General features: G+C 34.9%; 6 protein-coding genes across 8 annotated transcripts; 1 reads left to right on the top strand and 5 right to left on the bottom strand.

Moving 5' to 3' along the window:
• Nucleotides 1–18,105: 18,105 nt before the first annotated feature.
• atp1a1b (ATPase Na+/K+ transporting subunit alpha 1b) lies at nucleotides 18,106–37,957 on the bottom strand. The gene is made up of 22 exons (XM_056465637.1): nucleotides 37,831–37,957; nucleotides 34,317–34,430; nucleotides 34,179–34,238; nucleotides 33,887–34,090; nucleotides 33,683–33,796; nucleotides 32,908–33,042; nucleotides 32,673–32,790; nucleotides 30,943–31,211; nucleotides 30,244–30,552; nucleotides 28,286–28,420; nucleotides 27,440–27,635; nucleotides 27,185–27,360; nucleotides 25,444–25,580; nucleotides 25,207–25,357; nucleotides 23,552–23,720; nucleotides 23,323–23,477; nucleotides 23,104–23,227; nucleotides 20,988–21,133; nucleotides 20,347–20,477; nucleotides 20,137–20,238; nucleotides 19,959–20,050; nucleotides 18,106–18,339 (listed from the first exon to the last, which is right to left on the bottom strand). The coding sequence occupies exons 1-22, from the start codon at nucleotides 37,840–37,842 to the stop codon at nucleotides 18,311–18,313; spliced, it is 3,078 nt and encodes a 1,025-aa protein (XP_056321612.1). The 5' UTR covers nucleotides 37,843–37,957; the 3' UTR covers nucleotides 18,106–18,310.
• Nucleotides 37,958–53,955: 15,998 nt separating this feature from the next.
• On the bottom strand, nucleotides 53,956–62,330 carry mab21l3 (mab-21-like 3). Its single transcript, XM_056466069.1, is given in 8 exon segments — nucleotides 53,956–54,356; nucleotides 57,139–57,333; nucleotides 58,596–58,777; nucleotides 60,076–60,325; nucleotides 60,327–60,368; nucleotides 61,178–61,249; nucleotides 61,352–61,492; nucleotides 62,283–62,330. Coding segments are annotated over 8 exon segments (1,164 nt in total). The 3' UTR covers nucleotides 53,956–54,122.
• A 1,967-nt stretch (nucleotides 62,331–64,297) lies between these two features.
• dnajc28 (DnaJ (Hsp40) homolog, subfamily C, member 28) lies at nucleotides 64,298–66,374 on the top strand. Its single transcript, XM_056464909.1, has 2 exons — nucleotides 64,298–64,418; nucleotides 65,116–66,374. The coding sequence occupies exon 2, from the start codon at nucleotides 65,137–65,139 to the stop codon at nucleotides 66,265–66,267; it is 1,131 nt and encodes a 376-aa protein (XP_056320884.1). The 5' UTR covers nucleotides 64,298–64,418; nucleotides 65,116–65,136; the 3' UTR covers nucleotides 66,268–66,374.
• A 4,046-nt stretch (nucleotides 66,375–70,420) lies between these two features.
• LOC130235177 (potassium voltage-gated channel subfamily E member 1) lies at nucleotides 70,421–74,473 on the bottom strand. The gene is made up of 2 exons (XM_056465636.1): nucleotides 73,808–74,473; nucleotides 70,421–70,900 (listed from the first exon to the last, which is right to left on the bottom strand). The coding sequence occupies exon 2, from the start codon at nucleotides 70,890–70,892 to the stop codon at nucleotides 70,527–70,529; it is 366 nt and encodes a 121-aa protein (XP_056321611.1). The 5' UTR covers nucleotides 70,893–70,900; nucleotides 73,808–74,473; the 3' UTR covers nucleotides 70,421–70,526.
• Nucleotides 74,474–74,554: 81 nt separating this feature from the next.
• Nucleotides 74,555–94,241, bottom strand: rcan1a (regulator of calcineurin 1a). Of its 2 annotated transcripts, none has more exons than XM_056465634.1 (4): nucleotides 93,814–94,241; nucleotides 77,691–77,864; nucleotides 76,920–77,079; nucleotides 74,555–76,584 (listed from the first exon to the last, which is right to left on the bottom strand). In XM_056465634.1, the coding sequence occupies exons 1-4, from the start codon at nucleotides 93,934–93,936 to the stop codon at nucleotides 76,409–76,411; spliced, it is 633 nt and encodes a 210-aa protein (XP_056321609.1). In that variant the 5' UTR covers nucleotides 93,937–94,241; the 3' UTR covers nucleotides 74,555–76,408. The 2 variants fall into 2 exon arrangements, with proteins under 2 accessions (XP_056321609.1, XP_056321610.1); XM_056465635.1 differs by lacking the exon at nucleotides 93,814–94,241 and adding an exon at nucleotides 78,674–79,111.
• A 1,311-nt stretch (nucleotides 94,242–95,552) lies between these two features.
• Nucleotides 95,553–105,821, bottom strand: sona (SON DNA and RNA binding protein a). Of its 2 annotated transcripts, none has more exons than XM_056465632.1 (8): nucleotides 105,707–105,821; nucleotides 103,304–103,437; nucleotides 102,780–102,972; nucleotides 102,627–102,697; nucleotides 100,095–102,497; nucleotides 99,584–100,020; nucleotides 98,866–98,946; nucleotides 95,553–97,393 (listed from the first exon to the last, which is right to left on the bottom strand). In XM_056465632.1, exons 2-8 carry the CDS (start codon nucleotides 103,329–103,331, stop codon nucleotides 97,391–97,393), a joined length of 3,216 nt encoding a protein of 1,071 aa, XP_056321607.1. In that variant the 5' UTR covers nucleotides 103,332–103,437; nucleotides 105,707–105,821; the 3' UTR covers nucleotides 95,553–97,390. The 2 variants fall into 2 exon arrangements, with proteins under 2 accessions (XP_056321607.1, XP_056321608.1); XM_056465633.1 differs by having other exon boundaries at nucleotides 103,304–103,394.
• Between the last annotated feature and the right edge of the window lie 38,358 nt (nucleotides 105,822–144,179).

The following is a 144,179-nucleotide window of genomic DNA, read 5'->3' as shown; positions in this document are numbered from 1 at the left end:
CCTGTTGTGTTTCTTTGTTCTCCAGAGCACTATGCTCACTCTTTCACGCTTGAGTTCAGGAAAATCCTACAGATTCACAGAAAGTGCGCTCAATTCACACACCTGGCATTCAATTCAAAAGGTTTTCTCCTGTGCTCAAAGGAACAAGAAAATGAAAGCAGCCCAGCTTCCAACATAAACGTCCTCTATAAAATTATGCCACTTCTTAGCAGCCTAAATATAAACACATGTAAATATCAGACATGTTTCCACTGCAGCACCACATGACATACACACTTGTACATATTTCATTACTATTTAATTTGTGCGGCTATACTTACAATGTTCTTAATGGAACCAGAAGATGGAGTGCAGAAATGTAGGACAACATGAGCATGACACAAAAATCATTTCTCTTTGAAAAACAGGAACATAAAATCTGCATGAAAAGTACCACAACATATTCCAATTACCGCCAGTTTGAGCAGAATGGGGGTTTGTAGTGCTTTTGACACATGAATTCTTGTCAGTCTTTTAAAAAAAAAAAGCAAAAAGCACCTGTAATGAGAGCAGATGCTGATTTGAGAATGCCGAGTCTGCCACCAGGTGGCCAAACTGCACTCTGCATATGACACCTTCTCAAGCCATTTACTATTCAACCTGCCTCTGAATGCAGTTGTGCTCTTCCATTAACTTACAGCCTCAAGCAATGCAGGGGGAAAAAACAAATGATGAGATCCGAGTAGGAACATGGTTCAAAGCAGAGCAAGACACAATGTGGAAAAGTAACTGTTGCTTGTTACAGTATACCTTATAAGATGCTTTACAGTACTGAAAAATGTTTAAATAAAAATATAATAAGACCATGTGCAAGTTTAGGATCAGTAAGATTTGCATCTTATAAGAAATTTATAATTTACTTTGACACACTAAGTTGTTAAATAGGTCAATTCAATTCAATAAACAGGTCTAAAAAAAGTTTCAACAACAGCTCAATTGTTTTGACTATTATATGGAAAATTAGTTTTTCTTTGTGCATGAGGTACTGAAGACTGGATACTTGCAATAAATGATACGTGCAAAATAAACAATTTATAAAGAATATATAAGTATTTTGTTCTTAAAAAATGATAAATAAATAAAAATCGGTTTATTTAAAAACAGATTAAAATATATATATATATATATATATATATATATATATATATATATATATATATATATATATATATATATATATATATATATATATATATATATATATATATATATATATATATATATATATATATATATATATATATATTTTATTATTTTTTTTTTAATCTGTTTTTAAATAAACCGATTTTTATTTATATATCGTTTTTAAATATTTATATTATATTATTATAGATATATACACAGCTGAAGTCAGAATTATTAGCCTCCCTGAATTATTAGCCCCCCTGTTTATTTTTATCCCCAATTTCTGTTTATCGGAGAGATTTTTTTTATAACACATTTCTAAACAATAGTTTTTATAACTCATTTCTAATAACCGATTTATTTTATATTTGCCATGATGACGGAAAAATATCTAGTAAAATATTATTTACTAAGATACTTTTATACAGCTTAAAGTGACATTTAAAGGCTTAACTAGGTTAATTAGGTTTACTAGGCAGGTTAGGGTAATTAGGCAAGTTATTGTATAATGATGGTTTCTGTAGACTATCGGAAAAAAATATAGCTTAAAGAGGCTAATAATTTTTACCCTAAAATGTTTTTTTTTTTTTTTTTTTTTATTAAACTGCTTTTATTCTACTATAGATGCATTACCATTACTCATTCATTATATATATGCCAACCGAACCACCGACCTTCTTGTTGTGAGGTGATCGTGCTACCCACTGCGCCACTGTGAATATTTCTTATTTATTTTTTCACTATAGATGTATTACCATTACTCATTCATTAATTTTCCTTTGGCTCCATTTCAGAGGTCGCCACAGCGGAATGAACTGCTAACTATTCCAGCAGTGGATGCCCTTCCAGCTGCAATCCAGTATTGGGAAATACCCATACACACACACACACACACACACATCTATACACTACAACCAGTTTAGTATATTCTATTCACCTTTACCACATGTCTTTAAATTGTGAGGGAAAACAGAGCACTCAGAGGAAACTCACATGAACACAGGTAGAACATACAAACTCAGAAATGCTATCTGGTCCAGCTGGCACTCGAACCAGAAACCTTCTTGCTGTGAGGTGACCGTGCTAACCACTGAGCCACTGTGCTGCCATTTAGCATCACTTATATTTATATAATTTATATACTATATTTTTTTGATTAAGTACATCCAGCTTGGTGAAATGTAAAGATGTCAACTTAAAAAGGTATCAAAAAGCTTATTGGGCAAATATAGAATAATGATTTAAATACATTTTAATAGACTCAATTTAAAGACCAAAGTCCAGCCCTAAAATACTAATTAATTTTAAATCTTACTACTTAAAACTATTAGCTGACATTTTTTAGTTTTTAATCATTCATTCATTCATTCATTCATTTCCTTTTTGCCCTAGTCCTTTTATTAATTAGGGGTCGCCACAGTGAAATGAACTGACAACTTATCCAGCATATGTTTTACGCAGCGGATGCCTTTTCAGCCACAACCAATAACTGGGAAACACCCATACACTCTTGCATTCACACACATACACTATGGCCAATTTACCTTATTCAATTTACCTATAGCGCATGTCTTTGGACTGTAGGGGAAAGTGGAGCACCCTGAGGAAACCCATGCGAACAAAGGGGGAACATGCAAACCACCCACAGAAATGTCAACTGACCCAGCCGGGGCTCAAACCAGTGACCTTGCTGTGAGGCCACTGTGACACCAGTTTTTAATCATTCAAAAGTAAAAAGTTAAATTTAGTAAGTGCACATATCCTTTCGTAGATTTCAGTAAGCATTCAGAATATAAGTCTGTAAGTCCAGAATATAACACTGTATAATAAATTTATTTTACTAAAAAAAAAACAAAAAAAACAAACAAGGATATTGGCATTGCAATATTTTTTTAGCACATAAAATGTGCACCCTAACTAAAAAAAGTACCACTTTGAAATACTTTTATGGCCCTTGCTTATCGAGATTCATTTATTTAAAAGTCGGAACGTTTCATATGGATGAACCTCCCACTGAAAAGTGTTCAGGGCTTTGCTAATGTCTTAAGGGAGGCTAAAATGTCTATTTTCTACACATTAAAGCCCTTTTGCATTTTTGTCCTTTGCTGGCAGGGGAAATGCTGACCCAGCACTTCTCCAGCAGAAGCAGATGTCAACGCTCACTCCTCTCGCCATTGGTCCCTTTCTAATTAAGCTGTGCCCATTTAAGCATCCTTGTCATAAAGAAACGCTTGCATGAGCAAAGCACACAAGTCTCGTCACTCCAGGAAAGGGTCTGTAAAGTGCTTTGATTAGTCATTTAAAGTGCCTGTAGTTTAATTAAAATCACCTAGCAATTAGCAGCAGCAGCATCACTTTTAAGTGTATCTCTGTCATCTTCAATTCATTAACCAGTCTCATAATTGTGTCAGTAACGCTGCAGTCCATGTAAACTTATGGCATTGATCAGGACATCCAGAATCCACCTCATTCAAGCGAACGCAACAAAACAAGACAACAAAAGAGTGATGGATATTGTGCAATTAATAGGGAGTGCCCAATTAAACGCGCCACTCATTAAATTGACAGATAACACGCTGATATGTACAAGCATGGTCCACAAATTATGCTTGAATGCTGATGAGATGGCGTCCCGAAAGGGTTTCATCTGTCATAAAAGCATGAATTATTAGATTCAGTGATGAGTTATTACAGGGCATGATGTGTCAGAGCGGAGAAAAAGAACAGACATGATACACAGAGGGAACAAAAACTTCTTGAAGTGTTATGACTCAGTGGAGTTTTAAAGAGGAACATATTCAGGCATACGCACTAATCCCTCAGCCTTGGCAGATGAACAATGAAGCTTGTAATACTTGGTATTTACCTGACTGGAGAGATAATGCAAACTCATCTATGTGGTGGCATATTGAAATGCCATTGCGTGACACAGTGTGTACTGTAAAGACACGTTCATAACACAGACGATAACTTTAATGATAAAAAGAAGTTCTAAGCATTGTTCTTAATATAAAAGCAAAGCATAGTTCACACCATAACTCTAGCTGTGACAGTACAGGAAAAATGAGAAAATATCTTTATAATCAGTTTAGGAACTTTTTCTTTTTAACTGAAAAACAAAAACAGAGACCTTTTGCCTTTTTAAAGCCTGAGCATTTAAAGCTACAGACATGCTAAAATAAACAGAAAAATATTGTGCATTTGTATTTATCTTAATAGTTTTTCTTGGTGAATAGGTTTAAAAAGTACAGCTTATTTCCAGTGGTGAATTAGAAATGGTTTACAATATTTCTACAGTCAAATTTTCATTTATTAATTCCTTTGCAAAGTTTATAATATCCGTTTTCATCCAATGTTGAAAATCTAAGATAAAATCTAATGTGCAAAATTACATAAATGAAAAAAAAAAAAAAGTTTCCTTCATCCTTAAGACAACACAACGGTCACATTAGTATTTAGTTTTATAGAAAGTATTAGAAAGTCTTAGAATACTTAGTATAAGTATTAGAACAAAGTACTTTTAACAAAGCCAGTTTATTCTATTTAGTTTTTTTTATTATTGTATATTGGAGGAATTTATACTGTAAAGGTGTTTACGCTGTCATTTAAACATTTTCATATTGGATAAATATATATATAACTGCATTAATCTTTCTAGTTCCATTGTATGCAGTGTCATTGTGCAACATGCATACATCGGTCACTTTATTAGTTACATCTTACTTGTACAGGGTTTGTAGTACCCTATTGCCTTCAGAACTGCCTTAATCCTTTGTGGCATAGATTCAACAAGGTACTGGAAATATTCATTAGAGATTTTGGTCCATATTGATATGAACGAATCACGCAGTTGCTGCAGATTTGTTGGCTGAACATCTATAACGCGAAGCTCTTGTTCCACCACATCCCAAAGGTGCTCTATTGGATTCAGAACTGGTGTCTGTGGAGGACATTTGAGTGCAGTGCACTTATTGTCAAACTAGTTTGAGATGATTTGTGCTTTATGACATGGCACGTTATCCTGCTGGAAGTAGCCATCAGAAGATGGGATGAACATGATCAGCAACAATACTCAGGTAGGCTGTGACGTTGACACAATGCTCAATTGGTAATAATGGGCCCAAAGTGTGCCAAGAAAACATCCCCCACACCATTAACACCTGCCTAAACCGTTAATACAAAGCAGAATGGATCCATGCTTTCATGTTGTTGATGCCAAATTCTGACCCTACCACCCGAATGTCGCAGCAGAAATTGAGACTCATCAGACCAGGCAACATTTTTCCAGTCTACTTTTGTCCAATTTAGGATGAGCCTGTGTGAATTGTAGCCTCAGTTTACTGTTCTTAGCTGACAGGAGTAGCACCCAGTGTGGTCTCTTGCTGATGTAGCCCATCCACCTCAAGGTTTGACAAGTTGTGCGTTCAGAGATGCTCTTCTGCATACCTCAGTTGTAACAAGTGGTTATTTGAGTTACTGTTGCCTTTCTATCAGCTCGAACCAGTCTGGTCATTCTCCTTTGACCTCTGGCATCAACAAGGCAGTTGCGCCCACAGATCTGACACTGTATTGTATTTTGGATAAGTAATTTTAGTTTTATATATATATATATATATATATATATATATATATATATATATCTTAAATATATTATTAATATTATTATTATTAGAATTGATGGTTTTATGAAGCTTGTAAACTTCTTATTACACAAAAAGCAATAAACAATGTTCTGTAGGTCATTAAAATGTTCACAATTTAAAGACAATGGCTTTTTGAGAACGACTTTATACTTCCCAAGAACCAAGAATAGCTTCGCTTGAAATACTACCTCTTTGGAGCCTTAATTTTTAGGAGTCTAGTTTCAGTTATAGTTAACTATAATAACCCCAGTACATATGTGCTGAAACGTAGAACCAGAATCAAGCACGCATTACAATGTCTTGAAATAAATCTCACAGAATAATTGGCCAGCCATCAGAGCTCTGACCACCCCGTTCAAACGATCAGTGTCAGAATATTAAAGTCACTTGCGGGTCTCGCTAATCACCAATACATGTCATGCATTTCCCAGATTTCATGCTTTGAAAAGCAGCGTGTTTCAAAAAGAATAGGCCACCTCATTGTCTCACAGCAATTACCGAAATCCACAATGGCACATGTTCTTCTGCTTTTATGTGTGCTTTTCCTGACGTGCTGCTCGGTTCTCCCTTTCAATCACATTCATCCCACACGGCCTCCAGCTTTCCAGATGAGCCCTATTCCCATTCCACCACTTAAACATAATCAAAGGCATTACGCAAATCCATGAAAGACCTCTAATTCACAGCAAGGCCATAATCATGGTCTACACTCGTTATTTTGCGCATGACACTTTTTTTTCCCCCTAAAAGCCTGCTCCATGTAATCAAAGGGGGCTCTGAATTTGACACAATTCTTTTCTCTGTCCCCATTGAAAGAGTCAGAGCTAAAGAGAATATTCTTGTTCACCTGACAGCTTTCTTTTTTGTGTTCTTCCAGATCTCTGATACAGCTTTGTGCTTTCTGAATATGTGCTAATGGATTAGACGTTAAATGCTGAAGTACATTTCTGAGATTCAGGCTCTCTGGTGGAAAGGAGATTCTGGTGGGTTCACAGTTGCTACAGTATGTTTTATTGCATGCATTCTCTCTGGTTCAGTCACTCTGTCTCCTGGCAGCGTAAAGAAGATCAATCAAAGCTTGTTGGGAGGCTACCGAACTGCCTTTGGCTCATTTTGCTCATCCAAATGCATCCTATTACACATAATGTGTCTTCTACGTTTTACTGCCTCTCCTCTCATTACACTCAAACCTAACAAACTATAGCTATCCTTCTCTGAAATAATTTCATTTACTAACTAATGTCTGATATTGATGGATTGGAGCAAATATTAGTAGTGGTATCTCTCCTTTGTATTTCCATATCCCTCGTTCTTGAATAAGTTTGGTGTGAACTTATCAATTCTTTTGAATTATCCATGAAAAAGAACATGAGAAACGTAGCCTACACAGCCATTTGTACGCATGAAAAATGGCGTTGATAAAGAGATCAAATGATTAGGAAATTTGACCAGCAGAGGGTGCAATAAATTAGCTGCAACAATAGGGATGTATACATGTTATTTCATTGAATTTCTGTCTCATTTTTTAATGTTCGGAAAGCCATGGCAATATCATCAAACGTAAATTACATTACAGTAATGATTAGCAGCCTCGGGTGGTCTAATAACCTTCTCCATGTCTGTTGAGTTTTCCATATGCATAATGGACACTATATGAACAACGAGACATAACATGATTAAGATTTGGATAAATTTATCTTGCTCCCGGAAGGCAAAAATTAGAAATGGTTTCACAATGCATTGGTCCACTAATATGGATGGAATCTGGAGTAGTTAAAGGGCACCTACGGTGAAAAATCTACTTTTCAAGCTGTTTGGACAGACATGCATGTAGGTATAGTGTATAGGCTGTCATATTGGGGTGATATAAACACACCCAGTCCTTTTTTTTTCAATTTAACAACATAAAAACGGTGGAGCAATTGGAGCGGTTTTCAGACCGACCGCAACTTGATGTAGGAGTGCGGTCCCCCCGCCCACCGAATTGATTGACAGCTGCATATTAACATGTCCCGGTAGTCACGCGTGTATAATCAAATCAACAAGACAGGACATGCACAAAGCAACCGGAATAAAAGATCTGTTCAGTTTGCTAGGATCATCAATCATCATCAAATGTGATCAAGAGTGAGTTTTACAAGTTTAAAATGTTTTAAAACAGTGCATGTGTGTAATCAATTACAGCGATTTACTTCAGCTTTACTTTATCACCACAGCCACGTGTCAGTACAATTATAAAAGAAGACACTACAATCCTGCTTTGTGGACGTTAAATCAGGTTTATTTTTGTACATTAACATAACAGATATTCATTACGTAGTGGATATTAACCTGTATCCTGTCACATTTACGTGCAAAAAGAGTGCAAAGCTAAACGCTCGCGCTGTCTGTATGTGTGTCCGTGTCCGTGCTGTGTGTTTGTGTATCTGTGTGTGAACTTTGTAATGATATTGTGTGTGACTTATCGTTGCAACTCCACAACAAATGCTAATTGGTAAAGTTATTACTGTAGTATTTCTTACAAACGCTTTGTGAGAACTTCTTCCATTATGTCTGTCTGTTGTCTGAGGCGGTTGACGGAGGAGATTAAGGCATGCTGAAAGGCACGTAGAAACGATGGGCGGAGAGGACTAGCCTTAATGGCGCAGTACAACAAAAAAAACACTACCGGATGCTAAAAGATACAAAATTGAAACTTATAAAAAGGTATAATAAAAATCTGATGGGTGTTTTGAGCTGAAACTTTACAGACACATTCTGAAGACACAAAAGACTTATCTTAAATCTGAAAAAAGGGGTAACCTATGCCCTTTAAAATGTATTTAAAAAAGGTACTTTTATGGATAACGCAAAATAAAATAAGAACTTTCTTCTATGGAATATGGAGCATTTAAATGTACTCATATGAAGACTGTATCATGAAATTAAATATATTCTAAGGAATCTGGAGTACTTAAATGTATTTGAATGATAACACACAATTAAATAAATATTTTCTTCTATTGAATCTAGAGTATTTAAATGTATCAGAAAGGTACTCGTATAGATAAATATATTTATCATCATGTGTGTTATCTTTTGAATCTGGAGTATTTAGATGTATTTATAATGTACTCATATGAAAAACACACAATTAAATAAATATATTCTTCTAAGCATCTGGACTATTTAAACACATTTATTTTTAAATGCTTTTATCCAACTAATACATTGACAAGTTCAATATTATCCAACATTTCTTGAGCATTCTTTCTGCTGAACTGCATAATTTTAATGACTTTTTTCACTGCTAATGAGTCTGAAATTAAAAGAATTGAGCTGGCAATTGTAAGTATATTCAGATCGTAGGAACTGTATCGAAACTGTGCATCAATACTCTACTGCAAAGATCTCAAACTCAATTCCTGGAGGGCCACAGCTCTGCACAGTTTTGCTTCAACCCTAATCAAACACATCTGATCCAACTAATCAAGGTGTTCAAGAACACTAGACACTACAAGATCAGCTGTGTTTGATAGGGTTGGAGTAAAACTGTGCAGAGCTGCGGTCGAATTGAGTTTGAGACCTATGCTCTACTGTATATAATAAATTACATATGGGTTGTTAGAAAAAAAATGAAAAAATTGTAAAATCACGTAAATGTTTTTCTTTAATTCAAAGCGATTGGTTATTCTTTTAGAGCCAAAAAAATAAATAATTTCATAAATTTTTGCCATGATTCAGAAGAAATCCACCCAAATGTGATTTACTAAGCAACTCTCAATTATACAGTACCACTCTGTTTTGCAGATTTGCAGTTTTTACATTTAACATGAAGTAAAAGTGACAAAGTCATGGCAACATTTTTATTTGTTACTTAAACTTATTTTTAATCAGGTTTCATTCCGTTTGACTGATGTGAGATGACTAAAAACGTTATGATTCAATAAAATAAGAAAAAAGGCAGCAATATACACAGTTAAAGTCAAAATTATTTTATTTATTTTCCAACTATTTCCCAAATTATGTTTGACAGAGCAAGGATTTTTTCACAGTATTTCCTATATTTTTTCTTCTAGAGAAAGTCTTTTGTTTTATTTCGGCTTGAAATTTTTTTATTTAAATTTAAAATTTTTAATTAAAAAAATAAAATGTCAATATTATTAAATGTATTTTAATGTCAATATTATTAGCCCCTTTAAAGCTATACTTTTTTCGATTGTTTGAACCAACCATCCTTATACTAGGATTTGCCTAATTACCCTAACTTGCCTAATTAACCCAATTAGTAAAGCCTTTAAATTGCACTTTAAGCTGAATACTAGTATCTTGAAAAATATCTAGTAAATTATTATGTACTGTCATCATGGCAAAGAAAAACAGAAGTTATTAAAACTATTCTGCTTAGAAATGTGTTAACAACATCTCTCCGTTAAACAGAAATGGGGTGGAGGGTTGGGTTGAATCCACGGGGGCTAATAATTTGGTTTAAAAAAAAAAAAAAAGGATGGAAAACTATATTTGCAACTGACAGTTCTTAGTTTTTTTTTAATCCATGTGAAATCTCTTTGTAAACTTACTGCAAACATCAAGATATCTTTGACACATTTACTAAATTCAAGTTTGATTTAAAATGTCACATTTGCATTCTCTGCAAGTATAGCTTCATTTACAGATCATACATTATGGAGACTGCAGCTGAAAAGTCATTATATAGTCAAGACTGCAAAGCTGGAAAGTCATTATAAACTGTAGTCTTTACTGTAAAGCTTGTCACTTCTTTAAAAAAACACACCATTATTGAAATAAAGCACTACACTCTGTGAAGTCACCATTCAGTGTTTAAATTAAGCACTACGGTTGCTTCTACTACGAGCAGCTCTATTAGTGAGGATTTTTAGCAGTAACATATACTGTAATATCGCTGAGCCTCAGCTGTTCTCCTGGTTTATGATAATTCGCTCCGCTAACAAGCACACGTTATTGCCTGACAGGTTAATGACTGTGTGTTTAGGTGATAAGTGTTTGTTTACAGTGTGACATCCACCAGCAATTCCTTAGCGTCTGTTCTCTAACAAATAGGAAATGACTTTTCTGGAAGTATCATTTCAGCAGATAACGGCGTCGGCATTGCAGATGTGTCAGGCTCTCCAGCTCAGCCGGGGGTGTGAAATTCAAAGTAATTGGGATCTGAAGGATTCTGAAACATCCTTCTGTCCCTGGCAGTTTATTCAAGAAGGGTGTCAGTGATTTATACTAGTATCTGAAGACACAAAATGTCTGTCTGCAAATCATTGAAATATCTGTGAAACTGAAGGCTAAGAAAAAAAAAAAAAGTGTACGTGAGACTGGATGTTGCTGAATGTATGAATGAAAACAGAGGGTCTGTATTAGATTTTTTGTTTTATAGACAGATAATAAAACGCTATAGCCAGCAGAGGGCAATAGAGATTAAAAAACTGAACAGGGCAAGGGAATGAAAAAGTCTTGGTACAAATTAAACATAAAATGTAAAAAAAACAAAAGCAAAAAAAAAAAAACAAAGGGGGCAGATTTTGTAAGATCTAATGTAGGTTAAAGTGGTTGTTTTTTCTCCCTTCTTCCAATCTTCCTAAACAACTGAAAAGATGCGACTGGAAAATTACATACAGTCAGTTTGATTAGACCCAAAAGAACAATTGGAGAGGACAAAAAAATAATTAAATCTCTTTATATAGCGTCAGTTGCAGAAGATTGTTCAGTTTGTTAAATGTAAGACCCCTTTAAAGCACTCACATACATTAATGGGCACCTATGATGAAAATCATCTTTTGTGAGCTGTTTGGACAAAACTGTGTGTTTGTGTAGTGTGTCCACAGTCATATTGGAGTGATATAAATCCTACAAGTGTGTTTTTTCTTTCTTTTTTTCACCCTGACATAAAAATAGGACCCAAATCCCAGTGATTTTGAGGCCCACTGCAACGTGACGTAGGATTGTTTTTTTTCCCCACCCACCGAATTGACTGGCAGACACCATGATTGATTGGCAGACACAACAAACAACAACAACATCATCATGTATACACATGTCCACAGAACTTTGTTTTGCAAATAAACTGGAATTAAAATATTTGTCCCAACTCTGCGATTTTCATAGGTTTTTAAAGTTTAAAACATTTTTAAAACGGACCATATTTGTATAGGGTTTCTGCAGGTTTCAGAAAGTTAAACTTAAGACTTTAAGACATTTTTAATACCATTATGAATAAAATTCTAGACTCATACAGGGCTAAACGCTAAGGAGTTTTTTCGAATGGCCCAGTTGGAAAAGTTTTTTTTATTTGTCCTATCAAACTTTTTACAATTTAATAAAATTTAATAATACGATAATGATAATAATAATAAAAATAAATGTAATATTTTACTTAATTCTAAGCTAAATGTTTTAAATATTGTCAAAACAATCAAGCGCTAGTTATATACATACACTTTAACAAAAAATTTCTTTTAAAAAAATAATAATAAATTTTTTTAAAAAAAGTTTGAAAAGGTTTTAAAAACTAAATGTATGCTCCTTTATTTCCTCAGCAGTAAATACATAGAAAACGTTTAAACAAATGTTATTGCAAGAAAAATTAAACCATTGTGGTAAATAGTTAAAAATTACATTCTTAAATTAAAAAAAGTTAAGTTTATTATTTATTTATTAGATGAGTGTTGGCCAGATTGAGTAGCTATACGCAAATCAAAATTAAAACCAGTTTTAAAAGACCTCTCAGATGCCCTGTTGCAGGGGCGCCGCTGGCCGCCACAGGCCCTCTGACAAGTGATCGCAGATGAAAGTGAAGAGCGGGGGTGGTGGCCTTGATAATGTCTCTGGGGCCCCCTAAATGTATGGGCCCTTAAAATCGAAACAACATTTGTGCGTGACTCATTTCAGAAAGACTTGAATAAACTTCACCATCAATACATGAACTTACTTGGTATTTTTGACTAATGAGCTGTATTTCAGCTTCATCCGAGTCTGTCCTGTCACTGTGCTGTTTATCTGATGTAACGCATGATGTGGAAACGGTGGGCGGGAAGAAGCAGCTCATTTGCATTTAAAGCCACAGCCTACAAAAACAGCTACAGTATAATTCTGGAGGCTATTATATATAATCTGATGGGTGTTTTGAGCTGAAACTTTACAGACACATTCTGGAGACACCAAAGGCTTATTTTACATCTTGTAAAAGGGGTCAAATAGGTGCCCTTTAAAACTAAAGACAAGCAATGACTGAACATGGAGGATCTCTGAGTGGCTTCAAAATTAAACCTAGAATATACTTGTGCTATAAACATTGTGCTCAAACTCAGATGAGGTTAATACTAAATTAAACAGATGAATAACTGACTATAATAAAAATTATATGGTTATTAGACTGTTGCATTTTTGTGTTTTCAACATGTTTGTGTTTATACGAGCAATTTCATGCAAAATGTCAACCATGCCATGAAAAGAAATTAAGTTCACCAAAATAGCGAAACCCTTTCTAGGTTTTTGTGTAGGCTTGTTTTTTACAGTACTGTAAAAGACTCAAATAAAATTGTTTAAAAGCATTGACAGAAACATTTTTAATTTACCAAAGTCACAAAAGTTGCAATTTCACATCTGTCACATCCGTTTTTTCCAAATAAATGCAAAAAATGTCAAATAAAATAGTCAATCATGTTTGTTCTGACCACTCTTATCTTTTTGGTTAGCATTATTTCTTTTGAATTGTGCAGTTTAAATCTACAAAAAAAGAATAATAATATAATATAATATAATATAATATAATATAATATAATATATAACTTCTACAAAGTATGTTGCCACAGCGGAATGAACCGCCTACTTATCCAGCATGTTTTATGCAGCAGATACCCTTCCAGCTGCAATCCATCACTGGGAAACATCCATACACTGTAATTCACACACATACACTACGGACAATTTAGCTCACTCAATTGACCTATAGCACTTGACTTTGGACTGTGTGGGAAACCAGAACACCCGGAGGACACCCACGCAAACACAAGGAGAACATGCAAACTCCACACAGAAATGCCAACTGAGCCAGCCGTGGTTTGAACCAGTGAACTTCTTGCTGTGAGGTGACATCACTACCCACTGCACCACCGTGGCACCCCACTTTTCTCATTTAAAATATAAAAAATGTTTACAGACTGATATTTTTCTGATCCCATAATTTTGGTTAGTTGTTTTGAAAAATATAAACAGATGTTTCAATATATTGTTAACATATACTTTGTGTATTTATATTTTAGGTTTAAACTGAAAATGTCACATCCATAATGCTGGAATTGCTCATATAGGCCTATGTAAGGCTTGTATAAGTATTGATAACCACCTCTGAGGAATGGGGGCGCGTCAGTTGAGGGTCACTGGCATTGTTATTTTGGGGTTTGCCAGCTAAAAGTTTTGGGAACCCCTGATTTAAGGGACACTGAACTACACACTACTGTTTCTTGTCAAATACACAGTCACTATATGGAACAGCTGAAAATGCCCAGGTACAAGCTTATACCACGTAAAGTGTCAGTCAGTCAGCAATGTAGTTGTCAGACAAAATTCAGGTGAACACGACAAAAAAAGTATGTATGAATTCAGAAAATTACCATAGTATACTGGTGGAATCTTGCAATGGCAGGACAGGGTCAGAGCTTTTCAATTCCCTGTCAGATTACCATTTCCCCCCAGGATTTACTGTAAATTCTTATCCAGTACAGCTGTAGCCTTTTTACAAGGAGACATAAAAAAAATACCCGAATCGCTCAATTCCTAAAAATATCTTGACTTGAATCCCCTGACCACAAAACAGTTTCCATTGCCTCATCCAACAAAAACATTCAACAATCCCTATTTTCACATTTATATCTCAAAAATGTCATATGCTTGGAATATATAATGCTCAGATTATTGATAAAAGCTAAAAAACATTTGAATTTGCAGTTCTTCAAAGCATAAACAGCATGAACTATACATTTTTTATATTGTATATATTATGATAGCATAATCAGTATGTCAACAATTGATTGCATGTGCTTCGTGAGAAAACTGTGCTTTTCTTCTTCATGATTATGTGGTTGTCTCTGAGCTGAGAAAATAAATTACAATTTCACCACTAAGCTTTTTTTGTGTTCAGAGCTGCACTTCATTCCTGTCACGGAGCGACGGGGCCCTGAATCAAGTCCCATTTTCAGACCAACAAAAGCTCTATTCTCTCTAGGCTAGCGGAGTGATGCTGTTACCGCCAAGTCACATTTAGTGGAAAACAATGTACGACGTTCTGATTAAGACAAAAGCCTGGGCCTAGACTCAGTGCATTGGGTTAATAAAGGTATTGACCCACACAATAGAAAAATAGCTCTTGAGGCCTTTTAACCACACTGACCTTCTCAATTTTAAGAAACACAAAAAGACAATTTTTATAGAAGTTTAATGCACCTCTTTTCCATTCAATGACAGTTCGAAGTGAGCACACAGCTGTCAAGCTCAAAAAGCCAACATATTAGTAGGATATAGTAGGCTAAGATATGAAGCATGTGAGGGAATAACAATGTCCCACACTGCACTGTTTGATGATAAATTATAAATTGAGACAATAATATAAATCTGGCTATGGTAGATCACAGTTTGTAGCCTAATCTCCTCTGCATGATGACACACTGTAAAAAAACTTTCTGGAGCCCATGTAAACGTCACATCCTTGTCAAATTGTTAGGCTTCTAATCTAGAACTATTAAATCATATGAATCGGCCACTTTTTTGCCAATATGTAAAATAGTTAACCATTTCAACACCTAGCAGCAGTTTCACTGTCGTTAGACTTTGGCATATAATAAAATAAAAACTTGACCTATAATGTTCAAAGAATAGTTGTACTCACCCTTTATGCTGCTCATGTCATGTCCATCCATGAAACTAAAAGAAAAGGAATGGGAGAATGTCTCTTGGAGGTGTACAACCGCTTTGTAACTAAAAAAGACAAATATTTAACTATAAATGATATTAAGTAAATAATGTCATTCTTTTTGATATTCTTTGAATATGGTAAGATAGTTTGTGTCGTAAGGGCCTTATGAACATGCTCGTTGTTATATTGTGTCAGATATTTTTAAAATTGGTTGATTCGGCTCACAAAACCAGACCAAATTAGTCGAACTGAATCAGCCGGTGAGTAATTTAGCACATTTACCTTTATCAACACATATAAAAAAAGAATTCAAATTAGGCTTCAACTTTATTTCCATTGATAAGGTATGAGCAAGCATTTTTATATTTAAAAGATGTCTAATAGACATCTAAACATGGTCGTCTTGGCTTAAACAAGGTTAAATTTGGTCTGTCAGTGAAAATCTGATAGACGTCTACATAAGTCATCAAATAAAAAGAAATAAATGACATAAGTCTGTCTAATATGTCTATTTGACGACTAGTTTTTGGCTATTCTAAGATGTCTATTAGATCTTTACTGACGGCACGTTTAGCCAAGCTGTTTAGATGTCTGTCTATTAAACACAAAATAGTTTGCTGGGGTTGGTTTTATATTCCCAGCTTCTGACTTTCTCTATAATAATATAATTTCAGAAAGTATTATTTGCAAATTCTAAATCATATTTGAAATCATATTAGCAGCCAATGACCATCAAAGTAGCTGCAACATTCAGTCAATTAAATAGTGCTAATACTGTTTTGAAGTAAGTCAAACTTGCATGTGATTTCAGATCGAATATTCAAAGTACCATGGTAAACTGTATAGGGAGCATGTCATAAGTTGTCACTGAACGAATGTAAAACCAACTTTACCTCAATTTTATTTCCAAACAACCGACGTAAACACTGCGTGACTGACTGTAGCCTACAGAATAGCGCCATGATCTATTTGAACCAGTTTAAAACGTAGGCTAGGACGTTAGGTTATCACGGAGTTCGAATAAAAAAAGCTCGTTCATCAACGAGCCCCCCACCCCCCATTTTTTTTTCTCCATGATCACATACTCACATATGTTTTGGTTTATCTGCAGGCCACTGCCCCCGAGTTGTAGTCGACCACTTTCCATCTCAAGGAGTCAACTTCCTTCAGACCACTCATGCGACGTTGCATATACAACTTAGGACAGGTAATGCTATATTTTCAACTTAGATGCAACAGATAATGCAAGGTGTTTCCATTAATACCAGGAAATTGACTCTTCACTGTAGTTTCCAGCTCACATCGATTAGAAAGGATTCAGGCAAACCGAAGTTGTATTTATGCACTCAATAGGTTAACAAGCCACAGGTGTGGAACTAGAAGGTTGACAAGGGGATAAATGCAAGTAAAGAACGACAATTACACAAGACAGAATTCTCATGAATGAGAATATGGACCCATCTGGCTCTGTCTGGATCTGGATCAGCAGGCTGTCAGAAAGATCATGTATTGTGTTTGGCATAAAAGCAGAAAGCTTTTTAATTTAATAAAGAACAAACTGTGACATGCAGTCACAATTATATAATTACTGTATCAAACAAGTATGGGCGGAAGTAGCGCAAAACAAAGACCCTTTATGAGTCATAAAGAGCATTTTTATTTTTAATCTATTTCTAAAATCTAGTGATTTTTGACTGACATGTTTTCAATTGACATGACTTTGACTGCCAAAATATTCCTGAAAATCTGTCAGCTATATAAGTTAATCTAAGGATTTGCAGGAGGTTTTGAGTATGACTTAATATGCCATAATGAGTACATGTGTATGTGTTAAATCACAAAAAATAACAATAAACCATGGAGTTACCGTTTATGAAGTAATCAGATAAGTATTTGGAAAGATCAAATGAAGAATTTTTGTGCTTATGTGGGAAAATGCCAAATAAACCCAGTATCCGCATTGTAGAAGTTAACAAAAAGCAGTTAGTGGCTTAACATTCCAGTGGACTTGAAATGAATGAGAAACAGAGAGAAACTACAGGCACATTCTGTTCCTTAAATTCTGAATGAAGTAGTTTTGGGACGACTGCTGTGTATCCATGCCAACATGATTCTTTTCTTCAGGGTTACTAGGCACTTTGCCATCCTGAAACACCCATTCAGTGAGAAACACACACACACAAATAAAAAAAAAACATGCTCTAGTACAAACTATATAACAAGCACTGATAACTAAAACTAGGACATGTGTTATTTAAACTGTATAGTCAGAAAGTATACAGTTTCATACAGTATTTCATATACAATCTCACACTACAAAAACCCCAAATCTGTGACCTACAAGGTAGTAACATAGAAGCTAATGAACAATGCAACTTTTTTGTGAAGTCGAACACAGTTTATTCAAATTACACACTTATAAAACACTTACGCTTTTCAAGTCTATCTTTATCAGTGTCTGCAGGACCTCAGAACTACAATTGTTCTATATAAAAATATTTTAAAATGTACATGTTAAATTCAAAACAGCAAAACTACTGGAACTCCACAAAGATAAGACAAAGAAGTGCGGACATCATGACTAGTAGTATGTCTCTCTTTCCACCCAACCTGCAATAAAAGAATTGTTTTAGTGGATTTAAAAAAAAATGATGCATTCATAGAGTAACTCAATATACTTTGTAAAGTGATGTTTTAAAGTGCCTCTATTATGCTATCCACTTGTTAAGTGTGACGTCATGCCAAGCGGCTTCCGGGTTTAAGCGTTCTATCAAACTGTATGGGAAGACTCGACAAATGGTAATAATAATCGTTTACAAAGTGATGTAATACTTTCGAAAATTACAATGGTTATATATATATATATATATATATATATATATATATATATATATATATATATGTATATGTATATGTATATATATATATATATATATATATATATATATATATATATATATATATATATATATATATATATATATATATATAATAGATTCATTTAGATTTCTCTTAACCAACTCTCTAAACCTTCTGTGATTGATAAGATGGCCCAGCTTCTGATTGGTCAATTGCTTAAAGTGTGTGTCAGAAATAGGCTGCATTCCACTCCACTTTTAAAAAGGAACTCGCAAACTTCCCTTCCCTTGGGGGTATCCTCACCGCAATTTTAAAGTGCATCCCACTTCATCAAGTGAATGAGGAAAGCTTACATGGACATACCCTCGATCCTTCGATTTTGATCGAGTTAGCGAGTTGGCTCCATTCTAGCACCTATATGTCCCAAGATGCAATGCCATTGTGATGTAATAACAGTGAAGTGCTTAAGGGTTCAGGGCATATCCTGTATTTCAGACCCATCTCCTTCCACCCTCCCGTTTTGTTATTTCTTTTGGAAAACTCCTTTAATTTCACACATCACATGAATCGCGGATTTAAAACCATCCAGTGTCCCTGTATATGTGGTTACACTCAGTAATCAGAGGTGAGTTCCGTGAACTGATGACCTTCACGGCCAATCAGTCATTTCTGTTGAGCTCGTGAACATAATGGCAAATCAGCACTGTTTAAGAATGTACTCCACAGCGCTCAAATGTTCACGGGTAATGGATTTTTTTTAAACTTCATTATATTGATTATATCGAATTCCAGTATCGTGACAACCCTACAATGATGTAAATTTGAGTGAATAAGATGGAGAGAAGGTGGCGAGTGAAAAGCATAAATAATAGAACTGGAATACAGCCATAGTGAAATCCAAAGTGGATTTGTTCTCACAATATAGTACAGTGCATCTTCACGACATGTCAACAACCAAAATCTTCCCGGCCATTTCTCTGACAAGATATTTCTTACTTATTTCATTTCGAATCTAGAACGATAACAGAACATTGTTACGAGTTTAATGGACAATTGAATCAAGTTCAGGAAGTTGCTGGCTGCAGTTCACTTAACAGCCACTGGTGTCACTAATAACTAAGGTGACAATTTTAACATTCACATTTAAGCATTTTGCAGATGCTTCTATCCAAAGTGACTTACGTTTCATTAAAGGTGCACATTTTATCAGTGATTACTTTCCTTTGGAATATTCTACAATATGAGCAACAGGAAAGCTTAACATTCACATACATTCGTAACAAACTACATACATTAAAGCATAATAGAGACACTCTAAACCCTTAAATGCAGTGCAACTAGGTAAAACAAGTATATGTTTTGCTGATTACCTCCTGGGTTTCGTCTAAGGATGAGCTTTCTGATTTCATCATAAATAAAGATGAGAAGAGAGTACGGGAAGGCACAGAACCACCAGTTGGGCCTGTAGATAAAGTGCAGAATGTAAACCAAAGCAGAAGACAAGAAATAACTGAATATTTTGTTTCACAAATAAAATGTTTAGCCTACTTGAGAGGGTACATTCTGAGAGCCACATCCATGCCAGGGCAGTAAGACAAGAAAGCCGCCAACGCTGTTTCCTCAAACAATCCAAAGATCAGGATTTTGTTCCTGTAGTTGTAAGCCAACAAATGTGGTGAATAGACGATACATAAAAGAAAATCTTCTGAAGAACATGGCTTAGGCTCATTCAGTGCTCATTTGTTCTGCTAGACTCACTTCATTCCCTGCTGGAAGACAGAATTGCGCCTGGTCTTGCAGATAATCAGATCGGCCCACTGCACGACCACAATGCTGGTGAAGAACGCTGTGTGGCAAGTGAATTCCACTATCTTCCTCTGTTCATATGTCTGAGAAAGAATCACACTTTTTTATACAGCTATATATAAAGTTAAAGAGATGGTTTACCCCAAAAAAAGTTAATTATGTCATCATTCACCCATGCTAAGATCTGTTTGAGTTTCTTTCTGTTGAACTCAAAAGAAGATATACTGAACAATGTTGGAAAAAATAGTATTTTAGGTTCCTACTAGGGATGTCAATCTCATAAGAGTGTAGAACCAATTGAGTGTGAGTAAATGGTGAGAAAATGTTCATTTTTGGATGAACTGCCCCTTTAGGCTTTGGGGTTTTATATAATTATCTTTTAATGTCATCTTTCAAAAGTCAATATCATGATAATACTGTATATTAAATTTTCTGAACAAGAAAGTTTGATACGAGAAGAAGGCTATTTCAGTTACACAAGCCTATTATTAATTATATATGTGTATATATGTGTATAATATATATATTGCCAACACTAGTTTTATGTTTTTCTTCAAAGTTTTTTTTATATATATGTAATTCGTAAAACTTACCCACTGTTGCCCATAACTGTCCTCCAGGTCATTAATATGCTTGTCATCCCAATATACACGTATTCCTAGTAGTCTTGATGGTAAAAAGCCATTTTCAGAAAGAATGACAAAGTAGGTGAAAAATCCAGCCAGAGCCTGAATCATACCTGCAGAACGAGACTTTATATTATCATTACATCCTGACAGTAGTTTTCAAATTATTTTGACCAGCAACATTTCTTCTTATTCTATTTTTTATTCATGAAGAATGCATTACATTAACATTAAATGCATTTATAATATTTTATTTTAAAACTGCTTTGGCAGTTTTAAAATACACTTACACTTTATATTCTATTTTATATTTCCTTATAAATAAATAAATGCACTGGACCACCTGGGACTTGTCACAATACTTACAAGATATTGTTACTTTGTTCATTTTTGACTGCATCTTGCTTTTATTTAAAAAAAACTGTTAAAGCAGTGGTCTCAAACTCAATTCATGGAGGGTCACTGCATATGCTCTGCATAGTTTAGCTCCAACTACCTCCAACTCACATCTGCTTAATAGTCTATAGTAGTCTTGAGCACCTTGATTATTTGGATCAGCTGTGTTTGATTAGGGTTGGAGCAAAACTGCAGAGCTGCGGCCCTCCAGGTATCCAGTATGAGACCTATGAGTACATCACTTCCATCACTTTAATTTTATTATCTTGCTCTTACTTTCTAATACTAACACTTATATACATTTGAAGGCAAAATTAATTTCCCTCCTGTGAAATTTTATTATTTTTCACATTTTTCCCAGGTGATGTTTTACAGGCAGAAGATTTTTAATAAAGAGTTTTACTAACTAATTTAAAAATTTTTTTTTAGTATTCAGCTTAAAGTGTGATTTAAATACTTAACTAGGTTAACTATGGAAGTTAGGTCATTTGACATCAGTTGTTTGTTCGACACGGTGGCTCAGTGGTTAGCACTGTCGCCTCACAGCAAGAAGGTCGCTGATTCGAGTACTGGCTGGGTCAGTTGACATTTCTGTATAGAGTTTGCGTGTCTTCCCCGTGTTCATGTGGGTTTCCTCTGGGTGCTCCAGTTTCCCCCACAAGTCCAAAGACATGCGGTAAAGGTGAATTGATTAAACTAAATTGGCCATAGTGTATGTGTGTGAATGAGTGCGTATGTTGGTGGTTCATTTGGCTGTGGTGACCCCTGATAAATAAAGGGACTAAGCCGAATGAATAAATATATCTTATGGGGGATAATAATCCTGACCCACCCAAAAAAATTTATATTTATTATTATCCTCCTTAAGATATATTCATTCATTTTAACTGCTTTTATTTTATCAAAACTAAAGGAATAATACTTTATCCAGAATAAAAAATAAAATAGGAAATAAAAACTGTAAAAATGTTAACAGCACATATTTGAAAAAAAAATTTTTACAAGATGGTTGATAATTTTCAACTGCATTTATATATTTTTGTCAATTAAAATGCTTTAATATTCTTTCTTTTCTTTTCTTTGTTATCTCAAAAACACACACCATCACTCTCTATTCTATATTCTCTCCCTTTCATATACAACCATCCATAAAAAACAACTTAAATCAACTTAAATGCTTAGTGCAGCATTCTAGAAGATGTTCATTCATTCTTTCATTTTCTTTACAGCTTAGTCCCTTTATTAATCTGGGATTGCCACAGTGGAGCATACCGCCAACTAATCCAGCATACGTTTTACGCAGCGGATGCTCTTCCAGCAACAACCCATCACTGGGAAATATCCACACACACACTCATTCACACACTTACACTATGGCCAATTTAGTTTACCCAATTTACCTATACCACATGTCTTTGGACTTGTGGGGGAAACCGGAGCACCCGTAGGGAACCAACACGAACACGGGAAGAACATGCAAACTCCACACAGAAATGCCAACTGACTGGCTCGAACCAGCGACCTTCTTGCTGTGAGGTGAACAGGCTACCCACTGCGCCACCGCGTCACTCTAGAAGATGTTTTTACATTTAAAATATAAATTAATCACAAATAAAACCTCATAATCTAAGCATTTTACAGCAGCACCATTTAAGCTACCGCAACAAGCCACAAAATCACCACCTACCTATCTGTCCATATGCAATGCTAATAAGTCTTTCATTCACCAACTTGTCCGTTTTAGGGTTTCTAGGCTGCCTCTTCATGATATCGCTCTCAGCAGCCTCATACGCCAGTGAAATAGCAGGCAGCTACAAAACAAATGATTAACTGTCATCTCCTATGAAGCTACAAAGACCCAACTGGAGTGTAAAAAAGGAAATAACCCAGTGTTTTTGCCACTGACCATGTCTGTTCCCAGATCAATACACAGAATGGTCACAGTTCCAAGAGGCAAAGGGATGTTGGCGATAATGAAGAGCAGGAACGGTGTGATTTCAGGGATGTTGCTGGTCAGAGTGTAAGCAATGGACTTCTTCAGGTTGTCAAAGATCAGACGGCCTGAAGTGGAAAGGGAAGAGTAAGAAAGTATCAAAGCGCATTGAGGAGATGAGGGGAAAATGGGTCTCCTGTACCTTCCTCTACACCTGTGACGATTGAGGCAAAGTTGTCATCCAGAAGGATCATGTCCGCAGCCTGTTTGGACACGTCTGAGCCAGCAATGCCCATAGCGACACCGATATCAGCCTTCTTCAGGGCTGGAGAGTCATTTACACCGTCCCCTGTCACAGCAACTATGGCTCCCTTTGGAACAGAAATCATTGTTATTTTTAACATTAAAAACATTATGTAAAGAGAATTCAGAGGAAGACTTGTGCTTGTGTATTAGGATAAATGAGAGCCACTTATTTTGTATTTAATTTAATCAAAATTATCTCAAATCACATGTAACAGTGGGTTAAAAATCTAATAAAATGTATAAAATACTATTAAAAATAAACAATAAATGTATGTTAATTAAATTATGTCTATTTATTGAGGTTAATAAAGTATTTGTATTAAGTAAAATATTTTATTATATATTGTATTATATAAATAAATACAATTTTTTTACTTTTTATTTAATTACTTGTTTAATTATTAACATTTTGATTTACTAATTTAGAAAAACCGTTTCAATTCAAGTTTATTTATATAGAGCTTTTCACAATAATTATTATTCCAAAGCAGCCTCACAAATGGTGCGCATCATTACATTACAGTCAAAATTAAAAGGTTAAGGAGTTGTGTAAAGGGTTGGCAGTATATAAACATAATTAACCTGCTTTTATCCAAAGCGACTTACAAACAAAGAGAAAAGAAGCACTTTAGATCATTAAATAAATGCTAGTCATTTCAGTAAAAAAATTTTCAGTTTGTTTTTCAGAAATATGGAGTGTTCATAAGAAAGAGTCTGGTGCATATGGAGAGGAGAGTGTCTTCTACAGATGGTTTGTCCAGCTCATTCACCTGTGAGAACCACATTAAGAATTACACAATGTTTTTTTATATTATTATTAAATTGTTTGCTTTGGGATTTTTAATTACAATAACAATATCCCACCCAATTGTTCGTATCTGGCTCTAACGAATCCTCAGAATCAAAACTAAGGTTCTGGAAAGAAGATAGGGATGATGAAATATCTCTAGAGCATAGATCGCAAACTCAATTCCTGGAGGGTCTCAGCTTTGGACAGTTTTGCTCCAAACCTGATCAAAGACAGCTAATCCAACTAATGAAGGTGTTCATCACTCTTTTGAACACCTTGATTATTTAGATCCGCTATGTTGGAGCAAAATTGTGCAGAGCTGCGGCCCTCCAGGAACTAAGTTTGAGACCTAGGAGTCATGTAAAAAAGCTCAGATGCAAACAGTCAAAAGTAGCCAGTACAAATGGCTAATGCGAACATACATAACTCCTGCTACTGTATATTACACAAGTTTAACGGTAATATTCCAGATACCTGTATAAAGTGTAATGAAGTAACAGGTACACTGTACCACTGTATGTGGGAATGTGTAAAAAGTGAAACATTTTTGGCAAGGTATTATTGAAACGATTGGCCAAATTTTATCAAAGAAATTACTACGGGATCCTAAGATTTTTATCCTGGATGTTTATCCTGTTCTTCACTCACACCACATAAAAACTGGTCTCTATTCACTACTATTCAAAAGTCTGCAAGATTTATAGGCTATATTGAAGGCTAAATATATATCCACTGAAAACCCTCACCCCTCCAGTCATTACCTGTCGCTGACACCCTTCAACAATAATCAGTTTCTGCTGTGGTGATGTTCTGGCGAACACTATTTCAGTGTGGTATTTCAGAATATCATCCAGCTGTTCACACGAGAGGTCCTTCAGATCTCCACCGTGAACCACGCAGGCCTTTGCATCTCTAAAAACAGACATTTATTGATTTATTCGATTCACGTCAAGGCAGATTACAGTGGCTTCTTGAGTAAATGTAACATGCTGTGATACCTGGGGTTCACCTCATTGACAGGAATGTTCAAGCGAGCCGCGATGTCTTCCACAGTCTCATTACCTTCAGAAATAATCCCAACACCCTTTGCTATGGCTTTAGCAGTGATGGGATGGTCACCGGTTACCATGATAACCTAATGGTTCAGAAATAAATTATTATTTTAAAAGGTTACACATTTTTATTTAATTATGGCGATGCATAAGTATGGAAATTTTGATAACCATTGATTCTACATACAGTATTTAGAAGCCGTTAACAAATACTATAAATAAACAGATAAATACAAATTGTGATGAAAGTAAATTAATAGTGGAAAACAATTTATTTTTTAAATGAAACTACAGAAAAGGTCTTGGTTATGTACTGTATGTAACTCTCATTCCCTGAAGGAGGGAAAAGAGACATAATTTTGGGACTGATGAGTGTAAAAATTTGTTATCCCCTTTCGTCAGTTTCTGACATAACTCGTAGTGACCGACCTAAACGGAACAAGTAAATTACAAGAAAAGATTTAAATATTTCTTTTTTCCAAAAATGATTTACAAATTGGAATCCTGAAGTCCTCTTTTTATTCTGATGAAAACACCAGACCAGTAAAAACAATCAACCAGTCGATAACAATATGGCAGTCACTTTATTGTAATACTCACTTTTAAACATTCTGTTGATCATAAGTAACCTTGTAACATCCTGTCAATAACTCTCACTTACATTAATATTTAGCAGTTGCTTCTATCCCAAGTGACGCTTAAAAAGCTTAAAGGATGTGATGGTTTGAGCAGTCTGAACTGGCAGAAATGTTTTTTGCCTCATTATGAAGAAATAATACTCATAGCCTGGCTAGAGAAACTGAGACTGTTAGGTAAACATTAGGATTAGTACACTGTAAAATTAGCCCATTGTCCTAACTCATACATTTTCAAGAGTTCACACTTAGCTGATGATTGATAATAATTTGGCATGCTGTCTCGGGAAAGAGCCCTGAGCTTATAAGATCCTCGAGCCCTGGGCTCCCTCCCTTTAGCAGGGCGAGAGGGGAGTCTGAGCTCAGGTAGATCTCGATGAACTCCCCCGACTTATTTCTGGCTAATGACAGATATGGGATGGCTAAGGAGAGATGCACACTTGCTAAGAGCTTGGCTATGGCTGCGTGATTTTGGACTGTGAGAAGAAAACAGAGAACCTGGGGAAAACCCACACGAGCACAGGGAGAATGTGCAAACTCTGCACAGGAATGTCAACTGGTTAAGTAGGGACTTTAACCAGTGATATTTAATGTAATACTTGATTGATTGGTCTCACGCAATCACGTGATGTGATTTCACTAGTTCACCAAGCTTGAACTTTGCAATGCAGCAAACTGCGAAACTTGTCACACAAGCTTGTGTTTCCAGTCTGATACATTGACGTGCGTATGAATGGAAGTCTATGGGGAGAAAAGTCCAGTGTGACCACAGCTTAATACTGTTTTTAAAGAACTGTTCAGGTAAATATAACTAGAAATTATGAGCTGCATTAAATTTTACATTAGTTAGCCCAACTAAACTAAGAATAAATGACTAGTGTGTTAAAGTTAAATAGAAATAGTTAAAAAAACTAAAAAAGGTGTTTTTTTACTTAGGGTCTTTGAGATATTCAACAGACACTACGTTTAGTCTACAGAATGTCTAAAGAGGGCCATTAAAATAGTTACCTTACATAATAATTTCAGCACATTGATTTTCATCAGTGCTTTACCTTGATTCCAGCACTTCTGCATTTGCCTACAGCATCAGGAACAGCAGCACGCGGAGGATCAATCATTGACATGAGACCCACAAAGCACAGATTCTCAGTAGGGAAATTCACATCCTCAGTGTCAAACTGAAAACCTTCTGGAAACTCTTCATCCGGGAGGCAGAAATGACAGAATCCTGTGAGAGAAGAGAATGTGAATGATCAGTACACCATGTGCTTAGATGATCTCCACCGATGCAAAATCCTTTTTTTTACCCAAAACTCTTTCTCCAAGTCCTCCAAGCTCCAGGTAAGCATTCTGAAAGGCTTCTTTCATTTCATCATCCAAAGGTTGCACCTTCCCTTGGAACAATATAGTAGAGCAGCGGTCCAGGATTCTTTCCGGGGCTCCTTTCATCACCAGCAGATGCTTAGACTCTGTGCCACCATTTGGGTTCTTGTGCACTGATAGCTATCAATATGAGCATCAAAAATATTCAGATAATGATTATATGTATTAGTAGAATATGAAAAGTCATGCTGTCAATTTAAAATATTTATTTTATGTGATTAAAGTGTGTTTGACTCAATCTGAAATTACTGTTATCATTTACTCGCTCTCATGTCATGTCAAACTTCTAAGAAATTTGTTCACCTTTGGAACAAAATGATGATGTTTTTAATTAAATAATAAGATGGACTTTTTTTTCCTCCATCAATAGTCTGTTCTAAGACTCAGATGCTTCAAATAATTAAAAAATGTAAAAAGTTAAAGTAAAAAATATGATCCATATGAGGTGAGTGTTCTAGTCCATGTATTCTGAAGACATGTGATTGTTTTATTAGACTGAAACATTAAAAAACATTGATGCGTAAACAATGTTTATAGCATTACAGCATGTTGGTCATGGAAGCTCAAGAATTTTGATGGAACTAACCCATTAAGCAGAAAAAACAAAGGTTACAATGAAGCTTGATGCAGCTTCATGATTGTGAATGTACAAACATCAACACACGCACAATATTTTAAAGAAATTGCATATTTTAAATTCCAAAATTCTTCATTGTTGTTTAAAACAATAATTTATATGGTTTTATGCAATTTGTATGTAAGATCAGTACCTGATATTTGTTTGTGGAGTTAAAAGGGATTTCCGCCACTTTGGTGTACTTTTCTCTCATATCTTTCACTGATCCACAGCAAAGCTCAATGCATTTCAGAAGAGCAGATTCAGACGCATCTCCAGCAACATCTCTCTAAACATTGAAACATTACAAAAACATTACTTTTTATCTTATATTTAAAAATATAATAATCATCAATATCTTTTTCTGTTGTTATTGTTATAGTTTTGGTTCTAAAATGTAATTTATTCTTGCGATGGCCATCTCACAAGAAATCATAAACAGAAACTGTTTGATGGAAGTGATTTAATGTAGATTTGTGTGAAAACACAACTTTGACAGAAAAGTAGACATGTTAGAAACAATATTAGAAATATGCTAGCAACATTCTAATACGTACTAGCAACTTCACGCTAGAAACCTGACAATTCAAGGTAGAAATATGCTAGCAACATGCTAATTTATGCTACACTGCAAAAATGATTTTCTTACTTAGAATTGTACTTGGTCTAATCCAAATATGTAAAGCAAAAACACTGTCTTGTTTTATTAAATAATATTAATTTTTATTTACAAAAATTAAGGGAGTTTTTCATTAAAGCAAATTAATCTGCAAATGGAGCAAGCAAAATAATCTTGTATTTCCTTTTGATGTAAGATTATTTTGCTTACCACATTCACTGATTATTTTGCTTGTTTTAAGGAAAAACTAACTTAATTTTGAAATAGTATTTCTTAAAACAAGGAAATGGGACAATAGTCTAAAGCGAACGGTGCAAAAGCATTAAGGGCATGTCCGAATCCACTTTTGCTATTTTAAGAATGGAAAAATATGTTCTGCGCCCTGGCGAATGGTCTAGCAGGGTTGTGCTTATTCTCTTAATGAGTTATGGGTGTGTTTTCAGCATAACATGCATTAAACCAATCAGTTTGTTTCTAAATTCAGTTGTAATTTAAAGCAAATGAATAAATGAACAATAATAACGAAGTGTGGTCCAACAACTGAGTTATATTCAAACACATGTCCTATTCTTATGCCCCATTTGGTCACATACGTGGACAAATCTAAACTTGTTTTTATTAAAACAAATATAAATATGCATATAATAAATAATACTGTTAATAATAATAACATTATACAATTGCAAATTGACATGAATAGACTGAAAAAGCCCCCCAAGATGGTGCATGGAGGCAGTGGTTTTTATATTTATGTAGAAAATAATAATTATTGTAACATTTTAATCCTTTAATATATAGATATTTGTCTATTTCTGTAAGTCCTGTATATATTAAGCAATGTGTAAGTGTTTAAACCCACATAGGCACGTAACTAACGCGCTCTACACTAAACTTTAGACCTGCTTTAAAATGGTGCGGATTATTTCAGTTCTTCAAAATAGCAACACGCCAACGATGTGCCTTAACACACCTGTATTTAGACCAGCAGGCCTATGAGTCCACAAAGTGGCGCAAATGGATTTGCTATTTAAACAACGTGGTGCAATACCTGAAGATGAGGGTTGCGCTGGTCTGTAAAAAGCAACAAATCACTCCAAACACGTCTTGCGCCTTATTGCGCCGTGTATGATAGAGCCCAATATGTTTGGCTGGTCTAGACTAGACTTTGGCTGCTTCTTGATTTAAGATTTTATATATTTATTTGGATTAGACAAAAAATATAAGACATATATAAGACAAAAAAATCTAAAGTAAGAAAGCATTTTTTTCAGTGTACCAATATGTTAGAAACATGCTAAGTAATGTTGGCAAACTACTGACTTTCTGTTATTTACATATCAGAAATATACCACACACAGTGCATTGTTTTAATTAATAAATTAATTCCCATCAAAAGTAAATGTATAACTTGTGCACTGACCTACTGTAAACACCATGTAAAATAGGCTAATCAGTTTAATAATCACTGCCGTGGATTACATTTAAAAACAAACCTTCAGAATTGGCACATCGGTCTGTTCTGCTAGGAATACAGCCCTGTTGCAGAGCCCAGCAACACGGGCCAGTGAGGCCCAGGTGGCTGAGCTACGGTCAAAGCTGGTGCCGCTCTGATTCTCTGTGGTGTCAGCCTCGTGGATCTGGTTATCAAACCACATGTGAGCTACGGTCATGCGATTCTGCGTTAATGTGCCAGTTTTATCAGAACAGATGGTTGAGGTTGAGCCCAGGGTTTCAACAGCCTCCAGATTCTTAACTAAACAGTTTTTCTTAGCCATACGTTTAGCTGTGAGCGTGAGGCAGACCTAAAGAATGAGAAAACATAGAATAGGTGTTAGTGTTGTCACAATACTGGAACTTTGATACGATATCTTGAAAAATATCGATATTCAATACCATTTTCAATACTGTGGGCACATTAAAAGTATGCAAATGAAGTAAAAAGGGAAAAAATGCTTATAAAATGGTACATCAGCAGTCCAAAAGGCAATTCATTACAAAAAAAAACGACATAAGTGCAATCTCATTTTATTTTCTGATTAAAACAAGTGTTAAAATCTTAATATTCTTGTTAATTTTACATTAAAAATGATTGTATCATTTTAAATATATCAATATTGATATTTCTGACAACACTAGAAGGTGTCTTGAAATATAAGAACTTTTCAATAAAGTACAGGTTCAAAGAGACTTACTGTGACTGTAGCAAGGAGACCTTCAGGTACGTTGGCCACAATGATGCCGATAAGAAAGATAACAGCCTCCAACCAGGAGTAACCAAGAGCGAGAGACAGGACAAAGAAAGAGACACCCAGAAAGACAGCCACGCCAGTGATGATATGGATGAAGTGCTCAATCTCAATAGAGATGGGGGTGCGTCCAACCTCCAGACCAGATGCCAGTGTTGCAATTCGGCCCATTACTGTACGGTCTCCAGTGCTGATGACGATGCCACGAGCAGTGCCTAGAACAAATGTGAAGTACTGGATGAGGACACCGAAGTATGAGGCTGTTATTATTACTTTTTTTTGAAGAGAGTCACTTATTGCCATCTATTAATATAATAAGTAATAATAAAAGTACAAATGTAAATAAAAAATGGCTATAAATGTATTGAATTATAAATATATGCAATTAATGGGGTTAAAGTGATTTAAAGCCTTTAAGCACATGTTTAAAATAACATTGTTCATTATTTAGTAAGCCTATAACTACTTAAATCAGTAAATAAAAGGAGTATTTAAACTATGTTAGCTCATTTGCCATTAAAATTCATTAAAGCATGACTTTTTGAGACAAAGCCGTTAAAGGTTTGCATGGTTATTTAGAATCATGGTGCATGCGCTCACCTTATTTCATAAAGACAGTAGTTTTTGTTAAGGCATTAAAAGCTTTTGAGTATATCAGGGAATTTTGTAAATAACCCTATTACAGCTGTAATAATATGCAAATTGAGAAAATTACTGGTTTAGGTGAGATTTACTGGTTTGTGAAGAATAAAACCCATGACTAGTTTGCAAAAGTAGGTGTATTAGGCAAATATTTCGTAATCGGTTTGATTGACAGCATTGAATCTTAAGGCAAAGTTGATCATAATGAGGAGATCTAGCATATTATTTGATTATTTTGTAAAAACATGCAACATAGTGTGATACACGCAACGCATACTTGATAGCCCCACCTGATAATACAATTCTACAGAGCCTAACATGAAACCACATTATTGTTATGATTTAATCTCTGTTAATCTTATCTGTTAATCCAATCTAATCTGCCCAATAGGAGCTTGAATTTTATTGGTCTATGACAGGGATGGGCAAACTCGATCCTGGAGGGCCGGTGTCCCTGCATAGTTTTGCACCAACCCTAATCAAACACACCTGCTTGTAGCTTTCTAGTGTTCTTGAAGACACTAATTAGGGTGTTCAGGTGTGTTTGATTAGTGTTGGAGCAAAACTCTGCAGGGACACTGGCCCCCCAGGATCGAGTTTGCCCATGCCTGGTCTATGGCATATAAAAAGCACCTTGGACGAAGATCCTGAATGCCAATTCTAAATTAAATAAATAACAACTAAATGGTTTAAGCAGTTTTTGTATTTTTAATTGTTACTTTTTTGGTATGTTTTTGTCTATATTATTTTGAAGCATTTCAGTCTACAAAAACTACAGTTTGGGAGTTATAAGCACTTTACATTTTTGATCTTTGAAGCACCCCCTTTTTAGATCTAAGTAGCAAGTATATCTACCATGATTTGACCAAGTTATGCGGGAATAATAGCAATAATAGTAATGCCAAAAATCCTAATGTAAACCATGGGGTTTCAGTATTACGCACTTTTAACCCCTAATGAATGATCTTAACAGATATGAAAACAGAAGCAAAACCCTTTACTGAACATCAATAGTGAATAAGAATATAAAATACCTTCAACACAGTTGGTTGAGAAGAAAGCAATATTCCTGGTCTCTAAAGGATTATCATTTGAGTAATCTGGGGACCTTGTCTGAGGCTCTGATTCTCCAGTCAGAGATGAGTTATCCACCTTAAAACATCCAATTTAAAGGTTATTTTTACATAATGCCACTGCTAAAGAAATAAATGTTAAAGTCTCACTACACTCATAGGTAAGGTTAGGTAAGAGACATAGGCCCATAATAACCTTGCAGCCGTGTGAGGCTATGATTCTCAGGTCAGCAGGGATCCTGTCACCACCTTTTACTTCCACCAGATCACCAACCACCACGTCTTCAGCATTAACGTGCTTCTTCTCACCGTCACGGACAACCAACGCTTGCTGTAATGGAAAAAGAAGTTTGTAATCTGAACAAAAAAATATATACAAAGACAAGACTACAATGCGGTATGTAAAATTGTTCAGCCAAAAATTTTAATTATGTCATTTTCTACTTGTTTCAAAGTCATCATTTCACCTGTTTGAGTAAAAGATATTTAAAAAAAATGTTAGTAACCAGTAGCCACAGAATTTCCCCCCTTTACTATGGATGTAAATGGCTAACAGTTTCCAATATTTTCCAAAATGTGTTCTTTTGTCTTTAACACAAAATAGAAACTCATAATTTTTGGGGTTAGCTATTTCTTTAAGCTTATCGAGAAGTTTATTAATCTTAAAGGGATAGGTCAGCCAAAACATGGTAATTTTATCATCATTTACTCACCCTTTACTTGTTTCAAACCTATTTGAGTTTCTTTCTTCTGTTGAACACTAAAGAAGATATTTTAAAGAAAGCTGAAAAAAAGTATCTACAGTATTTACTTCCATAGTAGAAAAAAAATACAGGTTTTCAGCTTTCTTCAAAATATCTGATGAAGGGTCACGTATAACCACTTGAAGTTAGATAAATATTGAGTAAATATTTGTTTTAAAGTGAACTATCCCTTTAAAGATATACAGTCAACATTTAAGAAATCATTACCTGAGGAACCAAATTCTTGAAAGAGTCCATAATTTTGGAGCTCTTTGCTTCTTGATAGTATGAGAAACATCCAGTGATGATAACCACAGCTGAAAGCACAACTCCTAAATACAGCTACATTGAACAAGAGGATAAACCAAATTAAATATCAAGTATTCCAAAAGCGTAACACACATTTAATACATTTTCAGAATTCTCTCTTACATTGTCGTTGGCTGGCTCATCTTCCATTGCTGCCTGAATGCCATATGCAAGAAAGCAGAGAAGGGCGCCTGTCCACAACAGCATGGAGAAACCTCCAAACATCTGCTTGCAGAACTTCACCCATTCTGGGGTGGTTGGAGGGGGGGTGAGGGCATTGGGTCCATCACGGGCAAGAATTTCTGCCGCACGGGCACTTGTAAGACCCTGAGGAAGTCACAGATAAGCCTATGTTCATCATTATTCATTGAGATTTATTAGATTTGTGTGTCAATAAAATTCTAGTCTAACTTACTCTGCTCAGATCTGTTCCATATTTACGGTTGAGCTCTTCCAAAGTCAGCTTGTGATCATCCTGAAATACATTTTGCATAGAAAGATTCAAACTACTGAATTTAGAGTGTATTATATGGTACAGGACTTTAAGTCTTACCAAATCCACTTCTTTTTTCAGTTCATCCATGTCTTTTTCTTTCTTCTTGTTTTTGTTTTTTTTCTTCCCTCCTTGCTCTGAAGTTGCCGCCAGTTCATACTGGTCCCGTCCATCCTGAAAACAATGTTGAAAACATTCAATATTTGCTTAGGAAGATCTTAACAAGGCTGTGACAGTTGTCTATAGCAGGGGTTTCCACACTTTTCAGCCCGCGACCCCCAAAATAACAATGCCAATGATTCACTAAATATAAATATATAAACCTTGCAAACAAAAGCGCACACATACCAAAAGGCCCAACTCTATTCATAGTTTAATTTTGGAGAACGCCACTCAGAGACCATCCTCCATGTTCAGTTGTAGCCTGTATGTATTTTTCATGTATGTAGGTGCCGTAAAGGTGCCAGAAAGTTTAACCTGGTGCCATAAAATCAATCTGTAGCATCTGACGTTATTGCTGTATTGCCAAGGGTCACAAAAAAAGGCAGATGGCTTTTTATTTACATGTTATTTTTAAATGTTTATTATTAACATATTTACAATGTTATTATCAACTACTATTTTGTTCTTCAGTAGGTTATGGATAAAATATGGTCATTCTAATAGTTTAATAAAATGAATTTGATTTTTGGAAATCACCAAGCCACCCCTGCCTCTTTGTCTTGCGTCCCCCCCCCAAGGGGTTCTGACCCCCACTTTGGGAACCACTGGTCTATAGAGTCATTACAGGGATAGTTCACCCCAAAATTAAAATTCTGGCATCATTTACTCACTTGTTCCAAACACAGTTAAGCTTCTTTCTTCAGTTAAACACAAAAGAAGCTATTTTAAAGAATGCTGGAAACATGTAACCATTGACTTCCATAGTTTTTTACTACTATGGAAGTCAGCGGTTACAGGTTTTCAGCTTTATATATATATATATATATATATATATATATATATATATATATATATATATATATATATATATATATATATATATATATATATATATATATATATAAAGCTGAAAACCTGTAACCGCTGACTTCCGTGAACTAATCCTTTAAGGTGAGAAAGAAAGAAAGAAAGAAAGAAAGAAAGAAAGAAAGAAAGAAAGAAAGAAAGAAAGAAAGAAAGAAAGAAAGAAAGAAAGAAAGAAAGAAAGAAAGAAAGTTTTACAATTTACTCTCATGTTGTTTCAGTATGTATGACCTATTAGGTATAAAAAAGAAAACCCTGCTGGTTGAATTCTGCAGAACAAAGCAAGTCATATAAGTTTGGAAAAACACAAAGATTGCTGTAAAAAATGATATAATTGTTTGTATTATAGATTTGTATTATATTTTTGCACTACATTAAGCAGTTTATAAATGAAATGTATATAATCAAACTAAGACTGCACCATATTAGAAAAAAACCTATTTTGCAATATTTTATTTTTCTGCAATATACAATATATTGCAATTGAATACAATTTCACAGATGACTTGAATACCTATTTGAAAAGAATTCATAATTTCAGATTACTTTATAAACAAATTATAAGGGTAGATAAATACAACAGAGCAAGGATACAATCAAAATAAACAGTGCATTGTGGTTTTCTGGAGAATCTTAACAGTATTCAGACAGAAATTAAATAACCAAATGTAAAATAACACTCTATAGTTTTCCTTTATGCACAATTAATCTTTAAGCCACAAACTTTATAATTACTTTTGTCTAAACGGATTAAATTAGCTTAATATTCTTACACATTAGAGGTGATAGAACTTTAAGGATAAAATAAACTATTTTCTGATCTGAACTGTAGTGTTTGGTCAACTATAATCCTGACTTGACATTGCAGATCTTGTGATGTGACTAATGCGGGTTCGCACATTGCGATAATGATGCTGAATTATGTATGTTTTCCTCTCACTTCATAGTCATTTATTACTATGTATCTCAGGTGGTGAAGATGAGCGTGAGTCCAGTTATCGCATTACCAAAACATTTTCAAATTACTGCCAAGCTCTTGAGTTCTCCAGGGTCCTTAATGCTTTTTTTTTTTTGAAGGGATCAGCTTTCTCACGACATGATCTGCTACATGGAACGAACAAGTCTAATAATGTTCTGTGGCACGAGGCCAATCCCAACTAGGGACATGAAAGCAACCACTCCATCTTGGCCTCCATTCAATGAAAACAAACAAGCAGAAGCGACCACATCCTTTCCCAAAGAGAACTTGAGAATGTGAGAGCATCATACGTTTATCTCTGAATATCTGTGGGGATCACACAACCGCAAACGCACAACAGACAAACACCAGCACAAAGACTCATGTTTTATTCAGCTGTCCAGTCAACCAGAGTTCACTGCAATTGTTGCCTCGAGCAAACATGTTATGCCACCTTTGTGGTGACACATACGAGTGATGGAAGAAAAAATCTGTCTGTTGAAATCAACAGGTCCGTTGAAAAAAATATTTGAGGATGCTTATTCAACTTTGCTTTGATTTCACTGTATGCTCTAGTCAAGTTCACAGCAGCTAGAAGCCTTGATTTACACAGTTGAATTCAGCTGACTGAAAGAACCAGTATGTCTACATTGTGTAAAAAGGTGCAGCATAATAAAAGGACAGTGGTAAATCTATCTCAGTTCTTAATAATGAAAGATTATAAAACGTTTGCAGTAATTGTGGTTGACTGACCCAGATAAAGCACACCTTGTTTTAGGGGAGAGAAATCTCCAGTCAAAAACTTCAATCTGTGAGAGCAGTATACTATTAAGACGTAAAAAACGTTTTCAAATATTGGAAAATATTATAAAAGTTCAAAATTATTAGCAAAATGGTTGATGCAGTTTAAAATACAGATCCCACAATTTGTATGCTAATATGGCCAGAAGTAGTGATGAATATTGATGAGTACTGCATGTACTAAACAGGTTGTACTACAAACTGAATACAATTCAATCATATAGCAAAAAAACAACAAAAACATCCAAGACGCACAACATCATGACTACAAATTCACAATAGGGAATAAATACAAAACAGTGTCTGGCTTATTTATAAAAAGTAATGCTTTTAAAGGTTTCTTTTTTCAATAAGGATACATGCACTGTATTTACAAGCAAATAAACTAATAATGACACGTCTACAACATTTATTTATCATAGTTCATTGGCAAAGATGAATAAATAGTGTAATAAATGTATTGTTCATTGTTTGTTTATGTTAGTAACATATTAACAATAACTAATACAGTTAACGGTAATGACATTTGTTTACTGCTAGTTCATGTTAGCTCAGCTCCGTTAAAAATGTATGCTAGGTGTTTTATTGAAATTAACGTTTAATAAAATTAATAAATGTCCTTATATTCTTCATCTAAATATTGATAAAGAGCTTGTATTTGTTATTAACGATCTCCGGATACCTAATGTAATCCTAATCTTTCTGAAAATGAGTATTATGAGCGGATCTTCACATCCACAATTATGCCTAAAGGGGTGTTATGAACTAACAAACAAACATTTTACTTACCCCGACCCCCATTTTTGCGTGTGAGCTGTGACTTCTCTACTTGAAGTTGACTTTGAAAGAGCCTTTAAGAAGTGTGGAGCAGAGCATCAGAAGATCCGCGCGTCTGAGGAAAACTTCACTCACCGCACAGGCACAGACTCACTCGCATGTCTGTTAAGAAACTCAACGACCAATAGGACGAGAGCAAACCGTGTGTTGTGCGTGCAAGAGAGGAGGGACGGTTTGGATTCAGAGCGTTTTCCCCGTTGTATGTTTATTACTCGTAATTTACCAATAGACAAAGTTCACTACAGTGTCTGGGAAAATGGACAGGCGAAACAAATAAATAAACAACTGAGGTAACATTTTATTTTGATAGATCCTTTCCATAAGACTATGTGTGTGTTTGAATCTTATTACCATTCATTGTTAGTAAAATGCCTAAAAATAAAAGTTCAACCACGAATTAATTAAAGGGATAGTACACCCAGAAATTGAAGATTTTATGAATTTACTCACTATTTACTCTCCCTCAAGTGGTTATAAACCTTTATGAGTTTCTTTTTGTCAAAGAAAGATATTCTGAAGAAACAAACCACTGACTTCCATTGATTGAAAACAAATACTGTGTTGTGAAAGTCAATGGTTACAGGTTTCCAGCATTTTTCAAAATATCTTCCTTTTTATGGAATAATTTTTGTGCCAATAAGAATGAACGTAACTTTATAACAGAAGAAAGTAACTCAGGAAAGGTTTGAAACAAGTAAACGGGGAACTATCCCTTTAGATCGTACTGTTTTGCTAATCACCCACAGTATTTTTTGGTTCCCCAAAGACTATATGAAGAGTTCAGATGCAAAAACCTCTAAATGCCATCTGAAAATTTCTTCTAATACAAGCATTTTTCTCAAGCTCCTATGTGTATGTTCAACAAATTCACTTTTATGGCAAAAAAATTGGTTATTTGTATTGCCTTTAAAGAGAACAAACTAAACAAATATATTTGAGGCTGAGAGAAAATGCTCATTCTAGGAGAAAATTTCAGTGTTAGCATCTGAACTCTTCATATATTTTAAAGAGTGAAGAACATTTTAATGATCAAAGATCTTTTCAAGTAGAATGAGATGAATAAATACTGTAATAAATGTATTGTTCATTGTTTGTTCATGTTAGTAAATACATTAACATTAACTATTACAGCTAACATTGATGACATCTGTTTATTGCTAGTTTGTGTTAGCTCAGCTCCATTAACAATGTATGCTAGTTGTATTATTGGAATAAACGTTGAATAAAATTAATAAATGTCATTGTGTTCTTAATGTTAAGATGAAGTGGTTTTTAATGTTTCCAACATTTTTCAAAACATCTTCCCTTTGTGCTTAACAGATAACAGAAACTTGTGAAAGGTTTGAAACAAGTAAACGGTGAACTATCCATTTAAATCGTACTGTCTAGCTACTCACCTACAGGATTTTTTGGTTCCCCAAAGACAATATATTGAGTGAAATATAAGAGTGAAGAACGTTTTAGCGATAAAAGATCTTTTCAAGTAGAATGAGATGAATAAATACTGTAATAAAGGTATTGTTCATTGTTTGTTTATGTTCGTAAATACATTGACATTAACTAATTCAGTTAATGTTAATGACATCTGTTCATATAGTTTGTGTTAGCTCGAGCTCCGTTAAAAAAGTGCTAGTTGTATTATTGAAATTAACGTTCAATAAAATTAATAAATGTCATTATATTCTTCAACGTAATGTTAAGATGAAGTGGTTTTTAACGTTTCCAACATTTTTCAAAACATCTTCCTTTTGTGCTTAACAGAAGTAACTCGTCAAAGGTTTGAAACAAGTAAACGTTGAACTATCCCTTTATATCATACTGTCTAGCTACTCACCCACAGGATTTTTTGTTCCCCAAAGATTATATATTTTTAAGAGTGAAGGATGTTTTAATGAACAATAATCTTTTCAGGTAAAACGAGATTAATAAATACTGTAATAAATGTATTGTTCATTGTTTGTTCATGTTAGTAAATACATTAACAAATACAATTAACGTTAATGACATCTGTTTATTGCTAGTTCGTGTTCAGCTTTGTTAAAAATGTTTGCTATTGTATTATTGAAATTAACGGTGAATAAAATAAATACATGTCATTATATTCTTCATCTTAACGTTAAGATGAAGTGGTTTTTAACATTTCCAACATTTTTCGAAATATCTTCCTTTTGTTTTTAACAGAAGAAAGAAACTTGTAAAAGGTTTGAAACAAATAAGCAGTGAACTATCCATTTAAATCGTACTGTTTTGCATCCACAGGATTTTTTGATTTCTTAAAGATTTTTAAGAATGAAGAACATTTTAATGATCAAAAATCTTTTCAAGTAAAATGGAAGTAAATCTATTTATGCTAATAAGAAACCTTATATTTAACAGTGTAGTGTGGACAAAAACTCACACATGAGCTTATTGCTAACATCAGAGAGAGGATGCATGTGTTTTAGTCATCAAAATGCTTGTGTTTATCCAGAATGTTGTAACCCGAATAAAAATGTTGGAATCAAACAGCATCAGCACATGCAAGTTTATGCCAGCACATTTTGGTCATTATGCAACAAAAAGCTTGTGTGCCAGACTGCCATAAATGTGTTCCATTTGCTGAAGCTGAAAAATCGTAATGGTCACAATGCTGTGAGTAAAAGTCTTGTACAGACCGAAGGTTTTGCTTTATAAGACTTATAATGAGGAGCTAAAGGTATTAATTTTGTTTTGGCTATGTACGTATTTTTTACTATAAAGCAGCCATTGACTGCAAAATAAAAATGATGGCTCAGTGGTTAGCACTGTCACCTCACAGCAAGAAGGTTGCTGGTTCGAGACCTAGCTGGATCAGTTGACATTTCTTTGTGGAGCTTGCATGTTCTCCCCTTGTTTGCGTGGGTTTCCTCCGGGTGCTCTAGTTTCCCCCACAGTCCAAAGACATGCGCTATAGGTGAATTGAACAAACTAAATTGGCTGTAGTGTATGAGTGTGTGTGAATGAGTGTGTGTGGATGTTTCCCAGTACTGGGTTGCAGCTGGAAGGGCATCCGCTGTGTAAAACAAATGCTGGATAAGTTGGCGGTTCATTCCACTGTTACAACCCCTGATGAATAAAGTGACTAAGTCGAAGGAAAATGAATGACAGAATGATTTTTGTTCAAAGTACTTAAAATAAGCAGAAACAACACAATTCTTCAGTTTTTTGGGGGGGACAACTTAATGGGCTTATGTTCAATCCACTTAAATTTGTAAAAACGATTGAGTTAACTTAATTACATTATATTGCCCCAAAAAAGATTGCACTGTAATGCAAGGTTCCACACGTGGTAATAGTGCAGGCATAAGTTCAGTATCACAGCAATAAGTCTAAAACAGAGCAAGAGGGCAAAGACAGAGAACGTACGTGAACAAAGCAGGCAGGGTCATACACAGGATAGCAGTCATGAAAGTCACATGGAACAATGCTTGGTAAGGCAGGTAAACTGGCAATGCTTCGCAAGGAAGCATGTCCTGAGTTCTCACTGAAATACAGCACAAACAGGAAGTGACTGCAGAGGGAGCGGAGCCGAGTCAGTAGTCGGGCGAGGGCTCCCTCTGCTGGCGTGGCGTTACATTGTCCCAACACAAATCGATTAAGTTAATGTAACACTTTTAACTAATTTATGTGGATTCAACATAAAAAAAATAAGTTGTCCCAATAAAATCTCAAGAATTGTGTTGATTCAGCTTATTTTAAATCAGTAGTTTGAACGAGCAAAAATATATATATTTTTGAGGGTGTGTGAAACCCAGCATTTTTTACAGTGTGGATTATATTTCATGCATATCATGATAAGCATGTTTACATACAATACAGGAGTATATGAAAGTGTAAACAACAACAAGAGATTAATAAACAAACAGTGAGAAATAACATCACAGGAGAAAAAAGAATGATAATACAATATATATTGGTGTGCAAAATCTACAAAAATTGCCGTTTTATAATATAATATAATATAATAACACAATTTGTTTTGTATAATGCAGCCATTGACTACAAAATAAAATACAAATTTGCTAAATAAAATAAATAAATTTTATTTTTATGTTCAATCCACTTAAATTTGTAAAATCGATTTACTTAACTTAATACTTTGCCCCAACACAAATCGATTGTGTGGAACCCAGCATTTTTCACAGTGTGGATTATATTTCATGTGTTTCATAATAAGCATGTTTACATACAATACAGGAGTTTATGAAAGTGTAAACAACAACATGAGATCGATAAACAAGCAATGATGAGCATAAATCATCTCCTGATGACCATTTTTGTCAAAAAGACTAAAAAAAATCATCACTTGGTTTTTGCTTTGCGTGTTTTAGACCGCTTGCAAGGAATCCATGGCAACGTGGGAAACCAAGATCAGTGCCAGGAAACCTGCATGCAGCTATAAAATATAATCCTGCTATTCAGCTTTACTCTGGAGCCTGTAAGTACAAGTAAGTCATTATATATAACACTACATAGGTATTACGCAACGTCACAATTTTATGTCTGCACACTATTGAATTTTAAAGCCATTGGTCTGTAAATCTAAACACTTAACATGAGGTTTTAGGCTGAATTATGCAAGAGCTTTTGGCGGTAATCTGTGTATACAGCAATAAGCCATGCTTTTCTGTCTCCAAACATTCTTAAATGCCTAAGAAATATTGGACGCATCGCATGCAAGAGAAAGAGCCGTGGATGTTGTGAAGCAAGGCTATTGGGTTTTCCAATTTTATTTGATCCATGGCTTTTATTTTGCCTGTGATTGCAAATGGTCGTATCACTCAAGCCTCTGTTTGGTGTTTTATCTGTTTATACCAGATGATACCTCAGACAAATGCATTGTAATTCTCCCCTTTCAAACTCTTTGATCTGATCACAAATCCATTAAAGGTATTTTCTCTCATCGGGACATATCAAAGACCCGCTCTGTTCTCTCTTGATCTCCATCCGGCTTGCATTCACCCTCATTTCAGATCTCCAAAAGAAGTCTAATAATAGACCACACACACCGTATTAAACGGGTCAGGTACCCTGTCTTTTCATGGATCCTGTTGTATACAAACACAAATGTGTCAAGACCAGGTTTCAGATAACACCATCCATAACAGGACCGGGAAACAATGGCCTCAGTAATGCTCCTGACGGCTGATGGAGAAGCCATTTGTTCTTTCCAAGAAAAGCACTATAGCTCTGCCTGGGATTCTATGACCTTGTTTTTCTGATACCTGTTCATAATGGCACGTCAAAACCTGTTAAGCCAATGAAAACATTAATTATTTGGGATGCAACCTTAGGTACAGCTTGTCAGCAAACAGGTTTGACAAAATCCAACTTTATACAACTAGAACAGATGGGTGTGCACTGTGAAACAAGAATGTTTATCTTTTAGTAATTTAACGTATTTGTCTTTGATTTATATGTTTAAAAGATGTGACCGTGGACCACAAAAACAGTCAAAAGTGTCTAAATATATAGGCTTTCCAATGACGAATGGGTTGTTAACAGTATATTTGGCTGAGATACAGAACAGATCTGGAATTTAAGTGGTTCAACAAATTTAAATACTGAGAAAATCACATTTGAAGCTGTTTGAATCAGTGTTTAGCAATACATATAACAAGTTAAAAATTGAGTTTTATTATTTTAGCAGTAGGGAATTTACAAGTCGTCTTCATGGATCATTATTTTTACTAAATATTCTAATTATGTTTGGCATGAAAGAAAGATTTTGTCAACCATTTTGACAAATTAAATGTATTTTTAGCAATACTTTTGTCTATACTCATGAAACATAAGACAAGGTCTAGGTTGACAAATATAATGAACAAGTAATCACTGTCTTGACAACTTAAACAAGGGTTATTTTCCAGTTTAGTTTGCTTTTTCTTAAGGCTGCAGATTAACTCTTGTTTCTAAGTTTATTATATAAATATTTCTTGTACACTACCTGACAAAAGTCTTGTCGCCTATCAAAGTTTTAGGAACAACAAATAATAAATTGACTAATAGTTGATCATTTGGTATCAGAAGTGGCTTATATGAAAGGCAAAGGCCTCTACATTACGCTTATTTTACCAACAAAAAATATGATCATGTCTTGATTTTTAATTATTTAATTGGGACAGAAAAAGTCTGACTTTACTTAGACAAAAGTCTTATCACTTAACAAAAATAATGTACAGTATAGAAAATAAAGTCATTAAGGAGTGGATAAAGAATTAATATTGTGTATGACTCCCATGAGCTTGAACGACTGCATCCATACATCTCTGCAGTGACTCAAATAACTTATTAATAAAGTCATCTGAAATGGCAAAGAAAGCATTCTTGCAGGACTCCCAGAGTTCATCCAGATTCTTTGGATTCATCTTCAATGCCTCCTCCATCTTACCCCATACGTGCTCAGTAATGTTCATGCCTGGTGACTGGGCTGGCCAATCCTGGAGCACATTGACCTTCTTTGGTTTCAGTATCATTGATTTGAAGGCTGAAGTATGAGAAGGAGTGCTTTCCTGATAAAGAACTGGCCCTCTCCTGTGGTTTGTGATGTAATGGGCAGCACAAATGTCTTGATACCTCAGACTGTTGATGTTGGCATCCACTGCAGATCTCTCGCACGCCCCACACTGAATGTAACCCCAAACCATGATTTTTCCTTCACCAAACTTGGCTGATTTTCTGAAAATCTTGGGCCCATGCGGGTTCCAATAGGTCTTTGCAGTATTTGTGATGATTGGGAAACAGTTCAAGATGATTCGTCGAAAAAAAGCCTGCCAGTTTTCCAAATGATCAACTAAAAGTCAAGTTATTATTTGTTGCTCATACAACTGGGATCAACGACATAACTTTTGTCAGGTAGTGTATATGTGCATGTGTATGTTTATTTTACTTTTACTATACAGACAAATTAGCATTCTACAGAATTTGGGTAAATTCAGTTGCTATTTGTTGGATCCAAAATGTCACTGTTAAGTTTTATTGCTAAAGGTTTAATTAAAAATTTTGTTATTTACAGGAGAAACCTGGTTGTATTTGTGAAAAATACATAGTAAAAAATGACAACAATGTTTCAGGTATTGCAGGATGTTGCAACCTATATGGGGGAAACATATAAATAAATAAACCTTGTAAACAAAGCATCAGACTTTGTGCAAGTCTGTGGCCATATGTCAAAGAAACGCCAAATCCAGACAGTTGAGAACAAGCTCAGAAATGTTTTATCAGGCTGCAAAATAATGTTGAAAGTAAATAAAGTTTTTTTTTAATTATAAAGGCAATATGGTTCTAAAGAGAACTGTACAAAGAGTAAAGAACTATCTAAAATCAAACAAAAAGTGCTCAAGAATTGTGAACCGAGTGTATATATTTATATAGATCTGCAGATGCTTAGAAAATATATAGTATATATAGTAAAACATATGCTGGATAAGTTGGCGGTTCGTTCCGTTGTGGCAACACCAGATTAATAAAGGGACTAAGGCAAAAAGAAAATGAATAAATAATATATTTTATGTCGTAATAGGCCTACTTGAATTTAATTCATAATTTAAATTTAATTTAATGAATTTTGATTTTGATTTGAATTTAATGTCAAACAGTATTATTTACACCCCACTTCACCTAAAATTTATTCATTTTTTTGTTAATTTTGTAGATAATTGACCAACAAAAAAAAACATTAAAATACAAATACAGATTATACTGAATGAAATTGTTACAAAAGAACATTTTGTCCAACAAAATTAGGCTATATGAAGTAGTCAAAATTTGTTTCAATGTTTCCTGTTGCTATTTTGGGTATTTCAACTGTTTTGTTTTTCAGTCTTATCAGGTAACAATCCAAAGTAATTCAAAATTTCACTTTGTGAGTTGTTCTTTTAAAGAGATTGTTGTGGCTGTTGTAGCTACTAAATCATATTAACAGGAACAGAAATGAACCAATTCAGATGTGCGTTTGAACTGAAGCATTAGAAAACGTGCAATGGGCTACCATAAAAGGTGCAAATTCTACACAGTTTTGCTAACTTAAAGGGCACAGACTATTAAAATAAAATGCTCTATTGTTGCATAAACGTGTGAGCATTTTAGTGACTTTTCCACATGAAACATTTATTGTAGATAAACCATTAATAACAATACCATTTACAAACTACAGTGGCACCACCAGTATTTTGGAGCCATAGTGGTATATACCAGTAAACCGTGCATCCCTAAGCTCATGTACGATAATTGTAAATCATTTAAAAGAGTATTCGGAACTAAATGTAACCAGCTTTGGGTTTACCGATTGGTGACTTCCAGAGTTTTCTAAGATCAGACCATTACTCTAGGAAGTATCTTATGAAAAACGTGACTTTTTATGATGCGCTTCACTATCTCAGCATCTAAAATTCATAGCAAAGCTATCTTCTGCTCAACAACAAAACACAAACTACAAATTTCTTCGCATATTAATCTCCTTCAACATGGGCCGAGTTTTCCTAAAGCACCGACTTTACTGTCACAGTCTCGTCCATTGCTCAGAGTTTCTGTCTGTCTTAGTATATTTGTAGCTGTCAGCCTCTATCTGGGTCAACAGCAGACACTTCATCTTCACGTCAGTCCTGCTGTCACGCCAGGCCTTCAGTCTCCTTTCCTCTGCCCACAACCAAACTCCAACGTTTCTGTCCATCAGTTGAGCTGTCAGCGCTGTCTGTCTCTCTCTCAGACGCTGCCACTCAATCCTCAACATCTTCTACTGACGGTTTGTGGTGTTACTTCTGTCTGCAGCTCCAAAAACATGCAACAGATGTGGAAGTTGCCTTAACATTGGGTCTAGCATATGGTCCAGATTTATCACATGGTTATAATAAAACTGAGAATTGTGGCATTATTTTTATTTTTACACACCCACATGCTGTTAGTTTCAGCCAATAAAAAATCACTTACTGTAGATATTTTCATATGTTAGTTTAACCACAAGCAGGGTCAGATTTACTTTATCTTGTAAGATACTGTAAGCAAAGGACATTTTTAGTGTCGACTTCCAAAAAAAATTTGTTTGTTTGGAGAACCATGTTATATAGTTTATGGAGTTATATTGGTTTTAATCCATTTGGTAAATACTACTATATTTGTCATTAATAATATAGAGTAATATAATATAATATAATATAATATAATATAATATAATATAATATAATATAATATAATATAATATAATATAATATAATATAATATAATTGTAATATATATTTTTTCCTGCACCAAAGGAGAAAAATGCATATGCTTCTCATTATTGGGTAAATTGTCATCTTATATTTGTGACCTTTTATCATATTATACTTGTATACTATATGTACGGAGTTGTGTAATACAGAGTTTTCCTCTTTTGGCGCTACATTATGGAATGAAATACAGAGTGTTATCATGTTAGAAACAATTGCACCTCTATTTTTTTTTATTTTCTGAAGTCTTGGAAGAATCATGTGAATGTGTTGTGTACATTTTAATATGTGATATTTTTGTGTTTCTAATTTTGTATCTGATACTTTTTGTGCTGCCATTTTGGCCAGGACCTCCTGGCAGAAGCATATCTCAATGGGAAATTCCTGGTAAAATAAAGGATAAATAAATTTTTATAATTTTTTTTTTTGTAAATTTGAATGTTTTTTAGTTGTAGCAAAAAACAACACTTTATCTTAGTGTTTCTGTTACATTTAACTAATTACTGTGTGAAAAGTAAATCATGCAAAATTTAACTATGCCTAATAGCACTTAGAATGTTATCACTTGAGTGAATTGGCGTTATGGTTATCAGCTGATAGATATGGGCCAGTAGGTGCCTACTGCGACTACTGATAGGCTCAGAAGGCTGTTATTATCCATCCACTTAGTAATCACTAATATACTAATAGAGAAGACTCCAGATCCAGATCTGTTTTTTACAGTACTGTGATGGTTGTGTTTAGAGTTGGGGTAGGGGTAGACTTTACTGAAATACAATTAATGGGAAATTTATAAATATATAAATAATTCTCGTTAACTTCTGGCCACAGCCATTTGTGGTCTATAGCTAATCCATGTGGATGAATGATAACAGCCTTCTGAGTCTACCAGTAGGCGGAGAAGGCCCCTACTGGCCCATATCTATCAGCTGATAATCACTGATATTTCAATTCCCATTCAATCAAGTGATAACATACATGATGTCTATGTGTTCCAGACTTCAGGCTGTAATTAACTGCAAAGGATTTGCAACCAAGTATTAAAAAGTGAAAGTTTGATTTATGATTATTATTCTGTCCAATTACTTTTGGTCCCTTAACAAGTGGGAGGCACATATGCAAACTGTTGTAATTCCTACAGCGTTCACCTGATTTGGATGTAAATACCCTCAAATTAAAGCTGACAATCTGCAGTTAAAGCACACCTTGTTTGTTTAATTTCACATCCATTGTGTAAAGAGCCAAAAATGCTAGAATTGTGTCAATATGCAAATATTTATGGACCCAACTGTACAGTATATATATATATATATATATATATATATATATATATATATATATATATATATATATATATATATATATATACATACATATACATACATATACATATATACACATATACACACACTGTATAATTACATGTTAAATATTACATTAAAAAAACATCAACAGATCAACTTTTTACTAAAATTAAGCCATTTACCTGTTGTGACAAATTATTTACAGTGTTAATTTACTTCTTTTTTTAATATATATGATTATTATTATTTATTATTATATAAATATTCATTTTTTGACTTGATCCACTAAAAAATGAACTTGATAAAAACTTGAACTTAACCCATTAAAATATTTTGCTGTACACGATTGCAAAACTTTAACGCTCAATGTCTCAGATTTACTCGGATTGCAGACAGAACCCCTTAAAAATAACAAATTGACACTTACAAATGTAAAAAGGACACCATCTAGGTAAAAAAAACACATAGAAGTAGTATAGACTCATTTTAAAACTTGATAGCTAGTTGTCATGGTATAAAAAAAAACTTAAAAAGATGGAGAAAATGACAGTATGAAGGTATGAAGAGTGATGGAATATTGACATAATTTTCATTATATTTGGCCAAACATTTCCTTAGCTATAGTCGTAAACAGTGTTCATGTTTATTCTACATCTGGTCAACTAACAAAAGTGCAAAGCATTTTAGCATTTGGCATGTTTATGGGAGACGCCACTATTCCTCAAGGCTCCACATAATAGCTCATGCCACCCGGATGACAGAACGTCCAGGGAAAGCTGCCTCACACTGAAGCCATTATACCGTCGTGCCAGCAGGAAGTTACGCACAATTGTCCCCTTTCAAAGCCAGCGTGAAAGAAAGCGTGTAACAAAGAGTGAAAGAAAGGGTCACTATGTTTACCGCCATCCTAGGGAATGTTCCCTCAGCCATTCACCAGCGCAGTTGCAGGCTCTCCTCTTTTTCTGTGCCCTCAATAAACTCAACCTAGCTCAAAGGGTAATTCATACAGTAAAGACCAATATGGTTAGAAGACTGTAAATGTATGCTAAATATAGAATAACAGAATAATATTGTTTGCCTGTCAAAAAGATTTATGAGTTTTTCAATGTTACCACTTAAAGTATGTTTCAGATGTTTTAGACATCAAATAAACATGTTTATTGTTACACATTAACCTATTATCTTATAAAACAAGGCAAGTGTATTTTAAATGCTTTTAAACATATCTTTTTTTTTAAATATATAAATGTATTTGTAAAGAAAAACATATTTAATTTTAATGTATATTTTAGCTGTGGCACGGTGGCTTAGTGGTTAGCACTGGTGCCTCCCAGCAAGAGGGTTGCTGGTTCAAGTATGGACTGGGCCAGTTGGCATTTCTGTGTGGAGTTTCCCTGTGTTGGTGTTGGTTTCCCAAGACATGGACTATAGGTGAATTGGATGAACTAAATTGGCTGTAGTGTATGAGTGTGTGTTTGTGCGTGTGTGTGTGTAAGTGTGTGCGTGTGTGTGTGTGTGTGAGTGTGTGTGTGTGTGAGAATGCGAGAGTGTATGGGTGTTTCCCTGTAATGGGTTGCAGCTGGAAGGGCACCCGTTGTGTAAAACATATGCTGGAATAGTTAGCGGTTCATTCAGATGTGGCGACCCCAGATAAATAAGAGACTAAGCCGAAGAAAAATGAATGAATTAATGAATTAATAAATAGATTTCAGCAAATAATATTGTTTGCATTTGTATAATGACATGGGAATGACCTAGTTGTACTATTTTAAGGTGGTTTACAAGTGAGTACATGTCTTGTGTCTTCGTAATTCAAAATGCCTAAAAATTATACTTAATGGGGTCTTTCATTCAATCATTCATTCATTCATTCATTTTCTTTTCAGCATTGTCCCTTTATTAATCCGGGGTCGCCACAACGGAATGAACCGCCAACTTATCCAACACATGATTTTATGCAGCGGATGCCCTTCTAGCTGCAACCCATCTCTGGGAAACATCCATACACACTCAGTCACACTCATACTTTATGGACAGTTTAGCCTACCCAATTCACCTGTACCGCATGTCTTTGGACTGTGGGGGAAACCGAAGCACCCGGAGGAAACCCACGTGAATGCAGGGAAAACATGCAAACTCCACACAGAAACGCCAACTGACCTAGCCGAGGCTCAAACCAGCGACCTTCTTGCTGTGAGGTGACAGCACTACCTACTGCGCCACTGCATTGCCCTTAAAGTGGTCTTTTTACATTCAAATTTCATCACGTTTTCTGTAAGAGTTGGGTTTAGGGGTAGGGGAAGTCCATTAATATGTGGTTTTTATTGTATGAATTACACTACGTCTATGGAGAGTCCTCGTAAACCACCAAGACCAACATGTATGTGTGTGTGGGTGGGTGAAAATGATTTTTTTGAACATTTGTTAACATGTTAACAGTACATGATGCAACATGCCTGATTTTCATTAATTCATTCATTTATTCACTTTCCTTCAGCTTAGTCCCTGATTCGTCAGGGGTTGCCACAGCGGAATGAACCGCCAACTAATTCAGCATATGTTTTACGCAGTGGATGCCCTTCCAGCCGCAACCCATTACTGGGAAACATCCATACACTCTCGCATTCACACACCACTCATATAGTATGGCCAATTTAGTTAATCCAATTCACCTACACTGCATATGTTTTGGACTGTGGGGGAAACCGGAGCACCCGGAAGAAACCCATGCGAACACAGGAGGACATATCAACTCCAGACAAAAATGTCACCTGTTCCAGCAGGGACTTGAACCAGCGATCTTCTTGCTGTGAGGCAACAGTGAGCCACCGTGCTGTCCCATGCCTGATTTGTATTGAATAAATCAATGCACTGAAATAAAGTAAAGGATGTATAATGATAGAAAGAAAATTAATGGGTTAATGAGAGATTGAGTGGGGATGAGGGTCTCTCAACCAATTGCAATGCATGAGAGGGTGCCTGGCACCCAAAACAAAGAGGTCCTTGTTGCTTGAAATTCACAGAGAGTGAAAAAGACTGCATTAAAACGCTAGGCACAACATATAAACCCAACAAGAGAAGCTAGACATACAATACGGACCCAAAGGGCAGAACTTTCCAGCATGGCTGAAAGAGAAGTGGGAGGCAGGTCCAGAAGGGTTTGACAGACAAATGTTAAATCTATTTGCAATGTTATTGATGGTGAGAACTAAAATATATTGCTAATGTTTAATTCTCATTAACATCTAAACATAATATACCAAAAAAAATGTTGTGGTGATCTTTTAATTTAATTTAATTTAATTTAATTTAATTTAATTTAATTTAATTTAATTTAATTTAATTTAATTTAATTTAATTTAATTTAATTTAATTTAATTTAATTTAATTTAATTTTATTTAATTTTATTTTTAAGCTGGACAGTTACAGATTTGCAAAAAAATAAAAAATAAAATCAACAAAAAAAGAAACAAAGCACAAAGAACTATTTCAGCATAAAATGGTCCTTCAGGCAATATGGTTCTAAATAGAACTGTTACAATAAGTAAAGAACCATTTCTAATAAGAATGTAACCTGCAGATAATTTAAATATCTGCTATATTTGCTTGGTTGACGAATTGCTAATGTAAGAAACATGTTTTTTGTGTTGTCATGGCAATTAAAAGCAGAACTTAACTAAAGCTAGCGAACCAAACCAGACTAAAAAGTGAATTATAACACATATTTCATCCAGGCTATCAAAGTTTGGTTGGTTAGCATGTGACGTGAGCTCCTGCTGCTAGCTATTTTGTTTTTAGTCAGTATAGCTAAAACAAGATGGCGTCAATCTGCTACTCACTTTTCACAGCTTGAACATCTCTTTAACAGAAATGCCCTGCTGAATGAAATATGACAGAACAGCTAAAAATGAAAGAGATATGTAGAAAACTCATAGACTGTAAAATATGAAGTCACAGACAGATGATGGAGCTGCTTGATGTAGCAGTAATAAGGAAGAAAAACCTGTCTGATCTTTAGAAGATGCAACATTTACAATCCTGTCACCTCAGGGAGATAAAACACATTCACTTTCTGCAGGAAAAATAGACTATAGACTTTTCTTTGTGTGTGTGTATCACAAGTTTATGGCTTCTGTTCTGTTTTCTTCTATATTTACCCTGTTATATGTTGAATTATTAGTGTCATGTAAGGCTGCAGTGGTCAGTGGATCCTGTAGGGCTTGAAAAATAAAATAAATCATCTGATGTGAACACTAGTTCATATAATAATGGCATATTTGTCTAGACAATTGTTTATTTTCTACATTAATGTATAAACTGCATCTGCCATTTTTGATCAGGTTAAACAGAACACACACGCACGCACGCACACACACACACACACACACACACATTTTTCAAAATGGAATAATTCACCCAAAATGTTTTCACTTCTGTGCAATCAATCACAACATATTTGGTCACTTGTTTAGCTGGTTTTTTGTGTCATTTACAGAACTTGTTACGTGGACATGATATACTATTTTTATATAGGTTAAAAACATGACAGTCTCAATTTTTCTTAAATGGTACTTATGGCAGAAACAATTCACACAGGGTCGAAATTCAGGAGGGTGAGTTAATAATGAGAGAATTAATCGCTGGTTAAATACTCCCTCATGTCACCTTTGATTCACTTACTTGCAAGTGATAATTTACATGCCGGATTACTGTGATTACATATGCTAGAATGAATCTGACAGTGTCTCAGTGAATCTGACTTGGTACATTTGTGTATCTAAACAAATTATCTGTTGGAAATGAAGATAATTGGTCATCATTACTGTTTACTAGGAGCTCTTGTTATACATTTAGCTGTAAGAACAGTGCCCTCTGCTGGGGAATTAAGCAAAAGGTTATGAGTTATTTTAGTTTTGGTTTTTCTATCAGATCATTGCTTTTATAGAACGGCACTGGGCTATTACAGATTGGTTTCATTTAAAGCCATTTATAAAGCAAAGGAAAAGTGAATATAAACATTACTCCAGCCTTCAGTGTCACATGATCCTTTAGAAATATTTTCAATATGCAGATGTCTCTATTATTATTTTATTATTAATAATCTTAGGATTCTTTGACTAAAGGAACGTAAAAAAATAAATAAATAGTTCAAATAAAATAATACAACATAAAATAAAATGATAAATCAAAATAAAAAAATACATGCCTGACAAAAATATTTAACATGTTTATTTAATTTAATCAGTCTTTTTCATTTTATTCATTCATTTATAAAGTTGATCTGCTGAAAACATTGTTTGAAATATATAAAAATAAAATAAAATATGATAAAATAAAATGAAATGAAAAATTAAATAAAATGAAATGCCTGATGAGAAAACTATTTTATATAATAACTTAATTTAACGTTTTAATTATTATTTCCCTCATTCAGAATGTTGGCCTGCTGAAAACAGCATATTACATATAAACAGAAAATATTAAAATAAATTCAAATGAAATGAAATGAAAAGCACCAGATGAGGAAAAGAAATGTACTGAATCAATGAACTCAACGTTTTTAATGTCATTCATTCACAGTGTCGACCTACTATCACAATTCTGGTGAAAATGTCAGGATGCGATGGGAGAAAAGAAGGAAAAAATATCATCAATATGATGCAGTCCAAGCACAGCTAACACAGATCTATGCAATCTAACTCACAGAGAAAACTTCTAATGAATGTAAGTACCTGGGTTTTCCAGGAAATTATTAATCTTCTTTGCCACTTCATCCAGCTCATTAGTATTGCTGTATTTCAGGAGGTTGTGGGAACGTATGAAGTAATGCCGGAGATAATGCTGACTAACACACTTGTGGAGTTTCTGCACCAGCCGTAATACACATCCACTGAAGTCCTTCCAGTCCCTGGTGCAGGGGTATTTCTCACATGTCCAGAAGAGAAGCGTCTAGATCATAGGAAAAGGGTAAATGTCTGCTTTTATATAATTTCAAGCCAAAAGTTAACAGTATGGCGAGTAGATTTAACATTCAATCTATAGAACATCATATGCATTAAATGGTACTACTACTAACTATTTTTGGATACTAGTATCTTGCCTAATAGTAAATCTACTAGCAAATTACTTAATACTACTGTTCTTTAGTAATTATTACCTGAGATTCTAGTGTGTATATATTAGACACTCTTATTTATTAGATACTAGTACTTTTAAAATAGGTACTTGTACTTATTAATTAGATAATACTTGTTTAGTAGACACTCCAAACAATATTTATTACATACTAGCATTTCTTCATATTCTAGTAATTATTTATTCTTATTTATTCATTTATTAGGGTGTTACGGTGGCGCAGTGGGTAGCACAATTGCCTCACAGCAAGAAGGTCGCTGGTTCGAGCACCGGCTGGGTCAGTTGGCATTTCTGAGTGAAGTTTGCATGTTTCCCCCGTGTTGATGTGGGTTTTCCTCTGGGTGCCCCGGTTTCCCCCACAGTCCAAAGACATGCGCTATAGGTAAATTGAATAAGCTAAATTGGCCGTAGTGTATGTGTGTGAATGCAAAAGTGTATGGGTGTTTCACAGTGTTGGGTTGCGGCTGAAAGGGCATCCGCTGCGTAAAACACATGCTGTGCTAAAGGGACTAAGCCGAAAAAAAATAAATGAATGAATGTATTCATGCATTAATTTTCCTTCTGCTTAGTCTCTGATTTAACAGGGGTCGCCACAGTGGAATGAACTGCCAACTATTCCACCATATGCTTTATGCCTTTCCAGCTGCAACCCAGCACTGGGAAACACCCATACACTCTCGTATTAACACATACACACACACACTCACAAACTATGGCCAATTTAGTTAACCCAATTCAAATATAGCGCATGTCTTGGGACTGTGGGGGAAACTGAAGCACCTGGAGGAAACCCACGTGTTTACAGAACATGTAAAATCCACACTGAAATGCCAACTGACCCAGCTGGAATTTGAACCAGCAACCTTCTTGTTGTGAGGCGACAGTGCTAACCACTGAGCCACCATTCTTATTTATCACTAGTACTTACTTGCTACATACTAGTACTTACTATTTGTCTATTACATTTATTCAATATATTCAATAGTTTATTTTACAAGAAAGTTTGAACTACTTTACTTATTCTGACTAGTAGCATAACATGAGTCAAAAGCATTTGTAACCAGAAAGATAAGAATTAGTACTAGTAATAATTTTAAAAGGTTCTAGTGTCAAAAAACTTGCACCTAATGAATAAATAGCAGTATATTATTATGAGTATCTAATAAATAAGTGTTATTATATAAAGGTTAAGTTTTAGTATCTGAAAAAAGTGTTAGTACCTAATAAATAACAGAGTATCTACAAATATGTATTAGTCAAAACTGCAATACATACTAGACAAAACTGAATAGTTAATATAGTATCTAATAAAATAAGTATTAGTATCTAATAAAAAGCACTAATATCTAATGAATACTACTATATTTTAAAAAGTTACTAGTACCTAAAGATTATTTACTGGTAGCTAAAGAGCAAGTGATGATAATATATTTATACAACAGTTCTGTCTTGTACTTGAATCTAATTGGCTGATAGCTGTGCGATATTCTGAAAATAACAGCACTCCTCCAGCCTCTTAACCCTTCACCCTTGTTTATTACTCCACTCACATACAGCGACAAGCAGATGTCACTCTACAGTTTGACAAACAGTGCTGCTGTTGGATAACATAAGGTTTTTTGGGGGCTTTTTTAGCTGAGAATGTAGTTGTTTATACTGCAACTATGCGGTTTATTTATAAGGAGTGCATTGGATTCAGTGCATTGGCCGCCATCAGCCTGTCTGAGCAGACTAAAGAAAAATTCCACGACAAAATGGCGACAAAGACCGCATAATAAGGGAAGAAAAACAGTATTTTCTCAGCGTTAGTTTCAAACTACAGCTGAACAAATCATTATAAACCAGGTAAGTGACATTCTAAGTTGATCTCTTTTGTATTTTGTTGTGCTGTATTTATACCATAGAAATTGGTAGTGTTTGCTTTACTTTGGCTTTTTCGGGGTTAATTATTGTGATCTCTCCTGATTGCAACAGAGAAATACTGTAAAATCTCTGTAGACTGATGGCATTTTATGCCGTTCAGCCTTATAATTTTAAAATGTGAGCAAAATCACCTGTTTTGTCATCACTTTAGACATTACGCTAGAGAATCAATCAAATATTAGCTTTAAAGTGACATATTTTTAAGCAACGATTACTGCTGTTCTGACGTCAGCTGCAGTTTCTAGTCCAAAAGGGTTTTAGAGACTCTCCGTGTTTGATTTTCTTTTCTATACACACGATTATACAGTCGAACTGTTGTATAAATGCAATATCACACGAGTAGCAGTGTGATATGTCAACATATATCAGCACTGGTGGGGGCCACTAAGGCACTCAGCCTGCGGCCTAGAGCCAATGCATGCCTCCCACCAGTGCCGATATACAGTCATATTGCACTGCTACTCATGTGATATTGCTATATACTAATATATATTTTTAAATGTACTAGTGATTATAGAACAAGAAGATAACTAGTACTAGTTATAAATTGAAAATATATTAGTATCTAAAAAAAATAAGTACAAGTATGAAAATAGATACTTGTATATTTTATGGATGAAAAGTTCCACTGGCCTATCACATAAAGAGTCTGGTTTTGGTTGGGCGTGTATACCTGTAGGTGGTAGGCAGTGACGACAGGTTTGCTTCCTGGACACCAGACGTCCTCCTTCAGCTGTCTGACCACACGATAACACTTCCTGCGGCAGCCGCCATCCTCATCTATATTACTCAAGAGCACCTGCTCTGCACGCGAGAATGACAGCAGCCAGTGGTAGTTTGAAGTGGCCATAAGATTGAATCCAAATGACTGCAAGGGGTAAACAAAACTCATTTTAATTACTAGTTATTTATTAGTAGTCAGTTATTTTGGAATCTACAGTTGGCTCTGATGTGGGTCTCTACAGTGGTTAAACACGTCATATAAATCATTTAGGATATATCAAACATAAATATGAGTTTCATTCATTCATTTTCGTTTTTGGCTTAGTCCCTTTATTAATCAGAGGTCGCCACAGCGGAATGAACCACCAACTTATCAAGCATATGTTTTACACAGCGGATGGCCTTCCAGCTGCAACCATCACTGGGAAACACTCATTCACTCACATTCACACACATACACTATGAACAATTTAGCTTACCCAATTCACCTATAACACATGTGTTTGGACTGTGGGAGAAACCGGAGCACACAGAGGAAACTCACGCGAACACGGGGAGAAAACTTCCAAGTTTCCAAGTTGTGTTTGATGAAAGTTTACATTGTTGTCAATCAATGAATGACAATAAAGTACTTGAATGGGATTATAGCTCAACTACAAGCAGAAAAACAACTTTGCAAATGGGAAGTAGGTAATTTGCAATAGAAACAATAATAATGGTTTGATTGATTTCAGTGGAGGTCTATTAGATGGCAACTAGTGACTTAATTCTGTCTTAAAGGGATAGTTCACCCAAAAATATTGAATAATTACTCACCCTCAAGTGGTTATGAGATTATTTCTTCAATGGAAGACATTTTGAAGAAAGCTGAAAACCTGTAACCATTAACATCAATAGTAAGAAAAACAAACACTATGGAGGTCAGTGGTTACAGGTTTCCAGATTCATCAAAATATCGCAAATAGGTTTAGAAGAAGTGAATGGGGAGAAAATGATGACAGAATAAAACATTTTGGGTGAACTATGCCAAAATTAAGTTCCTAAAAGGGCGCTGTATACCTTGCGGAACCATACGCATATACAGTAATTGTATATAATAATGTTATATAATGTTTTATAAAATAATTGTTCAAATGTGTAACTTTTATGATTTTGATTAATAAGACACGTTTTCTGAATACTAAAACTGTATTTAACAAAACACAAAATAAAATAAAAAGAAATTCTGAAAAAATAAAACAAATAAATATTTTTAAATATATATAATATATATAAATATATATATATTATATATATATATGTATATATATATTATATATATATATGTATATATATATATATATATATATATATATATATATATATATATATATATATATATATATATATATATATAAATAATCAGACCTTAATACAACGAGCTCGCTCTGCGGAGGGCCATCTGCGGAAGAGCCGGGGCCATCGAGCTCTCTTTGGCCAGTAGTTCATCAGCTCCACAGTAGGAACCAGTTTGACTTCTATCTGAGCCTCTGATGTTTCCACTGCAACTCGCACCGCTGTCCCAACTGACTCCAGCACACTCACCTTATCTGTCAGAAAAGAAGATAGTGTGCACAAAACACATGCTGCATGAACCACTCTATATATACACCATTGCACATTTTGCACATTCATGGCTGTGCTCAAATCTTAATTTACTCTGATAGAATTTCTGCCCTTAATCAACATCCTTATTAATCAAATGATGTAAAATTTTTATTTTACATTAGAATGTGACAAGGGCATGAACATGGATCCAAACTTAAGCATCACATTTTGGTATATGGTGTCTGTGTGTGCAGAAATGTATTTACCATCAACACTTTGAGCATGTGCGTCAAATGAGAATAAAGTGAGTTTAAAATCCCTGTCTGTCAAATAAAGAGCTTTTTAAAATTCACTCTATTTTATTTTAAAGATTTCCTTTGTTACAGCTCATCTGCTTTTATGGAATCTCCACTAACAGCTTCAAAGCTATTATTGATTGGGATCAAAACACTTGCAGTGAAGGCCAAAAGTCTTATAGCACTTAGAGTGTTGTATTGTAGTGTAAAATCTTACACTTGCACAAATCTTACACAAATCTTACAAAAATCTTACACTTCACTGCACAGGTTTAAATGCTATTTTGCATTAAAATACATTTAAATAACAACAAAAAAAGATAGAAAGACAGAGTAAAGATAAAGATTTAGCATAATGTTAAGAAATGACAAAACAATTTAAAAACAAAGTAAAACTATTTAAATGAATAAATGAATGATTAAATAAATAAATAAATAAATAAATAAATAAATAAATAAAGAGACAGTTATAGTAGTAATGGATTTTATGATAACATAGATAGATCAACTCAGGCTGAGATAGATAGATAGATAGATAGATAGATAGATAGATAGATAGATAGATAGATAGATAGATAGATAGATAGATAGATAGATAGATAGATAGATAGATAGATAGATAGATAGATAGATAGATAGATAACGTATAACGATAGCTAACGTATGGATTTTATAGCAAGATATTAATAATCATCTGGATAATTACCAAGCCTGTGTACCAATTCATCAACAGCACAGGCTAATGACACTTATTTGAGCAAGTATACAAAAATCAGCCTAGATCATTTTGGATAGATAGATAGAAAAAAGTCAATAAATGAATAAATCTGTAATCCAGTTATCAATAGAACATGTATATTGAGACATCAAATTATATCAAGCAAATCAATATTCTGTTTATCATTAGTGGAGAGATTTTTCATCATTCACCAGCATTTACACATAAATTAATCAAATTAGTCACCATGCAAGTAAACAAGGGCACACGATATCAAAACTCTAACTTGTCAGTCCGCGGGTCTTTATGGACGTCTCCAGAAGCTCTTTGAAGACGTTCACCACCTTGGCTGGCACAATATCACCTTCGATGGTCATGCGGGCATCGTGCCACTCCTGACTCGGGTTGACGAAGCTCTCCAGCTCAAGCCATTGGTGGAGCTTCTCCGGCTCACGGACGGGTGAGAGCAGACGAGAGCCACTCAGTGTGTAATAACGCCACTGGCGTGTCCGTCTCTCTTTATAGCCCATCAGGCCCCTGCAGAGGCACTGAGATCAGGTACAGAGTTGGAGAGAGGACCTGCTCAAATCACCCAGAAAAAAAGCAACAACTAATCAGTACATCTGTTTTATCTACTGTATACATTTGTTTATATCCTGTATAATATATGCTTTTTTTTTTTAGACTTTTTGTCTTTTTTCTAGTCCAAAAATATAAATATATAATTTTCTAGACCTGGGGTGCCCAAACTCGGTCCTGAAGTTTAGATCCAACCCCAATTAGACACACCCAAACCAGCAAATTAAGCTCTTTTTAGGTCTACAAATTTCTAGGCAGGTGTTGAAGGAAGTTGGAGCTAAACAGTGCTTGTAATTGTCGAATTATAAGTTTTCCAAAATACCTAATTTGCATATTCAGTTATTTAAATCATATGCACTGATCTGCAAAAAAAATTAGCAAGACAAATCTGAATAAATGCCTTTAATAAAAAACGTTTGCTGAGGAATAAAAAAAATGCCTTTAACTGTATTAACAATATCCCACTGTAAAAACCTTCAGAATATGGATCTGAATCAAACAGTAAACTCTATGTAAATGCTGCTAAAGTACCACAGCAAAAGTAATTGTAGCTGCATGCATGTACATAATAACACCAGTTAAAGTATACTACATTTAATAGGAAAAGTACAATTTTGTCAGCATTTACTTGTTCTAAACCTTTATGTCCTTCATTCTTCTGCTTTACATCAAAGAAGATATTTTGAAGAATGTCCAATGATAATGGAGCCAATATTGGTTCTGCTCCCCATTGACTTCCTTAGTAATTTTAAAGACAGAATTAAATTTTGGGGGTGAACTATACCTTTTTAATAGATAGTACTGCTTACTTGTATGGCAGGGTTGTATGCACATCTCCCTCTGAGTAATGCAGACCATTTTGACACTAAAGCTGGCTGGTCCTGAATCAGATTGTGGACACAAGAAAAAATATGATGTTGAAAATCCAGCATTATAATGCAGTTAGTAGTTTTTATATATTTGAGGCCTATGTGAAGAATTACTTTGAGGCTGGTGTTATGAACTCCAGCGTTTGCAATGGACTGGAAGCGAGCGTCTTTTGAGCTGACCTCCGTTGTAAGATCTTTAATGATTTTCTGCACATCTTCGACACACTTTGAAACCTGCCGATGTCTGAGATCCACCTGACAATACATTTAACCATCAGAAACAGCAGAATAAACATCAAACAAGCCAGAACAAGATTTTTTTCATCTGAAATACTAAAACAAACTAAACTAAAGTGAAATAAAATAAAAGGAAATCCTTTAGCTATTTGTTTTTTTAATTTTAATAACACTTTTTTTAAATAAAGAAAAAAAAACAAGAAACACCACTAAGACAGCATAATAAATAAAATACTTTTTTTATAAAACAAGTTATGCAACTAAAAATGAAATAAAACATTATTTTATTACCTTGCAAAAAATAAAACATAAAAAACAAGAAATAAGAAATAAAAATAATAAATATTTAAACATATTTTCATCTGACTGCAAATAAATAAATAAATAAATAAATAAATAGATAAAAAAATATTATGCTAGTTAAGCTGTCTGTGTTAAGATAGACTAGATAGTGTAAAAATAAATAAATAAATAACAACAACAAAAACTAAAAAACATGTCAGTTATGAAAACTTCGATAAGATGTAAAGATTGTGAATAGTATAGCATATTATATAAAAAAATTTAAGCTTAAAACAAGACAATAATACATTCAATGAGAGCAGAACAAACACTGTTTTTTTCTTGTTTAAACTACATCTGACTGATTAAAATCAAATAATATAATAAAACATTAAAAGTAAAAGCCGTCTAAAATTATTTTAATTAAAACACCAAATGAAATGGTTATAAAACAAAATAATAACACATAAAAGTTTACTTTAGATCTCAGTGCTTGATAAAACCAATGACAGCATAAGTAGGTCACCTGATTTAGCAAATAGTTGTCCAGATCTTCATCTGTGCAGTTGGTCATGTTGCAGTCTATGCTTACAATAAGTTCTTTTCAGATGCTATTTTAAGTCTTCTTTTTAGCAGCAGGGCTTTATGTTATGTCTTTGTGGCCCTTTTTGTTGTTCTTTTGTGTCCATGTGTACGTGTGACACAAATCGCACAAGGGAAAAGCACTTCAGCAGAGCCATTGATTTCACAATATTGATTCCCGAGATGCTAAAAAGCTTGTATGTTGCTCTGGGCAAATGAGTTTACCAATTGCTTACTCACATGACCGATCACTCATTTGATTATAAACATTTGTTTTAATCTAGCAAACTGTAGCATACGGTGATTATAAACATGTAACTGGATCACAATTGTTGTTGTCATTGTTGTTTTTCAATTTGTGTGATATATAGAATTAAAGTATGCTAAATTTAACAAGGAGAAAAAGAGGCCATTTTGAAAGCTATATAATAAAAAACTACACTAGGCCTCTGGATTCTCATACTAATATAACATGAACACAAAATATGTATACATTGTCAACAACTTTATGGCAAAAAATTAGAGCAACGGTGGGACAAATAAAATATAATGAAATAATAAAAATGTTAAAATAATATACAATAACTTTCTGCATTAATTTGTCAGTTTTGGAGCCCTCTGTAAGTCAAAAACTCGTTCACCGCAATACACAGTTTGTGGATGAATTGATGACCTTACATGGTTCAATTCAGTACAGATCATGTGACGATGATATGGAAAAACACTGTTACAATCACTCGCACTCCAGCCTTTAACATACATTGACTGTCGGTGGTGAAGAGAAATTGAACTAATGTCTAAATAAATAAACAAACAAAATGTTATATGCTAGCTGTGGAACCTACAGTATATTATCGTCATATAATCAATAAATAAAAGCCTGATTGAATGAATGAACTATTAAATCAAGGAAATGTTTTGTTAATAATGGAAAATATGGTAAGGTTTTATTGTAGGCAGTGAATTAAAAACAAGTAATAGAGTTTGGAGGTTTATAACAAAACAATAAATAAATAGATAGACATTATGGAATTTACAGTGAGACATTAAAGGGGTAGTTCACCCAAAAATTAAAATTACCTCACCGTTTACTCTCCCTCCCCTTTGGTTTTATGAGATTCTTTTCTTTTCTCTGTTGACCACAAAAGAAGAGGTTTTAAAGAATGTTGGTTGCTGGCCCACATTGACTTCTAGGAAAACAAAAATGACTAATGAAGTCAAAGTGTCCCAGCAACCCGCATTTTTCTAAATATCTTCTTTTGTGTTCAACAGAATACATAAACAGGTTTGGAACGAGTAAAAGTGAGTAAATGATGACAAAATTTACATTTTTGGCTGAGCTATTCCTTAAAGATTGAAACAAGACCAGGTAACAACAACCAACTAAACAAATTGATAAACACACAGATTGTCATTTAACAAACCAATCTAGTCTATTGAAATTATGGCTGTTTAGACAGACAGACAGGCAGGCAGGCAGGCAGGCAGGCAGGCAGGCAGGCAGGCAGGCAGGCAGGCAGGCAGGCAGGCAGACAGACAGACAGACAGACAGACAGACAGACAGACAGACAGACAGACAGACAGACAGACAGACAGACAGACAGATAGATAGATAGATAGATAGATAGATAGATAGATAGATAGATTAGATATTGATAATCTGGACAATTACCAAGCCTGTGTACCAATTCATCAACAGCACAGGCTTATATCGCCTATTTGAGCAAATAATACAAAAATCAGTCTAGACCATTTTGTTCTTACTGGCTGTTAGTTTCCCAGAAAGTCCACACTTACCCCACACAGACAGATTAGGCCACAAAACAGTCAATTTTAGGAATTTTAAGAAGTGGACGAAGTGTGTGGAAATCCGCTGTTGAGATTTGGCGCCATCTAAAGCACTAACTTTATAAGAGCGCTTTGTCCCGAAAACGGTGACTACATTCCCCAGCATGCTGTTCGACACACATATATAACAACAAACCCTAGTGCACACATTCAGAGCGGTGTCATTCATAACATAAATATACGTTGACATTTTGTCACGATGAGGTGGAAGATTCTGAGCTGAATTCGTGAGGTACTTGCTGGCTGTCATCGCTATGTTGTTTGTGTTTTAGGCAAACAAGTGTTCATGTTTGACACGCACTTTGGACATTAGCACTCTTGCTACAGCAAACTTGACGAATAACACTTGAATGTTATGTCGATATATAATCAAATATGTCTATCATAATCGTCCAGTGGTTATAAAATCGTTAATATCAAATCATTAAGCTTTGTACGAAATGTTGTAGCGATCTAGCAAGCCATGATGACCTTTTTATTGACGATCTTGAGGTAACATTAAAATAATACCTCGAATGTTTATAAAAGACACAAGACCGTCATAAATATTTGTAGTGTATTGCTGTAATTAAAAAAAATGTTATGTAAAATAGAAATGTTTTGTAATTTATTAAAGTATTACTTTTTATGTCATATTCTTTTTTTTATATTTTCTTCTTTAGCGTACAGTCAAATTGATAAATCACAACAAATTTGGTGCAAATAAATAGCTACATCTAATTATAGTATGAGCTAAATATAGCTTAAATTAATATCCAAATAACCTAAGCTATCAGTAACAACTCCATCAGAAGTCGATAGATAGATAGATAGATAGATAGATAGATAGATAGATAGATAGATAGATAGATAGATAGATAGATAGATAGATAGATAGATAATAAATAGCTTACTTACATTTATATAACGTGCAATTTTCATATCCTCAGGAGCTGTATGCATGAGGCACAATGAGCTGCTTGGTGTTACGCTTGCACAGTCTGGACCTCCGCAGGTCTGTCCTGCCTCTGTGTTACTCCCTCACCCTGCGATCCTTTAGCTCTGGAGCTCTCAGCCGCAGCTTGAGAGAAAGTTACCGTCTCCTGCAACTGCCCGATGATGGAGCCAGCGACCCTGTAGAGGTCAAAGAGGCCTACCTTCGCATGGCCAAACTCTACCATCCCGATTCCGGCGCTCCCACAGCAGATGCAACCCTGTTCTCCCAGATTGAGGAGGCCTATCGGGCTGTGCTCGCCCACCTCGCTCGGCAGAAGTCAGCTTCGCAGTACACCCAATCTATGGAGGAAGAAGAGGACGAGAAAGTGAAAGGTAATGCTCCTCAACACAGACATTACCTGAATTTTGAAGGCGTTGGTTCTGGAACTCCTAGTCAGAGAGAACGACAGTACAGACAATTTCGAGTCGATCGGGCTACCGATCAGGTTCTGGAGTATCGACGCAAGGAGATGGAGAAGGCAGCCGCGGAAGAAGGAGCAATGGTGGCCCGGGACGCACGTTTGCGCAGTAAGCAGATTAAAATCACTCAAGCAGTGGAAAGGCTGGTCGAGGATCTCATCCAGGAATCGATGGCTCGCGGAGACTTTCAGAACCTTAGCGGCACTGGGAAACCTCTCAATAAGTTTGATTACAACCCATACATGGATCCAATGACGCACAACCTCAACAGAATCCTCATCGACAATGGTTACCAGCCTGAATGGATTGTGGCACAGAAGGAGATCAGGGAAAGCATCTGTAAAATGAGAAAGAGGTTGCAGGAGGTCAGGGCTAGGTTAGGGGAACCCATGAGACACTCAGAAAGCCTCCAGTGGAAGGAGCACTGCGCCGTGTTTGCTGAGGAACTAGGGAAACTCAATAAGAAAGTGGACAATTTTAATCTGATAGTGCCTCTTATGAGCAGGCAGATGGTGCATTATAGTCTGAAGAGAGAGCTGGAGAAGATACTGAAAACCGATCTGCTGCTCAGGCAGGAGAAGGAGAGAGAAAGCGAAAGGAATGAAAAGGAGCAGATGGAGACGACAAGAACGTCTCAACACACCAGACAAGGACTCATCGCATGGATGCAGAATCTGCTGAAATAAGGTTGCGTGTTGCTGCTATAACTGTCATACAGTGTGGAATAATTATTGTCTTGTTTTATTGAACACTAGAAGATTAATGATAATAAATACTATCATGCTGATATAAATACTTGTATATTTGTTTTCTGAAAATATTTGATCATAAATACTGTACAAACTAATAACATTAATATATTTTAGTACTTTATTAATAAAAATATACATTTCTATAGATTTCGTTTTAATTTCATTACAGATTTTTTTTGTATCATTACACAAGGCTTTAGAATTTTTTTTTAAAAAGTCGGTTTGGTCTTTTAGAAACATTTATTTTATATATAAATTATTATATATAAAATAAAGTAGTAAATTATTATTATTGTATATTAATGATTTAGCAGCTACCGTAGTACTTTTAAAGTACGATTTAAAGTCCACCTCAGAATTTTTGGAAAAAAATCTTCATAATGGGTTGCGAGCAAAGGGAGAAGTGGGCCTGGCTAGCAGAGCAGGGGAAAAAAAGGGGAGCGAATAACTGTTGTCAACTGGCTCACAAAGTGAGACACCAGGGTTTCTATAGGTTTCATCAAGTCAAATTTAGAACTTTTTAATTCCTTTTTAGGACCATAATGAATGAAATTTAAGACTTACACAAGGCTAAATGCTAAGGATGTTTTATTATGACCCAGATAAAACGTTAAAAAAAATGTTAAAAACAAATGTTTTTGTAAGAAAGATAATTAAACCATATTGGTCAAGAGTTAATAAATAAACTTTCGTTGAAACTTTTATTGAAATGGAATGTTAGTGATTGAATGGGTATTAGCCCGATTGGTTTGCTTTACATGGACATTGGAAAATTAAGACCTGTTTAAAATAATTTAAGACCTACAACACAACGTTTCAGTCAATTTAAGACTTTTTAAGACTCTGCAGATTCCCTGGACACAAACCCTGAGGAGACCTATGATTTTATAGTTTACAAATTTAAAATGTAAAGAAATAAACAGTAATTTAATGCCCTGCTACATATGTTCAGAGGCGCCGCTAGGGGAGAAAAGTTAGGACGATTCTAAGGGCCCATGCAGTTTTGCGGTCCCAGAGATAATATTAGGGGTCCAAACGCCTCCCAACAGCTTTGCTGTATCAGCCCTGTCAGCATCACGGAGAAAAACATGCAACAAACTCTGTGAATCATGGAAACAAGCACATACGACCCTTCATGCATGGCTAAATACTGCTTGCCGTGCACAGTCTCACCCAGTCATTGGGTCTCACTCACGGCTTGGCAGGTCTGGCTTGCCTTTGGAAAGCACATGCTGTCATGAATAATTAAGAAGCAGGATCTTCCCATAGATTCCCACTAGCAGATTCGCGCTTCGTCAACTAATTTTGATCCCGCCCCCAAAAATAATTTTAAACCCGGAAGATGAAATTAGCTGACAAAAGCTCAAAATTATCCAGTTTTCCCCACAATTAAAGCTGACAACTGATGCTTAAAACACAAATCTGTTAAAATGTTAAAAAAGTACTCCAGGGTGTCTTGAACCTTTAAAGTATACTTAGCTTTTTTTCACCATGTCACCTAAAACCTCTGTTTAAATTACAAACAAAAAACTGAGTTTGTTCAGTCTCTTGAAGGCAGAGCAATTATTTTTAAATTTATGCTTCTGTGGAGATGGAATCTTACCTCATTGCCATGCCAACTATTCATTCAGATTATATAAGTTATTCTTTAGACTCACAAATTCATGCAGACATATGGCAGAAGTACTGGACTCAATAGAAGAAACCCCATGAGACCTTTGTTCATCTTCGGAACGCAAAATAAGATTCTTAAAGGTTTTTAGATTGAATTAAAGAGCTCTCTGATCCTCCAAGACAGTCTTGTCTTGTTCAAAGTCTAGGAAAATACCAAAAACATTCTCAAGACAGTCCATATGCCTTCAGTGGTTCGATCTAAATATCGTCAAGCTTCGGAAATTCTTTTTTTGTGCGTATTAAACAAAAATAACTTTGTTTAACGTTTTCTTCTCCTTAGTGTCAGTATAGGGTGCATGACTACGTGTTGATGAAAGTGATGCGATCATCATCGTGATGTGATGCATCTGTTGTGCGTCAATCGTACTGCTGACATAGAAAATCTCGGATGCACATGTGCTTTTTTTCACACAGAGGAAATTATGCTCAGGCATCTTCACAAAATGTTGAATAAATTAATTACTAACCTTTTAAAGGTCTCTTGATGTGCTTTTAAATGAGTGGGTTTATTTAATGCATGATACAATCTCAATTAAACCATGATAGTGGGGCATATCAAATAGCTCCTCCCTATTAAAAAAATAAGCCATTAGCATTTAGTTTATATCAGCTTGACCAGCATGAGTCGATAAGCTAAAGCTGTTCTGATTCATTACAACCAAAGCAACAATGCTAAATCTCTCTCTCAAAAAATGCCCTTTAAAAGTATAAATTAGCATAGAAATCAGTTTGGTCTCAAATTGGCATTTCATGTTCGATTAAATGTTAAATTCAATTTAATTCATGTTTATTTTGTATAGAACTTTTACAATTTAGATCATGACAAAGCAGCTTCACATAGAAGATCATAGTAAATTGAAACAGTGTCAGTCCAGTTTTCAGTGTTTAGTTTCGTTCAGTTCAGAGTGGTTTAAATTCCACTGCTGAAAGTTCAAACACTGATAAGCAATGTTTTCTGCTCATCATGTTACAATGAGAAGCGCAAGTGCACGGTTATGTTATAAAAACATTTGTTGATCCTTGTTGATGATACACTAAAAAAAGTTGACTCAACTTAAAATTGTAAGGCAACAAACTTCAGGACATTTTTGAGTTTACTCAAATCGAGTCAAGTGCAGTAATTGGGTTAAAAGTCGAGCCAACTCAAAAATGTTCTGAAGTTTATTGCCTTAATATTTTACGTTTTTTTTTTTTTTTTTTTTTTTACAGTGTATTGATAGAAACTGCAAGGTTTTAATGCTCAGATGTCTAAATGCAAATTATCTTATTTGTTTAGGAGCGAGTAAGGGTGCTTTCACACTAGCACTTTTGGTCCGCACCTGAGTTTGTTTGACGTCAGAGTACGGTACGTTTAGCTAATGTGAATGCATCTTCTGAACTCCGGTGCGCACCCATGAACCGTACCGGAGTCCACCTGAAAGAGGTGGTCTGGGCAGTTCATGCAAACTCTGGTCCGGTTCACTTCTGGTATGAATGCAATCGTACCAAATACTGGAAGAACAGCCAACTGTACAACAAACTATCGTTTTCATAAAGTTCATTCGTGTGTGCGTGTCTGTGTATCACGTAGGTGACAAGCTGGACTGAGCCAGGGCAAGCACAGTGATAATGTCTGCTTGTCTCCTCCAAAAACATCTTCGGCAGACATCGCGTTATGTTCTGAACGTTTATAATATTTTTGCAGATGGACGCGACTCGCTTTCTGTATGTCCAAAACCAAAAGATTTAGTAAAAGCACAACGACCACAATGTGCTGATGTCTTTCCATTTTAAGTGGTGCTTACTGCAGAGCCACTTGGGCAGAGCTGAGCTCCAGCTCCTCCTTCCTTGCACTACTTCTACGAGTGATGTCACTGGGGGTTGGGGTTAGGGGTGGGTGTACGCATTAAAACAGCTTATAGGAGGAGGAGCGAGAGCTCAAGTGGCTCTGCAGCGAGCAGTATCTCTTCCATTTTGGCGCTTTGCTTTCGTGGCTGTCACCTAGCAACAGCCGTACACACAACAGCAGCTCCATGACGCAAACTTGCCGAGGTTCAGAAGGAAAAAAGGCAGTGTGAACACAAACCAACTGAGAAGGTGTCAAGGGGGGGACAATCGAACTTGGGTATGGTCCGGGCAATTGAACCAAGTGTGAAAGCACCCTAACAGTTCTGCAGTTCTGCCCAATAAAATTATATGGTACAGTTTATACGTAAACATTGAAACAGAAAAAAATGCCTTTAAAGTTTTTACACCAGCTTGGATTTTGCAGTTACTGCTATTTACCTCTGAAACAGGAATTGTTGAACCAGGAGACTATCACAATTCTGCCCAATTGTGTAGTTTCTGCTTTTGCTTTTGTCGGGCAGAATTGAGATGATCCTTTATCATTCATACAACAAAACACACTGTGGAATTTAAATAGTTTGTACTTTATTTTTGAGCATATTTATGTGAATTTCATTAAACTAACAACAGTTGAGTACATACAATTTTAAGAAACAGAAAATCACATTGCTACACTTTCCACCAGCAGTAATCTAGCTTGAATCCTGGTCTTTAACGCTGTACCCTGGAAGTTGGGCGAGAGCAGACGGGTTGCTGATGACCACAGGATATGCAATGCTATCCCAGTCTTTAGCTATATACTGATGATAGGGATCCCTTGAGTTCTCCACCTTCTTTGAGCGGATGTAGCTGAACATGATGCCAAAGGTAAAGAAACTAAAGAGTCCCACCATCAGACAGATGTAGACCATGCCGTAGCCTTTATCTCCGCTCAAATGCACGGGTGGAGGATGAGGAGATGCGTGCGGAGCGGCTCCTATTGACCAGCTCTCATTGAAGTAGTGCTGGAACCAGGAAACCAGCAGGGAATGCACATCTGTGGAGTTCTGCTCCAGCATTCTTCACACTGTTCATACAGACAAGTCAACTCAGTATATTCATACGCTGTAAAAAGTGATTAGTTGACTTTAAAAAAACAGTAAACTTGTTGCCTCAGAACCATTAAGTAAACAATCTGTGCATTATTATAAAAGAGAAGTTAAGTCAATGGGTTACTCAAATATGTCAACACAATTTGTTTGACATCATTTTGATCTAAAAGCTAATTATGCTTAAATGTTTGTTTTGCAATTATATATTCAAACATACAATCATTTAAAAAGTGAATCTGGAAGAAATTTCTGTCACACTTTAGTTTAACGTACAATTCTTGCTATTAATAAACATTTAGGTAACTTTTGCCCAAATACTCTCATAATTTGCTGCTTATCAAGAGTTATAAGGTTGTAGGTTTAAGTATTAGGTAGGATTGGGGATGTATAAGACAGATTATGTAAAATATGTACTTTATAAGTACTAATAAACATCTAATATCTTATCTTATAGGCAGGTAATAAGCTTCTATAACATTGAGAATAGGGTATATGCAGACGGACCTTTAATTTTTTTTAGTAACCTGGGTCAAACACATTCGGGGAACTGCACGCTGTTACAAAACCAGTGCATATATGGTCTGTTTTCTTTAAAATTCAGTGATCTTCACTACTGATTGATATCTGATATAAAGTTGGTCTCAGAATGTACAAGAAGCACTGCATTAAATAAAAATTTTCAACGGAATGTCTTTAAAATATGAAACAATTTTGCGCTCGCCTGCTGATCCTGACGGCCCATGCGCGTAAACTGCGTTTTGTCTCACTTTAGATTTGAACAACTAAATGAATTCTTAAGTCTATTTAGTTGTATTTTAATTACATTACAACATCAATGCTGTAAAAGGAACTGTATAAAATTTTTAAAAGTCACCTTAACCATTCACCAGAAGTGTATCAGTAAGGGATTAACACTAGCTATGCATATACCCCATTGGTAGCTAAACTACTAAAAAGTGTTACCAAAGGATGCTGTACACACATATCTAACCGTTTATTTAAAACAAAGTAAATAATTTGTTAACTTGTGCATTAATACACAGTGAAATATCATTGCTTATTAATAGTAATAGTTTGAGTTTTGTTGTGAAATACTATTATAAATATTCTATTTCATTTAAGTTTCTTTTTTAAAATTCTTTGTCAGGTAAATGCATCCTTGTTGAATAAAACTTCGTTATCGTGTTAAAATTTCAGTTTAAGTACCAGTTTTCACTATTTACTAGTAGCTTTTATTAGCTTTTTAATGGTATTATGAAGTACACATAATGCATTATCTTATTTTACACCCCTAATCCTTCCTAACACCTAAACCCAACTATTACCCCAATCAGGGATGGGCAGTATTTATGATATAAGTATTTCAAATACATATTTTAATTACAAAATAGTATTTTGTAATTTGTATTTGATGGGGTCTATGAAAATGGGTTTATATTTTTCTTTAGTGTCTTGTATTTTTGTATTTTCAAATACTGTAAAATACTTTGTAAAATCTACACGATGACATCATATTAATGTGGCCTAGGCTTGAGATCAGAACAGAAAATTGACTAATATTGATAAAGGTGGTCAATGCATGGAAATTATGCAACACACATAAGGAAAATAACAGACAAATGACAGTACTTAATTTGGATGCTTAATTTGTTTGTTTAAATTCAACCCAAATAAGTTGTTAACAACCATTTAATTAAAAAAATTAAATCCAAGGAATCATCCGAGTAATTTTTTTCAGTGCACAATACTTTTGGCTGTTTCAAATGCCCGTAGTTTATCTGCAGGTTTTGCATTGAAAAGTACAATTGCAAATGTACATGGTTTTTCAGAAATCATGTTTTTACATTAAGTATTGAAGATTTCAATAGTAAAAAACAATCGTAATAATATTTAATATGGCAAAAAATTTAAATAACCTTTTTATCGATCTATCTATCTATCCATCCATCCATCCATCCATCCATCCATCCCTCCCTATATATATATATATATATATATATATATATATATATATATATATATATATATATATATATATATATATATATACATATATATACATATATATACATATATATACATATATATATATATACATATATATACATATATATATTACATGGTTTTTACTATGATTAAAGAGAACATCTTCAAGACAGGACTTTCTGCGTGGAATTTGAACAAAATGTATAGTAAAATCACTAAAAGAGAAACAAAGGTTTATGAATACCTCCTCGTGGGTAGAGGTCAGAGAAGCTGACTTAAACTTGATCAGGGAAACGCTGTTGCTGTCAAACACGGTTTACTTCACGAAGTCAATTTAATGGTAAAGGGATTGACTGAATAGTCTTATTGATGGAAGGTTTGCGGAGAAATGTCATGCTCCCTTGTAAAATTATTTTGTAGTATTTTCAAAATACAAAAACAGTATTTTATTTTGATACTTGTTGTGGCTACTGTATTTTGTAGTGCATTTTTATACACTTAAAATGTATGTATTTGGTATTTTATTTTAAAATACACTTCAATGTATTTTTGCCCATCCCTGACCCAAATAACTATTAATAACCTGCAGGTTAGGAGTTTTTTAAGGAAAAAGGCATAGTTAACAAATTATTAATAGTAAGAGTTGTATCGTAAAATGAATTGTGATCTTTTGAACATGCAGGATATAGGAAAGGCTATTAACATATGACAAATAAAATGATATATTAGTACTAAATACAAGTAATAAGTAGAATATTAATTATTATTTAGCTGTTTATCTGAATAAAAACACATCACATAACCTCTAAAATCATATAAAAAAGATTAATAGTTTTCTACACACAAACAACTCTGAGAGCTAAAGCAAAACATCTCTATAAATAAAACAGACATACCTTACAGTCTGGTGGTACTGGAAACTTCCCAGTTACTGCAAAATGTCAAATAAAAATGTATTGTGGCTCTTTCCTGCTTGTCTCCTTGTAGAGTACCTATAAAATACACTAAGAAATACAGGATGGTATCTAGGACCACGGTTCCACCCAACCATTTACATACACAGACTTATTCACAAAGATCCAACCCTCTCAAGATGTCAACAACTTTAATGAATGTAAAACAAGTCAAGGTCATTATGAGCTTTTCCATAGAGAAAAGTCTAGGTCTAAAACTCCTAGCAGACCAAAGCCGTGATCAGATCAGCCCGGCCCTAATTAACAGTCATCAGAGACTCTGATGTTTTCAATGCCTCTTTCAGACTTTATCAAGCTATTTAAAATGCACGTTGGTGGAGATGAGTCACTGGGGACTGTAGATATTTCTATCACCTTCTCTAACTTGACCTTGGTGTGAAATAGCTCCACATGCAAGTGGGAACAATGCTGTCCATTGAGGCAGGCAGGCATTCGAGACCCACAGATTCTATTTCAAGGAAAAAAGGAGAAAAAAAAAGAGAGACATTACCTTGAAAAGTCCTCCACTTGCGTCATTATTGCGATACAAGCATACTGGATGAACGCTGAGTCATCTTTTGAAAATGCCTAAATGCATAAATCTCAAGAGGCATGTAGGCTGAAAGTCAGAAATCTTATAATAAAGCAGGGTTAAATATAGGTACTCTTTTAAAAAAGACATAGCACAACTTTGTGAAGAAAAACAAACTTTTTAATGAAGTTATGGCTGTTATTCATGTATGACAGGTCACACTCAAGCCTCTGCCAAGTCAGTGACATTTTCAAAATCAAGTAAAAAATAATGCGAATACCATTATATACAGACATATACAGTAAAAGGCATAGAAACACACTATTGAGCTTAATGTAATAAAATCAATTGGTGTTCATATTGGTAATAAGTGTAACAGTCCTCCATCAAAACCCAATTACAGTGTTATGGTCCAACAAACAACTCAAGTGCATGAAATCGAGGACCATGCCTTTCAATTCATCCAAAAGAATCTTAAAGCACTACTTTGGGTTTGAATGGTGGGCTCTCAGAAAGAAATGAAACATTAGATATTTAAACGAATTAGCTTTAAAAAAGATCAGGTATGTTAGAGCACTTCATTTAGGAACACGCCGAGGCACATGGTGGTTTGAGACTCACAATAAAGCGCAACAGCCGGGTTCCTGAATTAAAAACTCCATTCATTTTCCCCATATGGTCATTTTTGTTTGTTATATTTTTAAAATAACGCCTGATAAACCTTAAAAGCCAGACCAATTCTGAACTCTGATGTTAATAATTGAGCCTCTATATTCAATAAAAATAACCAATTGTGCTTAATAGCAGATTTTTACAGAATAAAACTACAATAACATGATGCTGTACAGAAATTCAACCAATCAGAGTTGCAAGTTTGCCAAGCGATCTTTAGCTCCACCCACTCCCACATGAAACAGCATTCAAAAATTCAGTTTCGCTAACTCTACCAGTATATTTAAATGCATTTATTTTACAATAAAGTAGAAATATAACATTTCTATACAAAAACAACAACTTTAATTCATTAATTCAAAATGCTTCATTGGACTGTAGTTCTTTCCTTCATTGAAGCCTTCATGAGTCTTTATCCTTTTTTATCTGATTATTATATTTCTTTGCTTTAAATATAAATTCAAGTCGCATACTGTATACAAATCTCACTATTAATAAACCATTGACTATGACTTTCACCCTAAACCCCTAATTTGCTCCTTATTAATAGTTATAAAGGTAGAAATTAAGTAGGATTAGGGATGTAAAATAAGATTATTAAGAATACGTACTTAAGTAATAATCAACATAATCTTAATAACCTGTACGTTACTAGTTATTAGAACAAATTGTTAATTAAAATTTTATCAAAATTTGTAAGTGTAATTGTGATTCACCTCATAGCTGTTTGGTTTGGTTACAAGGCTTACAACATAAAAACCCCTATGGGAAATATGAAGGAAACTTCCAGAACCAGCACTGCTGCAAAAAATGAATCGGTCATCAACGTATTCTATTGCCATATGACTGAAAAAAATAAACCCCACACATTGACAACAAAAGTCAGCATTTATGCTAGCTCAAGTTCCACCCTTGCATGTCATGTTATTAGAATAACAGCCTGAAAATTTTCAAGCTAACCTAAAATAAAAGATAAACTCGTATCAGCACACCCACTGACTGGGATTCAACATGCTTCCCAAAAATACAAAAACACTACACAATAGGAGACTCTGTGTTCTCCATGGCCACAGTTACCAATGAAAGCACTCTTGAAAATCCCCGGCCTGCTGAAAAATGAGTCGCTCTACCATCAAATGCATGCAAGTGAAGCCTCTTGCCCTGTGAGATGGTGGACATATACGTGATGTCTCTCTCTCTTCACAGGGCTGAGGTTCTGTCTTAAGGCGCCCTCAAGTGGTCTGAAAAACCAACTGCATGCCACCACAGATGTCCACCCCCCCAGAGGGTCCTGTGACAGTAAAAGCAAAGATTATGGCACAATGAGAGTCTCCCTAGGCTCACTGTGTGACTGAGGAAGTGTACTCCGGACGTCGAGTCTGAATGATTTTCGGACGTTGACGTACGCCTCCGTCCATATCCTCCTCATTTCCTGAGCTTTCTTGATCATTGTCACAAACGTGAACAACCACGCTTGGAGTGGTGGGCGTTCCTGGTTGGAGTTCGTATTTTTCACCTGCCATACAGAGAGAGTTCATTTTTAGAAGAAGGCTGTATTAAATTAATGAATTAATTACTGACCCTATTTAACCTGGGGTGACCAAACTTGGTCCTGGAAGGCCGGTGTCTCACAGAGTTTAGCTCCAATCCCAATTAGACCTGAAACAGCTTATCAAGCTCTAACTAGCATACTAGAAACTCCCTGGCAGGTGTTTTTGAAGCAAGTTAAAGCTAAACTCTGCAGGACACTGGCCCTCCGGGACCGAGTTTGGGCAACCCTGCATTTAACCATGGACCAGTCCGAAAAAACAACAACATTAAAGTTAGGGAATAAAAGAATGTGAGATGTACCTGGCCCTAGTCTAGCGATGGCACACAGGAGGTCATAGTTAATGACAGGCGTGGCGTCTTTTGCCTGCTCCCAACCCACAGGAGGTGATGGCGGAGGGGAGAGGAGGAACTGTTTATCTGGTTTAGGAGGTTCCAGGTGTGGACTGCCAATGTGGACAGACTAGAAGGAGGGGTAAAAAGTGTGTTAATAAGCAGTTTTAATAAAGTGTTAATAAAGAGTTTTTAAAAAGAATATATAATATAGAAGCAAGTGCGTGAGACAGATGTGATGCAGACAATAATAATTAATTGAATTGCATAAACAATTTATATTTTGTTCTAATAATAATTATTATTATAATTCATAAAACAATAATAATTAAAATTATTAATATGTTGTAATAAAAAAATATATTATTATTAAATAATAATAATAATTATTATTATTATTATAGAACAAAATATAAATTGTATATTTATAATTTATATTTTGTTCTATTAATAATAATAATTATTATTATTACTATAATTATTATTGTTATCATTGTTAATTAATAATAATGATAATAATAATATTTAATAATGAAATTATAATATTTTTTATTAAACGATAAAATAATAATTTAATGATATAGTCAAACATGTTTAATAATAATAATAATAATAATGTATTTTATATTATACAATAAAATAACACACATAATCACTAAAATATATTTAAAAAATTCACTATAATTTTAATAATTATTTATTTGTTTTATTTATTCTTAGACACAAACAGCGGCGACATACCTGTGCAAAATAGAGTCGTAACTCTCTGCCATTGAAGTCACTTTTGTGGAGTTTTGCTCTTGCCTCTGCAGCGGCCAAAGCATTGGTGAAATTAATCCTCACCCGACGGAAACTCTTGAAGAACTGGAAAGTGACATTTCGGTCAAAGGCACGGAAAAGATCCTCAAAGCCAGCCTGTGAATGAGAGGAAATATCTCAGACTGATTTACTATGTATAGGTTAGTGGAAACAGAAATGAACAAATAAACATTATCAAGGTGACTGAAGATTACACACATACGGCAATCTCCTGTGGAGAAACCCTGAGGTTAAAGAGTGCCTCTATTTAGTCTCAAAGTGGCCACCTTTATAGCCAGCCTTAAGCCATTAGATAACCTACCACATTGTGTTGTTCGCAAGACATAACAGCACTGAATCCATTTAGCTTGTTTTTAGGGATGCAGCCAAATTGATATTCAGTAAACGCTTCTATATTAAACCGTACTGACGCACACAGTCCTAATCTAATACACATCCAAAAAACGACCAGCGTCTGTCAGCGCTCGCCAAGATATTGGTTTCCAAGGTAACAGACTTACTGCACGCTGATCGCACAGACGGAGCTGACAGGGCCAGCCCTGATGGACCACTTCAAGCTGGATGCACAAATCCTGAGTTATTCCTAGTGTGCATAGGTGTGTATGCATGCATGTGTGCGTAAGCGCTTACGTCAGATTCAAAACCCCAAAACTATCTAGCCAAACACTTATTAATGTTCCAACAGCGCTTTATTCCGTGATCTAACCACTGTCACCACAAACAAACAAGGTCAGATCATTGTGTAAACACATAGTAGGTCATTTAGTGCGCTACAAACCATTCATTTTTTTGCACTTAATTATAATCATTGGCCCAAAACATCTGCATCCAAGCTAATTTGTTTAACATATTCCAGCATTTAAGCTATTTTGATACCATAAGGCAGCATGTCAATGAAGCCTTACCATCTCCACAGGACTGTTAAACATGTCCGGATCCTCTAAGGAAGCGATAAGGCAGAAAGGGTTGCACTTCATTGTTTTCAGGTGCATGACTGAAGCCCGTTGACGGATCCTCCGGAGGACTTGAGAGGTTAAAGAATGTAAAGGGCAGGAGGGGTTGAGACGTGTCCGTTTTGCCTTCCCCAGCGTGAGGACACAAATGACGCCTGCTTCAGGAAACAAATGCTTCAAAAACACCCTCTTCACTGCTCCTTTTCTTCCTTGTTTTCTCAGACGTTCTCAATTCAGCAGAGAGCCTTGAGCGCTTTCAGAAAGGAAATGGGTCAGGTTGAGTAACGTCCTCGTATTGTGGTCACGTGACGCTGCTTCAGCTGAGGCAGAATCTTCTGGAATACTCTATTCTCTCCTGCACTGCCGGCTTTGTATAACTGCAGCTCACTCATCCGGCTCCTTTATATAAAGGCTCCTCTCAGCAGCACAGCAACAGGCTCCACCCACTGCAAGGGGGAGGGGCAGGTGACTCTGCTAGCTGACTCCACCCAACTTTCCCATTCTGAACCGAAACGAATGGCTCTGCTGACTAATCACACACACATACACACACACACACACACACCCTGAGAGTGCAAGTCCTGGAAACTATGTGCCACTGCTTTCCGTGCTGATCAGATCCAGGTCGGCCGGTCTCTGCTCAAATCAGTCATTCCATTTGAGGACATGCAGTGTGGTAAAACAATAATCTGTATCGCTCATCTTGCATCTCTCTTTCATGCTGCCCCTCCCATCTCAATGGAAAATCTAAATCAGCTGAGCTGGGCAGAAGGGCAGCTGTGTTATCAAGCTCTCCCCGCAGCATACTTTCCATGGGTGTTAATTCCCCTCATTTTCTCAGTGTCTGAATTCAGGGGCCAGTGTATTTGTCCTGTTGTGATTGAAGAGCAATCGCTATCTGTTGTCACATGTCAGGCTTAGTTTTAAAGATGGGTATGCATGACGTTATTCTTTCCAAGTCTTGCAAATGTTAGAAACAATATTCAAATTCTCTCTCTCTTGTGTACACGCAACTATTACCAAATCCTGAAAATGACGGCAGGGCATCTGTTACACAGAGATTAACTGTAATCATCTGTGAAGGTAGACACATCTTCTTTGTGGCCTTTCAACTACAACTGGGGACATTTATAAGGACTGATGCAATTATTAAACAGCATTTCTCAACCCCAAATAATAGGTTACAGTGACATTATTATAATAATGCTAAATGCACATTGTAAAAATAAACCTATAAGTCACAATGCAAATACTGCAACACTTTACAATACTTAAATGTAGATTTATTAATAATTACTGCTGTATAAAATGTGTAATCAATAATAATGGTTTTCCCTGGGGAAATTAAATCATTCATGAGTCCCACTATATATTAGATGCCCTTAAAATGTACTTACACTGAAATAAATCATTAGTTATAATGTACTAATTGTGTAAAATGCAAGTTTTTTTTTTTACATTGTATAAATACCTGCATCTACAGATTGCATCTGTAATTAATTTCTGTAAGTACATTTGCAATTACACTGTTAACCATTCCTTACACCTTAACCCACTTATAAATCTATCCATAGGCATGGGCCGGTATAAGATTCTGACAGTATGATAACCTTGTATAAAATAAAATATCACAGTAAAAATTCATGGTATTGTGGTTACTGCCCTAAAATATATTCATTTTAAATGTCTGGGTAAAAAACAAACACTTTTCCCCCTTTGAACACTATATATTTTACTTTGAGAAACATTTCAAATATGTTGTGACACTAAACATTATTTCAAAGGAATCAATTGACTTCTGCTGTCATCATTAGTTTAAAAAACACTGATTTCTTTACAAATTAAAACAACATCTTTGGATATCTTTTCCGCTGGAGATAATGTTGTCCTAAAAAAACAAAAGTAAATAAAAAATAGGGCAGTAACGGTATAGCAAAACATTTTGGTGGTTTTAAAACCTTGATTTTCCATCAGTATACCTTGAAAATGGTTATCGACCCATGCCTAATTACATCTACATTTGCAATTGCACTGTTAACCATCCCTTACACCTTAACCCACCTATAAACCTATCCATTACCATTAAACCTGTCCCTAACCCTCCCCGTATCCCACCTGAAGAACACCAGAAGTGTTCTGCAAATACATTATGTATACAGTAAGTACACTGTATTTATTTTTTGACACAATTACATACAAGTTCAAGCCACATAATATAAAGTGGAACTCATTTATGTTTTGTAAAAATACGCTCAATTAATCAAGTGAGACAATAAATACATTAAGGCCCAATCCCAATTCTCTCTTTAGCTTGAAGGCGTATTGCAAAGGGGAAGGGCTAGATACCCCTTCAAATGGAGATTTTTCAGGACCACACTCAAAACCAAGGGGTAAGAAAATTTCCCAGAATACACCAGCTGCAATGGCAGCAGCTGCACACGGAAGTAAGGAGATGCACAAATTAGTATTTTTTGTCATTATTACGAATTTTTACAACAAACAAGCATATGTTTTATTATATTCATAACCACATTCATGTTCTACCATCATGCTTTAAAAACAAAACACTAAAATAAAAATTAAATTTCGCCATCTATACTCCCTAATAATAACTCCTGTAAAGCAGTCCCACAACATTCTGACACTTGACGACACTCGAATACCCTGTCAGGAAAGTCTAGTGGCTGGGAATGACCTTCATACAGTGTCTGGTATAATGTTAAATCTGTTTTTGTGTGTTTACATAGATGAATATGGACACGATGTAAATGCACAGTAAAGCTCATTGCCACATTACATCGTTATGATAACATGATATTGCTGCCTTCAGTGATTTCCTGAAGATAAATACCAAAAAATAATGCAACTGGAAAAACTACAGCAGTCACCATCATCTGATCTCGCATGAAGCAAGAGATCGCGATGGCGTGTGCAGGTGCTGTAGTGCTGTCCCATTTCTTAGGGGTAAAATTTGAGGCCTTTCACCTTTACACTCTGTTTCAAGGGCCAAGGGGAAGGGGTAGGGGTACAAAAATAGAATTGGGATTGGGCCTTACTATGAACAATACTATGAACGCTAGTTGCTAACAGTAAACAAGAAACAAATTGAGCGCATTCAAAATACATAACTACAAAAATTAATTATATTTTAAAGTACTCTACCGGTCAAACGTTTGGGGTCAGTAGGATTTTCAAATGTTTTAAAATAAGCTTGCTCACCAAAGCTGCATTTATTTATTTAGAAATAAAACTGTACAAATAGTAAAATTGTGAAATGTTTTTGCACTTTAAAATAACTGTTCCAGAGTAGCTTATCATTTAATTTAATCATTTATTCCAGTGGTTTTAAAGATGAATTTTCAGCTTCACTTTTCCAATCAAGAGTCACATGATCCTTATTATTACTGTTATTATTATTCATATTATTATTATTAATGGTAATAGTAATTAAAGCAGCAATGACTGGAGTAATAATTTCATTTGAAAATACATGCATTTAATAAATAAGTCTTTAACAATGTAACATTTTGTTTACATTTAATAAATGCCGCCTTAATGAACACAATGATTTTATTTAAAAAAAAATGGAAAAAAAAAATCTGATTCCAAACTGTTTACCAGTAGTGCATATGACAATATTAAAACAGTTACCTGAAATTACATTAATGTTCTGTAATATTACTGTTTTTAAGTATTTTACAGCCTTGTTTGTAAAATATTAAAATGATAGACCGCCGACATATGAGATGCAATGTAGTTTATTTATAACAGTCATTATTAGTCTTATGTTTATTTGATTTATTCAATAACTCTTATTATATTATACACTATCTTAAATCTTATTACAGTGATGATAGTACAGAGATTGTAGAAAAGAATAAAAAGAAAACAAACTTCCCTACACTAGCAAATGTCACAGGATTGCTTGTGGCCACAACTTCAAATGGATTTTATCACCTAAAACCTTGATCTTTTCCATAATTATTTTCATGCACACAATCATGTGCTCACTTCTTGTATCTCCCGTAACATTCAAATGAAACCACAAATCAATTAAAAAGCTTGAAGTAAACATTCTTCCCATACCTTTCTCTCAAACTTTCCACTTCTCTATCTGGTTAAAGCTTTCCTGTTCGAGATAAGCTCAGAGAGCCATAAGCCTCTGTCACTCATGACTGCAGATGTTTCAGACCAAAAGCTGAGAATCCAGTTCCAGTGGAATAAGGCCTCTCATTAGGCAATGGAAAAGTAAGAGGGGAACATGAAACTAAATTATATCAAAGCGAAAATGCAAACAGTCTAGCACTATGCGGGGCTTACTAAATTGCCTGCGGGTATTATTGTGCATACAAAAACATTCTGTTCAGTGGAATACAACAAAAACAGTTAGGGCAGGTCAATTCATTATCTTTAAATATGCCTGTCAAAACAATGACAATGTTATTATCTGCTGCCATTGTAATGACTAATGTAGGTTCTTATTTACAGCGCACATAGAAATATTACAGCAAAAATTTAAAATTACAGCACAAATGTACTAGTTTGTGTGGTTGTGTTAGGGCTGCACGATATTGAAAAAAACGTACATAACTTTAATAGTTGGATTTGGAAATAACTAATACTTTTATATTCTTTGAGGTGATTTGTAGAGCAGTGCATCAGCAGAAAACGTAATTTACCAGCATAAATAAAAAGAACAATTATATAAATAAAAACTATTCAGGAACAGAAATAAAATAATCAAATGTGCAATAAAGTTGTATAGTCTTCATTGTATAAATAATTCAATAAAATTAATCTTTGTTAATGCTACTTTAAAATTTAATTTAAACAAAAATCCAGCCAATATAAATTATTTGCAACCACTTACCATAAAAAATTTAGTAAATCCAATGAATCATTTTTTTCCATTGATTTTAATAACTCCTTGTGCCCAGATGCTTTATACTCACATAAAATGCTTACTGATAACACGCAACTGATATACTTTTAATTGATTATGATTTTGGTTTCGCTTTGATATAATTTAGTTTCATGTTATCATTGCTGGCAGCTAGCTCTCCGCAACTCTCACATGGTCGCCCACTGAAGCTAAGCAGGGCTGCGCACAGTCAGTACCTGGATGGGAGAACACATGGGAAAGCTAGGTTGCTGCCGGAAGTGGTGCTAGTGAGGGCAGCAGGGGGCGCTCAACCTGCAGTCTGTGTGGGTCCAAATGCCCCAGTATAATGACAGGGGCCGTCTTTCGAATGAGACGTTAAACCGAGGTCCTGACTCTCTGTGGTCATTAAAAATTCCAGGATGTCCTTCGAAAAAGAGTAGGGGTTTAACCCTGGCCAAATCTGCCCACTGGCCTCGGTCCATCATAGCCTCCTAACCCTGTTTTAGGACAAATTACGTCATCATCTGGAAATATGTATACAGGTGGAATATGGGCCGTTTCACAAAGTATAGTGAACAAATGTAGTATAGTAAATTTAGTAAGCAATTTAGTAAGCCCGCATAGGGCTGGGCTGTTGGCATTTTCGCCAAGTATAGTGAACAAGTGTAGTATAGTGAACAAGTGTACATATACAATTAGCCTTCGTAAATATAATATCCAAAACTAGGATTTAATTGCATATTAAGCCTTCAGTACAAGCATACAAGCATGACTTTTTTAGGCTGCATATCGCTCACTTGTCCACTTAAATGACACATTTGATGCTTCGAAGCAGCAATCCAAGAAGTGAATGCCAAGAAACATTCTAAATGACTAATGATGAAGAATTCGTCAGTGTGTTTTTGTTTATAAGACCCTGGCTGTGGTTATGATATCAGAATGAATTTGCTCATGGAATGTGAATTCATCTGACACTTTAAAAGAGTACAACTTAGATTTTCCACTGACTAGACACCCAGCTAAGTTTATGATAGCTCGAGGGCCCATGTCGCACAGAGCAAGTGTCAAAACTCCTTTAGACTTTCCACAGAAAGCCGCAACCATAGTGGATTCTTTCATCATAAGACAATCAGCTGACTGTGAATAACTCATCAAAAAAAAGCAACAACACATATTAATGCCTTCTTAACACTAAGACAGTGTGGGACATTGAAATTAACATTACATCAAAGTACTAAAGAATAATGCTTGAATTAATAAATCCTTATAATTCATATTTAAAAAAAAAGAAGTATTTCAGTTTTATGTTACACAATGTCATTACATTTCACAACAAACAAGAATGTCTCCATTTGTATTGCAGAGACCTGTATGGAAAATGGAAAGATAACCGGTTTCAAGGTTTACCATGGTTTGGAGAAGTCAAGGTTTCAAAACAGCCTAAAATTTTCAGTTATACCCAAGCGGCAACCTCCCACTCTCCCCCTCATGAGGCAAATATGGAAGTAACTGAAACTGCAACTCATCGAAATTCTGCTAGTCCTGGCTCCAAAATAGAGCTGATTTCTATTGAGCCCACTATTAAAATGGCCAACTTTACAGCAGAAAAAAGGTGTTTACAGCCTGGTACAAAAATGATTTTGGTTCATATAGCTAATATTACCCTTCATGACAACTGTTAGGGGGTGAATTTTTTTTATAGCTCATCCGCTTCATTTATATTATGTTATATCAAGTCTGCATAATTAAGGGCGTGGCCACTTGAATGACAGCAAGATCTCGCTAGTCGCCATCACTTCACCTCAGCTGATTCCGGCTGATTAGCCGCTGAACTCTGCATATACATCGTATTTTTGTTTTGTTTTATGTGGCTTTACAAAGCAAGTTGCTTTTTGGAATTATTTCTTACAATTATCAGATGATATGGCATGCTGTGTGCACTTACAGTAATTGTGCTCACAAACCATTCACGTGGCCTCCATTTCCGTCATAATAACAATTTTTAGTGATTCAATGTATTACAACAGTGTTTTTAAACGACTAAACACTTTAATGATATAGTGTACAACCAAGCACATGTGGTCAGAACACAAACAAGGTAATAAAGTATTAAGCATTTCTCCCAAAGAAAAGCCTGTCTAAGCAAAATGCTAGCAGGCGTCTGTAGCTCCGCTCATGCTTTGCCTCTTTGCCCTTGTTTGGTATCCCCCAGTCAGTTGATGACACACGAACAAAATGGCGACGATTGGCCACGCCTACTTGTAGCTTCTTTTCGTTCTTCAGAATCCTATAGGTGACGTCACTGATACTACGTCCATATCTTTTACAGTGTATATTTATACCTCAGTGTATATTTATACTATATTTCTACAGTACATGTACATTTTGTTTTGAGCTTTTTGTTATGACTCTTTTATTTAGTTTTTTAGGGCAACAGTATCTCAAAATCTACTGGTCAGCCCACGAATCAGGAAACATCTGAAAAACTGTAGATCTGAACAGTTCCATGGCTTACCTTATAATAATAAACTTAATATAAAGACGCCTTTTAAGTTGTAAAGAAATTGGTGTTTTTAAACTAATGAAGACAGCAGAAGTCAATGATTTATTTGAATTATTTAGCTTGGCATGTTTACTGCTCCAAAATATTTGAAATGTTTCTTAAAATAAAATATATTGTGTTCGATTGGAAAAAAAAACATTGTTTCTTTTAAAAGAATTTATTTGTAGAGCAGTAATCACAATACCGTAAAACCATGATATTTTTATTTAAGGTTATCATACTGTCAGAATCAGTACAGTATGTCAGAAGTAATAGTGGACTCCTAATCAAATTGTGATGTGGCTAGTGTGTAAATTTTAAACTGTAAAAAAAAATCTTTAAAATATTTTATATTTAAATGTGTATTTCAGTAAATAAATGGTTCAGTTTCATGTGCTACACTCTTATACACACTATATGTGATGCTTGTCTGTCTACTAGTCTCACTGTAGTACTATAAGAACCTCTGAGAAAATAACAACAACAACAACAACAACAACAAATGTACATGGTAGAAAATGCTGGGTTCCAAACAATCGATTTGTGTTGGGACAACATGAAATAATTGAGTTAACAAATTTAAGAGGTTTAAACTCAAAACAATAAAGTTGTCCCACAAAAAAACTTAAGAATTATGTTGTTTCAGCTCAAACAGCAAATGTCATTTTTAAGTACATTTTATAAGCAATAATTACACAATAGTTTGTCCAAGATTTCATTTTAAAACTTTCTGCATTTCAAGGAGTGCCAAAATTAACTTTTGTTCAGATTTTACTTGACTGATTTTAAATTGAAAACTTAAAAAAAAACCTATTTCAATTAACCGAACATGTTTTTGATCACTAAGATTTATTTTAGTATTTTTATTTTTAGTATTTTATAATATAAAATTAAAATGGAGAATAATGGTGAACATTTTTTTTACAGACATGACTTCATAGGGCCCTATAACAATAATAGCCTTACAGCAAGAATTTGAATTTTAATTCATTGGCTTATATACTGCAAACTTGCCAGAAATTACAATAAACAAAAGGAAAGCTAAAATGAAAATGAAAGCTTGAACAAAATTTGCATATCAAGGAAACAGTAAATGTGGCAGGAAAGAGATTTATGTATGAGCATGTGCCTTTAAGACTTCAGACCTCACACAAAGTTATATTGCCATTAACTTGAGTTGAAAACAACCTAAATAGAGGAAAAGCAGCATGCTCCAGGTGGATCACAAAACTGCATGTACTGCACTAGTTTGTTTATGGCTGTGCCACTGTAAATATGCCAGTTCAAAGAACTGAGGGTGGAAAATGACACCACAATGATAGTTCCTAAATTAGGATTGTTTGCTGGGGCAGAGATAATGATCATCTGCATTATGGAGGTTAAGAAAACAGCCACGTCAAAATCTGCTGAAGATGCAAAAAGAAAATGTGTATTCCAGTGGAACGTGTATGTACAAACATGCAGAGCGTTGGGGTGGCTTTTCACAGTTAAAAGGACAGCTCATACAAAAACTGAATTTTTTTTTTTGTCATTTATTACCTGAACACAAAAAAAGACATGTTGAAGAATGCCTGGAATTAAAGTTTTCATTAAGTCAAAAAGTTTTACAACATCTGTTCAGTCTTTACACTTGCATAATTTAGGTAACAGCATACTGTGGATGAACAACTGATCATTTGAGCATCGATCTCGCAATGTGTGTATCCGCAATAGCCACATCGCAGGATTAGATTTATTTTTTTATTTTTATTAAAGATTAAAAGGTAAAGATATAATTAAATATTATTATTATTAATAAATGATTTATACAATGATGACCATGTTATTTTACATTTGACTGTTCAATTTTTGTATTTGAATACTGCTAGCCTTTCCATAAAACCAGAAAGCACTGCTTATTTAACTTTTATTTTGCTCTGCTTTATTTATATATGCTTGTAATTTATTATATTTTATGCAGATGCACTGCACAGAAAAAGATTTGATCATCTCACTAAATCTAATTTATAAAATCTTTTCAAACAGAAATATTCAGATCATCTAGTGTTATTATATTAAATTCGTTATATATTTTGCAGCAAAACAAATGATCGCAATGTCAGATTTTTCCAATATCATGTAGCCCTAGTTCAGTTATTCATATTGTATTTTCAGTTAATAAATCAAAAAGCCTCTGTACACTCTTCACTAAGCAACACTGATTCAAATGGTACACATTTGTACCTAAAAAGTTTTTACTGATACTTTAAGGATACAAAAAAAAAAAGTATCTTTTGAAATTTGTAAGGGCTAATATGTATCTTTAAAGTATTAATATGTCCCCTTTAGGTACAAATGTGTATTCTAAATCAGTGCTGCAGTAACAGCTCATATATCTTTTACTTCTGAGAGTGTAGTGTAATTTTTGGTTGAAGTAAATACATAAAAAACTATCAAAAATCATTGTAAAAATGGGATGTCCAGCTAAACTGGACTGAAAAAGATTCATGTAAACATGTTAGCTCAATCTGAATTAAATTCTGATCAGATTGTATAATCTAATAAACCCTTGATTGGATTTAAAGCCTGAAACTGGAAAGTACTGCACATGTGCATTGATGTAGAAATGGTGCAATGACGTTTGTCGGGTTGACTGAGCGGTTCTTTTTCTAAAATGGAGTGTCAAAAATGACTTGTGTTAAATTCTTCCACTCTACGAAGCAGAACACTCACCACAGACAGCTTGTTTTGGCCACGGGAATGAGCAATTTTCTTCTTAATAATTATAAGCAACACGGGTCAAAGCTTCATGTGCTCATCATCTCCTAATTAGAGCTCAAAATAGATATCAAATCTGCTCTTTTAAAATGAAGAAAGTAAGTGATGGTAGGAAAGTAGTATGAGCAAATAAAATCCTACTAAACATTAGAAGTCTGACGGACATGCATATCATGTCTGTAATTGTGTGCAGTTTGTGTAATAGATGTTGTTTGGACGTGTCTTGGGATGCAGTGTGCAGATCTCAAAATATCAAATGCGATATTGATATAAGCTCATCAAAAGCTCATGATATATAAATGTCAGATAAACCTGATGACTTTATTTAGCCTTCATGTAAACAATATGCTTTTCAATCCATCAGATTGAATGATTTCACTCTGATTGAAACAAAAGATGTAAATGTAGCCACTGTTTTAAGATCTTTTCACATACTGTATAAGACATCATTAATAATTTCCATCTGTTGTAAATCAAAAATAGAATGGCCAAGAGTTTACTGCAGGAATTTGTATAGTCGTGCTCCACTGAATCCACTGTAGACAAAATCTCCTATTAAAATGATTTTTCTTGTTCTCAGGTGCAAACTTAACAGTATATTAAATCTTATTTCATTGTCTGTTGAACTTCTATTGATTGGCTGGAGGGTGTGCATCATTTTTGTTAATAGTTAATACAACCTGTATATAATGTTCATAGTACATCCATCTTATATCACTATAGTTTTTCTATAATTGCACTTTATAGCTTATACCTATATCCTGCACTTGCTGCTGTTGCACTGCTGGTTAGACCTAAACTGCATTTTGCTGTCTTGTACTACATGTGTAATGACAATAAAGTTGAATATAATCTAATCTAATCTAATTTTTGTTGAAACGGACAGGTAGTTCCAGTCAGATTTGATCACAGCTCGAAATAAATGCGCTTCTCCCAAACATTAGTAGTTACCATAGCAATTCACTTGTGCTGCACAGGAAAGTCATAAGGATGTTTAATCGCAAAGGGGAAATCCATAAAAATTTGAATAATACTCATCAATTATGCCACAAAATCAAGTTTTAAGAGTTTTTCAAGTGAGAATATAGTTATTTTAAATAACTTCAAATCGGCAATTTATGTATAAGGATTGTGCGTCTTTAATGTTTAAAAATGTCTTACTCATATTCTACTCCATTCAACAATCACAGTCTTTTTGTTAGATTAATTCCATGAGTAAGCCTAATAATTTGATCCAAAAGAGGCATAATTACACGATTTAATTACTTTAGATGTTCAAAAATATTTGTTAAATGTATTTTATAAAAAAAAACAAGTTAAACCTAAAAATTTGAATAGTTCCATTAGCCAATGAATAAAGAAATTTATTCCTTAATCTTATTTAATTGATATAGTACTTTTAATAAGATTTGTATGTTTATTATGAAATGTAAATCATGGAAATTCTTCTATAAGATTAGGTAGGCCTGCTCTCTTAGTATTGAAGGTAACCTTACTGTTAAGAGAAAGCCAATATACTTCACAGAGGCGACCACACTCCGCTAGCGTGTTGTGTAGTCCTTTGCCTCCACATCGCACGACAAGCTGTTGTTTATATTATTGTTTCACAGTTTTATTTTTTTGCTTTTAAATTGCACAATGGTTTAAAATTACAAATAAGAAATAAAATATAGATAGAAATACATCCTTAAAATAAGAGATAAAGTACTTGCTATCATTTTCCAGTTTTCTACTATAATTTGCATGACCAACCTACCAAAACAGAAAAAATTAACTTTGTTAAACTTTCCAACAACAAAAGATGTCAGAGCAGAGATCAAAGTCCCACAATGCAATTTGAGGGCTTACATACACAAAAAATAGCCAGGAATCACAAAAAGGCCTACAGCAAAACTGCTTTCACCATTTATTTTAATATGCAAAACCATTGCATAAGTTGCAAAATATGCATAAGCAAATCATACCACTTAGGATTTGCTTAAAAGACTTGAAGCAAGTCTATCAGAAAATGTTTCAAAAAGAGGGTCAAACTCAAGACAGAAAATTGTTTATTATTATGTCTTAATTTTTAAAATTAATAAATGTTTTGTGATGAGAAGCTCTTGCTAACTTTACAATAGGACATTATAAATGCAAACAAAATGCAGTGCATGACACTTTTTAGAATCTGCCATCAAAAATACTACTACTACCACTGCTACTAATAATATTTTTATTATTCTTATTATTTTGACTGACCGCTAACTTTTTACCCCTCATATTTTAAAACCAGATCCATCCACATTGTGTTAGGTGTCCTAGAGCTTCCTGTTTCCACATTGCAAAACAATGGAACAGATTTTCCATTTTCTCCATTCCCAACAGCAGACTATTTTCCTATCTCTATTATCTTTTCATCCCATTTCCATTTAACTCAAGGTTTCCGCCCTTTTTGGAAAACTGCACACAGCAGAAACCAGTTCCCTGAGCTCAAGATTAACCCACTTGTTTTGTGCTATACACAACTAGTCTTTATATTTCAATGCTTGCTTTATCATGCATCAAGTCACAAAAATCATATTACCAAATGCTCATTTATCAACAGTAACAAGATAAACTGATATAACCTGTTATTTTTGTAAATCGCAAGTGCATAAAAAAAGGTTAGCTGAAACAGGTCATTTCTCTACTGTATAATAACAGTGTCTAACCCGACTTAAGGCTGTCTGATAGCAAGAATTTGTGTAACAGCTCAACAAAAGTGACGTCAAGTGGAAAATTTCTTCAGCCATCACAAACACACCTAATCACCACTCCAATGTCATAATCATCTTCTGTGGAAAATGGCAAACAAATGAGCGTAATGTGCTTTGTTATTTATTGCTTTGTTTGTTCTTTCTTGTAAAGCACTCCGATATTTCAAACAGAAAATCAAGGAGTCAGCAGGCAAATAATAAGTCTCAATTTCCCGAAAGCTCCAGCTCCTTCAATACATTATTAAACAAATTATAATGGAGAAAAGCTACACCTTGAGAAGTTAAGCTGTTGACATAAAAGTAAAAAAGAGAAGTGAAACTGTTGACATTTTGGTAGGCCATTTGGAGAAAAAAAAAGTTTATTAAAGGCCACCTATGATGAAAATCATCTTTTATAAGCTGTTTGGACAGAACTGTGTGTAGGTATAGTGTGTCCACGGTCATATTAGGGTGATATATACACAATAAGTCTCTTTTTAGTGTCTTGTTTTTATAAGTCTTTTTTAACTTTACTGATGTTAATAATAATGATCCAAATCCATCCCATTTTGAGGCCCACCGCAACGTGACGTAGGAGTGCAGATTCCCCGCCCATCGAATTGATTTGAAAGCCACGTATTAACATGTCTACGTAGTAACGCGTATAATCATATCAATAAGACAGGACATACGGTAAGCAACCAGTATTAAAAGATCAATCAGAATCAAATGTCAGGGCTCGAAATTAACCTTTTTGCTTAGTAGCACTGGTGCTCCTAAATTTAAAATATACTCGCACCAGCCAAAATTTTGTCGCACACACCAATAATTATGTGCACCGTTACTGCAAGTCTTGTATTAACAGATTTACTGCATTTAAAATCAAAACTAATCAAAACTAACAATTTTTTTAAAATAAAATCTGCATTTTCCGCATATCCAAACAATTATAGAAGAACACGCTTCAGTCCTGGTTTGTAGATGCTGAATCAGGTTTATTTTGTACATTAACATAACAGATATCTATACAGCAGTGGATATTAAAGTGTATCCTGTCACATTTGCGTACAATAATAGTGCAAAGTTAAACGCATACACTGTGTGTGTGCATAAACTTTGTAATGGCATTGTGTGTGACTCACCGTAATCATCGACTCATTAACTAGCCAACAAATACATCAAATAATCATTGGTAAAGTTGTTACTGTAGTATTTCTCACAAACCTTACGTGAGATCTGCTTCCTTCATGTCTGTCACTGTGCTATTTATCTGAAGCAGCCGAGGCGGAGACTGTGGCACACTCTGAGCATTAAAGGCAGAGGTAACAAAAACAGCTACATACTGTTCAGAGCAGAAAATTCCAATATTCTAAATGCTATAATAAATAATCTGATGGGTGTTTTGAGCTGAAACTTTACAGACACATTCTGGAGACACAAAGGACTTCTTGAAAAAAGGGTAGAATAGGTGCCCTTTAAATGATGCTATTTCCCCTATATCCTATTTTACATTTTTACAATAACAAAAAAGTATTAAGGACAATTCAAATCCTTCCACTTAAATTCAAATCTCCTAAAGTTTCCAAAAAACTCCATTATCTAAAATATTGTAACACTTTCTACAAACAAAAAGCCAGTCTTAAGTTAAAGCCCATTGACACCATTTCTCAACTGCTTAATCGTCTGATTTCATGCTTGCATCATATAATTAGGCGTAAGATTATATCTGATTATGGCTCATTAAATGAGATTACTGTTAAGATTACGAAGTATAAAGTCCCATGTCACAAAGCACGTTATCACTGTTTCCATGAGTTCACAATGACCAAATTTCAATCCAACAGAGCATCTTTTTGGCCAAAGTGGAATTGTGCATACACAGCATGAATAAGCAGACAACAAATCTAGGCTACAACAAATAATATGATGTTACCATGTCAACATTATTATAATAATTAAACAAACAGTCTGAAATGTTTTGTATTGTATTGAATTAAATGCCATATCTGCTGTAGTTGACAGTCAAACTGTTTATTTTATAATATAAAACTTCTAATCATAACATGTTTTGTTTGAAAAAAAAATTATTCTTTTAAAAAAAATATGGAATTTGGTTTAATATGTCATTCAATGAGTCTTATACATACATCTCAGGCCAGAACAATGAGAGGAAAATATAAGTATGACTGTTACTCACTCTTAAGTGGCTTTCAATGGCAAAAACATCCACAGGAACTTTCCAGGCCACTAGTGAATCAGTCAAGTCTGTAAAATGCACGTCCACAGTGGCCTCACTTTCCTCATTATAAGACTGCTGCATAATGTAAATATGACAATACTGGATGGGTCGTCAAATTAAATCGGTTCTACTGGACCGATGTAAATCATATGGTGTGACAAGCTAAGCTACGTTATCTGTCTAAGTTATACAATAGGAAGATGACACCATTAAACGACTCACGCATACTGTAGGAACGGGTTTATGTATCGGCACTGACGACATGTAATGTTGTTCTTTTAACAGTAAACAAAGTGTTTGTCTTTTTGAGTTGGGTGTTTTATGAATAAATAGCTTCGCTTCAGTCTTTCATTTGCGGAAAACAGTCAGCTTCATGGAGGTAAGTACTCGACAACTTCCCGTTTCCTTTTTAGACATATTCAATGAATCCTGCAGGTGGCAGTAACACACATCACCGAAAATAACAATAAAAAGAAATAGTGTTACATAAAAGTTGTATTTTAAGAGCTGGAAATGTTACTAATTATTGTTTTCTTCGTTTTAGCTAACGTTATATCTGCTGTTTTCATAAGAATAAACGTTTGCTAACGTTCTTAGCTAGTTTATGTTTGTTATTCTAATCTAGATGACCCAAAATACTTAAGAGACAAATCTCAAATGTTTTTGTTTTATTAAAGACATAATTTTATTACACTAAAATTAGTAATCTTGTAAATATATATCATTTTTGGATAAGTAATAGTATGGAAGAACATGCTAGCATATGTGCTAGCAAACGAGGCCAAAGTCATGTCACTCAAACAGATATAGATATTTAAGATTTGATATAAGAACAATTATTTGACAAGTTATTAAGGTGTTTTATCTGAAATAGTTACTGACATGTATTGATATATTTAATTGAAATCATACAATGGCCTAAATGTATTTTATCAGACACGGAACATGAAAAAAATCTAAACTTGACAAGCAAACATTTGTAATTAAAGTGAAGTAGACGTTATATGATATATTATGCATTCAATTTATGTAGGAGGTGGCCTAAAATATGCTGTCCTGGAAATATTAACCACTATACCAATAATACATTACAAGTATTCCATTTTGACATCATAAATTGAACATGTTTTTTTTTTTTTTTTGTTTAATACCATGTCACCAAGGCTATTTTCACAGCAAGAATATATTAATAATAAATATACAATCAAAAACCACAAACAAATGAATACATAAAATAAGTAAGATTTTTAGTGTCAATACATGATAAAAAATTCAAAAAAGTTTTCCTGGTGTCACTTTGTTAAAAATGTCCTTAAGAGAGGTCATAAAAAAGCCTTCTGGAATCTCCGTAAATTTAACAAACTGAACAATTGTCAGTAAATGTTTCATTTCCTGATATTCTTTAATTACTTTTTTGGGCAAAGAAAAAAAATAAAATTTGCATATCAAACCATTATGTGCATAAATATTGTGAAATGTGTGTGTTTCCAATATCCTTGCCCAAATGCCCTTACTGTAATAATTCAAAGAGAAAACACTACTCTTACCATTCCAGTCATTAACATAATGCTTATTACTTTAAAGCACACACTTCTCACATTCCAATTGCCACCATCTGCTGGCAATTGAAAAGAAAGCTCCTGAAAAGAAAGTTGCATGAGAATCAATGTATAAAAAAAAAAAAACACACACACACATTTTCAAAGTGATTTTGATTGTTTCCTTTATTATTTGATGTTGCACTATTAACAAAGATTGTGTGCCATTATGTTTCACAATGTGATGTAAAGGCTAAAAAAATGCTTTGTCAAAACTGAAGATCTTTCACATTTTTATGAAAGGAATGTGGGCTTGTACCTGCAGAAGAACTTTTCCATGTTAACCTTAAAGAAACCAGGGCCGTATTCATACTTAAAGGCATAATTAAAAAAAATTAATTCTTTCCTAAAATAACTCCAATGGTGTCAATGCAAACCAAAAAAAAAAAAAAAATTCTGGTCTGGAGAAGTTCTGGAGAAGCCAATTGTGTCATTTTTGAAAGGGTGAGAGATGATACTAGAATTGTTTTTTCCAGGCAAACACCCTCTTTGAGTGAACAAAATGAAAATCAAATTTCCAGTTTGAAATCTGTTGTTCATATTAAATCTAATTAATTATTTATATGCACACTACACTACAGGTGGAACGAAGCTGTGGAAAGAAGTGGGTGTCACTTTTTTCACCATAGGTAATACACTGTTAAATCTACAACTTAGCAATGTAGTGTAAGACATCCTGTCAAGTTAAATAAACTAATTGTTAACCTTAACATTATGACTTTTCCAGATTATGAGGAGCTGTGCCATCATCACATTTCTTAAATAAATTGGAAAGTGATCTCCACCATAGCAGAAGACAGCGGAGGGGAGAGGTAAAAAAAACGACAAAATACACCTACACAGTATATAGTACATCTTACAGTACATTTGTCTAAACGAAAATCGTATGCAAATCATATTCATTTTAATCACCCCTCATCTAGAATGGTGAAATGTTCTACTGAAAATACAGCATTCCACCCTGCATCTATGCCGGGGTCAAATATTTCAGTTCATCAATAAAACTGCACTTGTGTACCACACAACTGCATCATGTTCATAATGATGCACTGTACGATACACTAAAATTGTGAAAATAATTCCCAAAATCTCATCAATGACTGTTCATTCTCTGTAATATTATTTTAGATTACATCAGAGCACAATATCAGTCACAAGCACACAGCAAGGTTTAACCAAAGTAACTAACTAAAAGAAAGTCAGTGGTCAAAACCCTTACAATGCACATCAATGCAAAAATCATCTGTTAATATAGCACTCAAGTACAGCCACATTTCTGAACCTCAACATTTAATTTGTTTTAAAAGTTCACAAAGTGTTAAGGAACAAAAAAACAATTATCTTCACCATATATGCATTTAAATAAGTGATTAACACTTAATAAACTTTAAAATACAGCGGGGGAATACTTCTAAAATGATCATTTATCTATGCGTTAACAGAACCTCTGAAAGTGTGGACCAACAGACTTGACCAGTGATCTAAGTTGCACCCCAAAATATTTTTTTTCTTTTAGGTACACCTATAAATCTGAAATAAATGTACCAGAGAGGTCCTTCTTTATGGTATCAAGAGGCACCATGTGTAATGGGTAACAAAAAAAAAAGTTTCACTGTCAGTCTGGGCAGGTCACATGTCTGTTTCACACTTTACTCCTTTTGTTCCAACTTGAGACATACTAAATGGTATAATCTCATAGTTTATAATTAACTGTAAATAAAAAAGGTTCATGTAGCTTGGACAATTTAAAGATAACCACTGAAATCAATGTAGTTTCAAGTGTCCAGATTCTCAAAATATCAGACTCTTGTGAGCCAACAAAAGCCTCATTTACAAGATCCAAACTGGCCTCTGGCAGAGTTCATCTTTAACCCAAAATGTAAGCCACAGGTTTCCATCATCGGTAGATGTGAGATCCATTAGAGTAGGACAGTGGATTACTGCAAAGTAGTTGGGGAAAAAAGTGTAAAAGGTAAGAACAAGCAACCAGAAAACATTTATGAAATCTAGCAAGGCAATTTAAGAGATTTAAATCAAAATAAAAACATACTTATATTTGCTTACTCTGATGTGGTTTACCTTTATGCATTTATTTTTTCCTATTGAGCACAAAAGATGATATTTATAGGAATGTTCTGAGGAATACAGTTTCCAACATTCGTTAAAATATCTTCTTTTGTGTTCATCAGAATAAACTGGTTTGAAACAAGTGCAAGATAAATGTGTGACAATTTTAATTTGTGTGAACTAACCCTTAAGTCAGAGGCTCTCAAATTCAGTGGCGTTGAGGGCCAAATATCAACCACATGAGATACAGGGGGCCACACACACATATGTGTGTACATATATATATATACACACACACACACACACACACACACACGCGCGCATATATAATTGAACATTTTTAAAAATTGTTTAAAGAAGGCTTTTGACAGATGAGACACATTAGTTTTCCCATGTACCTCCATAAAAGCGAATTAACCATGAAGGGTTAAAAATCTGGTTTTCATTATTCACTTTTTCTTATTTTGGTCAGCATCAAAGTACAGTAAAATGTAATGAAAGGTTCCATAAGGATTGGGTGGTGTACATGGTAGTCTTGTGATAGGTTGTGAAATTATACAGGCCTAATTAATTTTTATTTAAAAAATACATGTATATACTTTTTTGTTTTGTCTACATTACGGCTTATTTTATAAAGCATTATAATAATGTAAAAAACAATTGTAAAAGAAAATTGTGTGCTTCATAGTGGTGTTGCGGTACACTGGAGTCACGGGTTGGTATGTACCCCTGTTATATTATGCAATATTAATGTGTGTGTGTGTGTGTGTGTGGAGAACACTCACAGACTGACTTACGAGCTCACATGATGAAACAATATCTTATTTTTCCAATGTTTACGGACAGGCGTGACATTTATACACTTGAGTCTTGTGCAGCACTGCATGTTTAAAAGCCGCGTGAAGACAAAACGATTTCAACTTTCACCTGCAGCAGCACTCATTTGTCACACATACTGTCAGTTAAAAAAAAAGTGGACCAATCACAAAAACTCAGAGGCGGGACCAGTGGCTAACCACTGGTGAGTGATGCCGTGCTGCATTTTCAGTCAGAAAAACGCATTCTTTGTGAATGTATTCTGTATTCGTCGTGAGGGTACATGAACCAAACCGGTATGGTTCGGGATAAATGAATGTACCATTACAGCCCTAGTGCTTCAATAAATGCTGCATTATATGTTGCATAAAATATTGCAGGCCACATTTTAAAGAGCAACGTGCCTCCTGTTGAGAACCTTAGCCTTAAGTTTAGCTGCAAAATATTTTTCTAGTACTTTCTAGTCTTCTAGTACAAATCCTGCACATACAAATGTTTTGCTGCTTCAAATGTAAGGATTAGTACTCACCCGTGTCTCATCCTCATCATCTGAAACATGTGGCCGTGCAATACTCATCTCTTCCTTGCTCTGTGCAATTTGTTTACATTTCTTAAAAAAAAAGAAGAGATGATTAGTGATAAAAATGGTTTGTTTCAGGGAGACACCACCATTCAATATTTTGGGACTGAATTTTATTTAAAGATCTCACCAAGAATAGGTTTGAGAAAACTTTTTTAAATAGTCTGTAAAATTTTAAAAGTAGTCCTTTTTATTTAAATATTTTCAAAGGCTGTTACTCAAATCTTTACAATCACATGACTTTTAAAGAAATCTTAATCATGAACAATTACAGATTTTATATCAGATCACTTCTCAAGACATTGTTCCACCGGATATGAAACCATTAAGAATGTTTAACTGGTAAAAAGGAGCTCTGATAGAAGCCAAAAGACACAAACAGCGGTATACTGATCTGACAAAAAAACTGCTGTGTAAATTCGCCTTAAAACTGGTACTAATTCATTCATCTCTCAGTAAAGAAAATATTCATATTTTCGGGATTATTTTACATACAAAGTAAAAAAAAAAGCAGCTAATTTAAACAGAAATGCACTGCAACCTTGTACTTAAAATTAAGACTATTTAACACATCAACACTGAATAAAGAAAATATGAATATTTACATAAAATATATGATTCACTGATCAGCTGGGACACCATAAAAGCTCAACTGTGCAAATCTCACCTCTGTGAACTCCTTGATGCTAATGCTGTTAGCTTGTTGAGTCACTTTCCTCTTCACCTCTTCAATACTGGCCAGATTAGGTGTGGGTGCAGGAGGGGGCTTGTTGGTAATGGTAGGAAGTGGAGGCATTGGGGGCATAGCAGCCAGTGCACCCATGTTTGAGAGAGCAGCGGTCATTGTCGCTGCAGTCATACTTGCCACAGCAGCGTTCATTGTCATGTTTGGCATTGGAGGCATACCTGGTATACCCATGGGCAGATTCATAGGTAAATTGGGCATGGGCAGTGGCAGAGGCAAAGACAAGGGGGCTGGAGCTGGGGTTGGCAGGGGTAACTGTAGAATTGCCTTTGGCTTGAGACTTTCAGGTATGGGCATTCCAGCTTTAGCACACATTGCAGCAGCATTAGCCTTTGCAATCTCCAGTAGTTGCTCTTTATCTGAAGGGAGAGATTACAGTCTTGAATTTTTAAAAAATGCTATTAAGTGGGAGCCATGCAAAAAGTATATTTACCTAGGTCAGTAAGGCGTGGTGGCGTCTTGCTAGAACTCCTTCGAGATCTTGAGGTGGACCTCCTTTTACGGAGAATTAAAATTGGGGAATGACTTGGTTCACGTTTCCAACGATCTCGTCTGTCAAATGATCGCCCTCTAAATGCTGGTCTTCTCCGGCGTGACACAGAGCGCGACCTTTTGGATCGTGACCTCCGAGCCCTTGATCTTGAACGAGATCTTCTCTTTCTTGCAGGTGACTTTGACCTCCTCTTTCGAACTGGTGATCTAGACTTTGACCGTTTCCGCTTGGGGGACTTTGTTTTTGAGCGCTTTATTCTTGTGTGAGATTTCGACCTTGATTTTGCTCTTCGATTTGTTGATCTGGATCGAGATCTCCTTTTACGAACAGGTGACCTTGACTTTGTCCTTTTTTTACGAATATGTGATGGAGACCTCGACTTATGTTTTCTAGCAGGAGATCTTGACCTCCTCTTGTTGCTAACAGATTTTGACTTGGATCGTCTCTTCTTCGTGGATGAAGTTGACCTAGAGCGTTTTTTTCTTACAGGTGACGTTCTGTTGGAGGACTTAGAATCTTTTTTTGTAATAGGTGAGGGTGATCGTGAGCTCCCTGATTGATAATCTTCTTCTGACCCTGCTGTACCGTGTTGAGGAACTGGCTCCAAGGATAAAGATCTGGACCGGATTGGTCTTTCTTCACATTCAAAGGGATCCTCTGGCTCTTCCCTGATTTTTTTACTTGGAGGGTCACATTCTGATGTTACATCTTCATTTATTGGCTTTTGAACAGATGTACATTCAGTAATCACTGGTTTCCATCCACCAGACCCTGCTGTCCCCTTTACTTCAATTTTTTCTTCAATGGCTACCAAAAGTTTCTGTGTAGTTTCTGAGGTTTCTTTTGAATTCTTATCCTTTAAAGACTTGTCTTCTTTAGCAGGAGATCTGGAGTGTGCTTTCATGGAAGGGGATATACTTCTATCGGATGATTGTTGTTCCCTGGAAATGGATCTTGATTTGCGTTTTGGAGAAATGGACCTCGACCGTTTACTTTTTTGCTTTTTGGTCTTTCTTAATTTTGGTGATTCAGACTTTGAACCATGTGAGGACGAACGTGACTTCGATCTTTTATGTCGCACAGGAGATACTGATTCTGACTTTGTGCTATGAGGGCTCATAGACTTTGACTTCCTTTTACGGAGTGCAGGAGAACGTGACTTAGAGGGCCTGGAGCGATAGGGAGATCGAGATTTACTCGGACGTCTTGGGCTTCTTGAAATTGATCTTCTATGAAGAGATCTTGATCTTCTGTTTCTTTTTGGGCGGGATCTGGATCTTCTACGGAGCACAACGGATCTTGAGCGTGTTCGTCTTGCTCTTCTGACAGATCTAGACCTGGATCGTCTTGCTCGAGAAACAGGTGTCCTTTTTAGAGAACGTGACCTTGAGTGTCTTCCTCGGCGTACAGATCTGGATCGTGATCTTGAGCGCCGATTCTTCCTCCTTGAAACAGACTGTTTTGATCTTGAGCGTGACCGTCTTGATCTTCCAGTTGACCTAGATCTTGAACGATGGCCACGTCGTAGGGACCTACTCCTGGATCTTTTGGTCCTCGTGCGAGACCTTGAGTCAGAGCGATACCCTCTTTTACCAGAAAGCGACCTTGACCTCCGTACAGTTTTCTTTGTTGCTTTAGGAGGAGATCTTGAGCTTCTTCGTTTTGTTCGATCTTTTCCACCAGAGGCAGATACAGACCTGTCCCTTGAAGATGATCTGTGATTATCACGTCTTGATTTACCAGACGACTGCTTTGGTGTTCTGGACCGACTATGTTTGGATTTCTTCCCTTTAGTGTCTGAAAGTGATCGTGACCTTGACCTGGAAGGGGACTGTTTTTTTCTTTCCTTCTGATTACCATTTGCTTCCTTTGAGATGTCCTTCTGCACATTCTCTTGTTTGGGAATAATATCAGGAAGTGCTTGAGCTATACCAAAACTTTCATCTTCATCAATAGGTTCCACTTTTACGTCCCTTTCAGTAACTAGAGCATGTACATTCTCAGGAATCAGCTTTCTTCTCTCTCCTAGTTTGAAACTTTCATCTTCACTGTGATCAGATGTTATATCTCTGTTTTTATCTTCTAGTTCGGGTGTGCCATCTTGAATTTTATCTATTTTAATAGTAGTCATTGGAGACCTCCTGTCCAACTTTAAAGACTCCATCAGCAATTTTTGTGACTGCTTAGAGTCTGGTTCCGATTCTGACCCTGACCCCGAGGTACTTCCTGATCTTGATCGAGATGAGGACTTTTTCTCTTGCTTTTCTTCCTCTTTCCGTCGTTTTTTCTTCTTTTTCACAGCACGATGTTTCTGCTTTTTAACCTTAGCATCAGCTTCTGCATCTGTAAAGACAAATATGACTGTTTACTTTTTTATTGTGAAAGGCAATTTCTGTTAAAATACGTTAGTTTAAATTGTGCATATATGTGTGATAATTTGCCTCTTAATTATTGTACTAATTATGCATTTACCTTCTGTGCAGTTTTTTGTGGCATTCGCAAGATCATCAACCTCTGGGTTAGAAGAGCCATCCTTTTTCAGACTTTAAAATAAAATCATTAAATTTATATAAATGAACCTAAACGCACTGAGAAAAGAAACAACAAAAGAAGAACAACTCTCACCTTGTTCTTTTTCGGGAATCACCATCTGACTCTACACCAGATTCAGAGCTGCTGCCTTTTTCACCCTTACGCTTCTTGCGTTTCTTCTTACTTTTGTGTTTCTTATGTTTCTTGTTTTTCTTTTTTGGGGTCTCGCTCCCATCTTTAACAATCATGGCTTCATATGGAACAGCAGTATCAGATGGCTCATCATCTGTTGAGGTAACATGTTTACAAACATATGCTACAACAACAGTATGAAAAAAGTATATTCTAACATTTACAAGAACATTATATTTCAAAGCTATAGGACAAAAACAGACTTTAGCATATCTCAGTAAGGAATATTAGCAACTGAGAAATAGCAAACATCTGAATTCCAAATTACACTTTTACCTGAAAACAAATAACAGCAATGTCAGTAAACTTATCTGGAATAGTAATCTGAAAGTAACAAGTTATATACTGAAATAAGCTCTCAGACAAATCTAGAATGCAATGAACTTCTAAAAATACTTAATTATATACATAAACTAGTAACCTACCAGGGCCAGTGTTCACAGCACACTCCATGTCAAAAACGGGTTCAGCTGTTTCCCAATCTTAATCTTGATAACAATTTCTGTTGTCTTTGCTCTGTAAATTGGGACACAAAATGTGTTGACCCTCAGTTTTCACTCTGAAATGAAAAACAAAAAGCAAAAAATAATAATAATCATCAACTAATCCTTACATCTTACAGATACGTCTATTTTTAAGATTTTACCCTAAGATTTATTCTTAGGGTAACAAAGATTTGATGCCACTGAGAAACCTTCACACCTATATAAATGCCAAAAACACAACAGCCTCTAAAAAAACGATGCATTCCTCAAGAAAAAGAGCTTTATGAAAACTATTTGTTTTCTGTAACGTTGTTGTGAATTTTTCTTACTTTACCAAGACAGTGGGATGAGATTTTCATAACTGCAAGAATGATTTGTGATGGCCTTAGAAATAGTTCAATTAATATAAAAACAAATTATCAAATCACCATATTTCTAGCAATTGTTCATTAAGTTATTGCCTTGAAATGTTTTGTCATGGATATGTTACATAATATCTGACCCACTTGCCTGAACACATAAAGCTTCTTTGCACTCTATCAACAGAGCTGTTACATAATAACATCGGCTGGACAAATCACTTTTGAATCACACAATTTTATCTGTCGGTCACTCTCAATATTTCTTATTGTATGTGCAGTTAAAATATGTTTCTTACTTCTGTAATCAAATGCTGGACTAACGTGGACAACCCATTCATGTTAATGTATAATGATCATCCTCAACCAAATGCTGACTTATCACTTGCAGCCATTCAAACAAACTACCTCCAAATTTTCATTGTACAATTTTTTAAAACCATATTTGCACCCAAACTAGCAGTTCATAATTGTTACTAGGGCTGAACAATATATCGTTACAGCAGCAATATCGCAATGTGTGTATCTGCAATAGTCACATTTCAGGAATATATTATTTATTGTATTATTTATAAAATGATAACCATGTCATTTTACATTAGATTTTTCAATTTTTGTACTTCACTACTGTTAGACTCTCCAGAAAACCATAAAGCACTGTTTATTTATTTTTGCTTGTAATTTATTATAATTTATGCAGATGCATTGCACAGAAAAAGACTTGATCATTGCCAGTTGATCTAAATTAATGAAATCTTTCCAAATAGAGATAACCAAATCGTCTACTAAAATGATATTCATATCGCAATATATATTATCGCAAAACCAAATATCGCAATGTCCGTTTTTTTACAATATCCAGCAGCTCTAATTGTTACTATAAAATATTTTTTAAATAATATTTTGTGTGTGTGGTATATTTGACTACAATGACTGTAAATATAACCAAAACAACAAAAGAGTAATAGTAATGTTATAAATGGTTTTGCACAGCAAAATTCTTTGACTGTCGCGAACACACTGTTTTTGCTGAGGCTGTGAATAATTTGTGTGTGTGTATTAATGTTGCAAATAACGTGGGAACAAATTATGTTTTACCTGTTTATGCTTTCTGACTTTACAAGTGCAGCTAGCCTATTGACTTTATGAATTGCCAAGCACTACAGTTTCAGCTAAAAGTCTTTAAGGTTCTGCTGAATACAAAAAGTCACTACCATCTGACCTGAGTAAATTATTAGCTAGCTTGCTATTTAATTAAACTCAACGTTATCAAACTTCTTAACTTAAACTGTTAAAAAAAATAATGTAACAATTTAAAAGAAAACTCTGGATACCATGGTACACTTACATACAAAAAACTGGCTACAACTCTAAATGATAAACAAAAACAAATACCAAGCTGCAACGTTACATAAGTAGAGACAGTAGCATCACCACCGAATATCTTGGTGAATTATATCTCTCGCGTGATTGTTTTGCCATCGTACGCCTCATCAATCAATATGGTTTTGTGTATATTTACTACTTTTATAATACAAGCATGCCTGTTGATAATGTTTACGCCAAGTGTCTGTTTCTTACGTGGTTATTTTATTCAGATGCGAGATAGAATGTAAGCATCGCCTCCCGCGCGGCTGACCGAGCACGCGCATCCTACAAAGGCTAGCACAACACGCGTGTTCTGCAGGTGCACTAGCCGCTCAATTTACAGGTACTGTATAATCGATTAGCTTTGATACATTGTAATAAAGTATGTAAGCGTGGAAAGTAATAGCGTACCGACACAAATGTTTGGTTAAGCGTTTCTGGGATCACGCGGACAAAGACACATTAGCATGTGTTAGCTTAGCATCCTACTCGCAACAGGCTTTGCTACAAACAAACCGCGCGCGTCTGTAATAACAGCATTCAGTTCGGCCATTCCGCCTTGTTTTTAAATTTATCCGCCATATTCTTGCGAATGATTTTTCACATATACACTCACCTTTGTTGTTGACTTCTTGATTTGTATCAGTTACGAAACCACAAGAAAGTTGCTCGCTGTTGGTCGCCATGACATTCAGCGCTCAGTCAATCCTCCAACATCCCAGAAACACACGAAGCAGGATATCGATACTTCTTCGCTCTTCTGTCGCTGTATCAAAATGTACAGAGCGGCATCTAGCGTTATCCTGATAAATTGACATTCACAGCTTACACGCACACACAGATGACTAATGTAGTTATGCAAAGACACAGCAAATTGCATACCATATTTTTTGATATGCCTACCATTCGTCATTTGTATCGACATAGATAGATAGATAGATAGATAGATAGATAGATAGATAGATAGATAGATAGATAGATAGATAGATAGATATTTTATTTATATTATTTAATATATTTGTTTAATTAATTTATTATTTGAAAAAAATATTTACAACTTTTTACATTTGATTTTTTTTGACAACATCATTATATAATTAGTAGATTTTATCTTGTAAAAAATAGTAGTTTTATCAGATTGTTTCAATTTAAATTGATAGTTGTTTCTTTAATACTAATCTTAATATTTCATCATTCGTTTATTCATTAACATTATGTTTTTTGTATTTTGTATAACAATTTATTGTTGTTGTTATTATTATTATTATTATTATTATTATTATTATTATTATTATTATTATGTGTTCACTTATATTTTATACACTTATTTATACATTTTGAAGAGCTCATATTATGCATTAAAAAGGTCATATTTTGGTTTTGGGGGTCTCTAACAAAAGGCTGATATGCATGCAAGGTCAAAAAACACTTTCATTGTCTTATGATATGCATTTATTTTTATCTAATTATCCCAACGACTCCCATATGATTTGTTCATTGATTCATTTGTTCCCAAACCCCTTTTTTAAGTGAGGCGAATCTGCTGTGATTGGTCCGATGACCCAGACTATTTTGAGTGGTAAACTGGGGTTAGCACAAGAAGGAGAGAAACGCCCACCATGGTTATGAAGTAGCACAGAGTGTGAGCCCAATGTAGGAATGCAATAAAGCAATGCAGTTAAACACCAGCATATACTCTATTTTTTAACCCTAACCCCAAGTAAAAACAACACACATTCAACGGCTAGCGAATCCTGTGCTGCAGGGTAGGATATTGTATCAATCATAAGAAAAATGACAGGAACAAACACAGCATATGGTCTACTGTTGTATTGATGTAAAACAAACTGTAACTCTTTAATCCCCACAGCCGCATGTCTGGCCACCTCTCAGTGATAGTAATCGCGTCATGATCAATCCCATGGTCCCCCATGCTCCGCTAGTGTCTGAAGGAAAAGGCGCGTTCACGTTTTACCGGAACAGGTACTTCATATTTGGCGATGTCCCTTATCAATGTCGACATGTTTGGGTAAAAGTTCTCATGTTCATGGAGTCGACTCAAAATAATCATTCATTTTAAACACGTTGCACAGTGCACTTTCAAATGTAAACATCAACTGGATGTTTTCATTTACTTAGAGCTGTGTTATACACATGGATGGTAATTTTCAAAACCCCATAATAAAGGCTCTTTAAGGCTTTTATAGTTACATATTTATAGAAACTTGTGTCTGCATTTATGCATCTAGTTTTTGTTTATATGCAATACATCTTCATTAGATTTCTCAGTCAATGAAATTATATTTAAAGTTTTTTTGGTGGGAGTATTTTCAGATAGAACAGCAAAGGCAAGAACATCAAACACTTTTTGGATGTTTGATGTTTTTGCCGCTGCTGCTCTTTTGATGAAGTAATTCATAATTGATCCAGGTGAACATAATTATGAGCGTGTTTTTGTTGAAAAAAAAAACATTTTGAATGTAAGTATTACCAAGAAACTGGGAACCATGTAAGTTCCTGCAGAGGGCAGTGTAAGACCACAGTGAGTGAATTTTAATATAAGCACTGTATCAGGTGTAGATGCTCTTTCATGACTCCAGGGCCCCATAATTGTGTGATGCTCTTCAATGTGCCTAAAATAATATGTCACGTGTTGCATATCTCCGAGTCAACTCAAAATAGAATTTCACTGTTTCTATTTAGCAAAAGATTGTTGTTCTCAGACTTAGAAAAAGAGATAAGCCAGGCATTGTTGGTCTCATGAGGTTTAAGGCCAACTCAGCCCATCTCTCATATTTGAACGATAGAAGATTTCTTACTCAACAATAACAGCACTGAAGTATTGCTTCATATGAAGTGTTTATATCTATCTATCTATCTATCTATCTATCTATCTATCTATCTATCTATCTATCTATCTATCTATCTATCTATCTATCTATCTATCTATCTATCTATCTATCTATCTATCTATCTATCTATCTATCTATCTATCTATCTATCTATCTATCTATCTATCTATCTATCTATCTATCTATCTATCTATCTATCTACCTATACACTGAAAACCCTAATAAGTTGACTGAACTAAATTAATTGAGTGAACTCGTTGCCTCAATTTAATTAAGTAATGGAGTCTACCAAAACTTGCATATCTAAGTTTATTCAACTTGTCAGTTTTGTAGATTATACTTAAATTGTTCAGTTCACTTAACGCACTGCTGTTGAATGAGTGTAAACACAGATATACTGACACTGGAGTGTTTTAAAGCCATGAAGATCAGCTGGTCTATCTACAGTATGAGCTGACATAAGAGTGATCTGCCGATAAATTCGCGGCTTTAAACTGCTTCAGTGTCTATATACTGTATCTGTGTTTACATTCATATTCTATGAATTTTTTTTTTTTAAATAAATTGTAAAGAAAAATAATAGCTATTTATTTCCATTATGGTAAATAATTATACCAACCATTTGTTTTATGATAAAAAAAAAAGACCTTCCAGTAAAAGGTTTCACATATTACAATTTTACAGTCAAGACTACATTGTAAATGACCTATTTCATCTAAGGATTAATTATGATTTTGAGCCTACTACCTCTGAAATCTTAAGTTGATGCATTTTCATGCTACATATATTAAATTAAATCATATCTTTAAGTGACAGGACCAAAATAATAAAAAAAAAAATTAATGTTCAGTCAACTTTACTTGATTAAGTCAAGACAACATCAGGGTTTATAGATCAGAGTTGGTCTGATCTATCTATCTATCTATCTATCTATCTATCTATCTATCTATCTATCTATCTATCTATCTATCTATCTATCTATCTATCTATCTATCTATCTATCTATCTATCTATCTATCTATCTATCTATCTATCTATCTATCTATCTATCTATCTATCTATCTATCTATCTATCTATCTATCTATCTATCTATCTATCTCTCTCTCTGTCTGTCTGTCTGTCTGTCTGTCTGTCTATATCTATCTATCTATCTATCTATCTATCTATCTATCTATCTATCTATCTATCTATCTATCTATCTATCTATCTATCTATCTATCTATCTATCTATCTATCTATCTATCTATCTATCTATCTATCTATCTATCTATCTATCTATCTATCTATCTATCTATCTATCTATCTATCTATCATGTATGTTCATCATTCCATCCGACCATCCATCCATTCAACTAACAAATAGATATATTTTAATTTCATACTAATAATATATATTTACATTAAAATATATTATAGATAATCTAGCAAGTTACCACTGTATATTAGCACAACTTCAATGAGAAATTTCAAAATAAATAAAACAAAACTGATGGTGGGTCAGATGATAACCTTGTAGAATCTTGCTGATGTAAATGTATATGCAAATGAATTATTATTAAGCAAAGCCCAATTTGATGACAGCGCAAGGACATGCAATATCATTGAGAATCAACTGAGGGAGCACTTGCATCGTGCTGCAGCATTGGCTTCTCTTGTGAATGAAAACAAGCAAGACCGCTAGCAATTACGAGCTCACTGACACAACTAATCAGAACATAGCATTAAGCATTTCATTTGGATTATTTCAACAGTGAGAAGCAATAAGCACTGCTTAAAATGTTAGATGAGTTGCGATATTGAACTGGATTTGTGAATGGTTAGGGCTGCAAAGGTTGTTAACTTATCCCTAATATTGCGGCAGTTGCCTAGGTAACAGTTTGATTTTCTCTGAAAAGCCCTTGCAAGTGTTAAAGTCTCAGAGGTGAAAAATTGGAATACCCCATTGAAACCTTTGGCAACAGCACAACTTTCACAGTGAGACATATTGCATGGACCGCAAACAAGCCTTTCATGAGAGGAGTGCTTCAGGTGCCTGTGAGGACCAATATATAGCAGATGTTTAGTGTCTATATGCTATAAGCTATCGTTGTACACCATCAACTCTGCAATCATGCAGCCTATGCATCAGACGTCCTTGAAATTTTAAGAGGAACGCAGTTTATTTAAAGTCACAGCCCTCTGAATGAGTTTCAGACAAATGACTAATTCCTGGAAGCATTAACTGATGTAATTTCAGGAGAGACCATCTTTTTTCCACTAAGTTGCTTTTACAGCATGCGCATTATAAAAGCCCCCAAGAGCTAAATCAGATTCCATTTAGACTTTCTGTTGTTTTCTGCTCAAACAGCACATTAATGACTTGCTTTTAGGGCTCCGACACAACATGGAGTCGTTTAGACATAAGACACACACTGTTTGTTCTCTGAGTCATATATGCCCCATACAGGGGTTTAATCCAAGTATACTGCGGGCAACTGTCAGTTTGTCCAGTTTGACACAGTAATTCTCACATGTAACCTTTTGGAATTAATAACCTGTCAGACACTTCAGTACAGCCTATAAAACATGAAATTTTAGAAATTCAGCTGTGTTTAAAGACAGTTTTGCCATTCGGCTAGCCCTTTAGTTTACTTTTCCTTTTATATGGTGTTCTATAACACTCCAGCACTTGGTTTAATCCCTTTTAACCTGGGAAGTCATTTATGTCAGTTAGACTTTTTAAATAGAGATATCTGACACATGGTTTTAGTATTCATTTGCAGAGCATTCATATCTGTACTGGCGTGTTAAAGGGTGCTTTTAAGCCACATCGTATTAACATGCCAACACTAATAATGTACACTGGGACTCTTGCGTTTATCTGCAGAACAGAGAGGAGAAATAATGGCTCCGGGAGCACTGTTCTGAAGACACTACACCTTGTTGCCGGAGGGAACACATGCACGGGGTAGGCAATTAAAGTTTGAATTACACGCTCACATTATACCACATGAGTCTGCTCTCAAAGAGTCATACTGGCTTTCATGATCAGCCATTGTTGCTTGCTAACATCTTGCCTATATTTTCAGATGCCTCGTTTGTAGTTTTCAAAGAAAGTTAAGTTAATGTTATTGGCACTCCTTTCCAGTTCTATTTCCAGTGAATACTTTAAGATACAGTAAAGTACTAATAACTCTGAAGCTTTGTTTAATAATGTGCGTTTTGCTATAGTTTATTTTTTTATATACAGCAGGATGTCTTTATAAATGGTATCAAGACCAGGAGTTTTCCATTTTAAGTTCTGTGAAAAATAAGTATTGCTCTTGTCTAGCACATATGACCTCATGCGTGTAAACATACAAGAAAAGAAAGTAACAGTTATATCAGTGTCATGTCATTATGTGTTCATGTATGGTAATTAACTAAAGATGTACATGCTCTTCTCTTCGGAGATCAAAATTAGACAATGACCTACAATCTTCAGAAAGGTCACTGCTTAGTTCTGTTTATCGTAATAGCATACATTATTCCATGAGTGGTATATTTCAAATATTTTGAAATGTAGCATTAAAATCCTAAATGAGATATTTTAAAATCTCTTATATAGCTCTTTTATATCCCTTCTGAATACCTGTTTTATTATGGCATTCAGTGGTCATTTCCTTAGTTATCTGATAAACCCTGTTTAACCGACAGCCTTACTTTGCAGTTTCCATGGACTTTACAATGTATTGAGCCTTTCTAAATTGACCAAAACCCTTTAAAAGCAGCTTGATTGTAAAGGGATGGTCTTTTTAACCATAGCAAAAGATGCTCCTCATTTCAAATGTGTGACTTTTGGAATACTGTATCTTTACAATGCCACAAAGACCTCATTCAAGACCTCTAAAAAGACTGGTCATCCACAAAAGACCTGCAGCGAACTCAACACAGTCTCATTGTAAATATATGCCTAAAGCCTATTTTTGTGAAACCGGAAAACATATTTCAATATACATTTGACTGCAGTTTAGGTAAACTGAACACTATGGCCAGTATGACGATAGCAGCTTTTGTTATTGAAAAATAAAGGATTATTTTTATACAGAAGCAAATAAATACCACATAACAACTAATACAACATATACAACTTACAACTTACAACATATACAATTTGTAATCGAATACATTTGCTTCTCCTATCTTGTTTGCTTGGTTGCTCACTTTGTACAGTGTTGTACTTATGATACAGAGGGCCCTATCATACACCCGGCACAATAAGATGCAAGACGTTTATGGCACGTTGTTTAAATGGCAATTCCATTTGCACCACTTCGTGGACTCATGGGTGTTCCGGTCTAGAAAGGAGGTGTCTTAAGGCACATTGTTGGCACGTTGCTATTTTGAGGAACTGAAATAGAATAGATTGCGCCATTGACCATCTAAAATCTGGTCCACTGCAGAGCTTGTGCAAAACGCTTACACATTGCTTAAAACAAATAGGATGTATAGCAATACCCAAATATCTTTTGATATGAAAAAAAAATTAAAGGATTAAAATGTTGCAAAATTATTATTTTTACATAAATATAAAAACCAGGCGGATGGGGGGGTTTCAGTTTATTCATAACAATGTGCATTTGTATAATGTTATTATTAATAGCGGTATTATTTATTATATGCATATTTATTCATTTTTTTTTCAGCTTAGTCCCTTTATTAATCCAGGGTCACCACAGCAGAATGAACCGTAAACTTATCCAGCCCCTGTTTTGCGCAGCAGATGCCCTTCCAGCCGCAACACATCTCTGGGAAACATCCATACACACTCACTCACACTCATACACTACGGACAATTTAGCTTTCCCAATTCACCTGTACCCCATATCTTTGGACTGTGGGGGAAACCAGAGCACCCGGAGGAAACCCACGCGAATGCAGGAAGAACATGCAAACTCCACACGGAAACGCCAAACGCCAACTGACCCAGCCGAGGCTCGAACCAGCGACCTTCTTGCTGTGAGGCGACAGCACTACCTACTGCACCACTGCGTTGCCCATGCATATTTCTATTTGTTTTAATAAAAACAAGTTTAGATTTGTCCACCTGATGGGTTTTGGAGACGTATGCGTCCCAATATGGGACATAACAATAGGAATTGTGTTTGGATATAACTCAGTTTGACAAACTTCTAATGGAAGTCTTTAGTGGAGTGTGTACAACACCATTTCCTTATCCACTAAAGTAAAGGAGTAAAGTAAAGATTAAAAGTAAAGTAAAGAGAAAGCAAAGAAGCTGAATGGAAGAGGCTTGTTATTTACCCTAGCTGCAGAAGGTTTGTTTAACTGTTTTGTTGCTAGTGAAGTTTTTCCATATACAAAGTCTGCCATGTAAATAGTAAATACGCCATGGCGTGACACAACTGACTCCTAAAGAGAATGCGAGATGAGACTGGAGAGAGATGAGATTGGTTTAATGCATGTTATGCTCAAAACATGAGCTGCACGGTGACGCTGTGGGGGTAGCACATTAGCTTCACAGCAAGAAGGTCGCTGGTTCAAGCCTCAGCTGAGTCAGTTGGCATTTTTGTGTAGAGTTTGTATGCTCTCCCCATGTTCGCGTTGGTTTCCTCCGTGTGCTGCGGTTTCCCCCACAAGTCCAAAGACATGCGCTATAGGTGAATTGGGTGAGCTAAATTGTCCGTAGTGTATGTGTGTGATTGAATGTGTATGGATGTTTCCCAAGGATTGGTTGCAACTGGAAGGGCATCCGCTGCGTAAAACATATGCTGGATAAATTGGCGGTTCATTCCGCTGTGGCGACCCCTGATTAATAAAGTGACTAAGCCCAAAAGAAAATGAATGAATGAATGAATGCTCAAAACACACCCATAACTCATTAAGAGAATAAGCACAACCCTGCTAGACCATCCGCCGAGGCGAAGAGCGTATTTTTCTGTTCTTAAAATAGCAAAAGTGGATTCAGACACGCCCTTAATGCTTTTGCGCCATGTGCCTTAGACTTTGTGCCTAGATAATTAAAAAAGAGCCCAGAGAGTGCACAGGTTTGAGTTCAGTGAACCACGGTTCCACATAAGAGGTAAAAGATATGTAAAATCAAGGAAAAAACGATGTGTAAATGCACTATTGTCTTTTGCTTTTGGAAAAACTATTGGTTGGTTTAAGAGATGGGATTGGATCTGTAGTTTGTTAGGTGATCTATACAACAAGCCCCAACTTCTCATGGCCCTGTGCAAGAAGGACATGTTTTTGAAACATATAACAAAGCACATCCTAAGTATTTCAGAGTCATTTTTAAAAATGTTGCCCGAGGCATGTATTACCTATAAGACTGGGTTAGAAGAATTTAATTGGGCAATTAGTTTATCATTGCAGCTGGATTTGCTTGGCAGTTAAGTGGTGATTGTTTAAGAAAAGAGAATTTGAACTGAAAGCATACCGACTACGCCTCTCCTCAGCAGACAGAATAAAAAGGTTAAACTAACCTTTGCCGAGGAGCATGATGTGTGGACTAAGAACTAGTCCACAATTCATTTTAGTGATCAAAAAGCAGGGTCTAATGGGAAACCTTTTATTCGTCATCAAACTGGTAAAAGACAAAATCCAAATTGTGTAAAAAAAATCAGTGAACGGTGGAGGAGGAAATGTCATGGTGTTGGGGATGTTTTCTGCAGCTGGAGACCTGTACTCACTGAACTGTGGAAGAGACTGAAGACGAGTGGATCAAAATCACAGCAGAGCAGTCTGGGCTGTGAGAAACTAGTGATGTCCTGTGGCTGCAGATGTGCTGACACATCTTCTTATTTTTGTCTGCTGTAACCATACAGAAGTGTTAGTTGTAATAATTCTTTGTGCTACAGTCATTGCTGTTCTCAAATTTAGATTTCTGTGCTATCCACAAAGAAAAGGGGTTTAAGATACAGCTAAAGAGTCCCTTCTTCACTATGACATTATCTTCTTCACTATGATTAGTTCTGAAAACAAACAAGTGTTTATAAGTCGTTTTCTAATTCAACTCACACACACATGCATGCATATATGCACATGGACCTCAAAATATATATAAACACTGTAAATCATGGCTGCATAAAATGATTAAGTTAAATCAAATTAAATATATTTGCCACTTCAATTTACATTCTTAACATCCATTAAACTTACTTAAGGAAACACTAAATATGCTCATTTTACAACTTGTGTAAACTTGTGTTAAACAGTTTTTGAATACATTCAGCTAGCTGATCCCCAGTCTGGTGGGAGCAGTTTTAGTCAGCTTAGTGTAAGTAGTGAGACAGCGCCGGTCCTACACTATCCAACCCGCTTCAAGCTGGGATCGAACTGGCGGCTCTTTGCATGGGAGTCGGTTGCTCTAACAAGGAGGCTAAAGACCATGGCCTTTAACATCTGTCGCTAGAGCACCATTAGAGGTCAGAGGAGTGAGGTTTACCAGCACAGCATTTCACTAGCTGGCCTCCGCTACACTAACCCCCCTAAACCTCACTCCCATCTGGGTCACGGCACCAATGTAACCCCACCATTTCACTAGCTGGCCTCCGCTACCTTAGCATAAAGTAGATCATTAAATTGGGTTCAGACATCCCAAGTTGGGAGAGTTGGGACATTGATAATTTGCGAGAGGTTGCGGGATTTTGCGAGGTTTACGTATCTGAAGAGCAGTGAGGGATGCATTAGAGAGGGGTGCATGACGTATTTGAGGACCAGAGGGGAGACACGTGATTTTCGGGAGATTATCATTCGTTTGCGGGCATCCGGGAGACTTGGGATGTCTGTGGATTAGGCCATTAGAATCTCACTCAAAAACAATCAAAGAGTTTCGGTAATTTTACCATTTTACCGTTATTCACGTTTTAGTGAAGCACTAGTTTTAGCTGGATTAGCTTGTCGGGTAGGCATCATAACCACCCTTTTTAATGTACCAAAATATTTCCTAAAGATTTAGAATAACAAAATATGAATAAATGCTTATTTTTAAAATGCAAAATTATTTTCTCATTATCATTAGAAAAACATTTTAAGTTTTAAATTAAAAACTGTTGTCTATTTTAATTTGTTAGGCAAATAACAAACTTATCAGCACTTTCAACTGTCCTCAGTCATAATTTTGGCCCTTATTATAATAAAAAATTAAAACAATAAAACGGTCACTTTTTTTTTTTACACTTTTTTTGTTTGTTTCTCAGCTCATTTTCACGACTCATTCATTCATTTTCTTTTCGGCTTAGTCCCTTTATTAATCTATGGTCGCCACAGTGTAATGAACCACCAACTTATCCAGCATATGTTATACGGAGTGGATGCCCTTCCATCTGCAACCCATCACTGCGAAACACCCATACACTCTCATTCACACTCATACACTACAGACACTTTAGCTTACCCACTTTAGCTTACTTATGTCTTTGGACATGTAGGGGAAACTGGAACACCCAGAGGAAACCCACGCGAACACAGCGAGAACATGTAAACTCCACAAAGAAATGCCAGCTGACCCAGCTGAGACTCGAACCAGCAACCTTCTTGCTGTCAGGCAATCACGCTACCCACTGCGCCGCCGTGACGCCCTTGGATGTTGGACTCATAAAAAATAATAGTTTGAATTGGCCAAAACTGATTAGCCAACAGAGCATTCTGCTTAGTCTTAAAGCCTTTTTTGATGGGTTATTTTAACTATTTATGATAACATAGCAGTCAAAATAGGACAAATGAGCTATTGTATGGGACAAATTGAGGACCTTTGTCCGTGAGGAATGGGTCTTTTGAACCACCCAAACCCCACTGGCTACGGGTCTGATACTAATATACTGATCATATAATAATTCAGGCTAAACCGGAAGTGCTCCCGCCAAACCTGGAGATTAAATGAATGGTTGAAGTTATAAAATTAGACAATTTCCAAATAAGTGTGAATATTGTTACTTTATTTCCCAGTGATGGGTTGCAGCTGGAAGAGCATCCGCTGCGTAAAACATATGCTGGATAAGTTGGCGGTTCATTTCGCTGTGGCGACCACAGATTAATAAAGGGACTAAGCCGAAAACAAAATGAATGAATGTTGCTTTAAAACAGTACCTTAAAATTTGTATAACTTAAAAAAAAAATGTTAAAAAACCTGATTAAATTACCTTAAAATAAGTTCAAGTAACATAAAAAACATATATTGCCATGACTTTTTTAATCATATCAACTCTTTACAATGATTATTTACAGTATTTTTATTAGAATTATTAAGAACGGTAATAATTAGCCACAATTTGAGTTTGTGCACAAAATAATCTCACTCATTTAGGCATAAGACTTTAAATCAAACTGTTTTCCCTCATAAATTCAGTCAATTGTGTTTTGTCACACTTCTGAATGCAGTGTAAATGTTTATAAGGATCAGATGAAGACGTGTTGACGGTTATAGTTGCTTCTGCTGTGGTGATTAAAAGCAAAATGTAACATCTGATTTATGATGGTTTATATAAGCCTTTATGAGGCATTGGCGTCCAAAAAGGAAGGAAAATAATGATGACAATATTTGAATCATTTTGACACCTGATTTAATGTGTTTATTTTCTGCTTGCTTTATTGATGGTATTATTTGATTAGACAGCAATACAGAGAGCCCGTTACCACTCAAATAGGCAGTAATTCATTGCGGTCGGCTTGGACAGACCTTTAAATGGAATATGGGATATTATTTTGTGACACGTTTAGATTTATTTGAACCCCCGCATCTACATTTCATCTCTACAACCTCTCTGGATGGAATAGCGCAGGCAGTTTTTGTAACATTAGAGTAGACTGTGGCCACGAAATATATTATGATAAACTGCAGCAGTTTGATGGACATTTAATCCAGACAAGTCGAGTGTGAGAACATGACGTTATATTGAATTACCCACATCCTCACAAGGCAAGATGCAATTAAGCTATGTAAAAAGAGAGAGTCTGTGTGGTCTGCAGAGGAAGGTCATGGGGGTGAATGGTGTATCGTTTCTAATCACTGCAATGGTGACACCATTTCAGACAATCGTTGCTCCAATTAGAACTGACAAATCAGCCATTATATCATAACAGCAGCCATTAGTGTCGTTGCTTTTTTGATGTAAAGCAGTTAGTGTTTCGTATAAGTTTCAAGGCTAAAGTTCCTCTCATGTAGGCGCTCGGGATTGAATGTCTTTTCGTTTTGTTGTTTGCTCAGTGCGACAGGGCGTAAATGTTATTCAAAAATAGAATGACATTTTGTCTTTTTGCGGAAGAGATAATGAATTTCTCTCTCTTTTTTTGTGGAGAACAGAACTAGTGCCTCAAGGTCACCATGTCCTTATTGCCTACAATTTTCTTCAACTTTTCCAGATAATTATTTTAGTGCGACAACAAAGCATTTCGCTCACATCAGCTAGCATTCAAAGCAAGCCTTTGATTTTGAGAGATTCTGCCTCACCCAAAGCACAGAAAGCCGTGAAATGGCTGAAAACAAAAATAACCCAGAGTTCATTAAACACTGCCATTTTTAGTACCGCAAACAGACACAGTAAAATTGTATATTGTGCGTAGAGTGATGCGTATTTAAATTCGCAGCTGCTCCTACAAAAGCTGAAACGAGACATCTCATCTGTGTGTTTTATACCTCGGGAAGTTAAAGGAGGTTTTCAAAAGAGGCCCAGGCGATGAGCACCTGCCAGATAACTTTTTTCCTTTCACCTGCAGCTTGTGTCTCTCTCACTTGTTTATATTCAGCGCTGTAGGCTTTTGTATGAAGTCATAAACCTGTGCTTCTCTCTGCTGCTGAGATCATTGGCAGCAGCAGATGGGCTGATGTTTATGGCTCCATAAAAACATGTCAATCGAGCAGCGTCTCTCCTGGTGTGTGGCTCGTGTTGTCATGTCTCTTTATTTAGCACGTGTGATGACATGCTCGAAAATTATTTTCATTATATAAAATTAGCAAATATGCAAATTTGGATTATTTAATCAGATTTAAAAAAATAGGTACTTGTAATTAGATTAAGATTAATTTTGTGAAACTGAAACATTAATTAGATAAAAAAAAAAAATCTGTGGATTTCATGATTGCATCATTCGCACAATATAAAACGGATTCTTCCTCATTTGTTTTGTTTTCATTTTCTATTCCACATTTTTAAAAAATATCTTAAACTTTGAATGTTCAGTAAATACAGTAAAACTGTAAATATTTGAACAATATAGACCAAATGTGATCAACACAAATTAAAAATCACCACTCAAACAAAAGACGAATTAATGAATGATTATTAAACACAACATTTTTCCTGGAGGTCTGCAGAAAAATAAAGAAAAAGCCTGGGATAGTTTTTACATTTATTCATTCCTTCATTCATTTTCTTTTTGGCTTCTTCCCTTTATTAATCAGGGGTCACTACAGTAGAATGAACCACCAACTTATCCAGCATGTGTTTTACACAGCAGATGCCCTTCCAGCCGCAACCCAACACTGGGAAACATCCATACACACTCTTTCACACTCATACACAATGGCCAATTTAGCTTACTCAATTCACCTATAGCCCATGTCTTTGAACTGTGGGGGAAACTGGAGCACCCAGAGGAAACCCACTCGAACATGGGGAGAACACGCAAACTCCACACAGAAATGCCAGCTGACCCAGCCGGGGCTCGAACCAGCGACCTTCTTGCTGTGAGGCTATCGTGCGACCTACTGCACCACTGTGACGCCTTTTAAATTCATTCTTGTAAAATATTTATATACATATATATATATGTATATATATATATATATATATATATATATATATATATATATATATATATATATATATATATATATATATATATATATATATATATATATATATATATATATATATATATATATATATATATATATATATATGGAACAAAATCAATACCAAAAGTATTTCAATAAAAGGCTTGTCGAATAGAAAACTATGCTATATTGAAATATAAAACTTGTCGAATTTTAACAACCAAATCTGAACCACTGAATTTATGAAAGCAAATTTTTGAGCTGAAATCAAATGAAAATTGTCGTTTGATTATTATACATCTTATTTTTAAACAGAACTGAATATATTGGAAGTGAAATCTGGAAGTTGAATATGAAGTATTTAATTTATAAGAATGAAAATGTGTTTGGAATATTTTTAGTTAAAATATTCACAGCTTAAATGTTAAATTTCAGGACCCAAAAATGCAAGCCCTGGCAATTCATGTCATTAAAATGCAAGCACTTGTTAATTAATTAATTAATTAATTAATTAATTCATTCATTCATTCATTCATTCATTCATTCATTCATTCATTCATTCATTTTCTTTTCGGTTTAGTCCCTTTATTAAAATAGGGTCACCACAGTGCATTGAACTGCCAACTTATCCAGCATATGTTTACACAGCGGATGCCCTTCCAGCTGCAACCCATCACGCGAAAACACCCATACACTCTTGCATTCACACACATACACTATGGCCAATTTAGCTTCGTCAATTGACCTATTCACCTTATTCTTCATGTACGAGCGGGCGCAGCCATTTTAATCATTTTGGCTCGAGACTTCTGGTCCCATTCACTTCCATTAATTTTTAGATGTTAAAAACAGCTCTTTTTGCTGCTTGATGTTGCAAACTGATATTATATTATTGTACTTTGTCTGTATAGTCATGAACACATTTGTTTGCAGAGCAAGCAGATTGACTATTTTCTGCCGTTTATCATTCCTAGTCATTTCTCCCATAGGTGACTGAAACGGAAGTTCTAAAACAATCGCAAAAATGAGCGCACTTCTGCATTGAAAAATAAGGTCAATACTGCATGTTTTTGGACTGTGGGGGAAACAGGAGCACCCGAAGGAAACCTACGCAAACACGGGGGAGAACATGCAGACACCACACAGAAATGCCAACTGGCCATGGTTCGAACCAGCGACCTTCTTGCTGTGAGGCGATCGTGTTACCCACTGCGCCACCGTGACGCCCAGGAATTATAATAAGATAAAATTAATAAAATAAGTAAAATTAATAAAATATATTAAAACACACACACACACACACGCACACACACACACACACACACGAACACACAATATACACATATCACAATATAGTTATTTCTTCACAGAATGAGTAATTAAGAAAGGTCAGCAAATACTAGTTTAAATACTACAAATTTGCTCATTTATAGATGTTAACAGGACACTTAACAGATACTATAAATACTCTAAAGTTGGTTATCAATATAATGAACAAGTGTTTAGCTTGTCAGAAACAATCGCAAGAAACAAATTATAACTCAAGCTGGCAGAAACATGGGGGATAAATCATCACAAAGCAACTAAAGAACAAACATGCCATGGTTATGAGAAAGAGAACTGAATCAAATTCAATCCACTTGACTTTAAGGAACTGCTTTTGAAAATCAGGTCAACTCATCCAGCATTGCCCTTTTCTTCTCCTTCAAGGAACGTGAATTACTAAAAAAAAGAAAACACAAAAGTACTCACAAACATTTAGTTTTTTACCCCCCCCCCCCCCCCCCCCCCTCTCTCTCTCTCTCTTTAGCACAATTTGTGGATTGATGTTTCTGGTGCAGCTAAATGTTATGTAAATGGGTCAATTATTTATTCATGCTGTAAGAAAATAGCAACAATCTCACCCCTGACCCTGGAGGGTTCATGGAACATTAGGATCTGTTTCAGGACTGGGAAAGTGAGAATTATAAACACTGATAGCTAACTACTTGAATACATAATATGCATAAACATTTCTGGTCCAGTTTTGGAACCCAGAGGCAATTAACTCTTGGTGACAAGAAGGACAGTTCATTCTGTTTATCAGTGCTACATATAACCCTCAGAGACCACAAAACACTGCTGCAGGCTTATATCTGATGTTGATAGTTCATTTTTGGGGTCCGTACAGACTGTTTATTAGTACCCTGTGTGTATGTGTGCATGGTTTAGATTGTATTGCGGTTTTTAGTGTGGCACAATTCTGCAGACAAAACAACATCTTCTGTTAAGGCGATAAAAAAATCTATTAATTTTGGCTGGAACTCTCATAAAAGTTCTCCATGGTGGTCTATTAAATTGAGTTTTCCAGAAAATCTATATAAAGCACAGTTGCCATACAAAATTAGGCAAATGGATAGATGGGCATTTGTTTCTTAATCTCAGCTTGATTGTCAAACTCTGCAGATATGAGGATGTCTTTTAGACTTTAGTCAATTGACTTTAATTATGCACTTTTGCAAAAACTAATGTTATAATCACTGAAGTTTGAAAATAAATCGCAAAATTAGATGGTATTTGGACTTTGTTGTTTAAGATGACAAAAATTCTACTAAAAGCTTTAATGCATTTTGACCATTAAAGTTGGCATGAAATCAAAAGCTGCCTATCTTATTTTGCATTATCTTATATGTATAGTTGTGCTTGTTATAAATGAAGTATCTTTGCACGTCATCCTTTTGTAAACATTAATTTGCCTCCATAATCTTTTATCAAATACCACAATCTTCTATCCTCCTTTTGAAACAACTTTTCTTTACATGGAATGCTTTTAAGGAGGGGTGTCAATGCATGTTTCACTTTCGTCCGTTCTTCAATCCTTCATTTTGTTAGTAACATCCATCTTTTGATGATCCAATCATTTTCCAAAGTATGGAATCATTCACCTCCCTACATTTAAAAACAAATTAGGAATATTTTAATTGGATGGAGGTCACGATATGGGAAAAAAGAACACTTTTAAATTCTGAAATGTTTGAAAAATGTGTTCAAAGTGCAAGTTTTTGAAAATAAAACAGTTATCACCATGTGTAACCTACAAAAATGTGAAAATGGGGTTGTCATGCATATGCTAAACTACTACCAACTACTAAATTTGCATATATAATATGGACTTGTTGCTTTTTTGTGGATCTGTGTATACATCATTACTCTTGACAACATAATTGGCTGTATGTGAGTTTTAATTCATTTTAAAACACCCTTAATGCATTTTTAATACCCTTATGGCAATTTTGACATGCACGACAAAAAAGTTGTCTACATAGCAAAACACATCTTTCTCTTGCATTGAGAAAAACTCTAAAGCTGAAATTCAGATATTGTAATAAGCATTTGTTCCAACATACATCATGTAAATGGCAGACCATCACAACAGCCTTGGCCATCTGAAAAATCAGAGGATAGATTCAGGGAAATGAGGGGTTGTGAAGGAACAAATCTTAAGACACTTTGTGAAGTGGTGAGGTGAAATGTATGTTAATATAGTGTAATAATAGAGAAAACTAAATGTCAACTTGGTGGAGACCTCCAAAACAAAATTGGAAAATATCACAATCATGAAGCATAATAGACTCACTTTATAATAATAGACTCAAATCTGAATCAATGTTCACAGATCTAATTGTAATTGTGCAAAATGGCACTTTGAATTATTTTCACATTTAACTTAACCTATAATAAAATGTATAGTTGTCATTTTCATTTATTTCACTGTTTTTTCTAGATTTTATCCATGTTTAAGCATCCTTACATTTTTATTTTTATTTTTTTTATTTTGTTTAGTTGTGCAGAGCCCTTGTCGTTCAGTTTTATGGCATTTTTGCCCCAAGTACTCATTAATCCCCAATCCTGATCTCAAGTCTCAGTGACAGGAATAAGTTGCTGCATTGATTGCTCCACAACTGGGATATAAACCTTTCTGTGATAGCAGAAACAAATGAGAAGGACAGAATCAATAAACATCCTGTGATCTCCACTAATTCCTGTGTAATCTTCCTAATATATTACATTAAAATATGTTATAAACGGTCCTCTTTGGTATTTAGGAAACAGCCAAGCCTTACTGAAATAGCCTTAGGTTGTTTTTGAGAAAAACAAATGAAAGGATAAGCTCACATTTGTCTAGCATTCATTATGCCTTTTGATCGCATATTTATAATATAGTTTCCAGACTTAAACAATTTCAACCCCCCATTTTCTGGTTTTATCAGAAATGAATCAGCTCATTTTAAAAGAGTTTAAAACACAATGAAATCCACTAGCACCCCACAGCGTGCAAAAGACTTCTGACGTTCTTTTAACCTCACTGAATGGTAAATTCTACAATCCCATTTTGCAGGAAGGCCAATACAATGAAAGCACTGGTCAGTAATTAAAACCTCAGGGTACAGTGATCATAACCCTTACATTACAGGCCAGTTTGATTAAGCTGTTATAAATATGCTTACCTAAATAAATAAATATGTCATTCACATTTGGAGTCTTGAGATGGCTAAAGTTTGGATCTTATTTCCCTTTTTCTTTACGTACAAGCGGGCGCAGCAGTTGAATCTTTTTGGCAGACTCTGTTGGGCCTTTTACACAGATCTACCAGCTACCTGCAGTGTTATTTCTAGAGCGCAGTATTACAAGTCGAGATTGCATTCATGTAATACGAGCATGTGAATCTCTGTGCTCGAGCGCCGATTTCCTCTGTTTGTGCACAAAACCTCTTGCGCACCCTCAAATATATGCTGCTCAAGTGCAGATTTTCTTTTGCGCTCTCAAATAAACGCTGCTGAAGTACGATTTAGTGCATTTATGTAACAATTACATATATACTCATAAATGGTCAAACTACTTGCTCTACAATATATATACTATATATATATATATATACAATATATATACACTCTTAAAAAACAATTGAAATGCATGAGACCTTGAAACAATTAGGTCTTGAAACAATTAGGTTCCAATGTCTCTGAAGTTAGAGAATAAGGTCAATTGCCATAAGGTGAGACTGAGCTCAACCATGTCAACAAATATGATGGCCATTACAGCATTACATTACCATTTTGCAGCTCAGAACAAAATTACTCTCCTCCATTCCCAACTCCTCCTCTTGTTCACTGTCATTGCCCTCTGGCTTTCCTTAATGTCAGCATAATTAATAACATTGAAGTATTTTACATATAAATGACGTTACTATGGTTATGAGGTCTATATTGAGATACTTACTGCTCTTATGCTCTTATCTATATGGTTGCATGGATGAGCACAGATCAGTGCATGCTGATTCAAACTTTAGGCTATATGTCAGTAATCTATGGTGAAAGCGGTCCTTAACGAAAAAAAATCCATTTGTGAAACTCTTCAATATATAAGAAGGAAAAAAAAGTATTTTTAGCAATGTATTGAAGTGTGTTCGAAATAATTTCTTCTGATTCCCAGAAGATGTCAATTTGTACTGTACACACAGTCCTATGCTTTGTATCTGCTTGCAGTCATTCACAATAAAATAAAAAGTAGTAATGGTTCCATTAAAGAAGTTCACCCATAACTGAAAAATCTGCCATTGCTTACTTAACCTTCACTTGTCACAAACCAGTTTGCATTTCTTTTCTTTTCTGTTGATCACAAAATAAGATACTTTGAAAAATGTTGGAAAGCTTTACGTTGACCTACATAGTATTTCCTTTTCCTACTATGGAAGTCAATGGTCCAACATTTTTCAAAATATCTTGTTTTGTGTCCAACAGAAGAAAGAAACTCTTTGGTGAAAAGCTATGGAACCCCTTGAGGATGAGTAAATAGTGAGTTTTTCTTATTTTTTATTAAGGAGCTTTAAAATCAATGGGACCTTTCCATTCTATAAAGGTTCTTTATGGTGGAAAGTGTTCTTTAGATTGTTCACTGTAATAAAATGCTGGGTTTTAGATAATTCCTTCACGTTGTCCTGACACAAATAGATTAATTTGACTTAATTGTTTTTACAAATTTAAATGGATTGAACATAAAACAAATAAGTTGCCCCACAAAACACTCAAGAATTGTGTTGATTTAGCTGATTTTAAATAAGTAGTTTGAACAATCAGCAAAAATAATTTTTAGTGTTATTCTTCACACAAAGAAACACATGGTTCTTTAAAGAGCTGTTTACTGAAAGGTTCTTTAAATAGCTCAAAATGGTTCTTATACATTCATCAGCCACTTTATTAGGTACACCTGTCCGACTGCTTGTTAACGCAAATTTCTAATCAGCCAATCACATGGCAACTCAATGCATTCAGGCATGTAGGCATGGTCAAGATGATCTGCTGCAGTTCAAACCGACTATCAGAATGGGGAAGAAAGGTAATTTAAGTGACTTTGAACGTGGCATGGTAGTTGGAGCCAGAGTTGGTCTGAGTATTTCAGAAAGTGCTGATCTACTGGGATTTTCACGCACAACCATCTCTAGGGTTTACAGAGAATGGTAATCTCTGAACGGGCAACACATCCAACATTGAGGTGGATGGGCTACAGCAGCAGAAGACCACCGGGTGCCACTTCTGTCAGCTAAGAACAGGAAACTGAGGCTATTATTCGCACAGGCTCACTAAAATTAGACAATAGAAGATTGGAGAAATGTTGCCTGGTCTGATGAGTCTCGATTTCTGCTGCGACATTTGGATGGTAAAGTCAGAATTTGGTGTCAGCAACATGAAAGCATGGATCCATCTTGTCTTGTATCAATGGTTCAGGCTGGTGGTGGTGGTGTAATGGTGTGAGGAATATTGTCTTGGCCCACTTTGGGCTTTTTAGTACAAGTTGAGCATCATGTCAATGCCACAGCTTAACTGTTGCTGACCATGTCCATCCCTTTATGACCACAGTGTACCCGTCTTCTGATGACTACTTCCAGCAAGAGAACGCGCCATGTCATAAAGCGTGAATCGTCTTAGACAGGTTTCTTGAACATGACAATGAGTTCACTGAACTCAAATGGCCTCCACAGTTACCAGAACTCAATCCAGCACTTTTGAGATGTGGTGGAACGGGAGATTACCAACAAATCTGCAGCAACTGTGTGATGCTATCATGTTAATATAGACCAAAATCTCTGAGGAATATTTCCAGCACCTTGTTGAATCTATGCCATGAAGGATTGAGGCAGTTCTGAATGCAAAAAGGGCTTCAACCCAGTAATAAAGTGGCAGGTGAGTGTATGTCATAGCTTTGAAAAGTCTACTTTAGCACCAGTGTCAGCACAAAAATTAAGGTTTAAACTTGTCAAGTCATTTTCTTAGTCATTTTACTTTATTCAATATCAGAGAGAGCTATTGCAAGCATGATTGCTTTTTTCATAAAGTAATTTAGCACTGAATCAGTTGTATTTTTTTTCTGGTCATCGCGTAGCATAACAGTGTTCAGAGTAGATGAAATATTTCACTGAAATATTTAATTAAATTTCAGGATATTATGAAAGCTTTAAAATCCTTCTGTTTGTTTATGTGATTTTAATTGGGGCGTTTTTGACAGCAGCATATAAATGAGATCTAAGTATCACGCTTTCAATCTCTAAAAGCGTGCTTTTATGAATTGAACTGAACTTTTCAGGGGCTGAAATGCGCTTTTCATTCAGTTTAAGTGAAATACAAATTGAAGGCCTGATGCATGAGGTATGAGGCGAATGGTAATGACATTTTTGGTGCAGGGAATCATTAGTTAATGAGGGTCTAATTGCATAACGATTGAATGACTGTTATAAATGTGCAGGGTCATACACACACACAGAAAAAGAGAGACAAAGGGAGTCTGTAATCATAAATAATTAAGCTCATTTACTGTATAAAACTGGAATGTGGAATGCCACAGATACCGTGCACAATAAGCTAATCGCTCACTGTTGTATTAGTATTTAATTAGAAGAATGCAGGGGATGATAAAATATGGTGTTGTGTGCTTGCATGTCTGGGTCTCTTGACAAGTTTAATGGCTCAGAGGATTCATTTGTTTTCCCTCATTGATTATAGTATTCTAATGATGGTGTCTTTGTATATGTCTAATGCGCCAGATACAATTTTAGGTCTAAAGCTCAGTGAGCTGCATACATTCAGGCAGCTTTTAAAGGCATCAAAGATGAGCTCACAACACAAAGGCTGTTTCTAAAAGGTGAAATTAGCTAAGATGTCTTTATTTAGCTAAATCCTAAGGCTCTTTGGCATAGAAGAATCAATGTCTTGGGGAGAAGGATGTGCAGACAGGGGTAGTTCCAAATGCAGCTGTATTTTAGAAAGGTCAGGCAGGCAGGGGTTAAAAACCAGCATATACAGTGTAGTAGACAATCCAGGAGTGAAATCCAAAAACAGGCAAAAGGTTCAGAGAAGGCGGGAAAGAATCAAAACGTGATAAACAGTCCAAGGTCAAAAACATGGGAAACAAGGAAAACGCTTTGAATTAAATGCAAGAGCTAGACAATAGAACACTTTGCAATGCTACAGGATAACAAGACTCAGCCACGATGTGTGTGTGCTGTGTTTATAGTCCATCTAATTAGTCCTGAAAAGCTTCAGCTGTGTATAATTGCAATCATGGGGGGAATCTGGGCCAGGTGTGTGAGTGAAGTGCATGTTGGGTAGTACAGTTATATATAAATATTCTTCAGTAGTCTGCAAGAGCAACACTGCTGTTTATCATAACACTATGACAGAACGCAATTGTGAATACTATATATTTATGTATATGGTATTTTATTCTTCAGGTATTCTTTTTCTTGTTGGATTTATATTTATCTAGAAGAAATAAAGAAGTTATAAGATGCTTAGTATATAATATGAACAATAATCCATTTTCTTAATTATGTGTTTCATTAAATTTATTGTGTGTTTTTATACAATAAATGAAACTAGATGTTTATTTCATTTTAATTATTAACCTGTTTTTTTGCTTTAGTTTGATTAGTTTCAGTTGTGTTATTTTACAACCACATATTAATTATTTGTTGTTTTGAAATATCTATATAGTTTTAGTGCTGTAGTTACTAAATTAAAATGGATTTTTTTTCTCAGGATCTATATTTGTGTGTGTTTGTGTGTTCAAATAACAAGCATGGCTTGACATTTTTCAGATTGTTTGTTTTTAAGATGTTTTATGTATTTTCATGTGTTAAGGCCAAAACTCTGATTAAAAATGCACTGAAATACAGAAAATATAGTACAGCTAGATTATTTGGACTTGTGGAGCTGTGCATAGATTTTGCTCTTCAGTGTTTGAACTTTCAGCAGTGAAATTTAAACCACACTGAACTGAGCTAAACTGAACTTAAACTCTGAAAACTGGACTGACACAGTTTCAATTCACTAGAACTTCCATGTTAAGCTGCTTTGATACAATCTACATTGTAAAAGCACTTTAGAAATAAACATGTTGAATTGAATTGAATTTGATAGTACAGTTAATTATTGTAACCCAATTTATGGCTGTTATATGTTATGTAACCGTAGCTTGCCGAATTAAAAAATTGATGCTCATGAAATATGGCTGAAATTGTATTGATTATTGGACTAGAAACACCTGAAAACGCAGAAAAAAGGTTTTAACAAACACTTTAGGAAACACTTTGTGAGCTCTGACAAGCTTAACTCCAGAGCTGTTTTTAAAGTTTGAGCATTGGACTGCACTCAGCACCAGTGCCTCATCTTGTTCTGTCACTTCACACAAAGTGGAACAGAGGAACTTAAATGTAGAGCCTGAGCCTCATGTAACCATATTTTTCATAGATCACGTAATAGTGTTATAACTTTTTGTTAATTTGAGTTTTATTTGAATTTTACTTTGACTTATGGCTACCCTTTAATTCAAGGGCTGTTCATGAGACACCTTTTTATAATCATGAAATGACAATTTTTTTTTCCTGATGTACACTGGAGATTTTATGCATGCTTATAACAACTAAACTGTAAAAAATCTGTACTAATTAACAGTTTCTGTATTTTTTGATTCAAGTGTTTTTCTTTTATTTATGGTTGTGAATTGCATTATGGGACCTGTCTACTTTTAATGTTAAAAATTCAACTCTACAGTTTAACAAAGTGACATTTATTGACATTTTAGTAATTTGAAACAATTTAATGTATAACAAATAATATATAGAGAAATAAGATTGTAAAATAACAGAAAATGTACTGGCAGTTTATTGCAAGGTAACTACTGTAATATACAACACCAACCTAGACCATATATCACTTTAAACTATGAGAAATGTTAATAAGCCAACTCTTTCAAGTGCCACCTCGCACTTGATTAAGCACAATGGGAGCTAGATTTTTTAGCTCCGTGGCTCCTCGGCTATGGAACTTGCTTCCCCTGGACCTAAGGAGCAGTAATAATCTTCACACATTTAAATCTCGTCTCAAGACTCATCTTTTTAAGCAGGCTTTCTTTTGACTGTCTTTTATCATGTTATTTTATACTCACAATGTGTTTGCACCTGCATCTCCTTACATGCATTTAAAATTTTGTTTGGCAACGTTTTATTAATTGTTTTAATTTGTTCTGTTATGTCTGTTGATGCTTGTTTCAAGGCGACCTTTGGTGTCCAGAAAGGCACCATTTACAAATAAAATGAAAAAAAAATATTTATATATAATAATAATAAATAAATTAAATAAAAGTCACTTTTTTAACTTTTCAAGATTAAAAGTTGTTAGAAGAAAGATCAAAGACCCATAATGCAATTCAAAAGCATTAATAAATAGGGGGAAAAAACAAAAAAAAAACAAAAAAAACATGAATCGCAAAATATGGAAAACTGCTAATTATTGGATATATTTAATGTCATTGAGTGCCAGTTGTTATGTCATTTATATTGTTATTTCATTTTAAAACAAATATACATTTTTTTGAGATGCCTTTAATATAATTTTAACTTGAACAAATGCCAGAAAAAGAAATTTAGAGCTGTTAAATAGGCAAAATAATGTGTTACAATCAATGGCTACAATTTTGACAAACACATTGAGACATAATAAAGTAAATTTAATAATGAATTCTTACTCATTTTCATTTGTTTTTTTTCAATGAAATACATTTTTTAAATGAAAGATAAAAAAGATAATCAAAACAGATGTATTTATCAAGGGTGCCAACAATTTTGACCACATCTATTTATAATAAAACAAACATTATTTGTGTTCTATAAAAAGGACATTCCAAAATGCGCTACAATACTACAGATTTGTCTCATTTTAGACAAACAAAACAAGCAACAAAGCAAATGTAAATATATTAACTATGAATATATTACCCTACAAAATGTGGCCCTACCACAATTTTTGATTGCCCACAATCAGAAGTCTAGTACCAGGCCTGATTGGCAGCAGAAAAACAAAAAGATTTACATGAATTCCAGACTTCAATAATTCTGTATTGCAATGTGAAAAACTTTACAGTTTTTCTCAGTGGATTTGGTGCATTTCTCACGACACTATTTACATTTGCACAACAGTTAAGGCATTTCTCAAAACAATTAGTACAAACTACAAAACCAAGTTGATAACCTGCAAAAGCCTGTCACTTGCTCAAAATGGATAGCTCATTCCTCAAAAGCAAGTATTCATGTCAATTAAAGTGTCATTGTCATCAAGATGAAAAGTCCTGACACCATTGTCTATGAACAAGACAGTCAAATGGCTTTGTCGTGTTTTCATTATGACAGTTTCCAATGCAAAAAAGTCAGATTTTAATGACACTTCCTGAAAATGCTCAATACAGGACTAGATACTATTTGTACAGCCATTTTAAAACCACAGAAAAGTTAGACCACTGTATTTAGTGAGGTATCTGAGTACAAGACACTGAATATATATGTTTTACATTTTTACTTTTACAATAATTTATTCCCAGCATTGTGCAAAAAAATAAATACACCCTTATTTACTACAAACATAAACTTCCTTTAGGTAGAGCTGTGCACAACTGTAAACAATAATGCAGTACATATTGGAACTGAACCTACAACATACATAGGTCTGTAAATCATTCATCTAATTGTTCAATTTACAAGACATTTTCAGGGGAAAAAAGATATAAAAAGTTTTATAAAATTTGCTTGACAGATTTGGACAAAATCAGATTTTTGTATGTAACGACTCAAGTAATGACACGAGGACTATTATTTTTATATGGAATGACTATTCAGCATTCACAAGTTTAGTTAACTTTGACTGACATGACATAAGCAATTGATAATATTATAAAACAGCAGAGAGTTGTATGAAAGCAATTGATGCATGTCCAAAAGTATTGTCAATTTGTTGGAAGGAATGAGAAACTGCTACTATGATGTGCACAAATGAATGCATGAGAAATGCATTAACTGTTGTGCAAATGTAAATAGTGTTGTGAGAAATGCACCAAAGCGACTGAAAAAAACTGTATTTGCCATGTGTGAAATTTTGTACAGACAATCTAATTGCTACAGATGTTGTTTTTTCATCCTTCTTCTGGCATTCGTTCATCAGGATTTCCTTCTAACATTGCTGTAGTTTTCTTTATTTTTATATTTGACTTTAAACAAGGGCCACCCACCTCAGCACTGACGCCACTGCATTTTTACTTTAAAGACATATTTTGCTGCTTTTTCCAGATGCGCTTTATGTCTCTTCCCACATCTCAGATTGTGAACTTGAACTTGCTATTGAAATGATGGCTGTAGCTGCTTTCCCTCTGGCCTTTCTCTGTTCATTCTCTCATCCTACACTCCCAATAAGCAAGTATCGATTGTGCAGCCCCTGCAATTTTATAAATACAAGTCATCACATGTGGATTGGCTTTAGGCAAGTCAGGGTCGTACACATATTTGCTTCTGCTTCTGTGCTTTCTTTTGATAGTTTCTTTTGTTTTATGTTACAGAATTACATTTTTCAGAATAAAGATCCAGTGTTTGATACTGATTTCATCCGAATTCATCCAAAATACCATCTAAATTTATCCAAAATCATGGTACTACAGTGTGAATGAAATGTGTATGTGTTACTCATGATGAGTATATTGGATGCAGATTTATAAATCTTGCCAAAAGTAGCATGCCAGCTAGGGGGCGACGCGGTGGCGCAATGGGTAGCACGTTCGCCTCACAGCAAGAAAGTCGCTGGTTCGAGCCTCGGCTTGGTCTGGTTTTCCTCCACAGTCCAAAGACATGTGGTACAGGTGAATTGGGTATGCTAAAATTGACCGTAGTGTATAAGTGTGTGTGAATGAGTGTGTATGGATGTTTACCAGTGATAGGTTGCGGCTGAAAGGGCATTCGCTGTGTAAAACAAATGCTGGATAAGTTGGCGGTTCATTCCGCTGTGGCGACCCCAGGTTAATAAAGGGCCTAAGCCGAAAAGAAATTAATGAATGAATGAGTACGCCAGCTAGGTTTTTTTGTCTATGAAAACAATGAGCCATATTTTGTCGCCGTGGAATTATAAGATTCTCTCTGCGTTCTAAATGATTTTGAGACATTAACAAATTTTTGCATTCCATATAGCAAACAATATGTGCGTAACCGTTTTCTTTTATACATTAACATGACAGAGATGATAAATGTACTCTAAATGTAAATAATCAAAATTATCTTCAATTTGCAAATTGGGGTAAAAAACAGGACAAATGCAGATAGAACCTTCTAAATCTAAATAGACATTTACCTCTTGGAATTATAAGGTTCTGTGTTGCAGATCATTGATTGAAGCATTACTTTTTCAAGAAAAAATACAACCAGTCTGCTTATTAATTTAATAAAAAAAATAAAAATAGGTGTTTTAACAATATGCTGATGTTTGAGAAAGTCAAATATTTTGCTTTCTTTCACGTTTATTTATTGTTTTAGGATTAATATTTTTTCTTGTTATATTTTACAAATATTTTGTCCATTGTAGATGTTAATTTTATGTATTTAATATGGTCATATTTATTGAATTATATGCTTTATGTGAATTATTGAATTATATGCCCCATGAGTTAAATTAATTATTTGCCCTTCAAGGCTGAATATCAAATTTATAGACGAGTTGTTTAACAAACACTGAATAATGTTGCACTGACTATATATACACAAATAAAATATTTCACATTCAATATATTACATTTTTAATAACTGTTTCATTTCCTACAATGTAAAATTTAGCATTTCATCTCAATGTCAAAAAATGCTTCTAGATCGTTACATTTACACACATCTTTTCAGTTTTAGGTTTTGTCTCAATTTTGTGTGGTGCGGCATTATTTAGTCGACTCTGACTTTGTCTTTCTTTCTGGTCTTTCCTGCTGTCAACAGAGCAGTCCGGCGAAATGAAAAAGAAAGCTGATCCTGATTGGCTCACAGAGAGAATCTTATAGAGCCAAGCTAGAGTTCGGCTTAGGAGATAAAACCTTTTTTGTTTTTTAAATAATGGTGATGTCAATGGCCCATGAATATTTCCTGCTTGTTATCAAACTATTCCATAACTGCAAGAAGAGGCAATTCAATCATAACTTAACGTTAAAACAGCTATCATAACAGTATTTTTCAATATGTGGCTGTTTTTGGATTCTCGGAAGCTATAGAAATGAAAAATGTAAAACAAGAAATAGCTTGAGGCCATTGTTTTTGTTTACATCCCTCAAAATGGTCTATAAAAAAACGTCATGTAATGTAAATAAGATGCCATTTAATAAGAATACGTTAATGACTCAATTTTGACAAAAAATGTCAGATAGAACCATATAATTCTAAGGTGATGACTTGCTAAGTAGAGCAAATTATATTGAGCAATTCCCCAGCCTCAATGTCACTTCAGTTTTTCTGTTGCAAAACTATTTTATTGATAATGTCAGGCAGCCATGACAACCTGTTTATTCTGTATATTTCCATTTCTGCAATCTGTGTGTGTGTGTGTGTGTGTGTGTGTGTGTGTGTGTGTGTGTGTGTGTGTGTGTGTGTGTGTGTGTGTGTGTGTTTGGATGAGCAAGAGAGTAGGAGGAAGAAAGTATACAATTTCCATAGATGCTGAAATATTAATCATTTGTCATTTGCATCCTGTTGTTTGTTAGATTTATTTGCTTTCTCAGTGTGTCTGTTGGTTTTGGCTCTTCGTGGTTGCTTGTAGGCTGTAAGAATGTTTGAAATAACTGAAATCTGTTGGTGTAGTGAACTGTAATGCAGCCAAAACCTGGCTGGAAATACTTCAGTGGTGCATTCACTGGAAGGTAATTAAACACCATAGAATGTCTGTTTTTTGAACAGAATCAATCATTCAAGAGACCTGTAGAATTAAATGTATTAGAATATATATATTTTTTTAAATACCAGCAAATTAATACTGAAAACATTAATTTTGTACAAATGCTATATCTTGCTATATGTTTTGCACATCAAAAAGAAACTTAAATGCATTTGCAAATAAGACTCAAGGTTTAATAAAACAAGTTAACAGAAGTGAATGTTTTTTTATTTGCTGAGCTTGATTATTTCAAATAAATATTATTGTTTTACCAAATTCAGGATTTAGTCATTCTCACCAAATTTTCTTCCATAGTAGGAAAAACAAATAGTATAGAAGTCAATGATTATGATTACACAATGACAATGTGTAACAAGTGAGGGGTGAATAAATGATTACAGAATTTTCAGTTTTGAGTGAACTATCCCTTTAAGTACAAATCATTTGGTACAATGCACTCATTTTATACATACCTGCTTTTACATTGTACTAATATATATTTTTTCCATATCTGTAATTAATTTCTGTAACTACATTTATAATTACACTCATGACCCATCCCTTACCAGTGATGGGAATAACAGCACCATAAATAAACAGCATTACTAACGACGATACAATGAGTAATTAAATTAATTACTGTTTTCTCCATTACGACGCCGTTGCCATTACTGACAATAAAGTGTGCGCTACGATAACTGAGAACACTAAAGCGGTTTTCATTCTGGGGTGGGTGGGTGTGTTTGGGGCTGGGGTGGGACACATAATCAGCCAGTGGTGATGATTGGTGTGTCTGAGAACTTGATGATTGGCTTAGATCAGGGGTCTCAAACTCAATTTCCCTAGGGGCCGCTGGAGGGTGAGTCTGGGTGAGGCTGGGCTGCATCAGGTTTTCAACAAGAAATTAATTATATTATTATCTATTAATTTCTAATTTGGTTAGTTTTTCCATCTTATTTTGTGTTAAAAAATTTTAAATAAAGAGATTTGAGAATTTTTTAAACCCAAAATAAGGTGAAAAAATAAACAAATGAAAAATCAATAAGAAAATAAATAAATCCATTATAAATAATAATAATAATAATAATAATAATAATAATAATAATAATAATAATAATAATTAGATTTACTGTTATCCGCTGTGCTGTTGTTATAGGAAATAAAAGTAACACTGTGTTATCATCATTAGTTTTGACTATTTTTGCATCCTATAGAAATATATGTAATGCTTATTGTGCGAGGCAATGCAAATGCAAGTAGCGCGATGCAAATGAAGCACAAATAACAGTGTGACCCTATTCACCCAACGTGTTCTCGGGAGTTTGTTTTCCATATTAAACTTGCAAAGTCTGAACATAAGGAAAGGATGAAGACAGAACTTTGTGCACTTAATATTGAGGAAAAAGCCCCAATCAGAATGTTTACAGCCACGCTTTGATTTTCAGATGTCTCCATTTTACCCCATCCACATTGAGGCGCAGGCCTCTTCAGTATTTTTAAAACACTCTGTTTTCGCCGCTTGAGTACTTTGGCGTAGTGTGGACGGAAGGCGTAACTGTAGCAAAACTTTTGCGTTTTAAAACTAAAACATATTAGTGTAAACGGGGCCTCGGTCACATACCAACCAGGAGTCAGAACGATGGCAAATCCAACAAGTTCAAAGCTAGCTTTTGCAAATTGGAAATATAAGCACTTTTTACAACAGTAAAATAGTGTAGATTACTGCTTAGTAAAATAGTGTAGATTTGAATACAATGTTTTATATTTATTTTATAATCATTTAACAAATTACATTTCGCAATAGTTAATTTCCCTGGTAATTAGTTAATTTTATAAATATGTAACTCAGTTACTATTTATGAGAAGTAACTAGTAACTAATTACTCTTTTAAAGGAACATGCCCAACACTGACCGTTACAACTTAACCCACCTGCATTGTTCCTAACCTTACCTGTATCAGGTTAATTGTTTTTTTTGTAATGTAATATGAACACAATATGTACACTGTATTTATGTTCTGTGTTTTGATTTTCACTGTGTGTCTTTAGTAAGTCCTGACAGCCATTGTGCAACACTATAAATGGTTCACATACTGTCTTTTTTTCCTTATTGGAAGTAGGCATATTCAGACACAAGGATCGCCTTTCAGAGTGTATTTGTTTCTTTGTTTGTGTGTATGTGCAATGACTTCGCCCGAGGAAGTCCCATTAAGCCGGTCCCATTACCTGCCTCTTGCCTGGGTGCAGCCCACTGGCCTTGTCACCAGCAATCCCAGCTGGACAAGTCTTGTGACGTCTCTAGAGAAGGAGACTGACCTGACATCTCATCACTTCCAGCTCCCCATTACCACTGCTCATCCTGATAGCTACGTCCAGGTCCCTCCGCATGGACAAACAGTAGAAAAGAATTCCCTTTTCCATTAAATGCATCAGATCATGGAGAATGACAACAGAGGACAGACTGTTCAGTCTTTCTTCCTCCTTTGGAATAGCCAAAAAGCATCCATTAGATAACTCAGTCTGACTCCCTGTATTGTGGGGCTTAAAGCTATTCTTTCTCCCTCTCACTTTCTTATTCTTCTACCTCTATTGATCTTTTCCCCCCCAATGCGGTTCCCAAAAAAGGCTGTCGGCTGCTATAAGCTGCTTGGTTTATAGGAATACACTATGAGGATGTCCCGCTGGTCAAGTCGTATAGAAATCGAGAGCATCCGGACACTGTGGTAAAACATCTCATCGCACATTTTCTGATGAAACATACATACAGGAGTGCTGCGCCATGACCCTGAAATCATTATGACTCAGGTTATAATATATATATGGCACTTTTTATGGGGTAACACATCCAGGGCTGATTCAATTCATGAGACCTGGGACAAAAGGGTTATGGTTTATGGTTGTTTCTGCATATTAAGCTGGAAGAGAATAAAGTATATCGATTTATGTGCATAATGCACTTCTGGATATCAGTGCAGATATACTAGACCGTGGGTGGTTGGTATAAGTCCGAGAAATATAGATTTTTAAATGTTTTGATGTTTTTCATATACTTTCATTTATTTTCCCATATTTAATAATATAACAGTAAAATAAGTCTTGAAAAGAAATAAAGACTTTGATGCTTCTAGGATGCTTCTTTTTAAAAGCTCTGCACACAGTACACACACACAGTACACACACACACACACACATATATATATATATATATATATATATATATATATATATATATATATATGTTTTGTCAGTGCATTTCAGCACTATGCATCTGTTCAAATGCAGATTGTTTTATGTGAGGGTTAGATTTAGGCAACCCAGGCTCATTCAGAAAACATAGCTCTATATACATTTCTGGAGATCACTAAATACATTCCAGGAGCTATGTTTTTCAAGTGGTACTCACTGCAGAGCCACTTGGGCAGAGCTGACCTCCAGCAAGGAGGAGCTTGAGCTCCAGCTCCTCCTTCCTTGTACTTCTTCTACGAGTGATATCACTGGGGGTTGGGGTTAGGGGTGGGGTGGATGTACGTATTAAAACAGCTTATAGGAGTAGGACTTGGAGCTCAAGCTCCCCCTCGCTGGAGCTCAAGTGGCTCTGCAGCGAGCAGTGTCTCATGTATTTTGCAGTTTTTGAATCCACCAAAGGCCACTGTGTATGCTTTTTGAGATCTCAGCGAGTGCCATTTGTGCCTGCCCTTCTTGTATAAATCCACCAAACGACCGACCAATCCAAACCCAACCATCATTGTTTTAAAAAGCACTGATTGATAAGCACCCACCCACTTCCCTAAATCCAACTGACAGTTTTTTGAAAAGCAATCCAAAAAAAAAGCCCCCTGATTTTTTACATTTTCAGATTTTACCACATTCTCACCCTGTTATTTACTTGTTCACTTTATTTTCCGCTTTTGTTTTTGTCTTACCTGCTATCTGGATCCTTTCTCTGATGGACTCGAACCCCGTTGTCGTGGTAAGCTCTTCTCTGCATTTCAAGCCTCCTTACGTATGCTGCAAGCCACTAGACGAACTGGTAAACGCTGGAAAGCCGTCAGGCTTGAGACGCAGAGAGGAGTTGACCACAACGTTGGGGGAATAAAATTAACAAGTAAATAACAGGGTGAGAATGTGGTAAAATCTGAAAACGCTGTAAAAACCAAATGAGTGCTTTTCTTTTTCTGGATTGCTTTTGAAAATTGTTGGTTGGGTTTATGGAAGTGGGTGCGTGGGCCAATTGATAAAAATTGATTGTGGTTTAGGGAAGGTGGAGGGTGGGTCAGTTGATTGGTCAGTCAGTCAGTCAGTCAAAAGGTCAGTCAACAGCGGCCTCTGGTGGGTTTACGTGAGAACAGCAGGCGCGAATGGCACTCTCGAGAGAAATCTGAGAGCTCAAAAAACATAAACAGTGGCCTCTCGTGGATTTGCGAAACCAAAAACTGCAAAAATGTACCCCCTGGGAAGTATTTCACGGTCTCCAAAAATGTATATAGAGGTACGTTTTCATAATGTTCCTGGGTTGTGGAAATCCCTTGCACAACAGCAAACATCCAGCTAACCTTTTTTCTATTCAGTGATACCATGATTTTGCATTCACTATTGTATACCTCAAGATGAGAAATATTTTATTACTTTTTCTTAACCATTTTTGATACTGAAATCAAACAAAATTATGAAAAAACAGTATAGCTGTTTACAAAGCTTGAAAAAGGCATGGCAAGGCAAGGCAAGGCAAGTTAATTTACATAGCACATTTCATACACAGTGGCAATTTGAAAATTGTGAGCTGCATATAACTCTGCATGTTCAGATTTACATGTGGTTATCATGAGTATAGCAAACAGAAGCAACAACCAACCCACAAAAGCAAAGAAAACAGTGAGGCTGTGGGTAGGAATGAATTGTTTATGAGATTAACAGTGGAAGTGCTGGATTCTGAGCCCACTCGTTGCTTCAGGGCTGCTCGTGTGGTGTTGACCACTCTCTCATTGGAGAACTAAGCATCGTGGGTTCAGTCAATGAACTTACACTGTGATCCACCGGCAGATCACATTCTCACAGCTGGTCTGGGAGCACTTCACAGCATCGCTGCAGTAGGACAGATCCGAAGAGAAAATTGAACACATTCTCATACACATACTGGAGATTAAAGATGCTGTTTTCCACTGTATACACAGCCACAGGCAAGAATGAGGCAGGACTGTAACATAATTTATAATGTTAAAATGCATTCCTTGATTCTGATTGGATAATAGCAGTGTTATATTTACAAAACTGCACAAGTTTGACTTCATAATATATCTAAAGTAAGAGTTTCTGACTTATGTTGGAGTTATTTACCTTTCATATTTAAAGAGTTCACCAAAAAATGAAAGTTCTGTCATTATTTACTCACTCTCATTTTGTTGCATACACATTCATTAGGGGAACAACAAAGAGATATTCCTGGGGCATGCTTCTTCAGAATTCCTTCATAGAAAGAACAGTCAGAAAGGAGGAATTTATGGATTTGTGCTGAATGTTAGCATACTTGACCCATAACATAATCTATGGTACCTATAACTGTCACTACGCTTGTGTAGTTTATATAGTTTCTATTCTAATTTGCAGGTTAAGTGCAATTAAAGTATAAGTTGGTATGCAATTCAAAGTATAAACAGCAGAAGTGAATCAATATATTGTCATATTTTAATATGACCAGATTGTCCTTAATTTATATGAATATTTGTTTTGCCCGCCAGGTCTCCACACAAGTTTAAAATCAAATCTGAGAGCTCTCCATTGACAAGCTTTGCATTTTTCATCTCAATTTTTCATCTGTTGAATCAGTCCGTGTGACTCCAGTGGATCAACTGAAAGTCTGTTCAATCTGCAGCCATATTTACTCTCTCAGAAATAAAGTTACAAAAAAAAAAAGACATTGGGGTGGTACATTTTCCAAAGGTATCCCTATTGATACCACAAAGGCATTTTGTACCTTTTTATTAGTAGCTAAAATTGAGAAAAGTGTATCTTTTGAAATTGTAGGTACTAATATGTACCTTTGAGATACCAATATGGGCCATTTAGCTAAAAATTAGTATCTTTCTCATACTCTGTCTTCTGTTCTGTCTTTGTCACATCTTATGTCATACCTGTCAACCCTCCCATTTTTTCCAGGATTCTCCCGCATTTTACAATTCTATCCCTTTACAATTTTCTAACTAAAAATCTAAATGAGAGATTAATTTAATCAGCTCTTTAATCAGAATGTTTTAATTATATAGTGAAGAAAAGGTTCATGAGATTTGATAACTTGATTCAATTTCTTTATAATAGCTAATCATTTTATTAGGCTAAACTATTTGCTAATTTATTTGCAGCTTTTTTCTATTGTATACTATTTATTCTTTGTAAATATTAATAACAACAACAATAATATTATTAATAAAACATGTTACTGACCGTTTCAATGGTTTATTTTCAATGAAACAGCTCCAGATGAATATATTTAGTAATTTACGAGTATCCCTTATTTTCACATTCTAATGTTGACAGGTATCGCTTGGTTACCTTTATTTGGAATACGTCCAGACATTCCATTCAAAAATAATATCCTATCTAAATGAATAGGAGAATCCTGAAATCTCAAAAACTCTTTAATGAATAGCACAAGATGACACTGGAAAGACACAATGTGTGCTGGGGTGTGGTGTGATGTGATGTCATTTCTCCTATCAAATTAATGCAGGCACATAAAATAGTCTCTATTGCTTTGAGACCCCTCCCTCAAAGAACTGCGTGGTTATATAGATTGATGATTAGCTATTTTGACCAGAAGGCAGGACTTTTGTTGCTGTGGAGATGATACTTAGCATTGCACTATTCCCTGTTCATAGTAATGTGAGTAAACTGTCTATCTATAATCTTTTATTAATGCTAATTAAAGTGATGAGAACGTTTTTTGTGCTCCAAAAAACAAAAAAAAAAAAAAAAAACAAAGTGGTTACTATATACAGATATGGGCTCTATGAATGGGGACTTTTAATTTTCTGTAAGGCTATCTTATCTGCATCTTAAAAAATGTGCCACATTCGCCAACATCCTCCTTGTTCAAACTCAGTGATCTACACTGCCTGATTGAGAAACAATATAACACATTAGACAAGAATCAGTGTATTAGGTCTAACTGATTGGATTCTGATTATATTACACTGATGTTGCTGTTCAAGGAACTTCATGAAATTGAAGATAAATTCACCAGAGGTTTTTCAAGGGCCTTAAACATTCATTCACTTCCACTCCAGTCTCCAACAGGCGTTCAGAAGAGTACCTTCTTTGATGGCACCACAAGGCATACATCTTGTATTGATGCAAGAATAGATGTACAGGAAGCACTGTACTGTTCACAAACATAAGAAGAGAAGCGCTTCTGTAATAATTTGTCTATTTGGAATTTTGGAATATTTTGGAATTTGTCTAATTCCAAAATAAGAAGAATCATTATTACAGCATTACAACCTTTCTGTATGTTGATTCTTGAATGCACATGCCATGGTGCGTGCTGTTTGCTCATCTTTCAGTTGGAACAAGTGGATTGGAAAACCAAATATTTAGACTTCAATAAATTAAATCAAATCAATAACCAACTAAATCATCAATTTGCTAGAATTAGTCAAAACCCAAGGCCACTAATACCAAACCCAAGCCATGTCTGAAGCAGTCATTGAAGTTTTGGAAACGAACCCACCGTGTTTTTGTATACAAGTTGACTATTGAAAACCTGCTTTGATATGCTATGCTATGATATTAATATATGTTTCATTAAAATGCTAATTCTGAAATCCATTTAACTTTCATTTTATAGTTATGCTATGCTATAAAATATCAAATTGACGAAAGTATCCCTCATATAGAGTTAAAAAACCCCACATGGATAGACCTTATATACACATATATGTTTTAACATAGGTTTTGATATTGAATTTTATATACATATATACGTGCGTACAAGTACCTATACAAATATGTATACGTATATATATATATATATATATATATATATATATATATATATATATATATATATATATATATATATATATATATATATATATATATATATATATATATATATATATATATATATATATATATATATTTATTTACAGTTGAAGTTAGAATTATTAGCCCCCCTGTTTATTTTTTCCCCCAATTTCTGTTTAACCGAGAAAAGATTTTTTCAACACATTTCTAATCATAATAGTTTAATAACTCATTTCTAATAACTGATTTATTTTATCTTTGCCATGATGACAGTAAATAATATTGCTTTTATTGTAGCCAAAATAAAACAAACAAGACTTTCTCCTGAAGAAAAAATATTTTCAGACAAACTATGACATACAAATCAGACATAAAAATTTCCTTGCTCCGTTTAACATCATTTGGGAAATATTTAAAAAAGAAAAAAAACAAAGGGAGCCAAATAATTTTGACTTCAACTGTATATATATATATATATATATATATATATATATATATATATATATATATATATATATATATATATATATATATATATATATATATATATATATATATATATATATATATATATATATATATATATATATATATATACATACATACATACAATCAACTCCCAGTAGTGACGGTGTAAAATACGGTGTAAAATATGTCTTATATTCAATATTACATTTCACTAAAGTATTTCAGTAAAGTAAAGTATAGATAAAATTCCCCCAGTTTGTCTAGTAACATTGTATTTTCTATTGCTTTTTGGGGTGATTCCTGGATTGCATGTGGTATAAAATAGTGCACTGCAAAAATAGCAGTGTTATTTAAACTCTATCAGAGTTCAAATCAACTCCAAATGAGTGAACATATTGTCCTAATATTTTCAGAGTTAATAAAACTCTTAAGACTCTTACGACACTTCTCCTCACCGTTTTCATCATTCTGTTATAATATGTTACGCTATGCTATGCTATAAGATATGCAAGATTCACTTTGAGCACCTTTAACTTTTCCTGTAGCTGAAGTAGTAGAGCCTGGCACTTATGATTCTCAAGAAAATCAGGAACTGATAAATAGTTCACATTCAATGCACTGTACAGTATATGTGACAAGTGTATGTTCTGTTTCATCATTCTGTTAATGTTTAATATTACTGAGTAAGAATGGAATTGAATAAATTCGCTTCAGAAAAGTGACATATTAACATATTAATACAC

The sequence above is a fragment of the Danio aesculapii genome, chromosome 9 (assembly GCF_903798145.1).
Source record: "Danio aesculapii chromosome 9, fDanAes4.1, whole genome shotgun sequence".
In the NCBI taxonomy this organism is placed as follows: domain Eukaryota; kingdom Metazoa; phylum Chordata; class Actinopteri; order Cypriniformes; family Danionidae; genus Danio; species Danio aesculapii.
Note: the sequence above shows the minus strand (reverse complement) of the source record. Positions and strands in the feature narration are given on the sequence as shown.

What these genes read in the sequence shown, in the direction of transcription:
- atp1a1b (XM_056465637.1), bottom strand. An exon ending in CGTCACAGGTGTAGAGGAAG is followed by an intron (nt 23,478 to 23,551) that starts GTACAGGAGACC and finishes TTTCCACTTCAG; the next exon opens with GCCGTCTGATCTTTGACAAC. An exon ending in CCTTAGACGAAACCCAGGAG is followed by an intron (nt 18,340 to 19,958) that starts GTAATCAGCAAA and finishes CTTTTATTGCAG; the next exon opens with GTTGGGTGGAAAGAGAGACA.
- dnajc28 (XM_056464909.1), top strand. Translation starts at nt 65,137, where the DNA reads ATGAGCTGCTTGGTGTTACGCTTGCACAGTCTGGACCTCCGCAGGTCT.
- LOC130235177 (XM_056465636.1), bottom strand. Translation starts at nt 70,892, where the DNA reads ATGCTGGAGCAGAACTCCACAGATGTGCATTCCCTGCTGGTTTCCTGG.
- rcan1a (XM_056465634.1), bottom strand. Translation starts at nt 93,936, where the DNA reads ATGCAGCAGTCTTATAATGAGGAAAGTGAGGCCACTGTGGACGTGCAT. An exon ending in CCATTGAAAGCCACTTAAGA is followed by an intron (nt 77,865 to 93,813) that starts GTGAGTAACAGT and finishes TCTCATTCACAG; the next exon opens with GCTGGCTTTGAGGATCTTTT. An exon ending in CATCGCTAGACTAGGGCCAG is followed by an intron (nt 76,585 to 76,919) that starts GTACATCTCACA and finishes TCTGTATGGCAG; the next exon opens with GTGAAAAATACGAACTCCAA.
- sona (XM_056465632.1), bottom strand. Translation starts at nt 103,331, where the DNA reads ATGGAGTGTGCTGTGAACACTGGCCCTG. An exon ending in CACAAAAAACTGCACAGAAG is followed by an intron (nt 102,498 to 102,626) that starts GTAAATGCATAA and finishes TTGTCTTTACAG; the next exon opens with ATGCAGAAGCTGATGCTAAG. An exon ending in ACCACGCCTTACTGACCTAG is followed by an intron (nt 100,021 to 100,094) that starts GTAAATATACTT and finishes CTCTCCCTTCAG; the next exon opens with ATAAAGAGCAACTACTGGAG.